This window comes from Oncorhynchus masou, chromosome 24 (assembly GCF_036934945.1).
Source record: "Oncorhynchus masou masou isolate Uvic2021 chromosome 24, UVic_Omas_1.1, whole genome shotgun sequence".
NCBI classification, from domain to species: domain Eukaryota; kingdom Metazoa; phylum Chordata; class Actinopteri; order Salmoniformes; family Salmonidae; genus Oncorhynchus; species Oncorhynchus masou.
In genome coordinates this window covers 74,591,354-74,733,440 of record NC_088235.1, presented here as the reverse complement: position 1 = coordinate 74,733,440, position 142,087 = coordinate 74,591,354, and the positions used below count along the sequence as shown (strand labels likewise).

General features: G+C 42.4%; 2 protein-coding genes across 7 annotated transcripts; both read left to right on the top strand.

Annotated features, from left to right (window-relative positions):
* The first annotated feature begins 34,681 nt into the window (after positions 1-34,681).
* LOC135512632 (paralemmin-1-like) lies at positions 34,682-115,564 on the top strand. Of its 2 annotated transcripts, XM_064934855.1 has the most exons (10): positions 34,682-35,068; positions 84,854-84,899; positions 87,923-88,003; positions 100,738-100,859; positions 103,933-104,041; positions 105,712-105,733; positions 105,871-105,966; positions 108,232-108,309; positions 110,839-110,970; positions 113,772-115,564. In XM_064934855.1, the coding sequence occupies exons 1-10, from the start codon at positions 35,064-35,066 to the stop codon at positions 114,374-114,376; spliced, it is 1,296 nt and encodes a 431-aa protein (XP_064790927.1). In that variant the 5' UTR covers positions 34,682-35,063; the 3' UTR covers positions 114,377-115,564. The 2 variants fall into 2 exon arrangements, with proteins under 2 accessions (XP_064790927.1, XP_064790928.1); XM_064934856.1 differs by lacking the exons at positions 108,232-108,309; positions 110,839-110,970.
* Positions 115,565-121,440: 5,876 nt separating this feature from the next.
* misp (mitotic spindle positioning) lies at positions 121,441-139,338 on the top strand. Of its 5 annotated transcripts, none has more exons than XM_064934851.1 (6): positions 121,487-121,631; positions 126,746-129,182; positions 133,845-134,101; positions 134,324-134,362; positions 134,460-134,574; positions 138,582-139,338. In XM_064934851.1, exons 2-5 carry the CDS (start codon positions 126,887-126,889, stop codon positions 134,547-134,549), a joined length of 2,682 nt encoding a protein of 893 aa, XP_064790923.1. In that variant the 5' UTR covers positions 121,487-121,631; positions 126,746-126,886; the 3' UTR covers positions 134,550-134,574; positions 138,582-139,338. The 5 variants fall into 5 exon arrangements, with proteins under 5 accessions (XP_064790926.1, XP_064790925.1, XP_064790923.1 ...); XM_064934852.1 differs by lacking the exon at positions 138,582-139,338 and adding an exon at positions 135,469-138,573; XM_064934853.1 differs by lacking the exon at positions 138,582-139,338 and having other exon boundaries at positions 121,485-121,631; positions 133,911-134,101; positions 134,460-135,213.
* The last annotated feature ends 2,749 nt before the right edge of the window (positions 139,339-142,087 follow it).

Here is a 142,087-nt window from a genome sequence, read left to right as displayed (position 1 = left end):
AAAGCTGACTACGACTCCATTTTGTTGCTCCCTGCCTACAGACAAAAGCTAAAACAAGAAGCTCCCACGCTGAGGTCTGTTCAACGCTGGTCCGACCAATCTGATTCCACGCTCCAAGACTGCTTCCATCACGTGGACTGGGATATGTTTCGTATTGCGTCAAACAACAACATTGACGAATACGCTGATTCGGTGAGCGAGTTCATTAGAACGTGCGTTGAAGATGTCGTTCCCATAGCAACGATTAAAACATTCCCAAACCAGAAACCGTGGATTGATGGCAGCATTCGTGTGAAACTGAAAGCGCAAACCACTGCTTTTAATCAGGGCAAGGTGACCGGAAACATGACCGAATACAAACAGTATAACTATTCCCTCCGCAAGGCAATCAAACAAGCTAAGCGTCAGTATAGAGACAAAGTAGAATCGCAATTCAACGGCTCAGACACAAGAGGTATGTGGCAGGGTCTGCAGTCAATCACGGATTACAAAAAGAAAACCAACCCAGTCACGGACCAAGATGCCTTGCTCCCAGGCTTTGAGGACAATACAGTGCCAATGACACGGCCCGCAACCAAAACATGCGGACTCTCCTTCACTGCAGCCGAGGTGAGTAAAATATTTAAACGTGTTAACCCTCGCAAGGCTGCAGGCCCATACGGCATCCCCAGCCGCGCCCTCAGAGCATGCGCAGACCAGCTGGCTGGTGTGTTTACGGACATATTCAATCAATCCTTATCCCAGTCTGCTGTTCCCACATGCTTCAAGAGGGCCACCATTGTTCCTGTTCCCAAGAAAGCTAAGGTAACTGAGCTAAACGACTACCGCCCCGTAGCACTCACTTCCGTTATCATGAAGTGCTTTGAGAGACTAGTCAAGGACCATATCACATCCACCCTACCTGACACCCTAGACCCACTCCAAATTGCTTACCACCCAAATAGGTCCACAGACGATGCAATCTCAACCACACTGCACACTGCCCTAACCCATCTGGACAAGAGGAATACCTATGTCAGAATGTTGTTCATCGACTACAGCTCAGCATTTAACTTCTTGAAACTCCCCATCCCGGATCCGGGTTTGTGACTAAAGCCTCAGGCTCATTAGCATAACGCAACGTTAACGATTTCTGAAAATCGCAAATAAAATGAAAATAATGCGTCTGCTCTCAAGCTTAGCCTTTTCTTAACAACACTGTCATCTCAGATTTTCAAAATATGCTTTTGAACCATAGAAATTAACTAATTTGTGTAAGAGTATGCAAAGCTAGCATAGCATTTTGAGTAGCATTTAACACGCAACATTTTCACAAAAACCAGATAACCAAATAAATAAAATCATTTACCTTTGAAGAGCTTCTGATGTTTTCAATGAGGAGACTCTCAGTTACATACCAAATGCGCAGTTTTTCCTGAAAGCGTCTGTGTGTAGGAGAAATCGTTCCGTTTTCTACATTGCGTCTGGCTACCGAAACGAACCGAAAATTCAGTCACCTACAACATAAAACTTTTTCCGGATTAACTACATAATATCGACCGAAACATGGCAAACGTTGTTTGGAATCAATCCTCAAGGTGTTTTTTCACATATCTCTTCATTGATATGCAGTTCGTGGAAGCTTGCTTTCCTCTCTGTATCGCATGGAAAAATACTGGCAGGTGACTTTTGCGCACCAATTTCGGCGCAGGACACCGGGCGGACACCTGGTAAATGTGGTCTCTTATGGTCAATCTTCCAATGATCTGCCTACAAATACGTCACAATGCTGCAGACACCTTGGGGAAACGACAGAAAGGGCAGGCTCATTCCTCTCGCATTCACAGCCATATAAGGAGACAATGGAAAACAGAGCCTCAAAAATCCTTGTCATTTCCTGGATGCCATCTCATCTTGGTTTTGCCTGAAGCTCACGTTCTAGGGCACGCACAGAGAATATCTTGGTATTTCTGGACACGTCAGAGTGTTTTCTTTCGAATGCTATCAATTATATGCATAGTCGAGCATCTTTTTGTGACAAAATATCTTGTTTAAAACGGGAACGTTTTTCATCCAAAAATGAAATAGCGCCCCCATAGATGTAAGAGGTTAACACCATAGTACCCTCCAAACTCGTCATCAAGCTCGAGACCCTGGGTCTCGACCCCGCCCTGTGCAACTGGGTACTGGACTTCCTGACAGGCCGCCCCCAGGTGGTGAGGGTAGGTAACAACATCTCCACCCCGCTGATCCTCAACACTGGGGCCCCACAAGGGTGCGTTCTGAGCCCTCTCCTGTACTTCCTGTTCACCCACGACTGCGTGGCCACGCACGCCTCCAACTCAATCATCAAGTTTGCGGACGACACAACAGTGGTAGGCTTGATTACCAACAACGACTAGACGGCCTACAGGGAGGAGGTGAGGGCCCTCGGAGTGTGGTGTCAGGAAAATAACCTCACACTCAACGTCAACAAAACTAAGAAGATGATTGTGGACTTCAGGAAACAGCAGAGGGAATACCCCCTATCCACATCGATGGAACAGTAGTGGAGAGGGTAGTAAGTTTTAAGTTCCTCTGCGTACACATCACAGACAAACTGAATTGGTCCACCCACACAGACAGCATCGTGAAGAAGGCGCAGGAGCGCCTCTTCAACCTCAGGAGGCTGAAGAAATTCGGCTTGTCACCAAAAGCACTCACAAACTTCTACAGATGCACAATCGAGATCATCCTATTGGGCTGTATCACCGCCTGGTACGTCAACTGCTCCGCCCACAACCGTAAGGCTCTCCAGAGGGTAGTGAGGTCTGCACAACGCATCACCGGGGGCAAACTACCTGCCCTCCAGGACACCTACACCACCCGATGTCACAGGAAGGCCATAAAGATCAAGGACAACAACCACCCGAGCCACTGCCTGTTCACCCCGCTATCATCCAGAAGGCGAGGTCAGTACAGGTGCATCAAAGCTGGGACCGAGAGACTGAAAAACAGCTTCTATCTCAAGGCCATCAGACTGTTAACCTCTTACACTTATGGTGGCGCTATTTCATTTTTGGAAGAAAAACGTTCCCGTTTTAAACAAGATATTTTGTCACAAAAAGATGCTCGACTATGCATATAATTGCTACTGTTCGAAAGAAAACACTCTGACGTGTCCAGAAATACAAATATATTCTCTGTGCGTGCCCTTTAACGTGAGCTTCAGGCAAAACCAAGATGACTTGGCATCCAGGAAATGACAAGGATTTTTGAGGCTCTGTCTTTCATGATCTCCTTATATGGCTGTGAACGCAAGAGGAATGAGTCTGCCCTTTCTGTCGTTTCCCCAAGGTGTCTGCAGCATTGTGACGTATTTGTAGGCAGATCGTTGGAAGATTGACCATAAGAGACCACATTTACCAGGTGTCCGCCCGGTGTCCTGCGCCGAAATTGGTGCGCAAAAGTCACCTGCCAGTATTTTTCCATGGGGCACAGAGAGAGAAGCAAGCTTCCACGAACTGCATGTCAATGAAGAGATATGTGAAAAAACACCTTGAGGATTGATTCCAAACAACGTTTGCCATGTTTCGGTCGATATTATGTAGTTAATCCGGAAAAAGTTTCACGTTGTAGGTGACTGCATTTTCGGTTCGTTTCGGTAGGCAGGCGCAATGTAAGACAAGAGAAAACGGAACGATTTCTCCTACACACAGACGCTTTCAGGAAACACTGCGCATTTGGTATGTGGCTGGGAGTCTCCTCATTGAAAACATCAGAAGCTCTTCAAAGGTAAATGATTTTATTTATTTGGTTATCTGGCTTTTGTGAAAATGTTGCGTGCTACATGCTACACAAAATGCTATGCTAGCTTTGCATACTCTTACACAAATTAGTCAATTTCTATGGTTCAAAAGCATATTTTGAAAATCTGAGATGACAGTGTTGTTAAGAAAAGGCTAAGCTTGAGAGCAAACGCATTATTTTAATTTTATTTGCGATTTTCAGAAATCGTTAACGTTGCGTTATGCTAATGAGCCTGAGGCTTAGTCACAATCCCGGATCCGGGATGGGGAGTTTCAAGAGGTGTTAAACAGCCACCACTAACATTGAGTGGCTGCTGCCAACACACAGACTCAACTCCAGCCACTTTAATAATGGGAATTGATGGGAATTGATGTAAAATATATCACTAGCCACTTTAAATAATGCTACTTAATATAATGTTTACATACCCTACATTATTTATCTCATATGTATATGTATATACTGTACTCTATATCATCTACTGCATCTTTATGTAATACATGTATCACTAGCCACTTCAAACAATGCCACTTTGTTTACATACTCATCTCATATGTATATACTGTACTCGATACCATCTACTGCATCTTGCCTATGCCGCTCTGTACCATCACTCATTCATATATCTTTATGTACATATTCTTTATCCCTTTACACTTGTGTGTATAAGGTAGTAGTTTTGTAATTGTTAGCTAGATTACTCGTTGGTTATTACTGCATTGTCGGAACTAGAAGCACAAGCATTTCGCTACACTCGCATTAACATCTGCTAACCATGTGTATGTGACAAATAAAATTTGATTTGTGTCAAGAAGCAGTGCGGCTAGGTTGGGTTGTGTTTTGGAGGACGCATGGCTCTCGACCTTCGCCTCTTCCGAGTCCGTACGGGAGTTGCAGCTATAAGACAAGACTGTAACTACTACCAATTGGATACCACGAAATTGGGGAGAAAAAAAAGCAACACATCCGCCACACTGATCCTCAACACGGGGGCCCCTCAGGGGTGTGAGCTCAGTCCCCTCCTGTACTCCCTGTTCACTCATGACTGCACGGCCAGGCATGACTCCAACACCATCATTAAGTTTGCTGATGACACAACAGCGGTAGGCCTGATCAACGACAAGACAGTCTATAGAGAGGAGGTCAGAGACCTGGCCGTGTGGTGCCAGGACAAAAACCTCTCCCTCAATGTGATCAAGACAAAGGAGATGATTGTGGACTACAGGAAAAGGAGGACCGAGCACTCCCCCATTCTCATCGATGGGGGCTGCAGTGGAGAAGGTTGAGAGCTTCAAGTTCCAAGAGATACTCAAGAACAAAACAGAATGTGTCCACATCACCAACAAACTAACATGGTCCAAGCACATCAAGACAGTCGTGAAGAGGGCATGACAAAACCTATTAACCATCAGGAGACTGAAAAGATTTGGCATAGGTCCTCCAAAGGTTCTACAGCTGCACCATCAGGAGCATCCTGACTGGTAGCATCACTGCAATGTATGGCAACTGCTCGGCCTCCAATCGCAAGGCACTACAGAGGGTAGTACTGGCGTATGACCCAGTACATCACTGGGGTCAAGCTTCCTGCCATCCAGGATTTCTATACCAGGCGGTGTCAGCGAAAGGCCCTAAAAATTGTCAAAGACTCCAGCCACCTTAGTCATAGACTGTTCTCTCTGCTACCACACGGGAAGCGATACCGGAGCACCAAGTCTAAGTCCAAGAGACTTCTAAACAACTTCTACCCCCAAGCCATAACACTCCTGAACATCTAATCAAATGGCTACCCAGATTATTTGCATTGCCCCCCCTCTCTTTTACACCGCTGCTACTCTGTTGTTATCATCTATGCATAGTCACTTTAATAACTCTACTTACATGTACATATTACTTCAATTACCTTGATTAACCGGTGCCCCCGCACATTGACTCTGTAACGGTAACCCCCTGTATATAATCTCGCTATTGTTATTTTACTGCTGTTCTTTAATTACTTGTCACTTTTATTTCTTATTCTTATTCGTATTTTTTTTTAACTGCATTGTTGGTTTGGGGCCCGTAAGTATTCGTCGCATGTGACTAATACAATTTGATTTGATTTGAAACCAGAGACAACATCCTGGTACTTTGCCAGCCAGGAAAGGTAGATGAGAACTGATAGAATCAAACAATCACTGTGGTAAACAGAACGGTCCATGCTATCCGCGATCCTTGGGATGTCCCTACCCCATTGAGGTTGAAATTGTAAATGGTTTGTGTTAGACGTGTTAGTTCCAAGTTTCCGGCAAGGGTAGTCATGATAAGGTTAACATGTAACTGACTGGGTTGAGCTAAAGCCTAGGCATTGGTCCTGTGACTTTGATGGGTCTCTTTGAGAAGGAGCTCAAAGGGGGGTGAAATATAACACAGGTGGCTCGGTGACCATGCTCATGTGATGAGTGACTTGTCTGAGACCTGAAAACTTGCATTATCTGGCACACAGGAGACCCGGATCAGAACCCTATCACTCAAAGTAATGTCCCATGTGCCTATGGTTCTATTAAGTCATTTGTCCGTTTACCTCGTGCTTTATTTTTAATAGATTTACTTAGAAGTGCTTTAATTTGTATTTATTCCTAGTGTGTGCTGTGTTTTGGTTTACTTCTTATTTACTTATTTGAGTGTCTTCCTTTTCTTTCAATTCGTTAACCCCTTTTGAATGCTTGTCTCATTGTGTAAGTTAATGTGTTAATTAGGGACCTGAGCCACACTCACCACACCTGAGGTGTACAGTAATGGGGTTAATGAGTTGCCCTTGCACAAAGGAAGCTGTTTGTAAACAAGTTATTTTGTGGGTGTCACGTCCTGACCATAGAAAGCCTGTATGTTCTATGGTAAAGTAGGTCAGGGTGTGACTTGGGGTGTTTAGTCTAGTTTATTATTTCTGTGTGGGGTTCTAGGTTTATTTTTCTATGTTGGTGTTTGTGTACTATTCCCAATTAGAGACAGCTAGTAATCGTTGTCTCTAATTGGGGATCATACTTAAGTTGCATTTTTTCCACCTGTGGGTTATGGGATATTGTTTATGTATAGTGTGTTTGAGCACTACGTAGTCACGGGTCTTTGTAAGTTTCGTTATTTTGTTTTCATTTTCACTTATTCATTAAAAGATGTGGAATTATACTCACGCTGCGCCTTGGTCCGATCATTATTATGAACAACGTGACAGTGGGGAAAAACTCATTCTGATTGGCTGGACCTGGCTCCCCAGTGGGTGGACTTAACTCCCAAGTGGGTGGGCCTCCTAGGCTGCGCCCCTTACCAGTCATATGAAATCCATAGATTTAGGGCCTAATGAATTTATTTTCTTCTATGACCTGTAATTGTTGCATGTTGCATTTATATTTTTGTTCAGGATAGTTTATAGCCAAAAAAAGTTAAAACACTAGAGCAAAATTCATAGGAGGAAAATAAATTCAACATGCCACATTGGTTTCAGAAAGCGCCAGAAACATCTATTTACCACAGTGCTGTTTAATTCTATCTGTTCTCATCTACTTTTCCTAGCTGGCAAAGTACCAGAGTCTGAACAGAGACAAGACAGAGGCCCAGTTCTTCGGACCATGGGCAGACCCAGACTTGACCAGACTACCTCTGACAGTCAAACGGACGGACATAAGGGTACTGGGGGTAAAGTTTGACCGGGGGGGAGGAGGGAGCGGCAACTGGAGTGGAATCCTGGGGACAGTAAGACAGAGACTGGGTTTTTGGGGACTACGACAGCTGACGCTTGAGGGCAAGGTTTTAATCATTAAAGCTGTGATTTTACCTGTGCTTTTATTAATCAGTTCTGTTTTTATCCCCCCTCGAAGGAGTATTTTAGACCTGGAGCGGATGCTTTTCTACTTCCTGTGGGGAGGCAAGTGGGAGAGGCTGAGGAGGGAGGTGGTCAAGAGGCCCAGGTCCAAGAGGGGGAAAGGCTTGCCTGACCTCTACTTGTTCCTGGGCAGCCGCTACACAGTGTTACATCTGACCCTTGCCACCTCCCCGGTCAACAACAAGACTCAGGCCTGGCTGAGATCTTACCTCAAGACTCTGAGGCTGATCCCAGTCGACCTGCGAGCCCCAGTCTCTTTCCTGCTACCCCCGCCCTACGTCCAGCTCCAGAAGTTTTTAAGACATTTTAAACTGGAAAAAGAAACAGTCACGGTTTTAACAAAACACCGCTCTCTTCTCTCTCTTGTGCAGGATCGGGAACCAGTATGTCCAGTGCGCGGGCTCGCTATAGGTGAGCCCACAACGGTTTGGCGCAACGTGGCCCATCCTGCTCTCCTGAATTGGCATCGGGACCTGTCCTGGATGGTCGCCCACGAGATCCTCCCGGTCAGGGCCGTTATGCACTCACGGGGCATGGCGAGGATATCCGCGTGCCCCCGACCAGGCTGCGGCCAAGAAGAGTCGGTGAGGCACATGCTCTGGGAGTGCAGAGCCGCCAGGGACCTGTGGAAGGAAGCAGGCCCCCTGATCACCTCGTGTCTGCCAGCAGGGGAGGACCTAACACCTCAGCTCGTGCTGTATGGGGTGGGCCGAAGGCCCATTCCATCGAAGACCTTCACCAAGCTCTGGTCCACCCTCACGTGCCTGAAGGAAGCACTGTGGTCCTCCCGTAACCTGCTGGTAGCGAAAAACGTAGAGACCACCCCCCAGGCAGTGGCCATGGTAGCCACGGAAGCCCTGGGGTGGTACGGAAGAAAGGGGGCCTCGACCACAAGCGAAGGGTCCCCCACAACACCCTAGGTCCCGGCGGCCACGGCCTGAGAGCGCTGCGGCGCCTAGGGCGATGCGCCTAGGGGAGGGATCCCCTCTGGGCCCCGAAGGACGGGACGATGATCCATTCAGAAGAGCAGGATGAGGTGAGCTTGATAAAGACTCACCCCGCTCCTGTACAAGGGACTGAAGACAGCCTTTTAACAAAGTGGCTTTTTAACATGTTTTTCATGTCTTAAAAATGTTTTACCTTTGTTAGATCATTAGTACACATTTTAAATGGCTTTTACAGATTTGATGTTTTTACAAGGAAAGTACTTTTATTCATAGTTGTTTTCATTGGTTTTAACAACATGTACTTTTTAACAAATTTAAATGTAACTTTCAAATGCTGTGTTTTATGCTTTTTTGCCGTTTTTATGTGAATAAATGATGTAAAAAATGTATGAGCTGTTTTTAAAGGAATTGTACCAATAAAACTTTTCCAAAAGAAAAGAAAAAACCAGGATGTTTTCTCTGGTTCTCTGGTTTTTGGAAACTAAATCTGAATGCATCTGAGAAGTTGAGTATATGAAACCTTGATCAACTTGAAAAGACAGTTTGATACACTTGACTTGATACACAACTTGATACACAAACAATGAATGCAATATCTACCATTTTGAAACCAAAAATATAAATATTCCATTTTGATTGATTCCATTGATTTTTTTTTAAACTGAATGCTATATTCACTCATTTCAGTTTCAAATCATGAAATATAATTTATGGATTCAATTTGTGCATTACAAATTCAATATCCTAATTCAAATTCAATATTATGAAATTCAAATGCAATTTCTGTTGGCACTGAAATCGCTTCATACTGGAGGCTGGGTAGGTCTAGACTCTAGAGGCAAAGTTTTGTACAACTGGAATGTAAATTCTTTACCACTGAAACTCTGTTTTGATCTTTTCAATATCCCCCTGATCACAAGGCAATTAACTGCTGTGTGCATGAGAGGAGGTGCAGTAAACCCAATGGAAAGAACGTTCTCCTTCCAGAAGACTGCTCTTTCCCTTTGCTATTCAGAATGTGTGAATTAATGGAATGTGAATATCTCATTTAAAAACACTAGGAGCAAACTATTCCTCATTGAACAGATATACCACAGACTATACCACAGAGGAAATTATACTATGGCATTGTTTTTCTATTTTGGTCTATTTATTTCTGTCATTACCTCCCATTGTTTTCTTGTGTGGGAACATCGCAATACCCACAGGAGTATGGCTATTCAGCTGTAGCGTAAGATATTGGTAACTGATAAAATAAACACTTGAGGAAATGAGGGATACAACAGATATTGAAAGCTGCTGCTTCCACACAGGTGTGGTTCCTGAGTTAATTAAGCAATTAACATCCCATCATGCTTAGATCACGTATAAAAATGCGCAATTGCCCATTATTTTTGCTACCGTGGTTTCGAAGAAGAGATCTCAGTAAATTTGATAGAGGGGTCTCAAAGGAGTAATGTTGGGGTTAAAGGGTGTGTGTTTATGTGTGTGTCTCAGTCACCAGATCTCAACCCAACTGAACACTTATGGGAGATTCTGGAAAGGCGCCTGAGAAAGTGTTTTCCACCAGCATCAACAAAACACCAAATTATGGAATTTATCATGGAAGAATTAAGTTACATCCCTCCAATAGAGTTCCAGACACTTGTAGAATCTATGCCAAGGTGCATCGAAGCTGTTCTGGCAGCTCGTGGTGGCCCAACGCCCTACTAAGACAATGTATGTTGGTGTTTCCATCATTTTGACAATTACCTGTATGCAGATGCTATAAAAAGATTTGTACATACAGTATCTAAATGTTTTTAAAACGGGGAAAGCTGTCACGACTTTTAATCAAACAATGAAACATTAAACGCTGTATTTTTTCTCCCTGGCTGGCCTTTTCTCTGTCTCCAACCCGCATCCTTGATTGATGACTTTGACATGCAATTATCGCTATCCTCACTGGTTCTTGACCCACCTATCAACGGAGAAAGCGATAACAGATTCTCAACCTAAAATCCTTCCATTCATTTTGTTTACCAGTGCTTAGTGAGTACATTTTTTGCATTGATCCTCTGTCTTCTTTTTGGTTTCAACTATCCATTTTCCCTTTTTACCTCCTACTCAGATATCATCAATTTAGCCTGAAAGAGCTTTGGTGTGCCTGTCTGCTTGTTGGCATGAGTTACACTACAAGATCACGACTCCTCTACAGCTCTCTGACTCAGTGGTGAAGGTAGTTGAAGTGTGGATGTCAGCTTCAATCGTATGCAACAAAAGACCTTTCGGAGACTGAAGGCAGTACTGTCAGGTACCACACTTTAGCCCACTCACCCCAACTAGTTTCCCCTTGTAAATGCTGTTCATGATCTGTGTCTCCCAAATGTTGGTTGAATTTTTGCCATCTTGTTAATATCCTCCCTTCCAGATCCAACTGCCCTAGGAGGTAGCAGTTAGGCCTTGTTTCTGGACAGGGCTTATATTTCCTGTCACAACCCTTCATTAAGTCATGATTAGAAATGGCAAACACATATCCAGTTCAATCAGTATCTTAGCTGTCCTCTGTCACTCTGTCCCTAAACTGTGTCTGTCAGTATGGTGTTATGGTGGTACTGCTATGCACTGCACAGATAGCTAGAGCAATGACACGTTTGCCCTCAGAACGGCACCCTGTGGAAACTGTTAACGCAATGTTTGTATGCCTACTGACAAGGCTATAACCACTGCACTTCAGCTGACATTCCCTCCGGAATGGCTGTCAAATAGACAGCCATAACTAGGTTGGGACAATATCAGCAATTAGCAAACTTAGTGCCACCCTTCACAGTTGTTTGTGTGGCCTAAATGAACCTTGTGATTGTGATGCGGGGTGCCGCAAATCGCAGCGAGAGCAAATTGCCTCTCGAGGGCACGATGCGATCATTAGCTTACCTCGTTTTCTGCACCTTCTCTCTTTTTTTCTCCTACTCAGTGGCAGTTCATTCACCACGATTAAAATTTCAGGAGCTTTAATTGGGTGTGTTTGATCCGCAGGTGCGAAAGCCTCACTGGCTGTGTCAAGCATTTACTCCGACCCAACACAAGCAGATATGTTCAAAGCTCCTGAATGAGGATGACCAAACATGTCACTCCAAACTCCAACACTTCGTAAAAGGGATTATGAAACACCAATTCAAAGTACAGTTGTTGCCATGTCTTGCCATTTCAAAACAGGCAACTAAGCTAAGCCAACAACTGAACTGGTAGAAGATTTAGCCAGTTATACATGTTTCACCTTGGCCTATACCAGGTTATTACACAAATCTTATAGTACCAAGTTTGTGGCTGAATGTACCCTTTTCAACTAGATTTTTGACTCTAAACACTGACGCCATCTTATAAACCAGGTCAACCATTTCCAAACCCCACACATATCATATTCTCAATGTTCTCCCCTACTGTAACACCGCTCAGTTTCCTGGTCATTTGTGCTGCAATAGGCTTTTCTCCCTCTGGTCCTTTCCTTTCATTTCCCCCACCAATCCCCATCTCTGTCTCTGCACCAGACAAGATAACAGCACTCACTCTGAGTGTGCCCGTGCGTGCGTGTGTTTGTGCGAGAGCGAGCGAGAGGGAAAGAGAGGGCCCTTGGGAGTGCTTGCATGTTCTGCCTGTGTCTATGTGTCAGTGCAGCCTACATGCAGCGGCTGTGTGCTCACATGTCAGTGGTCTATATGTGTTGCTGCTCCCAGCAGCCATTGCATCTTTACGATAATACTCAGCAGCCATTGAATCCTTACGAAAATACCCAGCAGCCATTGAATCCTTACAATGAGGTTACGTACAGCACTCATTGTACGTAATATTAGCAAGGTTTGTATAGTGGCTTTTAAGATTCAAGTAAATTCCCACGCATTCATATTTTATTCCACTATTCACATTATATAGATTATTTTCTTTGCAATTAATGAAAGCAAGTACCCTTATGTGCCATTTTGTATTTAATTCTGCCCAGAGTGGCACAAGATCAGAGGAATGGTCATGAATGGTCATGAATGGCCATCCCACTCTAGTACACCATATTATGGTAAAGATTCAATGGCTGCTGGGTATTATTGTAAGGATTCAATGGCTGCTGAGTATTATCGTAAAGATTCAATGGCTGCTGAGTATTATCGTAAGGATTCAGTGGCTGTGGGTATTATCATAAGGATTCAGTGGCTGTTGGTATTATCATAAGGACTCAATGGGTGTGGGTATTATCGTAAGGATTCAATGGCTGCTGGATATTATCGTAAGGATTCAATGGCTGCTGGAAATTATGGCGTAAAAATTCAATGGCTGCTTGGTTATTATCGTAAGGATTCAATCAGTGGCTGTGGGTATTATCGTAAGGATTCAGTGGCTGTGGGTATTATCGTAAGGATTCAATGGCTGATGGAAATTATTGTAAAGATTCAATGGCTGCTTGTTATTATCGTAAGGATTCAGTGGCTGTGGGTATTATTGTAAGGATTCATGGCTGAGGATTCAATGGCTGTGGTTATTATCGTAAGGATTCAATGGCTGTGGTTATTATCGTAAGGATTCAATTGCTGTGGTATTATCATAATGATTCAATGGATATTATCGTAAGGATTCAATGGCTGCTGGAAATTATCGTAAAAATTCAATGGCTGCTTGTTATTATCGTAAGGATTCAGTGGCTGTGGGTATTATCGTAAGGATTCAGTGGCTGTGGGTATTATCGTAAGGATTCAATGGCTGATGGAAATTATTGTAAAAATTCAATGGCTGCTTGTTATTATCGTAAGGATTCAGTGGCTGTGGGTATTATCGTAAGGATTCAGTGGCTGTGGGTATTATCGTAAGGATTCAATGGCTGTGGTTATTATCGTAAGGATTCAATGGCTGTGGTTATTATCGTAAGGATTTACAGTAATTGCTGTGGGTATTATCATAATGATTCAATGGCTGTGGGCATTATCATAAGGATTCAATGGCTGTGGGTATTATCATAAGGATTCAAAGGCTGTGGGTATTATCGTAAGGATTCAATGGATGTGAGTATTATCGTAAGGATTCAATTGCTGTAGGTAATATTCTAAGGATTCAATGGCTGCTGGGTATTATTGTAAGGATTCAATTGCTGCCGGAAAAAATAGTAAGGATTAATGGCTGCTGGGTATTATCGCAAGGATTCAATGGCTGTGGGTATAATTGTAAGGATTCAATGGCTGTCGATTTTATCGTAAGGATTCAATGGCTGTGGGTATTATCAATAGGAGTCAAAGGTTGTGGGTATTATCATAAGGATTCAATGACTGTGGGTATTATCGTAAGGATTCAATGGCTGTGAGGATTATCGTAAGGATTCAATGGCTGTGGGTATTATCGTAAGGATTCAATTATCGTAAAGATTTATAGTAATTACTGTTGGTATTATCATAAGGACTCAATGGCTGTGGGTATTATCGTAAGGACTCAATGGCTGTGGGTATTGTTATACGGATTCAATGGCTGTGGGTGTTATCGTAAGGTTTAATGGCTGTGGGTGTTATTGTAAGGATTCAATGGCTGTGGGTATTATTGTAAGGATTCAATGGCTGCTGGGTATTATCGTGAATATTCAATGGCTGCTGGGTATTATCGTAAGTATTCAGTGGCTGTGGGTATTATCATAAGGACTCAATGGGCTGTGGGTATTATCGTAAGGATTCAATGGCTGCTGGGTATTATCGTAAATTCAATTCAATGGCTGCTTGGGTTATTATCGTAAGGATTCAGTGGCTGTGGGTATTATGTAAGGATGGCTGTTACAGGAACTGGCTGTGGGTATTATTGTAAGGATTCAATGGCTGTGGGTATTATCGTAAGGATTAAGGATTCAAAAGGTTTCTGGCTGGGTATTATCGTAAGGATTCAATGGCTGTGGGTATTATCGTAAGGATTCAAGTGGCTGTGGGTATTATTGTAAGGATTCAATGGCTGCTGGGTATTATCATAAGGATTCAATGGCTGTGGGTATTACAAAATTCATTGGCTGCTTGAATTTTTTATCGTAAGGATTCAGTGGCTGTGGGTATTATCGATTCAATGGCTGTGGGTAAGGATTCAGTGGCTGTGGGTATTATCGCAAGGATTCAGTGGCTGTGGGTATTATCGTAAGGAGTCAATGGCTGTGGGTAATATCTTAAGGATTCAATGGCTGTGGTTATTATCATAAGGATTCAATGGATGTGGGTTTTATCGAAAGGATTCATGAACTGCTGGGTATTATCATAAGGAGTCAATGGCTGTGGTTATTATCGTAAGGATTTACAGTAATTGCAGTGGGTATTATCATAAGGATTCAATGGCTGTGGGTGTTATTGTAATGATTCAATGGCTGTGGGTATTATTGTAAGGATTCAATTGCTGCTGGGTATTATCGTAAGTATTCAATGGATGTGGGTATTATCGTAAGGATTCAATGGTTGTGGGTATTATCATAAAGGTTTCATTGGCTGTGGATATTATCGTAAGGATTCAATGGCTGATGGGTGTGGGTATTCAGGATTCAATGGCTGCTGGGTGTTATTGTATTATAAGGATTTAATGGCTGTGAGGATTATCGTAAGGATTCAATGGCTGTGGGTATTATCGTAAGGATTCAATTATGGCTGTGGGTAAAGATTTATAGTAATTACTGTTGGTATTATCATAAGGATTCAATGGCTGTGGGTATTATCGTAAGGACTCAATGGCTGTGGGTATTATTGTTATACGGATTCAATGGCTGTGGGTGTTATCGTAAGGTTTAATGGCTGTGGGTGTTATTGGTATTATTGTAAGGATTCAATGGCTGTGGGTATTATTGTAAGGATTCAATTGCTGCTGGGTATTATCGTGAATATTCAATGGCTGCTGGGTATTATCGTAAGTATTCAATGGCTGTGGGTATTATCATAAGGACTCAATGGGCTGTGGGTATTATCGTAAGGATTCAATTGGCTGCTGGGTATTATCGTAAAAATTCAATGGCTGCGTAAGGATTCAATGGCTGTTATTATCGTAAGGATTCAGTGGCTGTGGTTATTATTATGTAATGGCTGCTTGGATTTACAGGAACTGCTGTGGGTATTATCATAAGGATTCAATGGCTGTGGGTATTATCATAAGGATTCAGTGGCTGTGGTATTATCGTAAGGATTCAATGGCTGGTATTATCGTAAGGATTCAATGGCTGTGGTATTATTGTATGATTCAATGGCTGTGGGTATTATCAAAGGATTCAATTGCTGTGGGTATTATCTTAAGGATTCAATGGATGTGGGTATTATCGAAAGGATTCAATGGCTGTGGGTATTATGGCTGTGGTAAGGATTCAATGGCTGCTGGGTATTATCATAACGATTAAATGGATGTGGGTTATTATCAAAATATCATTGGAATATTCAATGGCTTGGGTTTTATCGTAAGGATTCAGTGGCTGTGGGTATTATCGTAAGGATTCAGTGGCTGTGGGTATTATCATAAGGATTCAGTGGCTGTGGGTATTATCGTCAATGGCTGGATTATCAATGGCTGTGGGTAATATTTAAGGATTCAATGGATGTGGGTATTTTATCGAATTCAATGGCTGTGGGTATTATCATAAGGATTCATGATCGTAAGGATTCTGGCTGGGTATTATCATAAGGATTCAATGGCTGTGGGTATTATCGTAAGGATTCAATGGCTGTTATTATCATAAGGTAAGGATTACAGTAATTGGCTGTGGGTATTATCATAAGGATTCAATGGCTGTGGTTATTATCATAAGGATTCAATGGCTGTGGGTATTATCATAAGGATTCAATGGCTGTGGGTGTTATTGTAATGATTCAATGGCTGTGGGTATTATTGTAAGGATTCAATGGCTGCTGGGTATTATCGTAAGTATTCAATGGATGTGGGTATTATCGTAAGGATTCAATGGTTGTGGGTATTATCATAAAGGTTTCATTAATGGCTGTGGATATTATCGTTTTAAGGATTCAATGGCTGTGGGTGGTTATTATTGTAAGGATTTAATGGCTGGGTGGGTATTATCATAAGGATTAAATGGATGTGGGTTATTATCGTAAAAGGATATTACAGTATTTCAAGGCTGTGGGTATTATCGTAAGGATTCAATGGCTAATGGGTATTATGGCTGTGGATATTATATTCAATGGCTGCTGGGTATTATCATAAGGATTCTGTGGGTGGCTGTGGGTATTATCATAAGGATTCAATGGCTGTGGGTATTATCGTAAGGATTCAATGGCTGTATTATGGGTATTATCGTATTAATAAGGATTCAATGGCTGCTTGTGGGTATTATGGCTGCGTAAGGATTCAGTGGCTGTGGTTATTATCGTAAGGATTTCAGGAATTGCTGTGGGTATTATCATAAGGATTCAATGGCTGTGGGTATTATCGTAAGGATTCAGTGGCTGTGGGTATTATCATAAGGATTCAGTGGCTGTGGTTATTATCATAAGGATTCAATGGCTGTGGGTATTATCGTAAGGATTCAATGGCTGTGGGTGTTATTGTAATGATTCAATGGCTGTGGGTATTATTGTAAGGATTCAATTGCTGCTGGGTATTATCGTAAGGATTCAATGGATGTGGGTATTATCGTAATCTTAAGGATTCAATGGTTGCTGGGTATTATCATAAAGGTTTCAATGCTGCTGTGGATATTATCGTAAGGATTCAATGGCTGTGTGGGATTTAATGGCTTATTATCATAAGGATTAAATGTATTATCTTAAGGATTTGTGGGTATTATCATAAGGATTCAATGGCTGTGGGTATTAAATGGATGTGGGTATTATCAAAAGGATTTACAGTATTATGTAATTGCTGTGGGTATTATCGTAAGGAGGATTCAATGGCTTGTGGGTATTATCGTGATTCAATATTCAATGGCTGCTGGGTATTATCGTAAGGATTCAGTGGCTGTGGTTATTATCATCAGGATTTATCTTAAGGATTCAAGGAATTGCTGTGGGTATTATCATAAGGATTCAATGGCTGTGGGTATTATTATCATTAAGGATTCAAAGGATTCTGTGGGTATTATCATAAGGTATTTCATAAATGGCTGTGGGTATTACCATAGTATTATTATAAGGATTCAATGGCTGTGGGTATTATCGTATGGATCAATGGAATTCAATGGCTGTGGGTATTATTCGTATAAGGATTCAATGGGTATTATGTGGGTATTGTGGGTATTATCATAAGGATTCAATGGCTGTGGGTATTATCTTCGTTTGTCGATTCAAAGGCTGTGGGTATTATCATAAGGATTCAAGTCGGACCGATTCAATGGCTGTGGGTATTATCATAAGAATTCAATGTTGGTTACTCATGATTCTTTAATGGAACAAATGACGATTATCACGAAATAACATAAATACATAAGGTTTAAAAAAACAACAAACGGAACGTGAAAAACCTATACAGCCTGTCTGGTGAACACTAACACAAAGACAGGAACAATCACCCATGAAATACAAAGTGAAACCCTGGCTACCTAAATACGGTTCCCAATCAGAGACAACGAGAATCACCTGACTCTGATTGAGAACCGCCTCAGGCAGCCAAGCCTATACAACACCCCTACTCAGCCGCAATCCCAAATACTACAAAAAACCCCACTATGAAATACAACAACATAAACCCATGTCACACCCTGGCCTGACCAACTAATTAACGAAAACACAAAATACTAAGACCAAGGCGTGACAGAACCCCCCCCCTAAGGTGCGGACTCCCGGACGCACCTCAAAACCATAGGGAGGGTCCGGGTGGGCGTCTGTCCATGGTGGCGGTTCCGGCTCGGGACGTGGACCCCACTCCATAAATGTCATAGTTCCTCCCCTTCGCGTCCTGGGATGATCCAACCTCGCCGCCGACCATGGCCGAATAGTCCTCACCCAGAACCCCACTGAACTGAGGAGCAGCTCGTGACTGAGGGGCAGCTCGGGACTGAGGGGCAGCTCGGGACTGAGGGGAAGCTCGGGACTGAGGGGCAGCTCGGGACTGAGGGGCAGCTCGGGACTGAGGGGCAGCTCGGGACTGAAGGGCAGCCCAGTACTGAGAGGAAGCCCAGCACTGAGAGAAAGCCCAGTACTGAGAGGAAGCCCAGTACTGAGATGAAGCCCAGCCAGACAGTTGAATCCGGCAGATCCTGGCTGACTGGCGGATCTGGAAGAGTCTGGTTGACTAGCAGATCTGGAAGAGTCTGGCTGACTGGCAGATCTGGAAGAGTCTGCCTGACTGGCAGATCTGGAAGAATCTGGCTGACTGGCAGATCTGGAAGAGTCTGGCTGACTGGCAGATCTGGAAGAGTCTGGCTGACTGGCAGATCTGGAAGAATCTGGCTGACTGGCAGATCTGGAAGAGTCTGGCTGACTGGCAGATCTGGAAGAGTCTGTCTGACTGGCAGATCTGGAAGAGTCTGGCTGACTGGCAGATCTGGAAGAATCTGGCTGACTGGCAGATCTGGAAGAGTCTGGCTGACTGGCAGATCTGGAAGAGTCTGGCTGACTGGCAGATCTGGAAGAGTCTGGCTGACTGGCAGATCTGGAAGAGTCTGGCTGACTGGCAGATCTGGAAGAGTCTGGCTGTCTGGCAGATCTGGAAGAGTCTGATTGACTGGCAGATCTGGAAGAGTCTGGCTGACTGGCAGATCTGGAAGAGTCTGGCTGACTGGCAGATCTGGAAGAGTCTGGCTGTCTGGCAGATCTGGAAGAGTCTGGCTGACTGGCAGATCTGGAAGAGTCTGGCTGACTGGCAGATCTGGAAGAGTCTGGCTGTCTGGCAGATCTGGAAGAGTCTGGCTGACTGGCAGATCTGGAAGAGTCTGGCTGACTGGCAGATCTGGAAGAGTCTGGCTGACTGGCAGATCTGGAAGAATCTGGCTGACTGGCAGATCTGGAAGAGTCTGGCTGACTGGCAGATCTGGAAGAGTCTGGCTGACTGACGGCTCTGGCTGCTTCATGCTGACGGGCGGCTCTGGCTGCTCCATGCTGACTGGCGGCTCTGGCTGCTCCTTGCAGATTGACAGCTCTGGCGGCTTCTTGCAGACTGACAGCTCTGACTGTTCCATGCAGACTAACAGCTTTGGCAGCTCCTTGCAGACTGGCAGCTCCTTGCAGACTAGCAGCTCCTTGCAGACTGGCAACTCATCCTGTGCCACCTTCACACACCAGTCCTCCGATGGACTCCCGGACGCACCTCAAAACCATAGGGAGGGTCCGGGTGGGCGTCTGTCCATGGTGGCGGTTCCGGCTCGGGACGTGGACCCCACTCCATAAATGTCATAGTTCCTCCCCTTCGCGTCCTGGGATGATCCACCCTCGCCGCCGACCATGGCCGAATAGTCCTCACCCAGAACCCCACTGAACTGAGGAGCAGCTCGTGACTGAGGGGCAGCTCGGGACTGAGGCAGCTCGGGACTGAGGGGAAGCTCGGGACTGAGGGGCAGCTCGGGACTGAGGGGCAGCTCGGGACTGAGGGGCAGCCCAGTACTGAGAGGAAGCCCAGCACTGAGAGAAAGCCCAGTACTGAGAGGAGGCCCAGTACTGAGATGAAGCCCAGCCAGACAGTTGAATCCGGCAGATCCTGGCTGACTGGCGGATCTGGAAGAGTCTGGTTGACTAGCAGATCTGGAAGAGTCTGGCTGACTGGCAGATCTGGAAGAGTCTGGCTGACTGGCAGATCTGGAAGAGTCTGGCTGACTGGCAGATCTGGAAGAGTCTGGCTGACTGGCAGATCTGGAAGAGTCTGGCTGACTGGCAGATCTGGAAGAGTCTGGCTGACTGGCAGATCTGGAAGAGTCTGGCTGTCTGGCAGATCTGGAAGAGTCTGGTTGACTAGCAGATCTGGAAGAGTCTGGCTGACTGGCAGATCTGGAAGAGTCTGGCTGACTGGCAGATCTGGAAGAGTCTGGCTGACTGGCAGATCTGGAAGAGTCTGGCTGACTGACGGCTCTGGCTGCTTCATGCTGACTGGCGGCTCTGGCTGCTCCATGCTGACTGGCGGCTCTGGCTGCTCCATGCTGACTGGCGGCTCTGGCTGCTCCTTGCAGATTGACAGCTCTGGCGGCTTCTTGCAGACTGACAGCTCTGACTGTTCCATGCAGACTAACAGCTTTGGCAGCTCCTTGCAGACTGGCAGCTCCTTGCAGACTGGCAGCTCCTTGCAGACTGGCAGCTCCTTGCAGACTGGCAACTCCATGCAGACTGGCAACTCCATGCAGACTGGCAACTCCATGCAGACTGGCAGCTCCTTGCAGACTGGCAGCTCCTTGCAGACTGGCAACTCCATGCAAACTGGCAACTCTGGCTGCTCCAAGCAGACTGACAGCTCTGGCTGCCCCATGCAGACTGGCAGCTCTAGCTGCTCCATGCAGACTGGCAACTCTGACTGCTCCATGCAGACTGGCAGCTCTAGCTGCTCCATGCAGACTGGCAGCTCTGGCTGCTCCATGCAGACTGGCAGCTCTAGCTGCTCCGAACAGGCAGGAGGCTCCGGCAGCGCTGTAGAGGAGGAAGGCTCTAGAAACGCTGAACAGGCGGGAGACTCCGACAGCGCAGGAGAGGGAGAAAGCGCTGGCTGCGCTGAACAGGCGAGGCGCACTGAAGGCCTGGTGCGTGGTACTGGAACTGGTGGTACTGGATCGAGGACACGCACAGGAAGCCTGGTGTGGGGCGCTACCATCGGAGGACTGGTGTGTGAAGGTGGCACAGGATGGACTGGACCGTGAAGGTGTACTGGAGAGCCTGAGAGCAGGACTGGCACAGGACGTGCAAGGCTAGGTAGGTACACAGGAGGCCTAGTGCGTGAGGCTGGCACATTTTTCACCAGCCGACTAACACGCACCTCAGGACTAGTATGGAGCGCTGACCCAGGTGCCATGAAATCCCCGACACGCTCCGTCGGACAAATCTTATACCTAAAGCACCAAACTAGCAACTTCCTCATTGCTCTCTCCTCCAATTTCCCCATTAACTCCTTCACAGTCTCTGCTTCGCTCACCTCCAACACCGGTTCTGGTCTCCTCCTTGGCTCCTCACGATAAACAGGGAGAGTTGGCTCAGGTCTGTCTCCTGACTCAGCCACTCTCCCTCTGAGCCCCCCCCCAAGAAATCTTTGGGGCTGATTTTCTGGTTTCGCTCTGCGCCGCCGTGTCACTCTTTTCGACTCCATTCACCTATAGCCCTCTTCGCACTGCTCCAGCGAATCCCAGGCGGGCTCCGGCACTCTCTCTGGGTCGGCCGCCCACCTGTCTATTTCTTCCCACGTCATATACTCCAATCCTCTGCTGTCCATAACGTCCACCCTTCGCTGCTCCAGCTGCCTGTTAACACGCTGCTCGGTCCGTGTGTGGTGGGTGATTCTGTAAGGACGTTCTTCGTTTGTCGAAAGAGAGTCGGACCGAAATGCAGCGTGTTGGTTACTCATGTTCTTTAATGGAACAAATGACGATACACGAAATAACATATAAATACAAAAAACAACAAACGGAACGTGAAAAACCTATACAGCCTGTCTGGTGAACACTAACACAGAGACAGGAACAATCACCCACGAAATACAAAGTGAAACCCTGGCTACCTAAATACGGTTCCCAATCAGAGACAACGAGAATCACCTGACTCTGATTGAGAACCGCCTCAGGCAGCCAAGCCTATACAAAACCCCTACTCAGCCGCAATCCCAAATACTAAAAAAACCCACTATGAAATACAACAACATAAACCCATAAACCCATGTCACACCCTGGCCTGACCAACTAATTAACGAAAACACAAAATACTAAGACCAAGGCGTGACAGTGGGTAGTATTGTATGGATTCAATGGCTATGGGTATTATCGTACGGATTCAATGGCTGCTGGATATTATCGTAAAGATTCAATGGGTGCTGGGTATTATTGTAAGGATTCAATGGCTATGGGTATTATCGTAAGGATTCAATGGCTGCTGGGTATTATCGTAAAGATGCAATGGCTGCTGGGTATTATTGTAAGGATACAATGGCTGCTGGGTATTATCGTAAGGACTCAATATATGTGGGTGTTATCATAAAGAATCAATGGCTGCTGGGTATTATTGTAAGGATACAATGGCTGCTGGGTATTATCGTATAGATGCAATGGCCGCTGGGTATTATTGTAAGGATACAATGGCTGCTGGGTATTATCATAAGGATTCAATGGCTGTGGGTGTTATCGTAATGATTTAATGGCTACTGTGTATTATCGTAATGATTCAACGGCTGCTGGGTATTATCGTAAGGATTTACAGTAATTGCTGTGGGTGTTATCATAAGGATTCTATGGTTGCTGGGTATGAAAAGTTATGTCAGCTGTTATGACAATGTGTTATAACGCTGGGTGTCAAGTAAAGTGTTACCATAATTTCTGTTAATTTCTGTATCTTCAATCTTGTTATGTTTTTCCTACCTCCGTTAATATTGTGTTATTCAAAATTCCCCTTGAAGTTTCCCTGCCTTTTGCTTGTTCTGCCAAAGCTTTTTCCTTCTCTACAGGTTTTTTTCTTCCCGGGATAGTCTTTGCTTGGTTGGTTTCCAATCTCCCTCTCTCTCCCTCTCTCTCCCTCTCTCTTCCTCTCCCTGCCTCTCACTGGACCTGCTCGGAGTCGTCTTTCATTACTGCTACTCTGCAGTATCTTCTATTTACAGTTGACGTCAATTACTTCCCACACTTTGCCTCTCGGGTCTCCAATGTCTATTTGACGATTCTTCCCTGATGAATTCTCTCCCTCTCCCTTAAACCTCTTCCTCCCACTTACTCTCTTTCTACTCTTTCAGTCAGATAAGAGGACACACGATGTCTGTCCGAAACCTCATGTGGTTGAAGCCAGTTTGACACTGCAGAATTTCCCTCTCCCTCTGTCTTGTTTATTTACGTTTATGTTGGCCATTTAGTCTCAACATATAAAGGAAAAATCCTATACAATAGAATTACATTTACATTTTATTTTATACTTTGTGTTTGGAATCCTGCATGCCCTACCTTTCCATACTGCATCTTGCAGTGTGCTTGTGGTGCCTCTTCACGCTCAATGTGAACCCATTAAATAGCAACTACCGATAGTCATTGATTGCACTGGGCAAGAATGAAATCCCTCATTGATTCCTATGCGCAACAATGAAATCCCTGCCTTGCAAAGAGAATTGAAGTGTCAAAATTGAGCAGGAGAGAAGGCCGAACCCTTCGTGCATCCCCTGGGCCATGGAGCAACCCCCCCAACACACACACCCTCCTCCTTTTGGCCTTTTGGCATCTTCTCAGTTTAGCACAAAACCACACACACGCACAAATAAATACACACATGCTTATACACATGGACGCAGACAGGCACGCAGACACACACGCACACCGCTCCTTCTCCATTCCCTTGGAGCTGAGGGGCTTCCAGGGGCTTTTGCGAAAACCGTCCCATTGATCAGAGCAAATGGATACTTGTCGAGTTACCACGGTAACTACCATGCCGACTCAGGGGGTGCGCGCAAGCTGTTGGAGAATCTGGTTGACGGGCAGGGAGAGAGAGAGCGAGAGAGAGCGAGAGAGAGACCGCTCTTGATGGCGGAGAGAAAATCCAATAACATGTTTTAGAGTTAATTTCCTGCAATTCTACACATTTTGCCATGGGGCATAGAGAAAATGTTGCTGTTTCTTAACAAGCTTGCTGAAATTCTACACATTTTGCCATGGGGTGGAGAAAAATATTTTGCTTAGTTTGACTAATTTCATGCAATTCTACTCATTTTGCCATGGGGTTGAGAGAGAAATGTGCAATTTTACAGGTAATTTCCTCCAATTCTACATGTTTTGCCATAGGGTAGAGAGCATTTTGGGGGGTTTTGAAGCTAGTTTCCTGCAATTTTACCATCAGAAAACCATTCAGGATCTGGTGTGACAACCATTTGCCTCTTGGTGACATGTCTGGTGAGTATGCAGGCCATGGATGAACTGGGACACATTCAGCTTCCAATAATTGTGTACAAATCCTTGCAACATGCGGCACTGCATTATCATGTTGAAACATGAGGGGATGGCGGCAGATGAATGGCACGGCAATGGGCCTGAGGATCTTGTCACAGAATCTCTGTGCATTAAAATTGCCATCGATAAAATGCAATTGTGTTTGTTGTCCACAGCTTATGACTGTCCATACCATGACCCCATTGCCACCACAGCTCTGGTGGACATTCCTGCAGTCAGCATGCCAATTGCACACTCCCTCAAAACTTGAGACGTTTGTGGCATTGTGTTGTGTGAGAACTGCACATTTTACAGTGGCCTATTATTGTCCACAGCACAAGGTGCACCTGTGTAATGATCATGCTGTTTAGTCAGCTTCTTGATATGTGTTACGGCTTTCTAGGTGGGAAGGAGAGTCGGACCAAAATGCGGTGTGTAGATTGCGATCCATGTTTAATAAACAAACGTAAAACACGAATCAATTACAAACACTACAAAACAAAGAACGTAACGAAAACCGAAACAGCCTATACTGGTGTACATAAACACAGCACAAGGACATCAGGACACTAAGGACAATCACCCACGAAACACTCAAAGAATATTGCTGCCTAAATATGGTTCCCAATCAGAGACAACGATAAACACCTGCCTCTGATTGAGAACCACTTCAGACAGCCATAGACTTAACTAGAACACCCCACTAAGCTACAATCCCGATACAAACACACCACATACAAAAACCCATGCCACACCCTGGCCTGACCAAATAAATGAAGACAAACACAAAATACTTCGACCAGGGCGTGACAATATGACACACCTGTCAAGTGGATAAATTATCTTGGCAAAGGAGAAATGCTCACAAACAGGGATGGAAGCAAATTTGTGCACAGAAATTAGTGTTTTGTGTGTATGGAACATCTCTGGGATATTTTATATCAGCTCGTGAAAAATGGCACGAACATTTTACATGTTGCATTTATATTTTAGTTCAGTATATTATGACCCCATTCTGGAATATGGATGTTGCATTCATATTTTTGTTCAGTGTAAACATTTTCAGATGACATGGGTTAATTGAGTGACCATCAGTGACTGACATAACAAGAGAAAAACTCCTGGTTGTTCATTTCAAAACTGCGCCTTGTGTATTTTACTATTTAACTCTCAACAGGAAGTAGAGAAAAAAATTGTCCCTAAGCGGTCTCCTATGTCGCTTATGTCTAGGGCCAGCCCTGTGTCTGATCCTCTGTATGTGCTGGACCCAGTGACCAGTCAGATAGTCACAATAGCATGTAGAGCCGCTTTCTGTTCCATCCTTTGATGGGATCATTGGTGTTGCGGTGTTTGGCGGATGCAGCATGTAGCAGGCAGTAGCTTACCACTGAAGTAGACCAGTGGTTCTCAATCCTGGTCCTGGGGGAGCACATTTTTGTTTTTTTTGCACTAGCACTACACACCTGATTCAAATCATCAACTCATCAGGATTGGATGATTTGAATCGGGTGTGTAGTGCTAGTGCAAAAAACAAAAATGTGCTCCCCCAGGACCAGGATTGAGAACCACTGCAGTAGACTTAAAGACAGGGCTATCCTCACAGCACAGAGCTGCATTACAACAACAGATGAGGCTGCTGGAAGAATGGATACCATACCAGTGTTCATTGGTGTATATATTTTGGGAGACTAAACAAAACGAGCACTGGTGATTTATTAGTAACATGGCTATTAGTGCTTTACATACAACAGGGCTGGCTGAAAAGGATCCGCGAACTCACAGATTCTATAGATAGTGTATGTATTGTCTTTGAAGGATTTTACCACTAACTATCTGACATACTCCTTCAATTTGAAGTTTAAGGATCATTTCTACCTCTAAAGCGAGAGCATGCTCCTGTTTGTGGTTCATGCTTGGGTAACAATCATTTTAAGACAGTGTCTGTGTGCAAGTCTGTATTACAGTAAGATGTTTCCACATAGCAGGAGTTGGGCTCTTACGCCACCTGGAGGCACAGTAGGTGAAGTTAATGTACTAACTGAATATCAAAATATCATTACGCCAACCCTACTCCTGAAAAGGCGTTTGTTCCAGCCCTGCACTAACACACCTAATTCAGCTAATCAAGGTCCTTGGGAGCAGCTAATTAATAGAACCGGGTGTGTTAGAGTTGGGCTGGTACAAAAATGTGCACACCATATACTGTACGCTGAGTGTCCAAAACATTAAGAACACCTGCTCTATCTGTGACATAGACTGACCAGGTGAATCCAGGTGAAAGCTATGATCCTTTATTGATGTCACTTGTTAAATCCACTTCAATCAGTGAGGATGAAGGGGAGGAGTCAGGATAAAGAAGGATTTGTAAGCCTTGAGACAATTAATACATGGATTGTGTATGTGTGCCATTCAGAGGGTGAATGGGCAAGACAAAATATTGAAGTGCCTTTGAACGGGGTATGGTAGTAGGTGCCAGGCGCACTGGTTTGTTTCAAGGACTGCAACGCTCCTGGGTTTTTCTTGCTCAACAGTTTCCCATGTGTGTCAAGAATGGTCCACAACCCAAAGGACATCCAGACAAATTGACACAACTGTTGGAAGCATTGGAGTCAACATGGGCGCCAGCATCCCTGTAGAACGCTTTCGACATCCATGCCCTTACAAATTGAAGCTCTTTCTGAGGGGAAAAGTGTGTGCAGCTCAGTATTATGAAGGTGTTCCTAATGATTTTTCTCCTCAGTGTATATGACTCTACAGGAGAAAGACATTTAGCTGGTGCTACAAGTCTACAGTAGGTGGCAGATTCCTCCACTAAATGGAATGTCTTGGTTGATTGATGGTCAATGCAGTACAGTCAGTACAGTATTGCAGTAGAGAAGAGAGGATAATGTCCAATCCCGTGAAAGCCTGTAAGAACCAGTGTAACCTCAGTGTGTGACATGATGCACATGTCCGAAAATATGGAATTTGGGAAATCGAATGAAGCTGAGTGAAATCAGAGTTTGTGTTTATTTTCCTTATTTCACAAGTATTTCCAATTTCTTATTACACCAGATAATAAGAATTTGTGATTCTTAATTCTGCCCCTCCAAATATCTCTTTATTGGATAATTTGAGAGAAACCTCTATTAAAGGGATAGTTTACTCAAAAACGACTAAACTATCTAGTAACAGTGGGCCAATGAACAAAATACTCAAATACAGTTTGAGTGAACTATCCCTTTAATAGTGGGTGCTATTGTAAATAATGACCTAAAACTACACTGACCTCCTTAATGGCTTCAAACCAATTCCACCCCACATTGATTTAGCTGAGCAATCATTCCACATGTGTGACCATTGAAAAAAGTATTAAAAAAGTGACCTATTTCTGCTACTGGACACATAGTATGCTGGAGTCCAGTTATCGATTCTTTAATCGCTGAAATCAGTGTCACAAAATGTTGCACCATAAACAATAGCAATGGGTGGCCAAAAGTGGGCACTGTCATAAGACAGCAATGGTCGTATTTAGAGACTTTAGTTTCAATGATCGACACGGACTCTAACTAATTTAATTGCGATGAAAGTCATTGAAAGCGGTTACACAGACTTAGACCCCTGTACCTTGCAGATCACCGTTGGTCTGTGGAAGTAGATGGAAAAATGTTTGGAAACCTCTTGTCTGGAGCTAATAATGTCTATGTCCAAAGTCCTTCAGAAAGTTTGCAATGTATCTGGTTTACCACAGCAACAATTTGATAGTATTCATGGTGGTTCCCCATGATTATTAGATTAGAGAACAAAAACTTGAATGTTCTCATTGTGGCAACTCATTTGCGGTTATGGATACAATCATCTTTTAGCAGTGCATGTAGACCAAGGCCACATTTTAATGTACAGTACAAGCCAAAAACTTGGACACACCTACTCATTCAATGGTTTTTCTTTATTTAAAAAAAAATGTAGACATCAAAACTATGAGATAAAACATGAAATCATGCAGTAACCAAAAAAGTATTGAACAAATCCAAATATATTTCATATTTGAGATTCTTAAAAATGGCCACCCTTTGCCTTGATGACAGCTTTGCACACACTTGGCATTCTCTCAACCAGCTTCAGTCACCTGGAATGCATTTTAATTAACAGGTGTGCCTTGTTAAAAGTTCATTTGTGGAATTTCTTTCCTTCTTAATGTGTTTGAGCCAATCAGTTGTGTTGTGACAAGGTACGGGTGGCATACAGAAGATAGCCCTATTTGCTAAAAGACCAAGGCCATATTGTGGCAAGAACAGATCAAATAAGCAAAGAGAAATGACAGTGCATCATTACTTTAAGACATGAAGGTCAGTCAATCAGGAACATTTCAAGAACTTGTAAAGTTTCTTCAAGTGCAGTCGCAAATAACGATCAAGCACTTTGATGAAACTGGCTCTCATGAGGACCGCCGCAGGAAAGGAAGACCCAGAGTTACCTCTGCTGCAGAGGATAAGTTCATTAGAGTTACCAGCCTCAGAAATTGCAGCCCAAATAAATGCTTCACAGAGTTCAAGTAATAGACACATCTCAACATCAACTGTTCAGAGGAGACTACAGTGGGGAGAACAAGTATTTGATACACTGCCGATTTTGCAGGTTTTCCCTACTTACAAAGCATGTAGAGGTCTGTAATTTTTATCATAGGTACACTTCAACTGTGAGAGACGGAATCTTAAACAAAAATCCAGAAAATCACATTGTATGATTTTTAACTAATTAATTTGCATTTTATTGCATGACATAAGGATTTGATACATCAGAAAGCAGATCTTAATATTTGGTACAGAAACCTTTGTTTGCAATTACAGAGATCATACGCTTACTGTAGTTCTTGACCAGGTTTGCACATCTTGGCTTCATCTAAGTCACAACAACAGACAAACACAGTGTGCTTAAATTAATAACACACAAATTATTGTATTTTTCTTGTCTATATTGAATACATCATTTAAACGTTCACAGTGTAGGTTGGAAAAAGTATGTGAACCCCTAGGCTAATGACTTCTCCAAAAGCTAATTGGAGTCAGGAGTCAGCTAACCTGGAGTACAATCTTTGAGACGAGATTGGAGATGTTGGTGAGAGCTGCCCTGCCCTATAAAAAACACGCACAAAATTTGAGTTTGCTATTCACAAGCAGCATTGCCTGATGTGAACCATGCCTCGAACAAAAAAGAGATCTCAAGATCAAGAATTGTTGACTTGCATAAAGCTGGAAAGAGTTACAAAAGTATCTCTAAAAGCCTTGATGTTCATCAGTCCACGGTAAGACAAATTGTCTATAAATGGAGAAAGTTCAGCACTGTTGCTACTCTCCCTAGGAGTGACCTTCCTGCAAAGATGACTGCAAGAGCACAGCGCAGAATGCTCAATGAGGTTAAGAAGAATCCTAGAGTGTCAGTTAGACTTACAGACATCTCTGGAACATGCTAACATGTCTGTTGAAGAGTCTATGATACGTAAAACACTAAACAAGAATGGTGGTCATGGGAGGACACCACGGAAGAAGCCGTGTTTTGTTCCTTCTCCTCTGCACCCGTGTCTCTACTTGCACATTCATCTTCTGCACAACTAATTGTAATTATTTCGCCACTATGGCCAATTTATTTCCTTACCTAACTTATCTTACCTCATTTGCACACACTGTATATAGACTTTTTCTATTGTTTTATTGACTGTATGTTTGTTTATTCCATGTGCAACTCTGTGTTGTTATTTGTATCGCACTGATTTGCTTTATCTTGGCCAGTTCGCAGTTGTAAATGAGAACTTGTTCTCAACTAGCCTACCTGGTTAAATAAAGGTGAAATCAAATAAAAAAATAAAAGCCACTGCTGCCCAAAAAAAACATTGCTGCCCGTCTCAAGTTCGCAAAAGAGCATCTGGATGTTCCACAGCGCTACTGGCAAAATATTCAGTGGACATATGAAAATAAAGTTGAGTTGTTTGGAGAAAAAAAGTCACCGCACAACAACATCAAAACCTTATCCCAACTGTAAAGTATGGTGAAGGGAGCATCATGGTTTGGAGCTGCTTTGCTGCCTCAGGGCCTGGACAGCTTTGCTATTTAAAAAAAAAAATCCCTTTATTTAACCAGGTTAGCCAGTTGAGAACAAGTTCTCATTTACAACTGCGACCTGGCCAAGAATAAAGCAAAGCAGTTCGACACATACAACAACACAGAATTACACATGGAATAAACAAACGTACAGTCAAGAACACAATAGAAAAGTCTATATGCAGTGTGTGCAAATGAATTACGATTAGGGAGGTAAGGCAATAAATAGGCTAAAGTGGCAAAATAATTACAATTTCGCAAATAAACACTGGAGTGATAGATGTGCAGAAGGTGAATGTGCAAGTAGAGATACTGGGGTGCAAAGGAGCAAAAAAAATTAAAATATAAATAAAATAAATAACAATATGGGGATGAGGTAGTTGGATGGGCTATTTACAGATGGGATATGTACAGGTGCAATGATCTGTGAGCTGCTCTGATAGCTGATGCTTAAAGTTAGTGAGGGAGATATGAGTCTCTAGCTTCAGAGATTTTTGCAATTCAAACCAGTCATTGGCAGCAGAAAACAGGAAGGAAAGGCTGCCAAAGGAGGAATTGGCTTTGGGGGTGACCAGTGAAATATACCTGCTGGAGTGCTTGCTATGGGTGGGTGCTGCTATGGTGACCAGTGCGCTGAGATAAGGCGGGGCTTTACCTAGCAAGGACTTATAGATGACATGGAGACAGTGGGTTTGGTGACGAATATGAAGCGAGGGCCAGCCAACGAGAGCATACATGTCGCAGTGGTAGGTAGTATATGGGGCTTTGGTGTTGAAATGGATGGCATTGTGCTAGACTGCATCCAATTTGCTGAGTAGAGTGTTGGAGGCTATTTTGTAAATGACATCGCCGAAGTCAAGAATCGGTAGGATAGTCAGTTTTACGAGGGTATGTTTGGCAGCATGAGTGAAGGATGCATTGTTGCAAAATAGGAAGCCGATTATAGATTTAATTTTGGATTGGAGATGTTTAATATGAGTCTGGAAGGAGAGTTTACAGTCTAACCAGACACCTAGGTATTTGTATATTCTAAGTCAGAACCATCCAGTGTAATGATGCTAGGCGGGCGGGCAGGTGCGGGCAGCGATCGGTTGAAGAGCATGCATTTAGTTTTACTTGCATTTATGAGCAGTTGGAGGCCACGGAAGGAGAGTTGTATGGCATTGAAGCTCGTCTGCAGGTTAGTTAACACAGTGTCCAAAGAAGGGCCAGAAGTATACAGAATGGTGTTGTCTGCATAGAGATGGATCAGAGAATCACCAGCAGTAAGAGCAACATCATTGATGTACGCAGAGAAAAGAGTCGGCCCGAGAATTGAACCCTGTGGCAGCCCCATAGAGACTGCCAGAGGTTCGGACAACAGGCCCTCCGATTTGACACACTAAACTCTATCTGCGAAGTAGTTGGTGAACCAGGCGAGGCAGTCATTTGTGAAACCAAGGCTGTTGAGTCTGTCAATAAGAATGTGGTGATTGACAGAGTCGAAAGCCTTGGCCAGGTCGATGAATACAGCTGCACAGTATTGTCTTTTGTCGATGATGATTATGATATCATTTAGGACCTTGAGCGTGGCTGAGGTGCACCCATGACCAGCTCAAAAAACAGATTGCATAGCGGAGAAGGAATGGTGGGATTCGAAATGGTCTTCTAAGGTATTTTGAAGACCTTGGAAAGGCAGGGTAGGATAGATATATGTCTGTAACAGTTTGGGTCTAGAGTGTCTCCCCCTTTGAAGAGGGGTATGACCGCGGCAGCTTTCCAATCTTTGGGGATCTCATACGATATGAAAGAGAGGTTGAACAGGCTAGTAATAGAGGTTGCAACAATTGCGGCAGATCATTAAAAAAAATATATATATATGTATATATATCCCCCCCCCCAATTTCGTGGTATCCAATTGTTAGTAGTTACTGTCTTTTATCATCGCTACAACTCCCGTACGGGCTCGGGAGAGACGAAGGTCGAGAGTCATCTGTCCTCCGAAACACAACCCAAACAAGCCGCACTGCTTCTTAACACAGCGAGCATCCAACCCGGAAGCCAGCCGCACTAATGTGTCGGAGGAAACACCATACACCTAGATACCTGGTCAGCATGCACTGCGCCCAGCCCACCACAGGAGTTGCTAGCGCGCAATGAGACAAGGATATCCCTACAGGCCAAACCCTCCCTCACCCGGACGACGCAAGGCCATTTGTGCGTCGCCCCATGGACCTCCCGGTCGTGACCGACTGCGACAGAGCCTTGGCTCGAACCCAGAGTCTCTGGTGGTACAGCTAGCACTGCGATGAAGTGTTTTGGACCACTGTGCCACCCGTGAGACCCTCGGCAGATCATTTTAGAAAGAGAGGGTCCAGATTGTTTAGCCCAGCTGATTTGTAGGGGTCCAGATTTCGCAGCTCTTTCAGAACATCAGCTATCTGGATTTGGGTGAAGAAGAAATGGGGGAGGCTTGTGCAAGTTGCTGTGGGGGGTGCAGAGCTGTTGACCTGGGTAGGAGTAGCCAGGTGGAATGCAAGGCTAGCCATAGAGAAATGCTTATTGAAATTCTCGATTATCGTGGATTTATCAGTGGTGACAGTGTTTCCTAGCCTCAAATTATTGTAGTGCAGTGGGCAGCTGGGAGGAGGTGCTCTTATTCTCAATGGACTATCATCGACGGAATCATCGACGCTATCATTGATGGAAAAATCAATTTCCAAGTTTATCCAGACATTTTGCAGGAGAAAGTAAGGCTATCTGACCGCCAATTGAAGCTCAACAGAAGTTGGGTGATGCAATAGGACAACAACCCAAAACACAGAAGTAAACAAACAACAGAATGTCTTCAACAGAAGAAAATACCTCTTCTGGAGTGGCCCAGTCAGAGTCCCGACCTCAACCCGATTGAGATGCTGTGGCATGACCTCAAGAAAGCGGTTCACACCAGACATCCCAATAATATTGCTGAACTGAACAGTTTTATAAAGAGGAATGGTACAAAATTTCTCCTGACCGTTGTGCAGGTCTAATCCGCAAATACAGAAAACGTTTGGTTATAGGAGTTTGGAGTTTATTGCTGCCAAATAAGGGTCAACCAGTTATTAAATCCAAGGGTTCACATACTTTTCCACCCTTCTCTGTGAATGTTTAAACAGTGTTCAATAAAGACATGATAACGTATCATTGTTTGTGTGTTATTAATTTAAGCAGACAGTGTTTGTCTATTGTTGTGACTTAGATGAAGATCAAATCACATTTTATGACCAATTTATGCAGAAGTCCAGGTCATTCCAAAGGGTACACATACCTTTTCTTGACACTGTATTTTGATTTGTTTAACACTTTTTGGTTACTACATGATTCCATATGTGTTATTTCATAATTTTGATATCTTCACTATTATTTTACAATGTAGAAAATTGTAAAAAAAAAAAAAAAAAAAAAAAAAAAAAACTTTGAATGAGTAGATTTGTCCAAACGTTTGACTGGTACTGTTAGTTGTGGCTTAAGGCGGCACACATAACTCTCTATAATGCACAATTGACTCAAATCAAATGTTATTTTGAGTGCATTTTACACTAAGGGAGAAAAGCTCTTAATAGCCCACTCAATGATGGTACAATTCCTTAGTTTTCTGTTAGGGCCTACTTTAAATGCTTAGGCTAACAGGTATACAGCCAAGGATACACATCATACAGTGGGTTGCATAATGTATGTTTAACAGTTGTCATGGAGCCAATATTAGGCTATGGGAAAGGTGTCTGCTAGCCTGGTTGCCATCTCAGTTCAACTATTACATTCAAGGAGTGGAATAGCTGAAAAGACTGATACCCAGACTTAGGTATCTGCAATGAGCATGAGCATATGGCTTATAGAAGTTGAGATCCTATTAGTCTCATTAAATAACACGAGTCTCCTAAATAATACATTCATTGACGTGTCCTGTCCAGTGTGAGAATTCTTGCAGAGCTAAATCGATTCTATGCCTACACTATTTTCTTATTTTCTATCCATGTGGGGGCGTAACGCCTCACCTAACTCGCGCTAGCTGCGAAAAGATGATACAGCATTGCGCGGTATGAGCTCAGAAATGGAACAAAAGAAATCATCCTAAAACAGGGAATGGTGGGAGCACGAATGTGGAAAGTATAGAAGTTATTTTGAACCCATTAGCAAAGGCAAATCACTCTTTGGGCCCTGATTTAAAGGGTAGTCTTTTGGCAAATTTGCTGTAAGCGCGTTGCTCCCCACCAAAGCCAGCTACAGGGGAGGGACTGCCGATTTCTCGACTTTGCAGCTCTGAATGAAGGGGAGGGGGTCCGTAGACCGAAATTGATGGTAGTGGGCTACTGAGGAAGACTACTCCTCTTGATATTAAAGACAAAATACACATTTCAGTCGAACACAGCAGAGTTGGTGAAACGGGACGGTGGTGAAACATGGAGTAAGTAGACTTTTGACTTAACTGCATGTAGCCTATTATTATTGTATAGACTAGGGTATTTTATGCACTGACAATGAATGTTCTGGCTCAATTTGAACGATTTCGCCCCGATTGCCACACCTGCAAAAGGGAAAGAATATGTAGGCGAGCTAATTGCAATGTAGGTATTTTGGGCGGATGAAATGAGGTATTGATTTTTTCGAAACAGTGAAGAAAGGATGTTTAATAGGCGAAGTTAATATTTTGATAATAGTCAACCTTAAAACATCGCCAATATGCAGACAAAAGATAATGTCATGTTATTGACTTCAACTTGCATCGCATTTATTTGTCCTCTCTTCAGTGCTCAGTGTTGGGCAAGACATCAAGGCTTTTTAAAAATGTGCGCCTATGCTGTAAAATACTGGACCTATATCTAGACAGGGCAAAGCCGCATGGTCAATCGGCAGTCTATGTAAGGAATATCCTCTTAACAACAGCTGGGGATTTATGTGAAATAAAACATGTGTCCAGAATAACTACTCCCGGCTATATTTGCACGTGTAATTAGCCTACCGTGGATTTTAATGGTCAACCATAACAGCTATTTGTAAAATGACCTATCGATTTAGGCTCAGTTTGTCTTTTGGGGGATCAATATGGGGAACGTGTGATGCATGCTGCGCATGTTCCTGAATAGCTCGCCGCATATGGGGATCCTGAATGTCATAGTCCAGTGGTGTGAATGTCGTGCTATTTGGAAATAGGAGGGAGCGCCAGACAACGGTACCAGCCAGCCGTGCCTGCTCTTAATTGTGTGAATGGTGGGTGCGCATGCATGTGTAGAAACCGGGGCGTGCATGTGTAGGAGCCGTGTTTTCATTTTCTCCCGTGTTGACAGAAATGGGCTGTTCCAAACATGGCTGAGTGAGCTGATGCGGCTGCTTTAGTGTAGCCTACATAGACACAGAAAGGTGTTATAGGAAACATGTCATTACTTTGTCATTATGGATGACTACGGGAGTGAACATTATTTACAATAAAGGTTACATGGAGAAAATCGGACCTCTCTGAAATGAAAATGGATGGCACTCCCTTCAGCAAAATGTATATAATCTAAACCGTTACCGAACGCTTGAAAAAAAAAACAAGTGACCCCTTCTATACAAAGTAAGTGGATAGTAGAGAACATATCTACCGTTACCCTCAATTCTTGGACAGACCAGAGCCTTAGAAATGCAGTTTTAGAAACTGTTCTTTGTCCTGTAAGCATTACATGGCAGTGCAGGAATTTTGCTAGCACACAAGACTGCGGGACAGAAGGTTCTGGGTTCGCAGACCACCGTGGACAAGAATAAGGATGGAAAGGTCTCCTTTATAGTAAAAGCATTGTACGAATCTATGATTTTATTTGCAGGTCCGAGAAAAAATAGCCTTTTAATAAACATTTCATGCAATGCTACATCATTTTACGCATTAGCTGAATCTTTTTTTAATAGGCTAATGGACGGAAAGATAGGCCTGTGTTCATCTTATCATATTTCGCCAATGCCAAGTAAGTGTGACTTGTTTGTAACGAAGCTGACCCTGTTTGCAAGTAATTCCATCTGAGAAGTCATTCGGAATCTGTGCGTGATACTTCAAAACATTTGGCCTACCTGGATATAGCAGCCTATTGCCTAATTTCGTCTGTCAAACAAGTAGGCCTACTACTTATTTCTTAAATAGGAAACAATAGGCTCCAACACAAAGCCCTCTCATTGTTTGTAAAGTCTAATTAAAATGAAGATGTGTTTATCAGATTTGATGGCCTCACAATAAACCCCATTCAAGAAACTTGAAGCAGCAGCGGTGGCACAATCAATTGTAAATGGACAGCTCATGGTGCTGAAAGTAGGCAAATTCATTCGAGTAGGCATAATTCATTTCAACCATCATGGGCAAGACACATGTTGTTTTTAATAACAATTTATTATAGTAGTAGCAAGCTATCAAAGTTGACCTCAGGTGCTCCTTCTCATCTCTGCGCTCTCCTCAAACTGAACATAACATACATGTAGGTGATAGGCTAGTCCACAAGCAAGTGCATTTTTTGGACTAGGCCTAATAAAGTATTATTTTCAGAAGAAGCTTTTGACTCTCTTCCTGAACTGCCACCATACACAGCACAGACATTGGTTAGGCAGTTTTTGATCAGCAAGAGCAGAGCAGGCATGGGCTCAGGGTTGGAATATCCATTAGAGTGTGTAATACAGCCTAGTTGTATTTACACCATACCAGCAGCTATCTTAGAAATGTAACTTTGCTCGTTGTGTCTCTGAGCATGCACTTCATAGCCTATAGGCTATGGATCATTTGATTGAGACCACACTAAATAGCCTATAGGCGCACTTGATATTGAGTGCCCAGCGGAGAATCAGAGATGAGGGGCGGCATCTGGCACACATGGATATTTAGCCTGACAAGCAACTCATTCTAAAACACTGAGAAATATTGAAATTTCATCAATTACAAATTACATGACCCTCCCCTTGACTGAAATTGAAAAAGCACGATCTCCCACACTTTCCTCCATGTAACCATTCTGTACATTTCCATATATCCTTAAGTATCCATGACTGACTTAGAGTGAGATTAACAAAATATAAAAAGTATACATGAAAATACAATGGGCAATAGGGGACCATGACCATCTTCCATTGTTGCAGGCCTAAGAGCCCACTAATATTACAATGTTACAGTGATGTTGCAGCATTGTTACAATGATTCTTCTTCTTTTTCATAGCCCACATTGCTTCCATCTGACTATCCATCACCTTCGTTTCACCTGACATACTTCAACATCCTCAAGAATGCTATTGTTTATACATACCAATTTGTCATGTTGAACACAGTAGACCTATTTTATCGATTGATATTAAGATTTGTGTTTATTGTTCCACGTATTGAAGGTGCCAGTAGTAAAGTAGAGCACAAGTGTATGAATTTAAGTTGAAATTACGCAGTAGGCTCCTATGAAAGAGGAACTGAGTAAAACTGTGTTATAAGAGAATATAGTGCAACATACACGTACCATACAGAGTGCATTTTTGATATCCATCATGGAGCCATGGACTTGAGAAACATCTCCGTTTAAATCCAATTTGAGTTGATTTTGTCTCCGGATGGGAGTTTCACTATTCGAATAGTATCTTACATTTTTGTTTGGATGTCCGGATATTCGAAATACATGTGTTTTTTTTAAGTACTGCTGAGCGAGGGAGAGAGGCTGGCACCCTATTGCTGCAGCTGCAGAGGGGGCGGTGAGTATTGTGGGTGAAAAGAGCCGAATGAACTACTTTCGCCTACCATTGAATGTCTGACTGACTTGTCGCGATACTACCACCACCTGGCTAACATCTGCGTGACCCCTGTGTCTTATGCTGTTGCCTACCATTGAACATCGTAAGCCTCGTTCACGCCTGATGTCCACCAGATGCATATGCGTTTTGTTTTGCTGGATGTCTAGCCTGCATTTTTCGTACTTGATGCAGGTGTGCTTCGCTTTTCGACTAGCTTAAAGCTAGCTAGTTGGAGTATGTGTGTGTACTTCCGATTGTACCACCGCACGGTAAAGCAACACACAGGTTAAAAGATTGAATGCATGCAGGAACACAGAACACAGCGCAGCAGCCTAGTGTAGCATCCCCAACGTAGCATTACGGACTGCTGCATTGACAATGAATGACTTCCGCCGGAACGCAAAGAGTTTGATGCATCTGGTTGACACGAGGTGTCACATTACTCATACGCACTCAGTTACATTGCACCGGATGTCATCTATTTCAATAGGGATGTCCACAACGCAGTGGAATCGCATTGCCCCCTTGTGGTTGAAGACTTTGTTGCCAGACGGATACTTTGACATTTTCCGAACATTGCGTCGTTTTCAGTCCAGCCAGAGTCCGTAGAAGAACAGGAAGTTACCAAACCACAGAAGAAGAGAAACATTTGGTTTTTGGCGATGGCTTTATGGGATAGATAGCATCTTGCAAACAATTACCGATTCCTATAAGTTAGTACTATTTTAATAGTCATGTTAAATAATACACATTGGCTTTTAAGACAATTAGATTATATGACTGTTGCCTTCCGATTTAAGTTTATTGTGATGGTAAGGACTTAAAAAAATGATTTTTATTAGGTGGAGGTCGCTAGCTGCTAGTGGTATCTTCAAGATAGCCTAGCTTTTAGCCAGCTAGCTGCTCTGCTCTGCTGTGCAAGCTAGCTTGACTTGCTATAAAGTTGGAGAAACAAGTTGGGGAAGAAGTAACTTAACAAAACATGTTTTATTATCACCTGAAACAATATATTTATCCTGTTTTGAGACAGCCTCTCCTCCATCTTGCGTTACAAACACTACACCCACAGATAGAACAATGAGACAGATATTTCACCGGTTGTATAAATGTGAAGCATCCGGTTGGCGTTTCCACTCACTACTAAATATGGTGATGAAAGGAATCCCAGTGGCCAGCAGTGGGGGAAGATGGGGCGAGATTGATTTTGGCCGACATTCTGCAAATGTTCTCCTTGATTAAACATTTGATCTCAATGCAGTTTTCTTTTTCCGAAACTAGAATCTGTAACAAACAGAGTAGACTGTTTTGCAGACTTTACCCTTTGCCAAAAGAAAAAAATGGCATAGTTTAGAAGGAGTGTAAGGGCGAATTTAGTTATTGCCCACACTGACTTCCGGCGCCGACAGAGATTGCCGCCTCGCTTCGCGTTCCTAGGAAACTATGCAGTTTTTTTTTTTTACGTGTTATTTCTTACATTAGTACCCCAGGTCATCTTAGGTTTCATTACATACAGTCGAGAAGAACTACTGTATATAAGATCGGCGTCAACTCACCATCAGTACGACCAAGAATATGTTTTTCGCGACGCGGATCCTGTGTTCTGCCTTACAAACAGGACAACGGAATGGATCGCATGCAGCGACCCAAAAACGACTCTGAAAAAGAGGGAAACGTGGCGGTATTCTGGTCAGACTACGGAGACGGGCACATCGTGCCCCACTTCCTAGCATTCTTCTTGCCAATGTCCAGTCTCTTGACAACAAGGTTGATGAAATCCGAGCAAGGGTAGCATTCCAGAGGGACATCAGAGACTGTAACGTTCTGTGCTTCACGGAAACATGGCTCACTGGAGAGACGCTATCCGAAGCGGTGCAGCCAACGGGTTTCTCCACGCATCGCGCCGACAGAAACAAACACCTTTCTGGTAAGAAGAAGGGTGGGGGTGTATGCCTTATGGCTAACGAGGCATGGTGCGATGAAAGAAACATACAGGAACTCAAATCCTTCTGTTCACCTGATTTAGAATTCCTCACAATCAAATATAAACCACATTATCTACCAAGAGAATTCTCTTCGATTATAATCACAGCCGTATATATCCCCCCCAAGCAGACACATCGATGGCTCTGAACGAACTTTATTTAACTCTTTGCAAACTGGAAACCATTTATCCGGAGGCTGCACTCATTGTTGTTGGGGATTTTAACAAGGCTAATCTGAAAACAAGACTCCCTAAATTTTATCAGCATATCGATTGCGCAACCAGGGGCGGAAAAACCTTGGATCACTGTTACTCTAACTTCCGCGACGCATGTAAGGCCCTGCCCCGCCCCCCTTTCAGAAAAGCTGACCACGACTCCATTTTGCTAATACCTGCCTACAGACAAAAGTTTAAAAAAGAAGCTCCCACGTTGAGGTCTGTCCAACGCTGGTCCGACCAAGCTGACTCCACACTCCAAGACTGCTTCCACCACGTGGACTGGGACATGTTTCGTATTGCATCAAATAACAACATTGACGAATACGCTGATTCGGTGTGCAAGTTCATTAGAACTTGCGTTGAAGATGTCGTTCCCATAGCAACGATTAAAACATTCCCTAACCAGAAACCTTGGATTGATGGCGGCATTCGCGTGAAAGTGAAAGCGCAAACCACTGCTTTCAATCAGGGCAAGGTGTCTGGTAACATGACTGAATACAAACAATGCAGCTATTCCCTCCGTAAGGCTATCAAACAAGCTAAGCGTCAGTACAGAGACAAAGTAGAATCCCAATTCAACGGCTCAGACACAAGAGGCATGTGGCAGGGTCTACAGTCAATCACGGACTACAGGAAGAAATCCAGCCCAGTCACGGACCAGGATGTCTTGCTCCCAGGCAGACTAAATAACTTTTTTGCCCGCTTTGAGGACAATACAGTGCCACTGACACTGCCTACAACAGAAAAATGCGGTTTCTCCTTCACTGCAGCCGAGGTGAGTAAAACATTTAAACGTGTTAACCCTCGCAAGGCTGCAGGCCCAGACGGCATCCCCAGCCACGCCCTCAGAGCATGCGCAGACCAGCTGGCTGGTGTGTTTACGGACATATTCAATCAATCCCTATACCAGTCTGCTGTTCCCACATGCTTCAAGAGGGCCACCATTGTTCCTGTTCCCAAGAAAGCTAAGGTAACTGAGCTAAACGACTACCGCCCCGTAGCACTCACTTCCGTCATCATGAAGTGCTTTGAGAGACTAGTCAAGGACCATATCACCTCCACCCTACCTGACACCCTAGACCCACTCCAATTTGCTTACCGCTCAAATAGGTCCACATACGATGCAATCTCAACCACACTGCACACTGCCCTAACCCATCTGGACAAGAGGAATACCTATGTGAGAATGCTGTTCATCGACTACAGCTCGGCATTCAACACCATAGTACCCTCCAAGCTCGTCTTCAAACTCGAGACCCTGGGTCTCGACCCCGCCCTGTGCAACTGGGTACTGGACTTCTTGACGGGCCGCCCCCAGGTGGTGAGGGTAGGTAACAACATCTCCTCCCCGCTGATCCTCAACACTGGGGCCCCACAAGGGTGCGTTCTGAGCCCTCTCCTGTACTCCCTGTTCACCCACGACTGCGTGGCCACGCACGCCTCCAACTCAATCATCAAGTTTGCGGACGACACAACAGTGGTAGGCTTGATTACCAACAACGACGAGACGGCCTACAGGGAGGAGGTGAGGGCCCTCGGAGTGTGGTGTCAGGAAAATAACCTCACACTCAACGTCAACAAAACTAAGGAGATGATTGTGGACTTCAGGAAACAGCAGAGGGAACACCCCCCTATCCACATCGATGGAACAGTAGTGGAGAGAGTAGCAAGTTCCTCGGCATACACATCACAGACAAACTGAATTGGTCCACTCACACAGACAGCATCGTGAAGAAGGCGCAGCAGCGCCTCTTCAACCTCAGGAGGCTGAAGAAATTTGGCTTGTCACCAAAAGCACTCACAAACTTCTACAGATGCAAAATCGAGAGCATCCTGGCGGGCTGTATCACCGCCTGGTACGGCAACTGCTCCGCCCTCAACCGTAAGGCTCTCCAGAGGGTAGTGAGGTCTGCACAACGCATCACCGGGGGCAAACTACCTGCCCTCCAGGACACCTACACCACCCGATGTTACAGGAAGGCCATAAAGATCATCAAGGACATCAACCACCCGAGCCACTGCCTGTTCACCCCGCTATCATCCAGAAGGCGAGGTCAGTACAGGTGCATCAAAGCTGGGACCGAGAGACTGAAAAACAGCTTCTATCTCAAGGCCATCAGACTGTTAAACAGCCACCACTAACATTGAGTGGCTGCTGCCAACACACTGACACTGACTCAACTCCAGCCACTTTAATAATGGGAATTGATGGGAAATGATGTAAATATATCACTAGCCACTTTAAACAATGCTACCTTATATAATGTTACTTACCCTACATTATTCATCTCATATGCATATGTATATACTGTACTCTATATCATCGACTGCATCCTTATGTAATACATGTATCACTAGCCACTTTAACTATGCCACTTTGTTTACATACTCATCTCATATGTATATACTGTACTCGATACCATCTACTGTATCTTGCCTATGCTGCTCTGTACCATCACTCATTCATATATCCTTATGTACATATTCTTTATCCCCTTACACTGTGTATAAGACAGTAGTTTAGGAATTGTTAGTTAGATTACTTGTTGGTTATTACTGCATTGTCGGAACTAGAAGCACAAGCATTTCGCTACACTCGCATTAACATCTGCTAACCATGTGTATGTGACAAATAAAATTTGATTTGATTTGATATTGATTAGGCGTTCCCCTACGGACATATGCAAATAAATGCTAGAATGTGCCAATAGGATCTCGCTAGCTCGTGCTTGGCTTTACCCACCTTGCTGTTTCTGCCCATGATAGGCTCTGGTCTATTTTAGGTTAAAAATAGTATTGAGCTATATTGTTCATCGGCAGGCTATTATAAATCCGTAAGCCTCTCAACTGCCGGAGGGTCTACTCAGAATTTCTATTCTACTTTAAAAAATATATTTTTAGGTTCAAACAAAGCTGTCTTACTTTTACATGGTAGGCCTATTGCTGGCAACTGCCTATTCCGTTCTTTTGGGGGGGGGGGGGGGCATTTGATGTAAACACCATGGCAACTATGCACTCCAGTAGTTATCATGCATCAATCCACTGTAGCCCTATCTATAATATACAGTGGGGCAAAAAAAGTATTTAGTCAGCCACCAATTGTGCAAGTTCTCCCACTTAAAAAGATGAGAGAAGCCTGTAATTTTCATCATAGGTACACTTCAACTATGACAGACAAAATGAGAAAAAAAATCCAGAAAATCACATTGTAGGACATTTAATTAATTAATTTGCAAATTATGGTGGAGAATACCAGAAACAAAATTGTAGACCTGCACCAGGTTGGGAAGACTGAATCTGCAATAGGTAAGCAGCTTGGTTTGAAGAAATCAACTGTGGGAGCAATTATTAGGAAATGGAAGACATACAAGACCACTGATAATCTCCCTCGATCTGGTGCTCCATGCAAGATTTCAACTCGTCATGTTTGGAGGACAAAGAATGCTGAGTTGCATCCAAAGAACACCATACCTACTGTGAAGCATGGGGGTGGAAACATCATGCTTTGGGGCTGTTTTTCTGCAAAGGGACCAGGACAACTGATCCGTGTAAAGGAAAGAATGAATGGGGCCATGTATCGTGAGATTTTGAGTGAAAACCTCCTTCCATCAGCAAGGGCATTGAAGATGAAACGTGGCTGGGTCTTTCAGCATGACAATGATCCCAAACACACCGCCCGGGCAACGAAGGAGTGGCTTCGTAAGAAGCATTTCAAGGTTCTGGAGTGGCCTAGCCAGTCTCCAGATCTCAACCCCACAGAAAATCTTTGGAGGGAGTTGAAAGTCCGTGTTGCCCAGCAACAGCCCTAAAACATCACTGCTCTAGAGGAGATCTGCATGGAGGAATGGGCCAAAATACCAGCAACAGTGTGTGAAAGCCTTGTGAAGACTTACAGAAAACGTTTGACCTCTGTCATTGCCAACAAAGGGTATATAACAAAGTATTGAGATAAACTTTTGTTATTGACCAAATACTTATTTTCCACCATAATATGCAAATAAATTAATTTAAAAAATCCTACAATGTGATTTTCTGGATATTTTTTTCTCATTTTGTCTGTCATAGTTGAAGTGTACCTTTGATGAAAATTACAGTTCTCTCTCATCTTTTTAAGTGGGAGAACTTGCACAATTGGTGGCTGACTAAATACTTTTTTTGCCCCACTATATCGAGCCTATATATAGTTGCCATCTTTTTCTCTCCTCAAGTCAACATCTTCATTATTATGTTACTGAAATTCCAACTTTTGATCAAGTGGTTATAGCCTTGATCAAGTGGTTATAGCCAGGCTATTAGGCATACTAGAACGTTGTTTATTTAACGATAAGCATCACTGGCATGTACAGTTTCTCTGGACCCGCACAAGTTTGGAGTTTTGATTAAAGAGATTTAAGTCCAGATGGGTTAGGCCTATTTTAGGAAACTTTCTGAATGGACATAGAGAGAATTAGCAAACTCGTACACGCACACCCAACCACCCACCTAAAAGGACCATCAATCAAAGCCGTCTGCAGCCATCTCTCTCAGACATAAGCAAATCACATTTCTCCTTTCCTCCCCAAAACACCAAGTCTTAGCTTCAAATCCTTTCTGTCGGATATCAAAAAGGAGTTTACATTATAGGATAATGCTAAATCAATGTAGCCTATCATATCAATTAAGGGGAAGATATAGAGACAGCTGTGATATAGGCTATATGAAGATGAAATTGACAACCATTAGAAAATAGAAACACATCCATAGCCTTTCAGCCGTTGATTAATTTTAGTGAAGCAATGGATGGCTATGTTGACACTAGGCCTACATTTTAATATGAGTGCTTTATCTAAATCTGTGAAACCTCTTATTGATAAGGATAGCCTAAACTGCGGTTGATATTTCACTGTTCCCTTCTTGGAATTCACGCAAATCTGCTGGCAACTCGCCTATCTCTTCCTTCTCTCTCTTGCTCTTAAATAGACAATGAACAGCGATATACACTGAACTAAAATATAAACTCAACATGTAAAGTGTTGGTGCCATGTTTCATGAGCGGAAAAAAAAAATCCCAGAAATTGGCCATACCCACAAAAAGCTTATTTCTTTCAAATTGTGTCCACAGATTTGTTTACGTTCCTGTTGGTGAACATTTCTCCTTTGACAAGATAATCCATCCACATGACAGGTCTGACATATCAAGAAGCTGATTAAACAGCATGATCATTACACAGGTGCATCTTGTGCTGGGGACAATAAAGGCCACTCTAAAATGCTTCAGATGTCTCAAGTTTTGAGGGAGTGTGCAATTGGCATGCCAGAGCTATTGCCAGATAATTTAATGATCAGTTCTCCACCATATGCCGCCTCCAACGTAATTTTAGAGAATTTGGTAGTGTGTCCAATCGACTTTACAACCGCAGACCACGTGTAACCACGCCAACCCAGGACCTCCACATCCGTCTTCTTCACCTGCGGGATTGTCTGAGACCAGCCACCTGGACAGTTTATGTAATTGTGGGTTTGCACAACGGAATATTTTTTATCTTGTTTTTTAAAAACTTCTTACCACTTTTTCTCCCCAATTGGTAGTTACAGTCTTGTCCCGTTGCTGCAACTCCCGTACGGCCTCGAGAGAGAGACGAAGGTTGAGAGTCATGCGTCCTCCGAAACACAAGCCTGCAAAGCCGCACTGCTTCTTGACACACTGCTCGCTTAACCCGTAAGCCCACCGCACCAATGTGTTGGAGGAAACACCGTATAACTGGTGACCGAATTCAGCATGCGCCCGTCCCACCACAGGAGTCGCTAAAGTGCGATGGGACAAGGACATCCCAGCCGGTCAAACCCTCCCCTAACCTGGACGACGCTGGGCCAATTGTGCACTGCCTCATGGGTCTCCCCGTCGCGGCCGGCTGCGACACAGCCCGGGATCGAACCCGATCTGTAGTGATACCTCTGTAGAATGTGGCGCCACTCAGGAGGCCACAATGGAATAATTTCTGCACAAACTCAGGGAAGCTCATCTACGTGCTCGTCGTCTTCACCAGGGTCTTGACTTCAGTGGGCAAATGCTCACCTTTGATGGCCACTGGCACGCTGGATAAGTGTGCTCTTCACGGATGAATCCTGGTTTCAACTGTCCCGGGCAGATGGCAGACGTTGGCGTGGTGTGGGGAGAGCAGTTTACTGATGTCAACGTTGTGAACAGAGTGCCCGTGGTTATTTAACACATTTTGGTTACTTCATGATTCCATACATGTTATTTCATAGTTTTGATGTCTTCACTATTATTCTACAATGTAGAAAATAGTAAAAATAAAGAAAAGCCCTTGAATGAGTAGGTGTGTCCAAACTTTTGACTGGTACTGTAACTGATCAGGCTATGTAATGGGGAATGAATACATTAACAACGGAGGTTAGCTGAAAAAACGATTCACACAATGAAACATCAAACTGCGCACGAATATTGTCGTGAGGAAGACGGAACTTATACACCCCTATAGGCCTATGCGTCTTATCCAAACACTCATCCCATCTTTCTTGTCGAGACATTTTTCATTTTACTCAGTAGTCTTTATACTCAATAGCCTACACATAATCTTTACAAGGAATAGGCCTACTTTCAAACACGTGGTGAGGTGCTAAGTAGTTGTAATTTATTGAAAATCAATGAATATTTGAAAAGAATGCAATTTCACTCATTTTTTTGCAGGGGCCATGCGGAGCATATCTAAAACCATAATTATTTTTTACAGATGCCTGTTCTTCCATAAAAACCAGAAGATAGTAAATATCATTAATCACAATGGTTAGCCTATGCAAATGAATAGGAAAACATTTAGACCTTATTCATAGGACTACATTTAGCCTATTTGGAGGTGCGGGGAGAAGTCAAAGGATCCTAGAAGTCAGGCTATTGTTTGTCAAATCCAGATTAAATCCAGTTAAAGTTAGAAGTTTACATACACTTAGGTTGGACTCATTAAAACTCGTTTATCAACCACTACACACATTTTTTATTAACAAACTATAGTTTTGGCAAGTCGGTTAGGACATCTACTTTGTGCATGACTCAAGTCATTTTTCCAACAACAGATTATTTCACTTATAATTCACTGTATCACAATTCCAGTGGGTCAGAGGTTTACATACACTAAGTTGACTATGCCTTTCAACAGCTTGTAAAATTCCAGAAAATGATGTCAGGGCTTTAGAAGCTTCTGATAGGCTAATTGACATAATTTGAGTCATTTGGAGGTGTACCTGTGGATGTATTTCAAGGCCTACCTTCAAACTCAGTACCTCTTTGCTTGACATCATGGGAAAATCAAAAGAAATCAGCCAAGTCCTCAGAAAAAGGTATATACCTCCACAAATCTTGGGAACAATTTCCAAACGCCTGAATGTACCACATTCATCTGTACAAACAATAGAATGCAAGTATAGACACCATGGGACCACGCAGCCATCATTCCGCTCAGGAAGGAGATGCGTTCTGTCTCCTTGAGATGAACGTACTTTGGTGGGAAAAGTGCAAATCAATCCCAGAACAACAGCAAAGGACCTTGTGAAGATGCTGGAGGAAACAGGTAAAAAATATCTATATCCACAGTAAAACGAGTCCTATATTAACAGAACCTGAAAGGCCGCTCAGCAAGTAAGAAGCCACTGCTCCAAAACCGCCATTAAAAAGCCAGACTACGGTTTGCAACCCCACATGGGAATAAAGATGGTACTTTTTGGAGAAATGTCCTCTGGTCTGATGAAACAAAAATAGAATTGTTTGGCCATAATGACCATTCTTTATGTTTGTAGGAAAAAGGGGGAGGCTTGCATGCCTGAAGATCAGCACCCCAACCGTGAAGCACGGGGGTGGCAGCATCATGTTGTGGGGGTGATTTGCTGCAGGAGGGACTGGTGCACTTCACAAAATAGATGGTTTCATGAGGTAGGAAAATGATGTGGATATATTGAAGCAACATCTCAAGACATCAGTCAGGAAGTTAAAGCTTGGTCATAAATGGGTCTTCCAAATGGACAATGACCACAAGCATACTTCCAAAGTTGCGGCAAAATGGCTTAAGGACAACAAAGTCAAGGTATTGGAGTGGCCATCATAAAGCCCTGACCTCAATCCTTTTGAAGATTTGTGGGCAGAACTGAAAAAGTGAGCGAGCATGGAGGCCTTACAAACCTGACTCAGTTACACCAGCTCTGTCAGGAGGAATGCGCCAAAATTCACCCAACTTATTGTGGGAAGCTTGTGGAAGGCTACCCAAAATGTTTGACCCAAGTTAAACAATTTAAAGGCAATGCTAACAAATACTAATTCAGTGTATGTACACCTATGACCCACTGGGAATGTGATGAAAGAAATAAAAGCTGAAATAAATCATTCTCTCTACTATTATTCTGAAATTTCACATTCTTAAAGTTAAGTAGTGATCCTAACTGACCTAAGACAGGGAATTTTTACTAGGATTAAATGTCAGGAATTGTGAAACAGGGTTTAAATGTAAAGGTGTATGTAAACTTCCAACCTCAACTGTATAGGTGATAGTGGGCAAAATCAAGGATAAATATAGCCGAAATGTTCAGGTTTTGTCATAATCTGTGATCAAAATAGGCTGGGAGGTTTTCGGGTTCCGTTCAGGTTATAGGTTATGTGTAAGAACGCAACTGCACTGAAACAAATAACCTGATTCAATGAGATTCTCCTCTCCTGAATTGTTTTGGGGTTTATCTTTTAAGCTTTTTGGTCTATAGATAAACCCATACCTCTTCTATTTTTTTGGCTGTTTGCTGTAACCATAGCCTACCTCTAATATTCAAAATTCCAGAGCATTTAAAACAACCACAGTCTTTCTTTATATTTAAAATGAAATGTTTTGATAGGCCTATAGGCCCACCATGAACCCATGTTGAGGCTGAGCATGGCTCGTGACCTATGCAGAAAGCATTGTGGAGTTAATTGTTGTTATAACCTATAGATCACTCTTTATATAATCTGGAATGTTGTTTTTTCTCACAATTTATAAACCAACAAGTGGTAGCCTTGCTTTTTGCCCTTCTCTATAACACGAGTTAGGGTATGTCCTCGCATACCCCCTCAATTCAAGCCCTACTTTTAACCATAACACATAAAGCCCTCCACAGAAATTGATAGCATACAGCCTAAGGAATGCATGGTGACAGTGATTGCATCTGTCAAACAGGTAAACCTACCTCCTATTTCTGAATAGGGCTCAGACGAAGCGATCCTGTCCATATTCATTTGAGAAATAGGCCTATATCACCTATAGGTTTTGTATGCAGTAATGGTGGCTGGCTGCAAATCAACTAGCCTAATATATTTTTGTATAGAGGTGATAGGCCTATTTTGCCTACAAATTAAATTGATTAGATTACACTGCCAATTAAAAATAATATTAAAAGCATGTACATGCAGACATCATGAAGACGTTTGTAATGCGTTCATGGTGAGATCGTTAATAAAAACGTACATGTAAACTGACACGTGCCATGTAAGTGTAACGTGTATACGATGAGACCACTGTCTACATAGCGTGAGCGTGTCACGTGACATGAACGTGACGGGAACGTGTAGGCAGGTTGACACCTATACTTTTTTTTTGTCTCCATGTTAATTCATGGCAGTGTTTTATGGCGCTAGGGAGACGTTAGGTGACATGCTGAGAGGCATCAGTAGCTTCACTGGGCTTGATTCTGGCATGAATCACTCGCGTTGGTGTGTTTGAGATGGGAGCAAGCAGACGGAGGGAGAGAGAGCACCATGGCAACTCGGCTACAGCCAAGGCTAGCTAACTTGTAGCAGCCACCATGTTATTTATCATCCCATATAACAGTGCCTGTCTTGACTGGTGCAGCCTAGAGAAGCTAGTACTATAGATAACTAGGCTAATTGAGGCCACATGCTGTGCATTCTCCCCAACCCCATTCAGATAAAACAACAACCTAACTGTTGGTTGCTGGTTGTAGCCTACTCATTTAGCTAACTTTTCATTCCGTAATTTTATTCCATCTTGCATTGCATTAGTGAACTCTCACTCCGCTTGCTACACATTGAGCCTCTTTGCTGCTTTGATTGGCCAACATAAACAATACTTGGAGGCTACCACCTTTTTATGGGGGGCGCACTGTGCACGTCATAAAAATTACATTGAGTTTGTGGTATGTCATGGTACATACTTGTATGTATTAATGTCACAAATGACTACTCATACGTTCATGTTTTTGAATAATTCAATATTCGAATAACATGCACATCCCTAATTTTGTCTTTTAATCATTTGTTTCCAATTATTCGACATTAGTCAAATATTTTCTTTACCAGACCATGATAAACGTACAAAACTAACCAACACAAATCCTTCTTCATTTCCCTTCTAAGTCGTAAGCTGACAGATACACAGACTGTTCTTCCCACTGCTAATGGCCAACCATGTGCCATTCAATATGTGCCGGACCTTCCAAGTATTGAGGTTCCATGGAGCTGCTCTTGGAAGAGCAGATAGGCCGAGATCGTGCTCTTATTTTATTCAGCCTCTCTCATGCCTCAGCCTCTACCTCTCACATTCCAGTCATGAAGACTGATCCGCTCCCTGCCATCTCTCCACTCCTCCTTGTTCATCCTCCCTGAGACAATAGAAGTTGTCTCATCCCAGTCAGCCCACAAGGGTAATCATCAAGGCTAGCTTTTTCAAGCAGAAATTTGCTTCCTGCAACACTAACTCAAAAACGTTCTGGGACACTGTAAAGTCCATGGAGAATAAGAACACCCCCTCCCAGCTGCCCACTGCACTGAAGATAGGAAACACTTTCAATAAGCATTTTTCTACGGCTGGCCATGCTTTCCACCTGGCTACTCCTACCCCGGTCAACAGCACTGCACCCCCCACAGCAACTCGCCCAAGCCTTCCCCATTTCTCCTTCTCCCAAATCCGTTCAACTGATGTTCTGAAAGAGCTGCAAAATCTGGACCTCTACAAATCAGCCGGGCTAATCTGGACCCTTTCTTTCTAAAATTATCTGCCAAAATTGTTGCCACCCCTATTACTAGCTTGTTCAACCTCTCTTTTGTGTCGTCTGAGATTCCCAAAGATTGGAAAGCAGCTGCGGTCATCCCCCTCTTCAAAGGGGGGGACACTCTTGACCCAAACTACTACAGACCTATATCTATCCTACCATGCCTTTCTAAGGTCTTCGAAAGCCAAGTCAACAAACAAATTACCGACCATTTTGAATCTCACCATACCTTCTCTGCTGTGCAATCTGGTTTCAGAGCTGGTCATGGGTGCACCTCAGCCACGCTCAAGGTCCTAAACGATATCTTAACCGCCATCAATAAGAAACATTACTGTGCAGCTGTGTTCATTGATCTGGCCAAGGCTTTCGACTCTGTCAATCACCACATCCTCATCGGCAGACTCGACAGCTTTGGTTTCTCAAATGATTGCCTCGCCTGGTTTACCAACTACTTCTCTGATAGAGTTCAGTGTGTCAAATCGGAGGGTCTGCTGTCCGGACCTCTGGCAGTCTCTATGGTGGTGCCACAGGGTTCAATTCTTGGACCGACTCTCTTCTCTGTTTACATCAATGAGGTCGCTCTTGCTGCTGGTGAGTCTCTGATCCACCTCTACGCAGACGACACCATTCTGTATACTTCCGGCCCTTCTTTGGACACTGTGTTAACAACCCTCCAGGCAAGCTTCAATGCCATACAACTCTCCTTCCGTGGCCTCCAATTGCTCTTAAATACAAGTAAAACTAAATGCATGCTCTTCAACCGATCGCTACCCGCACCTGCCCACCTGTCCAACATCACTACTCTGGACGGCTCTGACTTAGAATACGTGGACAACTACAAATACTTAGGTGTCTGGTTAGACTGTAAACTCTCCTTCCAGACCCATATCAAATATCTCCAATCCAAAGTTAAATCTCGAATTGGCTTCCTATTTCGCAACAAAGCATCCTTCACTCATGCTGCCAAACATACCCTTGTAAAACTGACCATCCTACCAATCCTCGACTTTGGCGATGTCATTTACAAAATAGCCTCCAATACCCTACTCAACAAATTGGATGCAGTCTATCACAATGCAATCCGTTTTGTCACCAAAGCCCCATATACTACCCACCATTGCGACCTGTATGCTCTCGTTGGCTGGCCCTCGCTTCATACTCGTCGCCAAACCCACTGGCTCCATGTCATCTACAAGACCCTGCTAGGTAAAGTCCCCCCTTATCTCAGCTCGCTGGTCACCATAGCATCTCCCACCTGTAGCACACTCTCCAGCAGGTATATCTCTCTAGTCACCACCAAAACCAATTCTTTCTTTGGCCACCTCTCCTTCCAGTTCTCTGCTTCCAATGACTGGAACGAACTACAAAAATCTCTGAAACTGGAAACACTTATCTCCCTCACTAGCTTTAAGCACCAACTGTCAGAGCAGCTCACAGATTACTGCACCAGTACATAGCCCACCTACAGTGCCTTGCGAAAGTATTCGGCCCCCTTGAACTTTGCGACCTTTTGCCACATTTCAGGCTTCAAACATAAAGATATAAAACTGTATTTTTTTGTGAAGAATCAACAACAAATGGGACACAATCATGAAGTGGAACGACATTTATTGGATATTTCAAACTTTTTTAACAAATCAAAAACTGAAAAATTGGGTGTGCAAAATTATTCAGCCCCTTTACTTTCAGTGCAGCAAACTCTCTCCAGAAGTTCAGTGAGGATCTCTGAATGATCCAATGTTGACCTAAATGACTAATGATGATAAATACAATCCACCTGTGTGTAATCAAGTCTCCGTATAAATGCACCTGCACTGTGATAGTCTCAGAGGTCCGTTAAAAGCACAGAGAGCATCATGAAGAACAAGGAACACACCAGGCAGTTCCGAGATACTGTTATGAAGAAGTTTAAAGCAGGATTTGGATACAAAAAGATTTCCCAAGCTTTAAACATCCCAAGGAGCACTGTGCAAGCGATAATATTGAAATGGAAGGAGTATCAGACCACTGCAAATCTACCAAGACCTGGCCGTCCCTCTAAACTTTCAGCTCATACAAGGAGAAGACTGATCAGAGATGCAGCTAAGAGGCCCATGATCACTCTGGATGAACTGCAGAGATCTACAGCTGAGGTGGGAGACTGTCCATAGGACAACAATCAGTCGTATATTGCACAAATCTGGCCTTTATGGAAGAGTGGCAAGAAGAAAGCCATTTCTTAAAGATATCCATAAAAAGTGTTGTTTAAAGTTTGCCACAAGCCACCTGGGAGACACACCAAACATGTGGAAGAAGGTGCTCTGGTCAGATGAAACCAAAATGGAACCTTTTGGCAACAATGCAAAACGTTGTGTTTGGCGTAAAAGCAACAACACAGCTCCACACTGTCAAACATGGTGGTGACAGCATCATGGTTTGGGCCTGCTTTTCTTCAGCAGGGACAGGGAAGATGGTTAAAATTGATGGGAAGATGGATGGAGCCAAATACAGGACCATTCTGGAAGAAAACCTGATGGAGTCTGCAAAAGACCTGAGACTGGGACGGAGATTTGTCTTCCAACAAGACAATGATCCAAAACATAAAGCAAAATCTACAATGGAATGGTTCAAAAATAAACATATCCAGGTGTTAGAATGGCCAAGTCAAAGTCCAGACCTGAATCCAATCGAGAATCTGTGGAAAGAACTGAAAACTGCTGTTCACAAATGCTCTCCATCCAACCTCACTAAGCTCGAGCTGTTTTGCAAGGAGGAATGGGAAAAAATTTCAGTCTCTCGATGTGCAAAACTGATAGAGACATACCCCAAGCGACTTACAGCTGTAATCGCAGCAGAAGGTGGCACTACAAAGTATTAACTTAAGAGGGCTGAATAATTTTGCACGCCAATTTTTCAGTTTTTGATTTGTTAAAAAAGTTTGAAATATCCAATAAATGTCGTTCCACTTCATGATTGTGTCCCACTTGTTGTTGATTCTTCACAAAAAAATACAGTTTTATATCTTTATGTTTGAAACCTGAAATGTGGCAAAAGGTCGCAAAGTTCAAGGGGGCCGAATACTTTCAGAAGGCACTGTATATTTTAGCCCAAACAACTACCTCTTTCCCTACTGTATTTAATTAATTTATTTATTTTGCTCCTTTGCACCCCATTATTTTTATTTCTACTTTGCACTTCCATTGCAAATCTACCATTCCAGTGTTTTACTTGCTATATTGTATTTACTTTGCCACCATGGCCTTTTTTGCCTTTACCTCCCTTATCTCACCTCATTTGCTCACATCGTATATAGAGTTGTTTATACTGTATTATTGGCTGTATGTTTGTTTTACTCCATGTGTAACTCTGTGTCGTTGTATGTGTCGAACTGCTTTGCTTTATCCTGGCCAGGTCGCAATTGTAAATGAGAACTTGTTCTCAACTTGCCTACCTGGTTAAATAAAGGTGAAAAATAAAATTAAAATAAAAAATAAATAAAATCAAGCCAGTCATGCCAGCCAGTGGTGTCCCAGTCCCCCTCTGTCATTTTTCAATCACAGTGACACATTCAAACGTAGCCTTGGGGGCAGACGTCGTGCAGCAGAGGGGAGTGTGGCAGTGTGGTGTGGGTCATGTCGTCGAGGGTTAGCGCACAGACACATTTGAGGCTAATGAGCAGGCTAGCTTACACAGCCCAGGGCAGCTAGCCATAGCTGCATATCTGATACATAGATAGATCATAGATACATAGCTGCATATCTGGTACATAGATAGATCATAGATACAAATCAAATCCAATTGTATTTGTCACATACACATGGTTAGCAGATGTTAATGCGAGTGTAGTGAAATGCTTGTGCTTCTAGTTCCGACAATGCAGTAATAACCAACAAGTAATCTAGCTAACAATTCCAAAACTACTACCTTATAGACACAAGTGTAAGGGGATAAAGAATATGTACATAAAGATATATGAATGAGTGATGGTACAGAGCGGCATAGGCAAAATACAGTAGATGGTATTGAGTACAGTATATACATATGAGATGAGTATGTAAACAAAGTGGCATAGTTAAAGTGGCTAGTGATACATGTATTACATAAAGATGCAGTAGATGATATAGAGTACAGTATATACGTATACATATGAGATGAATAATGTAGGGTATGTACATAGCTGCTTATCCGGTACATAGATAGATAATAGATAAATAGCTGTAATGCATGTAGAGTAGCCGTACAAAGCTACTAAACAGGCCTCACTCGACTTTTCATTATGTTTTTTAACTAATAGTGGTAAACATGTTTCAACATACTGTGCAACGGGCCCTTTGTACTTTTGCTTCCCCTGGTTTTCACTGGTAACAACTCCAAGGGTTTGGATGATTTTGTGTTGCTGTTTGTGTTTTCCCAGCACAGCAACTAGTTCCCCCCCAGATATTTTTTTTCGCAAGGGAGGTCTCCATAGAAACCATGCATTCTTTCAGTTGGCTGGACAGTTTTGTTTAGAGTCCGTTGAATTACAGCTTTACAGAAACATACAACAAAGAGATGTTGATCTCAGCTAGTGCTTTATGTGGCCGACACCTCTGGAGGAAGGTATGGCCTCTGAAAACAGAGATAGACTGTGTCAACGAACAAGGCTTTGATACTTTTATATCTACGTTCAATGATTCAACTAAAGTGCAGCTATTGGTTGTTTCTTGTTTGTCTCCAGCATAAATGTCATTATCCAACGTTTGAAGGGATGTTTCAGCTTTTATCATGATTGGAAAAAACCTGAGCCATCTTTACTTGAACATTATACAATATGATGCTAATGAGATTTACTTACACATTTGGTGCAGAAGCAACAATAATACCCAAGTTCAAGAATTTGTCTGACTGGAATATCACTTATGTCAGTTTGACTTGGAGATCTTTGAGACTCCATTTCTCTCATGAGACTTCAGATAGAAGTTAAGTGTTCTATAAATTATATGAGTAACAGTATCTCTCTCATTGAACACTTGCAAGGGCGATTTGAAAGTGAGGGTGAGTTGAGTGTTTTTTGTCTGGTCGCTAAAAACAGTTTGACTATTGTGACAGTCTGACATGATCATTGGCCTGTTTTGAGGAAGCATCTTTGTCACTCCTGCTTTCTGTTCAATTCATGTCACTTTGGGTGTATGGTGCTTTGTGAAGGGCATGATTGCCTTAGTGCCCCTGTGGTCTCCTAAACAGGCGTTCGCTGTTAACCAAACACAATTTATCTTATTAAATCTGTTATACTCCCATTCTTACTTCCACTCCTAGCCAGGGCTGCTTTGCGCCAGAGTAACGTAATGGCACGGCAGGAGCCACAGACTCCCATTGGAACTCCTGCATGCAAGGTCACATTGCTTCTTTGCGGCTCACACCCCTCTGAATGCTCTTCTAAATCATGACTAAGGGAGATAGTGGGCCGTGCCCCATGTAAAGGCCTCAGCGCTAGACTTAAATACCAAAGCCCATGAGATTAGTGGTAGATATATTGTTTCTCATTGTTTGCTCGTCGCACGGTCAACTGAGCAGACTGAAAACGGACGTGTAATGGCCTTTGTCATGTCGTTTTAAGCACCATTTCATTCAACCCGTACGAAATGTTGGGGCAGCCTCCTCGGGTACGTTTAGTGTAAGATGACAACAGTGGTACAAATAGAATGGTGGACGTGATGAAAGGTCTATTCACTTCCAGCCCTTGTTGCTCCATGAAAGATCACGGGGACTGTATAGTCGTCTTGCATTCCTGCTAAAGGAAATCGTTCTCCGAGGGACAAAAAACAGTGAAAAGTGTCATATGAGCTGTTCCTCTGGGGCGCAAAGACTGAGCAATATTCATGAAAAGAGATGTGTATCTTAAGACATTGGACATTACTTCCATGGAAATGTACAACGCAGCCTAGTTAGGCAAAGTGTAATGACGAACAATAGCCTTGGTTAGTTTAACCCAAGTCTTGAGGAAATACATGATTGCATTCGGTGTGCACATTTTACGTTTAGATTCGGTCCATTTTGTATGTCTACTGTATTAGTGTCTTACTGTGAAGTCATTGTCTATGAATACTTCATAGCCTACTGAAAATGTTTACATATAGACACATTTTGTGTCAATTCCCAAATTATATGAATGTCATGTAGTGGTATTTTCATTGCTTTGACATATTATGATTACAACAATATGCATAATTAATCTGAGGATGTCTATGTGCTATTTATGTGCCCATATGATGATGGTTGATATGCATGTGTTTAGTATGTAGTGTGGATTTGTGCCCTTATTGTTGCTATATCTGTCATATGTTCATCGTTTTTATCATACGGTACACGTTGGAGTATTATATTTTTGTTATATTCATTCATGCACATGACATTTCAATGTATTATCACACTCAGAAGGCTGTTTTCTCTGTGTTTCTCACTAATGTATGTGGCTGCAAATGGACTTTTAGTGCCTACTCTAATGGCTCACAGTGTCTCACCCCATCCTGTTGTCCAAACAGGATGGAGACCAAGGAAACCCACACGTAAGTACGGATTCATCGATCGCCAAACTTTGAGATTAAACAACAAGCAGAAGAGAAACTCTTCCTAAGCAAACAATTGTAACTATTTCAAAATAGACAAAAGCATTCAAGAGCATTTTGGAATGGTAAGAATTTGATTTAGAAATTCACAAAAGTAAAACATCAAATATTGTGACAACCGGGACTGATTTGGGAGTGTAGGAATTTCAAAGCATTCCTTTCTGTTTACAAAAGGCACCCTGTAATCTGCTCATACCCAGGCTGCAGATTCATCCATCAGCAAAAGTTTTGAGATATTTCCCCTCCTGGGTCTTTATGCTAAAAGGTTAAGATAATCATCTCTGAGCCCTGAACTTGTCAGCAGTGACATTTCCCCATGGTTTTATTGCACTGGGATTATTTATCTGTGTGGACCTTATCAGGGCACGCCCCATTAGCCTCGTGAGGGTTTGAGTCAGAGTTGGAGCCTCCATTGTCCAGGGGAGACAGTGGTGGTCGGGCTAGGGGAGGAAGGCAGGCCAGCAGGGTTGCAAAATTCTGGATACTTTCCCAAAGTTCCCCGTTTTTTCAGAAATCCAAGCTGAATGATTCCCAGTTGAAGTATTCTTTTCCTGTTCATTCACTCCTGATTTTCGGAATCCTTAAACTGGGATTTTATGAAAAACCTTGGAAGTTTCAAGAATTTTGCAAGTCTAGCCTACACTCAGAAAAAAAGATTCCAATCAGGTTTTTTGTCTGTCCCCTTTTTGGTTCCAGAGAGAACCCTTTTGGGTTCCATATAGAACCCTCTGTAGAAAGGGTCCTACATGGAACCCAAAAGAGTTCTCCTATGGGGACAGTCGAAGAACCCTTTTATGTTCTAGATAGCACCTTTTTTTCCAAGTGTAGGGTATCGAGTGCACAGACAGTGGCAGCCACAACACCGTGACACACCTTCCCCATCAGTCTAGTAAATGGTGTTACATCACCGTCTGTCTCGGTTTCTCTTCTTTCATTGTTGTTGTTGTTAGGTTTTGAAATCAGCAAGGGCACCACAATGGCTTACCATATTTCCAATAGCTGAACTATGATTGTGTAGGACCAGATAAGCTGTAATAAGTCAAAAGGACACTAAAATGGGCAAAATTACCAACCCAAATGAAGAGTAGATTTATGAGTATTCAGTGCAAGTACCACACCCTATTCTCAGCAGGGCAGGAAATGTCTTGAGACTAGTGGTGGTCTGACTCCATGCCCCTCCCTTCTTTTGCTGCTTGAGGAGGGTGTTGGAGGAAGTGCCCCAGTGTTGTGTTTGGGGATAGAAAAAACCCCAAGCTCTTCTTTTCTATTGGTTCGTTGTCGGTCTGCATGATGTGACCCCACCCAGTCTGTCATTGTGTCTGTGTCCCACACTCCATGTGATGAGGGACAGGATGCCCGTTGGCCTCGATCACATTACACTGCAGACTAGCACTCTGGACGAATCAGGCTCTTTAGAGCTGCCCTTTGCCGACTCTGCAGAATTATTCCTGTCATTGCGAGGGACAGTGGTGTCGAACATGAAGCCTCAAAGCTGTTCTTTGTAATCTACATGTTTTGTTTTGCTTTTTGGGCTTGACATCATCGGTAAGACATATTCAGCCCTGCTTTGACAACAGAATGTCTGGCCTATGAAGTGTACACTCAGAAAAAATGTGCTAAGTACTACCATATAGACTTCTTTGGTTTGTTCTACCTAAAACCCTCTATGAAGGGTTCTGCCTAAAACCCTCTGAAGGGTTCTACCAAGAACCCTTTTGTCCTCTAAAGCAGTGCTTCTCAACTGGTTTTGGCTTGGGAACCAAATAGAACCAGGTTGTCTCAGTCGCCACCAAATATTCGCCTCCGAAAAATAATCGGCAAAATACAATCTTGAAAACTATTTTTAATGCTGTATTCATATTAAATGTAGCAATTATATGACAAGGGAACAACACCACTTTCATTGTCAATAAGAACATTTTGCCCATATTCTTGACGAAAAATGTTAATACCTCACTGTTTTGAGACGACAAAATCAACCAAAATAGGCCTGCTAATAGCTCTATATTTTTCTCTGAGATTAAGTTATAAAAAATATTTAAGTTCATTATCATTTCTTACACACTTTCTACCTGGTTTAAGTCGTTTAAGTTCAGACTGGAATATTTCTTTGTATTTTTTTTGTACTCAGACACCTGCGACCCAACAGTTTGCTGCTCTGAAGGTTCTCCCTAGAACCCTCTATGAACGGCTCTACCGAAAACACTTTTATATTTTTTAAGGGATTTCCGAGAACCTTCTAGGAAATGGTTTTCCTGGCACCCACCAACCCAGATTTGTCCATCAGAATGCCAGATAGTGAAGTGTGATTCATCAGTCCAGAGAACGTGTTTCCACTGCTCCAGAGTCCAATGGTGGCGGCTGCTCGGCCATGGAAACCCACTTCATGAAGCTCCCAAATAATAGTTATTATGCTGAGGTTGCTTCCAGAGGCAATTTGGAACTCGATAGTGAGTGTTGCAACCGAGGACAGAGGATTTTTACACGCTACGCACTCAGCGGTCCCGTTCTGTGAGCTTGTTTGGCCTTCCACTTCGCGGCTGAGCCGTTGTTGCTCCTAAACGTTTCCACTTCACAATAACAGCACTTACAGTTGACCGGGGCAGCTCTAGCAGGGCAGGCATTTGACGTACTGACTTGTTGGAAAGGTGGCATCCTATGATGGTGCGACGTTGAAAGTCTCTGAGCTCTTCAGTAAGGTCATTCGACTTCCACTGTTTCTCTATGGCGATTCCATGGCTGTGTAGTCGAGTTTATACACCTGTCAGCAACGGGTCTGGGGTGTCCACATACGTTTGTATATATATAGTGTATATCATCAGGCCTTTCTTTGAGGGCCTAGTTATAACATAACACATTGGTGATACAAAACTCTTGGTTTACAGGCCACATCAGGCCTGCAAGTCACATTATGCTCACTGATGTGTAATTCCTATTGGAATCCAGCCAGAGTGAGGATATCTAACAATTGGAACTTTTAATCATCAGCAAACTGCCATCAGAATGCATGCCAGGGTAGTGATGATTGATGAATGAGGATAATCTAGATTGGAACAACCATCTCAGTAATGGGTGCAATAAATTGAACAGATTGGATTAGTTTAGAAAACGTTTTGGGTAGCCTGGTGGTTAGAGAGTTGGACTAGTAACCGAAAGGTTGCAAGTTCAAATCCCCGAGCTGACAAGGTACAAATCTGTCGTTCTACCCCTGAACAGGCAGTTAACCCACTGTTCCTAGACCGTCATTGAAAATACGAATTTGTTCTTAACTGACTTGCCTAGTTAAATAAAGGTAAAATATATACAGTGCCTTGCGAAAGTATTCGGCCCCCTTGAACTTTGCGACCTTTTGCCACATTTCAGGCTTCAAACATAAAGATATAAAACTGTATTTTTTTGTGAAGAATCAACAACAAGTGGGACACAATCATGTAGAGGAACGACATTTATTGGATATTACATACTTTTTTAACAAATCAAAAACTGAAAAATTGGGCGTGCAAAATTATTCAGCCCCTTTACTTTCAGTGCAGCAAACTCTCTCCAGAAGTTCAGTGAGGATCTCTGAATGATCCAATGTTGACCTAAATGACTAATGATGATAAATACAATCTACCTGTGTGTAATCAAGTCTCCGTATAAATGCACCTGCACTGTGATAGTCTCAGAGGTCCGTTAAAAGCGCAGAGAGCATCATGAAGAACAAGGAACACACCAGGCAGGTCCGAGATACTGTTGTGAAGAAGTTTAAAGCCGGATTTGGATACAAAAAGATTTCCCAAGCTTTAAACATCCCAAGAAGCACTGTGCAAGCGATAATATTGAAATGGAAGGAGTATCAGACCACTGCAAATCTACCAAGACCTGGCCGTCCCTCTAAACTTTCAGCTCAAACAAGGAGAAGACTGATCAGAGATGCAGCCAAGAGGCCCATGATCACTCTGGATGAACTGCAGAGATCTACGGCTGAGGTGGGAGACTCTATCCATAGGACAACAATCAGTCGTATATTGCACAAATCTGGCCTTTATGGAAGAGTGGCAAGAAGAAAGCCATTTCTTAAAGATATCCATAAAAAGTGTTGTTTAAAGTTTGAAATGTCCAATAAATGTCGTTCCACTTCATGATTGTGTCCCACTTGTTGTTGATTCTTCACAAAAAAATACAGTTTTATATCTTTATGTTTGAAGCCTGAAATGTGGCAAAAGGTCGCAAAGTTCAAGGGGGCCGAATACTTTCGCAAGGCACTGTATATATATATTTTTAAATCTTTGTGTAGCATAAGATTAATCTACCAATCGATGTACATGCAAAAACACAGATATTGAAAAATATTTGTATCAGGATAGTGATGGACGTGCTCAGGGGGTGTGCCGACCTGGCCATACTCGTATTACTAATCGTATCCGTAAATTGACAGTTGATAGTTGGATCGGATCAGATGATACTCGTGACTGGAAAACCCAGAAGGGTTTTAATATGCCTTCATAGATGTTGGAAAAATACCTATCTTCCTGTGTGTTTTTAGACAAACAATCTGCAGATTAGGAGCAGTGAGAGGATGGGTCTGTGTCTGCGTGTGCTCAACTTGCAGCGGGCAGAGACAAGTTTCCTGTCACTCAGTCAGAATGCGCATCGGCGTTTCATGTTTGTTTTTTCCCACCCTACCCTCGCTCGGCTTGTTAGATATCATGCACATTGATAGCTTGCTACAGTTCTAGCAAATGTCCTTGCCATTTGATTTGTCATTTACATTTGAGTCATTTAGCAGACCCCCTTATCCAGAGCGACTTACAGTTAGCGCGTTCATCTTAAGATAGCTAGGTGAGACAACCACATATCACAGTCATAGTACATTACTATAGTACAACAATAAGGGTAGATGGGAGATGAGATGTCTTATTTTTGAGGTAGGGTTTCAGATGTTTTAATGGTGCAGATGGTTCAGATGTTTTCAAGAGACCAGAAGTGGCAGAACGGAGTGCTCGCGTTGGGTTGTAGTGTTTGAGCATAGCCTGAGGAGTGGCAGTTCAGTTCCCTTTGCTTTTTGTAGGCAAGCACTATGGTCTTGTAGTGTACATTTTTTGGGGGGTGGGCATCTTTATATGAAGTGCAAGGTGCTGTGTGGTCTTAGTAGCAGGCTAACAAGCGACAGCAGCAATCTAAACGATTCGACTGAACCATGCGAGGAGAAGTGATCAGGTGAAATGATGAAGCTAAGCGAGTGGATACAGTTTCGCTCTATCCAATCAGAGCAGCAGGATCAACGTACAGCCCGCCCTTGTCTATACAGACAGGCAAACTAGCCAGTTGAGTTATTTAGACCATGTAGGACTGTGCACTTGTTTGAAAGATGAACACTGGCACCAGAAAATGTAAATCTTTCAGATCAGGGATAATAACAGAAAATACTGGGATCATAATCGTATCACGACTATTGCCCATATGCGTTACGATACTTGTTTTGTTTGAATACTCGGCACACTCCTGGGCGTGGTTTGTAGTGTTTTTCTCCTTACAGAGTAAAAATGTCACAATCACACTCAACTCTGGTTATTAACACCAACACTAGGGTTATTTTACACCACTTAGTGTTAATTTGACTTCTGTATCAACATTAGAAATGTTCCACTGAAAATCAACACTCAACTGGCTAATTTGCTGTGTAGTATACAATACACTGCTGGTTCACCCATACTCCCTTCTCTTCTCCTACCCTCTGCTCAATAAAATCACAGAAAATACTCATTTGAAATATGGAAATCATGACAAAGATATCAACTATGTCAGTGCTGTACAAGTAAAATTATTAAGGGAATACCAGATATCAAATATTCCCATATACAGTTGAAGTCGGAAGTTTACATACACTTAGGTTGGAGTCATTAAAATTCGTTTTTCAACCACTCCACAAATTTCTTGTTAACAAACTATAGTTTTGGCAAGTCGGTTAGGACATCTACTTTGTGCATGACACAAGTCATTTTTCCAACAATTGTTTACAGACAGATTTAACTTATAATTCACTGCATCACAATTCCAGTGGGTCAGAAGTTTACATACACTAAGTTGACTGTGCCTTTAAACAGCTTGTAAAATTCCAGAAAATTATGTCATGGCTTTAGAAGCTTCTGATATTCTAATTGACATCATTTGAGTCATTTGGAGGCATACCTGTGGATGTATTTCAAGGCCTACCTTCAAACTCAGTGCCTTTTTGCTTGACATCATAGAAAAATCTAAATAAATCAGCCAAGACCTCAGAAAAAACTATTGACCTTGGGAGCAATTTCCAAACGCCTGAATGTACCACATTCATCTGTACAAACAATAGTGTGCAAGTATAATCACCATGGGACCACGCAGCCGTCATACCGCTCAGGGAGGAGACGCCTTCTGTCTCCTAGAGATGAACGTACTTTGTTTGCGAAAAGTGCAAATCAATCCCAGAACAACAGCAAAGGACCTTGTGAAGATGCTGGAGGAAACAGGTAAAGAAGTATCTATATCCAGAGTAAAACGAGTCCTATGTCTACATAACCTGAAAGGCCGCTCAGCAAGAAAGAAGCCACTGCTCCAAAACCACCATAAAAAAAGCCAGACTACGGTTTGCAACTGCACATGGGGACAAAGAAATGTCCTCTGGTCTGATGAAACAAAAATGGAACTGTTTGGCCATAATGATCATTGTTATGTTTGGAGGATAAAGGGGGAGGCGTGCAAGCCGAAGATCACCATCCCAACCATGAAGCATGGGCGTGGCAGCATCATGTTGTGGGGGTTCTTTGCTGCAGGAGGGACTGGTACACTTCACAAAATAGATGGCATCATGAGGTAGGAAAATTATGTGGATATATTGAAGCAACATCTCAAGACGTCAGTCAGGAAGATAAATCTTGGTCGCAAATGGGTCTTCCAAATGGACAATGACCCCAAGCATACTTACAAAGTTGTGGCAAAATGTCTTAAGGACAACAAAGTCAAGGTATTGGAGTGGCCATCACAAAGCCCTGACCTCAATCCTATAGAAAATGTGTTGGCAGTACTGAAAAAGTGTGTGCAAGCATGGAGGCCTACAAACCTGACTGAGCTCTGTCAGGAGGAATGGGCCAAAATTCACCCAACTTATTGTGGGAAGCTTGTGGAAGGCTACACAAACTGTTTGACCCAAGTTAAACAATTTAAAGGCAATGCTACCAAATACTAGTTAAGTGTCTGTAAACTTCTGACCCACTGGGAATGTGATGAAAGAAATAAAAGCTGAAATCGTTCTCTCTACTATTATTCTGACATTTCACATTCTTAAAATGAAGTGGTGATCCTAACTGACTTAAGACAGGGGATTTTTACTAGGATTAAATGTCAGGAATTGTGAAAAACTGAGTTTAAATGTATTTGGCTAAGGGGTATGTAAATTTCTGACTTCAACTGTACATGTAGCTACAGTTTAAAACATTCTCACACCTATCTTTTTAAACTTATCTTATTACTCAAACTCCTGATGTTAAAGTTTGAACAATGAGGTAAACACTAATGCTTAGTCACTCTAAAAAACATTATAAAAAGCTTAATCAGATTCAGAAGGGTTCCAAAGAATCCTTCTTACCTTCCAAAGAATCGTCAAATAACCCTTTCTTCCAAAAAAGGTTATTTGGACAGTTAAGGTTCTAGGTAGAACCATTTGTCTTGCAAAGAACCCTTCTATGAAAATGGTTCTTGGTAGAACCCTATCCCTCCCCAAAGAAGCCTTTTGGAACCCTTTTTTTTCTAAGAGTGTATGGCCTAGAAGTGAAGGGCATGAAATTACCTACAGATGTAGGATCTTATGCAGGAAATGTAAAACCTATAGTGTATTAGAGGTTTAAAAAGGCTTGATTTTCCCTTTTGTCTTTATTTCTTTCAATCCCTACAAAAATGTCCATTAATTATAATCCACATAATAATAAAAATGACCTGTTGCTGCAGGATTATTTTCCTGTTGTAGCAAACTGCCTCAAATTAAGATCCTACATCTGTAACAGTGGTAACAGGAGAGTAAAATAAGCTGGCCCATCTAGACGTTCTCTCCGCCTGAGAGGAAAAACATCTGCTGCACTTCATTTGTGTGTCTGATGTCATTTTTTGGGGGAATACAGAATAGATGTCTCAGATTCCATATTCTCAATGAGCTGTTTTTTTTTTAATAAGTAAAGATATATTGTGTCAGAGTGTAGCGGTTTTCATAGGTGGAAGAAGGAGAGGACCAAGGTGCAGCGTGGTAAGTGTTCATGTTGTCAATTTAATCAAAACTGAACACTAAACAAAATAACACCGCGAACGAACTAGTTCTGTCAGGTGATACACACAAAACAGGAAACAACTACCCACAACTCAAGGGTGAAAACAGGCTGCCTAAGTATGGTTCTCAATCAGAGACAACGATTGACAGCTGCCTCTGATTGGGAATCATACCAGGCCAAACACATAGAAATACAAACATAGAACAAAACATAGAATGCCCACCCCAACTCACGCCCTGACCAACCTAAAATAGAGACATACAAAAGGAACTAAGGTCAGGACGTGACACAGAGGAATGGTGATCAGTGTGAAATTGGCTCAATTCAAAATCGACAAAGGAAATGTCAAAAGGAAAAATAATGATAGTTATTCCATCTCTGAATTGAGATAAAAGTGGAAAATAGTAGCAGGCTTCATGGCTAGATCACTGTGTATTATTGCATTGCTAGTGAGCCTGGGTTCCGCTGCACTAATTCTACATTTACTCTAACAGTTACTTTATCTTTCTGTCATATTTTGCAAAATATCTTGTCGAGGAAACTGTTTGGTTTATACGTTGGTTTCCGAATTGTTATTATGACGCACTCAGAATAAGCACCAAGCTCACTCCAAATCCCCTGACCACATCAGCAATGCGGAACACATCTCTCAGTATTTGAAGTGACTCGGCACCTGCGCTCACTAATTTCCCCATTTCCTTTGAATTTTTTTACCTGCCTAATCTAATCAAGCTGAGCTGACATATTTCTCATACCTTTTTTAGTTTCCCGCACTCAGAACTGTGTCATTGTCCTTGCCGTCACCAAGACTTGACTCGAGTATATCCTACTTAGTATGACATCACTGATTTCCGAGAGAAATTGGAATCCTTGAAAAGCCTGCAGTTTTCCCAAGGAGTAGATTTCCTGGATGTGCAATGCATCTTGGAATGCCAAACTTCCAGGGGCCAGAGAGGAGATGGAATGGAGGATGATGGTATGGAGGATGATAGCATTGGCCGAAGCATAAACAATAATGATACAACAACACACAGGCAACACTACCGCACCTCCAACTGAAGTAAAACTAAGATCTAAAACCACATAGAATTTCACAATATGTGTAATCAGAGTAGTTTGTAAAATACCCGTGGAATATACACTGAGTGAACAAAACATTAGAAACACCTGCTCTTTCTATGACCGACTGACCAGGTGAAAGCTATGATCCCTTATTGATGTTACCTGTTAAATCCACTTCACTCAGTGTAGATGAAGAGGAGGAGACAGATTTAAATAAGGATTTTTAAGGCCTGAGACAAATGAGACATGGATTGTGTATGTGTGCCATTCAGAGGGTGATTGCGCAAGACAAAATATTTAAGTGCCTTTGAACGGGGTATGGTAGTCGGTGCAGGGCGAGTGTGCCAAGAACTGCAACGCTGCTGGGTTTTTCACCCTCAACAGTTTCTTGTGTATATCAATGGTCTACCATCCAAAGGTCATGCAGATAACTTGACACAACTGTGGGAAGCATTGGAGTCAACATTGGCCAGCATTCCTGTGAAACGCTTTTGACAACTTGTAGAGTCCCTGCCCCGACGACGTAGTACTGCTAGGTTTTACACTGTCAAGTGTATATATATATTATAAAGCACTGTACAAATGATACATTTGTGACATCCGTATTTAAAAAATAAATTACAAAAATGAATCAACATGAGATCTGTGTGTAAAACATGTACATTACTCACTCACTCACACACACACACACACACACACACACACACACACACACACACACACACACACACACACACACACACACACACACACACACACACACACACACACACACACAGAGAGAGAGAGAGAGAAACACCCACCACCTCCTATCTTATACCAGAGCTGTGTGTTGGCCAAGACCCATTTGATCACCCAGCTCACTGTTCAAACCCTCAGCTCACTGTTCAAACCCTCAGAGTCCTCTCTGACCACCAGGTCACAGCACACCACAGATTCACTTCCAATGAAATGTTCAACTAAAAAAATATAAACATTGACATGAAATAAAAATGTGTAATAAAAAGGCCATGGTGGGCCAGTACTCTGCAATACCCCCAGGCATTAGAGCCCAATGTGTTGATGCTGGAAGTCTTAACATTCCCACAGAGATTTACCACGGCCATTTTGTCTGGCCCCATATTGATACATTTATCATCCTACCTCTAATAACAAAAAGCTTCAAGGGCTAATATTCTGCAACGCAACAATTTACGCATTTATGAAATATTTAGAAGGGGACATTTTTCATGAAAACGAAGCAGTTTCTGTGGAAGGAGAACAATCTCTTCTTTGAGGCCTGACCAAACCCTCCTGCCGTTGTTTGTGCTTCATTAAAATGCACACGTGACAGTGAGAGAATTAGCTTGTGAATGCTCCGAGACGTATGATCTTCATTTTGGAGAATTCCGAACATTCAAAGCATGCACTGACTCAGTACTGCAGCTGAAAAACAAAACAAAATCCTGGCTAGATTGTTAATTTGCAGAATAGATTCACTACTGCTCTTTGACCCACTAGTAACCCTCTGAATGTTTCTGCACAGATTGATTAGTTAATCTCCTGATTTTGCCACTCAAACAGCCTCCATCAAACCTCCTATAGATTGGTGGATAGCTTATACTTATTGGTAGATAGCCTTTACTTATTGGTAGATAGCCTTTACTTATTGGTAGATACCCTTTACTTATTGGTAGATAGCCATTACTTATTGGTAGATGCCTTTACTTATTGGTAGATAGCCTTTACTTATTGGTAGATAGCCTTTACTTATTGGTAGATAGCCTTTACTTATTGGTGGATAGCCTTTACTTATTGGTAGATAGCATTTACTTATTGGTAAATAGCCTTTACTTATTGGTGGATAGACTTTACTTATTGGTAAATAGCCTTTACTTATTGTTGGATAGACTTTACTTATTGGTGAATAGCCTTTACTTATTGGTGAATAGCCTTTACTTATTGGTGAATAGCCTTTACTTATTGGTGAATAGCCTTTACTTATTGGTGAATAGCCTTTACTTATTGGTGGATAGACTTTACTTATTGGTGAATAGCCTTTAGTTATTGGTGAATAGCCTTTACTTATTGGTGGATAGCCTTTACTTATTGGTGAATAGCCTTTACTTATTGTTGGATAGACTTTACTTATTGGTAAATAGCCTTTACTTATTGTTGGATAGACTTTACTTATTGGTGAATAGCCTTTACTTATTGGTAAATAGCCTTTACTTATTGTTGGATAGACTTTACTTATTGGTGAATAGCCTTTACTTATTGGTGAATAGCCTTTACTTATTGGTGAATAGCCTTTACTTATTGGTGAATAGCCTTTACTTATTGGTGAATAGCCTTTACTTATTGGTGAATAGCCTTTAGTTATTGTTGGATAGACTTTAATTATTGGTGAATAGCCTTTACTTATTGGTGAATAGCCTTTACTTATTGGTGGATAGCCTTTACTTATTGGTGAATAGCCTTTACTTATTGGTGGATAGCCTTTACTTATTGGTGAATAGCCTTTACTTATTGGTGAATAGCCTTTACTTATTGTTGGATATACTTTACTTATTGGTGAATAGCCTTTACTTATTGGTGAATAGCCTTTACCTATTGTTGGATAGCCTTTACTTATTGTTGGATAGACTTTAATTATTGGTGAATAGCCTTTACTTATTGGTGAATAGCCTTTACTTATTGGTGGATAGCCTTTACTTATTGTTGGATAGACTTTACTTATTGGTGAATAGCCTTTACTTATTGTTGGATAGACTTTACTTATTGGTGAATAGCCTTTACTTATTGGTGGATAGCCTTTACTTATTGGTGAATAGCCTTTACTTATTGGTGAATAGCCTTTACTTATTGTTGGATAGACTTTACTTATTGTTGGATATACTTTACTTATTGGTGAATAGCCTTTACTTATTGGTGAATAGCCTTTACTTATTGTTGGATAGACTTTACTTATTGGTGAATAGCCTTTACTTATTGGTAAATAGCCTTTACTTATTGGTAAATAGCCTTTACTTATTGGTAAATTGCCTTTACTTATTGGTAAATAGCCTTTACTTATTGGTAAATAGCCTTTACTTATTGGTGGATAGACTTTACTTATTGGTGAATAGCCTTTACTTATTGGTGAATAGACTTTACTTATTGTTGGATAGACTTTACTTATTGGTGGATAGACTTTACTTATTGGTGAATAGCCTTTACTTATTGGTGAATAGCCTTTACTTATTGGTGAATAGCCTTTACTTATTGGTGAATAGACTTTACTTATTGTTGGATAGACTTTACTTATTGTTGGATAGACTTTACTTATTGGTGAATAGCCTTTACTTATTGGTGGATAGCCTTTACTTATTGGTGGATAGCCTTTACTTATTGTTGGATAGCCTTTACTTATTGTTGGATAGACTTTACTTATTGGTAGATAGCCTTTACTTATTGGTGAATAGACTTTACTTATTGTTGGATAGACTTTACTTATTGGTGAATAGCCTTTACTTATTGGTAAATAGCCTTTACTTATTGGTGGATAGCCTTTACTTATTGGTAGATAGCCTTTACTTATTGGTGAATAGCCTTTACTTATTGTTGGATAGACTTTACTTATTGGTGAATAGCCTTTACTTATTGGTAAATAGCCTTTACTTATTGGTGGATAGCCTTTACTTATTGGTAGATAGCCTTTACTTATTGGTGAATAGCCTTTACTTATTGGTGGATAGCCTTTACTTATTGGTGAATAGCCTTTACTTATTGGTGAATAGCCTTTACTTATTGATGGATAGCCTTTACTTATTGTTGGATAGCCTTTACTTATTGTTGGATAGACTTTACTTATTGGTGAATAGCCTTTACTTATTGGTGAATAGCCTTTACTTATTGTTGGATAGACTTTACTTATTGTTGGATAGACTTTACTTATTGGTGAATAGCCTTTACTTATTGGTGGATAGCCTTTACTTATTGTTGGATAGCCTTTACTTATTGTTGGATAGACTTTACTTATTGGTGAATATCCTTTACTTATTGGTGAATAGCCTTTACTTATTGTTGGATAGACTTTACTTATTGGTGAATAGCCTTTACTTATTGGTAAATAGCATTTACTTATTGGTAAATAGCCTTTACTTATTGGTAAATAGCCTTTACTTATTGGTAAATAGCCTTTACTTATTGGTAAATAGCCTTTACTTATTGGTAAATAGCCTTTACTTATTGGTGGATAGACTTTACTTATTGGTGAATAGCCTTTACTTATTGGTGAATAGCCTTTACTTATTGTTGGATAGACTTTACTTATTGTTGGATAGACTTTACTTATTGGTGAATAGACTTTACTTATTGTTGGATAGACTTTACTTATTGTTGGATAGACTTTACTTATTGGTGAATAGCCTTTACTTATTGGTGGATAGACTTTACTTATTGGTGAATAGCCTTTACTTATTGAATAGACTTTACTTAAATAGCCTTTACTTATTGGTGGATAGACTTTACTTATTGTTGGATAGACTTTACTTATTGGTGAATAGCCTTTACTTATTGTTGGATAGACTTTACTTATTGGTGAATAGCCTTTACTTATTGGTAAATAGCCTTTACTTATTGGTGGATAGCCTTTACTTATTGGTAGATAGCCTTTACTTATTGGTGAATAGCCTTTACTTATTGGTGGATAGCCTTTACTTATTGGTGAATAGCCTTTACTTATTGGTGAATAGCCTTTACTTATTGGTGAATAGCCTTTACTTATTGTTGGATAGACTTTACTTATTGGTGAATAGCCTTTACTTATTGGTGAATAGTCTTTACCTATTGTTGGATAGCCTTTACTTATTGTTGGATAGACTTTAATTATTGGTGAATAGCCTTTACTTATTGGTGAATAGCCTTTACTTATTGGTGGATAGCCTTTACTTATTGTTGGATAGACTTTACTTATTGGTGAATAGCCTTTACTTATTGTTGGATAGACTTTACTTATTGGTGAATAGCCTTTACTTATTGTTGGATAGACTTTACTTATTGGTGAATAGCCTTTACTTATTGGTAAATAGCCTCTACTTATTGGTAAATAGCCTTTACTTATTGGTAAATAGCCTTTACTTATTGGTAAATAGCCTTTACTTATTTGTAAATAGCCTTTACTTATTGGTGGATAGACTTTACTTATTGTTGGATAGACTTTACTTATTGGTGAATAGCCTTTACTTATTTGTAAATAGCCTTTACTTATTTGTAAATAGCCTTTACTTATTGGTGAATAGCCTTTACTTATTGTTGGATAGACTTTACTTATTGGTGAATAGCCTTTACTTATTGGTAAATAGCCTCTACTTATTGATAAATAGCCTTTACTTATTGGTAAATAGCCTTTACTTATTGGTAAATAGCCTTTACTTATTTGTAAATAGCCTTTACTTATTGGTGGATAGACTTTACTTATTGGTGAATAGCCTTTACTTATTGGTAAATAGCCTTTACTTATTGGTGAATAGCCTTTACTTATTGGTAAATAGCCTTTACTTATTGGTGAATAGCCTTTACTTATTGGTAAATAGCCTTTACTTATTGGTGGATAGACTTTACTTATTGGTGGATAGACTTTACTTATTTGTAAATAGCCTTTACTTATTGGTGGATAGACTTTACTTATTGGTAAATAGCCTTTACTTATTTGTAAATAGCCTTTACTTATTGGTGAATAGCCTTTACTTATTGTTGGATAGACTTTACTTATTGGTGAATAGCCTTTACTTATTGGTAAATAGCCTCTACTTATTGGTAAATAGCCTTTACTTATTGGTAAATAGCCTTTACTTATTGGTAAATAGACTTTACTTATTTGTAAATAGCCTTTACTTATTGGTGGATAGACTTTACTTATTGGTGAATAGCCTTTACTTATTGGTGAATAGCCTTTACTTATTGGTGAATAGCCTTTACTTATTGGTGGATAGCCTTTACTTATTGGTAAATAGCCTTTACTTATTGGTGGATAGCCTTTACTTATTGGTAGATAGCCTTTACCTATTGGTGAATAGCCTTTACTTATTGTTGGATAGACTTTACTTATTGGTAGATAGCCTTTACTTATTGGTGAATAGCCTTTACTTATTGGTAAATAGCCTTTACTTATTGGTAAATAGCCTTTACTTATTGGTAAATAGCCTTTACTTATTGGTGGATAGCCTTTACTTATTGGTAGATAGCCTTTACTTATTGGTAGATAGCCTTTACTTATTGGTGAATAGCCTTTACTTATTGTTGGATAGACTTTACTTATTGGTGGATAGCCTTTACTTATTGGTGGATAGACTTTACTTATTGGTGAATAGCCTTTACTTATTGGTGAATAGCCTTTACTTATTGGTGAATAGCCTTTACTTATTGGTGAATAGCCTTTACTTATTGGTAGATAGCCTTTACTTATTGGTGAATAGCCTTTACTTATTGTTGGATAGACTTTACTTATTGGTAGATAGCATTTACTTATTGGTTGAAAGCCTTTACTTATTGTTGGATAGACTTTACTTATTGGTAGATAGCATTTACTTATTGGTGGATAGACTTTACTTATTGGTGGATAGCCTTTACTTATTGGTAAATAGCCTTTACTTATTGGTGGATAGCCTTTACTTATTGGTAGATAGCCTTTACTTATTGGTGAATAGCCTTTACTTATTGTTGGACAGACTTTACTTATTGGTGAATAGCCTTTACTTATTGGTGGATAGCCTTTACTTATTAGTAGATAGCCTTTACTTATTGGTGAATAGCCTTTACTTATTGTTGGATAGACTTTACTTATTGGTAGATAGCATTTACTTATTGGTTGAAAGCCTTTACTTATTGTTGGATAGACTTTACTTATTGGTTGAAAGCCTTTACTTATTGGTGGATAGCCTTTACTTATTGTTGGATAGACTTTACTTATTGGTAGATAGCATTTACTCATTGGTGGATAGCCTTTACTTATTGGTTGAAAGCCTTTTATTGTTGGATAGACTTTACTTATTGGTAGATAGCATTTACTTATTGGTGAATAGCCTTTACTTATTGTTGGATAGACTTTACTTATTGGTAGATAGCCTTTACTTATTGGTAGATAGCCTTTACTTATTGGTTGAAAGCCTTTACTTATTGTTGGATAGACTTTACTTATTGGTAGATAGCCTTTACTTATTGGTGGATAGCCTTTACTTATTGGTGAATAGCCTTTACTTATTGTTGGATAGACTTTACTTATTGGTAGATAGCATTTACTTATTGGTGGATAGCCTTTACTTATTGTTGGATAGACTTTACTTATTGGTAGATAGCATTTACTTATTGGTAAATAGCCTTTACTTATTGGTAGATAGCATTTACTTATTGGTGAATAGCCTTTACTTATTGGTAGATAGCATTTACTTATTGGTGGATAGCCTTTACTTATTGTTGGATAGACTTTACTTATTGGTAGATAGCATTTACTTATTCGTAAATAGCCTTTACTTATTGGTAGATAGCATTTACTTATTGGTGAATAGCCTTTACTTATTGGTGGATAGACTTTACTTATTGGTGAATAGCCTTTACTTATTGGTGAATAGCCTTTACTTATTGGTAGATAGCATTTACTTATTGGTAGATAGCCTTTACTTATTGGTGGATAGCCTTTACTTATTGTTGGATAGACTTTACTTATTGGTAGATAGCATTTACTTATTGGTAAATAGCCTTTACTTATTGGTAGATAGCATTTACTTATTGGTGAATAGCCTTTACTTATTGGTGGATAGACTTTACTTATTGGTGAATAGCCTTTACTTATTGGTGAATAGCCTTTACTTATTGGTGAATAGCCTTTACTTATTGGTGAATAGCCTTTACTTATTGGTAGATAGCCTTTACTTATTGGTGAATAGCCTTTACTTATTGTTGGATAGACTTTACTTATTGGTAGATAGCATTTACTTATTGGTTGAAAGCCTTTACTTATTGTTGGATAGACTTTACTTATTGGTAGATAGCATTTACTTATTGGTGGATAGACTTTACTTATTGGTGGATAGCCTTTACTTATTGGTAAATAGCCTTTACTTATTGGTGGATAGCCTTTACTTATTGGTAGATAGCCTTTACTTATTGGTGAATAGCCTTTACTTATTGTTGGACAGACTTTACTTATTGGTGAATAGCCTTTACTTATTGGTGGATAGCCTTTACTTATTAGTAGATAGCCTTTACTTATTGGTGAATAGCCTTTACTTATTGTTGGATAGACTTTACTTATTGGTAGATAGCATTTACTTATTGGTTGAAAGCCTTTACTTATTGTTGGATAGACTTTACTTATTGGTTGAAAGCCTTTACTTATTGGTGGATAGCCTTTACTTATTGTTGGATAGACTTTACTTATTGGTAGATAGCATTTACTCATTGGTGGATAGCCTTTACTTATTGGTTGAAAGCCTTTACTTATTGTTGGATAGACTTTACTTATTGGTAGATAGCATTTACTTATTGGTGAATAGCCTTTACTTATTGTTGGATAGACTTTACTTATTGGTAGATAGCCTTTACTTATTGGTAGATAGCCTTTACTTATTGGTTGAAAGCCTTTACTTATTGTTGGATAGACTTTACTTATTGGTAGATAGCCTTTACTTATTGGTGGATAGCCTTTACTTATTGGTGAATAGCCTTTACTTATTGTTGGATAGACTTTACTTATTGGTAGATAGCATTTACTTATTGGTGGATAGCCTTTACTTATTGTTGGATAGACTTTACTTATTGGTAGATAGCATTTACTTATTGGTAAATAGCCTTTACTTATTGGTAGATAGCATTTACTTATTGGTGAATAGCCTTTACTTATTGGTAGATAGCATTTACTTATTGGTGGATAGCCTTTACTTATTGTTGGATAGACTTTACTTATTGGTAGATAGCATTTACTTATTCGTAAATAGCCTTTACTTATTGGTAGATAGCATTTACTTATTGGTGAATAGCCTTTACTTATTGGTGGATAGACTTTACTTATTGGTGAATAGCCTTTACTTATTGGTGAATAGCCTTTACTTATTGGTAGATAGCATTTACTTATTGGTAGATAGCCTTTACTTATTGGTGGATAGCCTTTACTTATTGTTGGATAGACTTTACTTATTGGTAGATAGCATTTACTTATTGGTAAATAGCCTTTACTTATTGGTAGATAGCATTTACTTATTGGTGAATAGCCTTTACTTATTGGTGGATAGACTTTACTTATTGGTGAATAGCCTTTACTTATTGGTGAATAGCCTTTACTTATTGGTGAATAGCCTTTACTTATTGGTGGATAGCCTTTACTTATTGTTGGATAGACTTTACTTATTGGTAGATAGCATTTACTTATTGGTAGATAGCCTTTACTTATTGGTAGATAGCCTTTACTTATTGTTGGATAGACTTTACTTATTGGTAGATAGCATTTACTTATTGGTGGATAGCCTTCACTTATTGGTTGAAAGCCTTTACTTATTGTTGGATAGACTTTACTTATTGGTAGATAGCATTTACTTATTGGTGAATAGCCTTTACTTATTGTTGGATAGACTTTACTTATTGGTAGATAGCCTTTACTTATTGGTAGATAGCCTTTACTTATTGGTTGAAAGCCTTTACTTATTGTTGGATAGACTTTACTTATTGGTAGATAGCCTTTACTTATTGGTGGATAGCCTTTACTTATTGGTGAATAGCCTTTACTTATTGTTGGATAGACTTTACTTATTGGTAGATAGCATTTACTTATTGGTGGATAGCCTTTACTTATTGTTGGATAGACTTTACTTATTGGTAGATAGCATTTACTTATTGGTAAATAGCCTTTACTTATTGGTAGATAGCATTTACTTATTGGTGAATAGCCTTTACTTATTGGTAGATATCATTTACTTATTGGTGGATAACCTTTACTTATTGTTGGATAGACTTTACTTATTGGTAGATAGCATTTACTTATTGGTAAATAGCCTTTACTTATTGGTAGATAGCATTTACTTATTGGTGAATAGCCTTTACTTATTGGTGGATAGACTTTACTTATTGGTGAATAGCCTTTACTTATTGGTGAATAGCCTTTACTTATTGGTAGATAGCATTTACTTATTGGTAGATAGCCTTTACTTATTGGTGGATAGCCTTTACTTATTGTTGGATAGACTTTACTTATTGGTAGATAGCATTTACTTATTGGTAAATAGCCTTTACTTATTGGTAGATAGCATTTACTTATTGGTGAATAGCCTTTACTTATTGGTGGATAGACTTTACTTATTGGTGAATAGCCTTTACTTATTGGTGAATAGCCTTTACTTATTGGTGAATAGCCTTTACTTATTGGTGGATAGCCTTTACTTATTGTTGGATAGACTTTACTTATTGGTAGATAGCATTTACTTATTGGTAGATAGCCTTTACTTATTGGTAGATAGCCTTTACTTATTGGTGAATAGCCTTTACTTATTGGTGAATAGCCTTTACTTATTGGTGAATAGCCTTTACTTATTGGTGAATAGCCTTTACTTATTGTTGGATAGACTTTACTTATTGTTGGATAGCCTTTACTTATTGGTGAATAGACTTTACTTATTGTTGGATAGCCTTTACTTATTGGTGAATAGCCTTTACTTATTGGTGAATAGCCTTTACTTATTGGTGAATAGCCTTTACTTATTGGTGAATAGCCTTTACTTATTGGTGGATAGCCTTTACTTATTGGTGAATAGCCTTTACTTATTGGTGTATAGCCTTTACTTATTGGTGAATAGCCTTTAATTATTGGTGGATATCAAATCAAATGTGCCGAATACAATAGTGAAATGCTTACTTACGAGCCCCTAACCAACAGTGCAGTTTCAAAAAAATACAGATAAGAATAAGAGATAAAATTAACAAGTAGTTAAAGAGCCGCAGTAAAAAAATAACAATATATACAGGGGGTGCCGGTACAGAGTCAATGTACAGGGGCAACGGTTATTTGAGGTAGTATGTACATGTAGGTAGAGTTAAGGGGGGTGGGGGGGCAATGCAAATAGTCTGGGTAGCCATTTGACTAGATGTTCAGGAGTCTTATGGCTTGAAGGTAGAAGCTGTTTAGAAGCCTCTTGGACCAAGGCGCCCCGGTACTGCTTGCCGTGCGGTAGCATGAGAGAACAGTCTATGACTAGGGTGGCTGGAGTCTTTGACAATTTTTATGGCCTTCCTCTGACACCGCCTGGTATAGAGGTCCTGGATGGCAGGAAGCTTGGCCCCAGTGATGTACTGGGCAGTTCACACTACCCTCTGTAGTGCCTTGTGGTCAGAGTCCGAGCAGTTGCCAAATCAGACAATGATGCAACCAGTCAGGATGCTCTCGATGGTGCAGCTGTAGAACCTTTTGAGGATCTGGGGACCCATGCCAAATATTTTCAGTCTCCTGAGAGGGAACAGGTTTTGCCACGACTATCTTGGTGTGCTTGGATTATGTTAGTTTGTTGGTGATGTGGACACCAAGGAACTTGAAGCTCCCACCTGCACCACTACAGCCCCATTGATGAGAATGGGGGAGTGCTCGGTCCTCCTTTTCCTGTGGTTCACAATCATCTCCTTTGTCTTGATCATGTTGAGGGAGAGGTTGTTGTCCTGGTACCACCCGGCCAGGTCTCTGGCCTCCTCCCTATATGCTGTCTCATTGTTGTCGGTGATCAGGCCTACCACTGTTATGTCATCGGCAAATTTAATGATGGTGTTGGAGTCGTGCCTTGCCATGCAGTCATGAGTGAACAGGGAGTACATGAGGGGACTGAGCACGCACCCCTGAGGGGCCCCTGTGTTGAGGATCAGCTTGGCGGATATGTTGTTTCCTTCCCTTACCACCTGGAGGCGGCTTGTCAGGAATTCCAGGATCCAGTTGCAGAGGGAGGTGTTTAGTCCCAGGGTTCTTAGCTTAGTGATGAGCCTTGAGGGCACTATAATGTTGAACTCACATAGGTGTTCCTTTTGTCCAGGTGGGAAAGGGCAGTGTGGAGTGCAATAGAGACTGCATGGTGTGATGTGCAAATTGGTGTGGATCTAGGGTTTCTGGGATGATGGTGTTGATGTGAGCCATGACCAGTCTTTCAAAACACTTCATGGCTACAGACATGAGTGCTACAGGTCGATAGTCATTTAGGTAGGTTACCTTAGTGTTATTGGGCACAGGCACTATGGTGGTCTGCTTGAAACATGTTGGTATTACAGACTCGGACAGGGAGACGTTGAAAATGTCAGTGATCACACAGTCTTCTGGTACAGCTGGTGCTTTACCGGAAGTGTTATTTGCCTCAAAGCGAGCATAGAAGTAGTTTAGCTCATCTGGCAGGCTCTTGTCACTGGGCAGCTCTCGGCTGTGCTTCCCTTTGTGGTCTGTAATGGTTTGCAAGCCCTGCCACATCCGACGAGCTTCAGAGCCGGTGTAGTACGACTCGATCTTAGTCCTGTATTGATGCTTTCTCTGTTTGATGGTTCTTCGGAGGGCATAGCGAGATTTCTTATAAGCTTCCGGGTTAAGAGTCCCACTCCTTGAAAATGGATGCTGTCTGCAATCCATGGCATTCTGGTTGGGGTATGTACGTACGGTCACTCTGGGGATGACATCATCTATGCACTTATTGATGAAGCCAATGACAGATGTGGTGTACTCCTCAATGCCATTGGAGGAATCCTGGAACATATTCCAGTCTGTGCTAGCAAAGCAGTCCTGTAGCTTAGCATCTGCTTCATCTGACCACTTTTTTATTGATCTAGTACCTGATGGTTCCTGCTTTAATTTTTGCTTGTAAGCAGCATTCAGGAGGACGGCATTATGGTCAGATTTGCCAAATGGAGGGCGAGGGAGAGCTTTGTATGAGTCTCTGTGTTTGGAGTATAGGTGGTCCAGAGTTATTTTCCCTCTGGTTGCGCATTTAACATGCTGATAGAAATTTGCTAAATCTGATTTAAGTTTCGCTGCATTACAGTCCCCGGCTACTAGGAGCGCCGCCTCTGGGTGAGTGTTTTCTTGTTTGCTTATGGCGGAATACAGCTCATTCAATGCTATCTTAGTGCCAACATCTGACTGTGGTGTTATGTAAACAGCTACAAAGAATACAGATGAAAACTCTCTCGGTAGGTAGTGTGGTCTACAGCTTATCATGAGAAACTCTACCTCAGGCGAGCAAAAGCTTGAGACTTCCTTAGATATCGTGCACCAGCTGTTCTTTACAAAAAAAAAAACATGTCCTGTCCCGCTGTCCTATCCTGCCGGTACATCGTATAACCAGACAGCTTTATGTTGATGTTGTCGTCGTTCAACCATAAGCAGAAGATGTTACAGTTTTTAATGTCCCATTGGTAGTTTAATCTTTTCGTAACTCGTCGATTTTATTGTCCAAAGATTGCACATTTGCTAGCAGAATTGAGGGAAGTGGGGGTTTATTAGATCGCCTTTGAATTCTCAGCAGGCAGCCCGCTCTCCGGCCTCTCTCCGTCCTCCTCTACACTCAGATCACGGGGCTCGGGGCCTGTTCCCGAAGGAGCCCTATATCCTCTGCCTCCGGCTCGTCAGAGTCGTGAAAGAAGAAAAAGGATTCTGCTAGTCCTTGGTGAGTAATTGCAGTCCTGATGTCTAGAAGTTATTTTCGGTCATAAGAAACGGTAGCAGCAACATCATGTACAATATTAGTAAAAAAATAAAAACAACGCAGATAAACAAACAAAAAAACACAATTGGTTGGGGACACATAAAACGTCTGCATTCTGCTCCGGCGCCATTTAGATAGCATTTACTTATTGGTGGATAGACTTTACTTATTGGTAGATAGCCTTTACTTATACAGATTTGGATTTGGCCTAGCTGTGGCTGAGGCTGAGGCATAAAGCACGTGTCGCTGTGTATGCTAGCATCGTTTATGCAGTGTCCTAGAGGGTGCTATAGGTAGCATTCAGATTAGTCAGCAGCGATGGTGGCCAGCACATGGCTTTGTCCTGTCCTCTCCCTCTCTCTCCGACCTGTCAGCCCAAAGCTGCTGACTGGGCACACAGCAGCAAGCACGCATTTCCCCCAGACAATAGCCCATACATGATGCAGCTCTGCTGAATTCTGCATACTCGGACCCAGCAGTCACAGCCACACATAGCATTAGCATTAGCCTAGCGTAAGCATTGAAGATGAGCCACGTTAATAGCATTCTGCCCCCGGGACATAGTGGCTACGCGAATGAAAATGTCTGATAGATATGGTCCTAGGCTGAATTCTGCTGTTTCACCCTGAGACCCTAGTTGTGAATTATAACCACCCGCTCTCCACTTTCTCTGCTTACCCCTTCAGCTTCTCACACCATTCTCCACTGTAAGCCAAGCAGCCAAATATATTTCACTTAGGAGCCCCAAAAAAACGCATGGTATTTTTACAGGTGGTGTGTGTTATATAGGGGGTGGTCCTGGGGGATGGGAAACACATGTTGGGGTGGCAGGGGTTGTTGGGGCCGGCGGGGTAGGGCTGCAGCGCAGGCCAGGCATTCCTGTGTTCCCTCATGGCATGCCGTGTGTCTCATCTTTCAAACAGGGCTATCAGAGGGGGGCCGTTCCCGACCAGCACACTTCCAGTCTGGGATGGAATGGTACTAGGGGTGCTGGTAGTGGTGGTGGTGTCTGGGTGGGATGCATACCTCTCCTCTCCCTCTCTTCTCCCATCGGAGCATGCTCTGATACAGAGCTCTGAGGCTTCTCAGACGGGCTGTCTGTCTTGTGACCTTCCAGGAGACGTGCGGTCAGTCATTACACCGTGTGAGGCATTGTAAGTGCACATGAAGAGTCACTGTCCCTGTTGTAGAGAGAGAGAGAGAGAGAGAGAGACACTGTGTGCAGCTTGAGGTTTCCCCTACCGTGACTTCATAACAAATTATGTCTTGATGTCATATTTTGGTATTGGAAGTCTAGCAGTTTTTCGGGGAGATTTTGCAACCTGCCTGTGGAGAAAGCAAGGGGAAACATTGGCAGCCTTGCATCCTGCGTTCTCGCTGGATGCACTTTCTCTCTCTCTCTTGACACTGTTCCCCTGCAGTCTCCTCCAGGAAAGAATTCCATTATTTTCACCCTCCCCCTCAAAAGAAAACTAGCGTGAAAAAAGATGATATTGAGCCAGCTTGAACCTCAGCTTGTCTCTCGCCCTATTTCACGCTCAACTTGTCTTACTGTTATCTATCTAATTATGTCATTCCGGTGTCGGTCATCTTGGCTAGCCCAGAGTGACAATGCATTGCTACGGATGTCGATCGCTCTCTTAGATGAGGGCTCTTGAGTAGTGCACTCACTCAACTTGGTCCTTGCCTATTCTACTAAGCTACCACTAAGCTACTGGCCATTGCTGCTTGAGGCTAGATTGTCCTCTTGTTATACGTTCTCTGGGGTTGAAAGGTCAAGGAGAGGCTGTCCTTCTGGCATTCTTACACAGACCTCTCAACTGGAGCGTAGAGACAAGTGCTGCTGCACGGTATGCATGGCAGATCAATCCTCTGGAACCTGGAGGAGCCAAATGAATCCAGGGCCAAACTCAAACTGGCCAGAGAGAGGACCAATCCTGACTGGCTCTGATGAAATAGCCCTGGTGTGATATAAACACGGTATGGTTTGGCAGTCTTTAACAATTGTTCTGATGTAAGGGTAGACTTGGCCACCATTCATTTGAGTTTAGTTACAAATATAATGCGTATAAGGATTCAAATGTGTCTAATAACACAAACTGCAAATTGGACAACAGTTGTAGCCTACTTACACTGTAAATACACTATACCTATCTACATATGTAGCTACAGTACCAGGTAAATACTGTACATAGGTTTTTTTGGGGCACTTCATGTAAAGTGGGACCATATGACTTTCACTGTGTGTTAATGTGTTTTATTGTGTTTGACTGTGTGAATATGTGGCCGCACATTTTTGTGGCCTGAATATCTGGAATCAATTAGCCAAACAGGCGCTTGAGAAACATTGTCAACAATAGGCCTGCAGCATATTATCGCCTGACATCAGTATTTTCTTTGTTCAATGACCCTTGTTCCAATTTCTTTCTTCCTGTTCCATGAGATAAATGGAATTACCTCGTGTGGTGATTGGTGACTGTTCGTGCGCATCCTTATTTCCCCACAAAGATATCGAAATGAGAACGTGTGAGGGGGACGTTCTACAGAATTATCCGTGGTATCTATTTTATAAGTCAATAGTTCCTTTAAGGTGTTGGTCATATGTATTTTTATGCTTTTCTTAAGTCAAAGAACTTGTGTGGGTTGTGACAAGTCGTGCTGTTGCCAATGAATCAGCGATTTGTGTGGTCGTCATTTTCCGGGCTTCATTCCACCTATTGAGTCCTATGCACGAGCTGTTACTTTCTTTGCTATAGTATTTGCTTTTTATTCGGGGGGGGTCAGTGATGTGAACTAATTGAACGGACCTAATTCAGCTATAGTCCAGCAATGAACCATACACATACAGTATTGCATATACAGTATGACTAGGAGTCTACCCAGGAAAGGATGTGTGTATGAAAGCTGATCTGCACATGCTCTGAATTCCTCAGGTATGAAAGCATCGACGCATACATATGTTTCCTCTCTAGTAAAATGCTTGACAGGCAGGAATTAGATATTACAACTGTCAATGGGACGGGAGGATGAAATCCAGATTTCTCTCTCTCTCTCTCGCTCGCTCTCTCTGTGTATGTGTGTGTGCGCGCGTTTCAAGTTTCACATTTTATTTGTCACATGCAGTGAAAAAATGAATATATCCCAAATACCTCCTCCCTATCCTTTCTGCCGTGTGTGTATCATTGATGTCCTTCTTCTTTCGATTTATTAGGTCTTACTTTACTGTCTGGTATTCATTTGAACGAATGCTTTTGCAACATTGGGTTACCTCTGTGTGTTTGAAACCGACGGAGAGAGAAGGAGAGGGTGGGCGATGTTCGTTCATGCCTGTTTGTGAAATTAAGTTAATAGTTTGTAATTAAGGTAACCAGGGGTTTAAGGAATGCAACCTGGCCTTTCCCATACATCTCATTATGTTTTAAATGCAAAGAGACCCATGGTATCCAAGACCACAAACCTGTAAGGCTGGCTATTTCTTAGAATGATGTCTTCACGGCCAATTGTCTTGTGGGTTTTTTGTTAAACAAGTTAACTAGCTCTCTCTCTCTCTCTCTCTCTCTCTCTCTCTCTCTCTCTCTCTCTCTCTCTCTCTCTCTCCACCCCTCCCTCCCTTTCTCCCCCCCCCCTCTCTCTCTCTGGCAGGATGTCTGAGGGGCTGTCACAGCAGGAGAGACTCCAGGCTATAGCGGTAAGTGATGAGATCCTCCTGCCATATGTGGTTCACAACCGTTACACTCTCATGGCCAAAACACTTACTATACAGTATAATGTACACAGCGCACTCCGACATTACTGAGCAGCGAAACGATTGCAATTAATATGTTTATATACAGTAGTAGATGGACTGGTTTTGGTTTGATGGGTTTGACGGGAGATTTCCTGCTCCACTTTAATTTCCGTCTCGAAGCGTTCCACGAGCGTATCCTTTTTAGTGGCTTTAATCATTAATGCCAACCGACGGGGAAGGAGAAATAAAACCTTTTGATCCCAAAGCCCATGGCTTTCAGCGTCTTCCTCTGAAGACACCCCCAACTCTCTCTCTCCCCTCTCTCTACTCTCTCTCTCTCCTCTCTCTACTCTCTCCTCTCTCTCTCCCCTCTCTCTACTCTCTCTCTCCCCTCTATCTCTACTCTCTCTCTCCCCTCTCTCTACTCTCTCTCTCCCCTCTCTCTACTCTCTCTCGACTCTCTCTCTCCCCTCTCTTCCCTCTCTTTACTCTCTCTCTCTCCCCTCTCTCAACTCTCTCTCTCCCCTCTCTCCTCTCTCTCTCCTCTCTCTCTCCCCTCTCTCTACTCTCTCTCTCCCCTCTCTTGACTCTCTCTCCCCCCTCTCTCTACTCTCTCTCTCTCCCCTCTCTCGACTCTCTCTCTCCCCTCTCTCTACTCTCTCTCTCTCCCCTCTCTCTCCTTCCTCTCTTTCTATATCTTTATTGCACGCACACACACACACACACACACACACCCTATCACACACACACACACACACACACCCAATCACACATACACACACACGACCCTCTCACACATACACACACATCCTACCACACATACACTCAAACTTCCCTCCATTTTGTTCTTTGGTCTTTTGGTTTTAGTAAGCCACAGAGAGGGGTAATGCAGTCTCTAATGCACCAATCGATCTGCACACACACACACACACACACACACACACACACACACACACACACACACACACACACACACACACACACACACACACACACACACACACACACACACACACACACACACACACACACACACTCTAATCGATCTTTAAAGATTTTGCTTCATTTCATTTCTCTGCCGTACCTCTCTATTTCTCCATCTCCCTCAATTTGTCTCTCCTCTCAGTTTTTCAATTTAATTCTATCCCTTTTCAATAATGCTGCATGGGCAAAACTTACAGAAAGACTGCACAGTTTAAATGGACACTGTAAATAACACAAGTGTCAATGCTAATAACACTCATTTCCCATCATTCCCATCATTCCCTTCCATAATAATGATAAAGTCTAAGGCAACTTAATTCAGTTATTCTTCCCACGTGGGAATCAAACCCACAGCTGTAGTTTTGTGAGCTATGTGCTTTAACCAACTGCGCCACTGGGCCAGCCATCTTCCTTGTGCCCTTGGTTCCCCCTTCTATTGTTGGGACAGGTCATATCATTCTCTCTTCTTCACCACAGTCCACTGCTTTCAGATGAAGCTTTAGCTGATGTGGCAGATATACTCTCTCTCCCATGTACCATGTTGGAGCCAGGCGACAGTGTGTGTGTGTGTGTGTGTGTGTGTGTGTGTGTGTGTGTGTGTGTGTGTGTGTGTGTGTGTGTGTGTGTCTGCAGGTCTTCTCATAGGGCCACAGATAGTGAAGTGAACCTTTTTCCTTGATAAACAGAGGGATGTGGCATGCCCTCAGCCGACTAGGGTGATTGCTATTTACAGCATAGAAAGAGAACAATCCCAAATCAACCCCTAGCCTCTACCACTATGCCCCGACAAAGGCCTGGGTTTAGGGGCGAGTGGATTCTCTCGGATTGGACTCTAGTTGGCAGGGTTGTGTATTGTGTTTCTGTGGAGCTGGCGTCTCTGAGAGGCAGGACAGAGAGGAAGTCATGCCCAGTATGGCCAGACCTTTTAAACATAATACCCTGTCACAATGAGAAATGCACGGCCCATTGTGTCTGTGTGTGTGTTTGCATGCATGTGTTCATGTGCGTGCATCCATTTTTGGGAGGTTGAATATGAAGTACAAGTCGTGTTAGGGCATAAGAGAGGTTAAAGTTAGTCATGCCATGTGTTCCTATAACCTCAAATCAACAATTTCTATAAAACCTTCTCTATTCTCAACATAGAGCACACATTGATTTAGATTAGACATCTTATTAGCGCAATACGAAGTTCAGCCCAGAATGTCCTTTCGTACAACTCACATCCAAATGACAAGCCTAAAGGAGGGGCTCATCACTGTCAGTGATGTCTACGCTGAGGGAACTTGAAGCTTTTCACTTTCTCCGCTGCGGTCCCATCAATGTGGATAGGGGCGTGCTCCTTCTGCTGTTTCCTAAAGTCCACGATCAGCTCCTTTGTTTTGTTGATGTTGAGGGAGAGGTTATTTTCGTGGCACCACTCCGCCAGGGCCCTCACCCTCCTCCCTGTAGGATGTCTCGTCATTGTTGGTAATCAGGCCTACCACTGTTGTGTCGTCAGCAAACTTGATGATTGAGTTCGAGGCGTGCGTGGCCATGCAGTCATGGGTGAACAGGTAGTACCGGAGGGGGCTGAGCACGTACCCTTGTGGGTTCCCTGTGTTGAGGATCAGTGAAGTGGAGGTGTTGTTTCCTAACTTCACCACCATCAGGAAGTCCAGGACCCAGTTGCACAGGGCGGGGTTCAGACTCAGGGCCCCAAGCTTAATCGTCAATGACATAGCACATGCCAAAGTCTGTAATTGTTGCAGTTAAGACCTCTTTAGGAGGAGAGTGTATATGGTTTCCTCTGTACTTTGTAGGGGGAAATGGCCTGGAAAAGCTTATCTCTGTATATTTGGCCCATGCAGGAATCAAACTCACCATCATGTTGTTGCTAGCACTTACAACTTACTTAGGAATCTTCAGGGTTCCATAATCCATCCATCCGTACTATTTACTGTTGGTTTGCATTTATTGTCTTCTCCTCACATACTGACTGTGTTTTTCCTATACTTCAACAGGAGAAGAGGAAGAGGCAGACAGAGATTGAGAATAAGAAGAGGCAGCTGGAAGATGACAGGAGACAGCTCTCTCACCTCAAGGTAAGAAGGAGGACAGGATGGGGCACTGGGGGAACACTGAGGGGCGGATGGGACACTGAGCATCTAGCTGTTGGGTACAGTTATTTTGGTTTCACAGTACAACAGGATTGGTTGCAGGAGTGTTGGAAAGTACAAATATTTTTCACTTTGAAGAGTGCAGTAGTGCCAGCGTTGTCACGGCAACCCCTCAGAGAATTTGGAAAATGTCTTAGCCGTCCGAATCGCTATCTCTTATATCATTTTCATCTCAGACATTTGTGTGTGGTTGTCCTATGGTTGTTTTGCATACAACCTTCCCACAACTATCTGGGAATGGTGCAGGATAGTTTTGGAACATTCTGAGCACATTTAAGGAACTTGGCAAAAAAAGTTATTTTCTTGGTATTTCATTACTTTAATGGAACGTTTCCTAAAAGTTCAATCATGGTTACATTTAATTCGATTTTTGGTCATGTTCTATGAACGTTCTTCAACTGGTTTGACATTGGGAATGTTCTCAAATAGTTCAGAGAATGTTAAGAAACAACATTCTTCTGTGCGAATTTCAGTACTTCAGCATAACGTTTCCTACAGGTTTCTTCATGATTCTATTTAAAGTCATGTTCTCAGAACATTAAGAAAACTTTTTTTTTAAAGACAAGAAAACATTAGTAACATTCAAAGAAAGTTCTAAGAATGTTATTTAAAAACAAATACATTCCATTCTCATTGTCCAAAAAAATCTCTCTATCCTCTATCTCAATGGTCACCAAACCTTTTCTGAGTCAAGATTACTTTCTGAGTCAAAATGCAAGCCGAGATCTACCACAACTTAAAAAACATAAGCCTATGCAACATTAACCAATTAAAAACAGTTATGTAGCAATGAGGCTTGTGCAGTAGGTTATAGGCCCAATACATTATCACTGCATATTGGCTATGCTTGAATTGCCCTGCCAGTGTTGTTATTCTCAGACCGTTTAGAAATTATATTGCACTCTGGGCCTACCGGGTAGGCAGAGTTCTACCTTCAGACACATTAAATGGTTCAACATTGGTACACTTTGCTCGGGCTGCTGAGTCAAGCGCACCTACAACTAACAACGCGAGACAAATAAAAAAAATTGGGGTCTGTTTGAATAGTCTAAATTAAACAGCATTGTATGAGTTTTAAAAACATAGCAGGCCAGCCCCATCCTGGTGGCCCAGTGGACAACTTCCATGGATAGAGAACAGAAGACCACTGACGCTGTGCCACAATCAAAAATACATGTGTTCACATGATTAATGTCTAAGTAAATTCATTTCCATGTCTGTGCTTGGTGTTAACAGTTAAACTAAGCTAGCAGTGTTATTAAAACATTCAGAAAACGTTTTCAGGAAGTTATAATTAAGAAAAACTCCAAATAACCTTTACATTTCATTCAAAACATTTACAGCATTTAGAGAATGTTTTCAGAATGCTATTTTGCCATTTTAATTACCTTCAAATAACGTAAAATGTCAGTTCTCATAACGTTAATAAAACCTCCCAGGAAAACTTTCAGGGAAACATAGTAAAAACATTCTCAGAACCTCCATGCAATCTAAAAAAAGTTCCCAGAACAGGCAAAATGTTCACTTCCGTTCTCAGAACGTTTAAAAAAACGGACAGGAAAATGATGGCTTCGTTCCCAGAACCAATGAGAAACTAAAATCGTACCTTCCCAGTGATACGGTGTGATACGGTGGCTTGAGTATGATGGTTTCCTACACCCTTTCCTTTTAATATTATGTTTATTTATGAGTGCTGCATTGACAAATCAGTTTTTAGAGGGGTACTTAACCGTGCCAGTGAGGCTTGGCAGTGGTTGTGCAAGGAACTGGGCACCAACTCCTGAAGTCTAGAGGAGTAGAGGGGCCCTCTCTATGGAATGAGCACAGCAGGGACCTAGAAGGACTTGGCTGGGGCTGGTAGAATTGAACTCCTGCGCTGGACATCAGTAAAGGATGTGTGTGTGTGTGTGTGTGTGTGTGTGTGTGTGTGTGTGTGTGTGTGTGTGTGTGTGTGTGTGTGTGTGTGTGTGTGTGTGTGTGTGTGTGTGTGTGTGTGTGTGTGTGTGTGTGTGTGTGTGTGTGTGTGTGTGTTAATGTGTGTGTGTGTGTGTGTGTTAATGTGTGCGCGTGTGTGTGCGCGTGTGTGTGCGCATGTGCGTGTGCATGCATGTGTGTGTGTTCAAGGGTCCTGAAAGCACATGGCTGGACAGAAGAGGCCCTATGCTCAGACAGCAAAAGAAGAAGAATCCCTGTGAAAAAAAACCCTAAAAAGTTTGGCTTTGAAAGACATCCTGTTTTGGGGCAAGAAAAAAAACACACTTCCCCTGCTAAGTATGCAGTGCATTGTCTTTCCCTGATTTACTTTCAGCTAGCTGCATTCTTGTATTGTGGAAAGTGAATTTGGCGTTGTTGTTTTTGGTTGCATGGCTTTTTCCTTTTATTCCATTTCGAATATTTGTGGCCTCTAAAACAATCTTTCATTGATTTTCAATTACCCTTCACTTCAATTAGGACTTACCTTTTGAAAACAACAAGAGTAAAATGGCTAGTAAATATAATAACATGTTTATAAGTGCAATCTCCATATTGGATTCTGTTACTCTTCTATTTCCTCTGTTGGTCCATGGATGGATTGAGGATCAATAGATAGTGATCAAGTCTCCACATAGGATGTGCCCCAAATGACAACCTATTCCCTACATATAGTGCACTACTTTTGACCAGGGCACATACAGTAGCGCTCTGGTCAAAAGTAGAGCACTTTATACGGAATAGGGTGCCTTTTGGGACACATCCATAGTTATCGGTAAGGCGGCTAATACAGCTAGCCCAATGCAAGCAGAGAGAGAGCCGGCCAGCCAGAGGGAGATAAGATCCAAAAACTGGACTCATTAGCAGTTTCCATGGAGCTCAACTGTCCAGTCAGCAGACACACTGGACAGAGAGAGAGAAAGAGGGAGAAAGAGTACGGGAGGTAGAGAGAGAAAAAGATGGGGGCAGGTGATATAACAAGAGAAACAGAGGGGGAGAGAGATGAGAGGGAGAGAATGGGTAGGGGATAGAAAGAGAGAGAAAGAGAAACAGAGATGAGAGAGAGACAGACACAAATGTAGAAGTAGAAACAGGAGGGGAGAGAGCGAGGGAGAGGCAGGAAGCTGAATGGTGGGTGAATACAGACCAGTTGCATTCAGCTTTTTCACCTCACTGTCACTCAGCAGACATTGTTTTATTTCTGTTTATTTTTGATTGGTTCAGGTATGTAGATATTATAGGCTATTGGTCCTTGGGGTGGACAACAGGGCTGCAATAGGTTAATGCCCTCCCAACACAATCAATCCAGGAAATGTACTGCAATCCAACTCGTCAATTGGTATTGTGCTGTTATTGTCTATAAAGGTTATTTAGATCCTGAGTTGAGTAATCAAAATTGAAATGGCCCCCGCTACCCTCTTAGAAAAAAAGGTGCTGTCTAGAACCTAAAAGGGTTCTCTGGCTGTCCCCATAAGAGAAACCTTTGAAGAACCCTTGTTGGTTCCATGTAGAACCCTTTCTGGTTCCATGTTTACACAGAGGGTTCTTTACACAGAGGGGTCTACATGGAACCCAAAATGGTTCTACCTGGAACCAAAAAAGGGTTTTTACCCGGAACCAAAAAGGGTGCTCATATGGGGACAGCCGAAGAACCATTTTGGAACCCTTTTTTTCTATGAGTGTATGATGGTCACAGGAGGTAGTAGAACAGTAAAGGATGTCAGTTTGGGACTCAGCACCGCAATATCAGCTTGTCTGTTATTGTTATAATTATTCTGCAAATGTAGTTTCAGTACAACAGCTGTTTTATTATATTTCCCAGTAGAGTCCGTTTAGAAATATGAAAAGGATATTGAGTAGCTATTATTATACAACACTGCTTGTCTGATCATGTTTCATTTGCAGTAAAATATAATAAGGTAAAGCTAACTGCTGGTGGCTAGTTCTGTGCACCTGATCTTTTACAAATGAGTGAAATGCCCAGTTGGTGTGAGAGTGTGTGTACCATATGTGTGTGTGTGCCTGTCAGTCAACATGTCGTGTGTGCACATCTCTCTCTCTGTGTGTGTGTGTGTGTGTGTGTGTGTGTGTGTGTGTGTGTGTGTGTGTGTGTGTGTGTGTGTGTGTGTGTGTGTATTTACGCTTATGCACATATACGTGTGTGTTTATTCACGGGGCATTGTGCTCCTCCATAACAATGGATCAAACACAGGGTACATGTGTGGGAGCTGCTGGGGCTTTGTCCTCTTGCTTCCGACGGGGCGACGGTGTGTGCGTGTGTGTGGAAGGGCGTGAACAGGTGATGATGTCACCCAATCATAGAGCCCACCAGGGGAGAGGCAGGGAGAGTATACGCAGGAGAGCTGGATAAGAGAGAGAGTGAAAGGGAGAGGAGAGAGGAGGGAAGGTGAGAGGGGGGAGAGCGGTAGAGTAGAGAGGATTGTGAAACAGATCGCCTTGTAGTCATGTAGTAACCAAAAAGTGTTAAACAAATCAAAATATATTTTCAATTTTAGATTCTTCAAAGTAGCCACCCTTGCCTTGATGACAGCTTTGCAATTATCTCAACCAGCTTCACCTGGTATGCTTTTCCCAACATTCTTGAAGGAGTTTGCACATATGCTGTGCACTTTTCCTTCACTCTGCGGTCCAACTCATCCCAAACCATCTCAGTTGTTTTGAGGTCGGGTGATTGTGGAGGCCAGGTCATTGATGCAGCACTCCATCACTCTCCTTCTTGTCAAATAGCCCTTACACAGCCTGGAGGTGTGTTGGGTCATTGTCCTGGTGAAAGACAAATCATCATAGCTCTTGATGATTTTTGCGACTGCACTTAAAGAAACTTTAAAAGTTCTTGAAATGTTCCTGATTGACCTTCATGTCTTAAAGTAATGATGGACTGTTGTTTATCTTTGCTTATTTGAGCTGTTCTTGTCATAATATGGACTTGGTATTTTACCAAATAGGGCTATCTTCTGTATACCACCCGTAGCTTGTCACAACATAACTGATTGGCTCAAACACATTAAGAAGGAAAGAAATTCCACAAATTAACTTTTAACAAGGCACACCTGTTCATTGAAATGCATTCCATGTGACTACCTCATGAAGCTGGTTGAGCGAATGCCAAGAGTGTGCAAAGCTTTCATCAAGGCAAAGGGTGGCTACTTTGAAAAATCTCAAATACTTCATGATTCCATATGTGTTATTTAATAGTTTTGATGTCTTCACTATTATTTTACAATGTAGAAAATAGTACAAATAAATGACAAACCCTGGAATGAGAAGGTGTGTCCAAACTTTTGACTGGTACTGTAAATACATCATGTTTTTTTCTCAGAGAAAGGGAGAGAGAGAGAAAGAGAGAGAGCGAGAGAGAGAGAGAGAGAGAGAAAGAGAGAGAGAAAGAGAGAAAGAGACAAACCAGCTTATTGATAAGAGTAAGATGGTTGGGTCATGAGTTGGGTTAGATGGATTTTTCCTGCCTGGGGTTGAATTCATGAATAGTGATATTATTCTATGCTGGATACACTGGCGTGGCATGAGACTCTTTCATTGCTGCAAAAATAACCTTTACCCACATTTTTCTGCTTTTGACTTTTGAAAGAGATTGGGTTCCTATGAACCAGTCCCCTAAATTAACCCATCGGCCAAGGGGAAATTATGCAAATCCATCATTCTGCATTGAGATGATTTCAGCCCATTCCTAAGTGGATGCTATTCATGGCAATGGATTTACATTCACGTTACATTTGAAATAAGTTGGAAATTAACATACAGAGTATTAATGCATGATATGAATCCCGTCTACAGTTTGAATAAGTGTGTGTGTGTGTGTGTGTGTGTGTGTGTGTGTGTGTGTGTGTGTGTGTGTGTGTGTGTGTGTGTGTGTGTGTGTGTGTGTGTGTGTGTGTGTGTGTGTGTGTGTGTGGGTGTGTGTGTGTGTGTGTGTTTAACTATACTTGTGGGGACATTTTGTTAGTCCCCACAAGGTCAAATGCTTTGTCTAGGGGGTTCAGGGTTAACTTATAATTAGTGTTAAGGTTAGGATCTATGGTTAGGTATAGGGTTAAGGTTAGGTTTTGAGGTTAAGGTTAGGATTAGGGTTAGGGTACCTGTTAGGATTAGAGGTTAGAGAAAATAGGATTTTGAATGGGACTGAATTGTGTTCCCACAAGGTTAGTTATACAAGACTGTGTGTGTGTGTGCGTGTGCATTACATTTACATTTAAGTCATTTGGCAGACGCTCTTATCCAGAGCGACTTACAAATTGGTGAATTCACCTTATGACATCCAGTGGAACAGCCACTTACAATAGTGCATCTAAATCATTTAAGGGGGGGGTGAGAAGGATTACTTTATCCTATCCTAGGTATTCCTTAAAGAGGTGGGGTTTCAGGTGTCTCCGGAAGGTGGTGATTGACTCCGCTGTCCTGGCGTCGTGAGGGAGTTTGTTCCACCATTGGGGGGCCAGAGCAGCGAACAGTTTTGACTGGGCTGAGCGGGAACTGTACTTCCTCAGTGGTAGGGAGGCGAGCAGGCCAGAGGTGGATGAACGCAGTGCCCTTGTTTGGGTGTAGGGCCTGATCAGAGCCTGGAGGTACTGCGGTGCCGTTCCCCTCACAGCTCCGTAGGCAAGCACCATGGTCTTGTAGCGGATGCGAGCTTCAACTGGAAGCCAGTGGAGAGAGCGGAGGAGCGGGGTGACGTGAGAGAACTTGGGAAGGTTGAACACCAGACGGGCTGCGGCGTTCTGGATGAGTTGTAGGGGTTTAATGGCACAGGCAGGGAGCCCAGCCAACAGCGAGTTGCAGTAACCCAGACGGGAGATGACAAGTGCCTGGATTAGGACCTGCGCCGCTTCCTGTGTGAGGCAGGGTCGTACTCTGCGGATGTTGTAGAGCATGAACCTACAGGAACGGGCCACCGCCTTGATGTTAGTTGAGAACGACAGGGTGTTGTCCAGGATCACGCCAAGGTTCTTAGCGCTCTGGGAGGAGGACACAATGGAGTTGTCAACCGTGATGGCGAGATCATGGAACGGGCAGTCCTTCCCCGGGAGGAAGAGCAGCTCCGTCTTGCCGAGGTTCAGCTTGAGGTGGTGATCCGTCATCCACACTGATATGTCTGCCAGACATGCAGAGATGCGATTCGCCACCTGGTCATCAGAAGGGGGAAAGGAGAAGATTAATTGTGTGTCGTCTGCATAGCAATGATAGGAGAGACCATGTGAGGTTATGACAGAGCCAAGTGACTTGGTGTATAGCGAGAATAGGAGAGGGCCTAGAACAGAGCCCTGGGGGACACCAGTGGTGAGAGTGCGTGGTGAGGAGACAGATTCTCGCCACGCCACCTGGTAGGAGCGACCTGTCAGGTAGGACGCAATCCAAGCGTGGGCCGCGCCGGAGATGCCCAACTCGGAGAGGGTGGAGAGGAGGATCTGATGGTTCACAGTATCGAAGGCAGCCGATAGGTCTAGAAGGATGAGAGCAGAGGAGAGAGAGTTAGCTTTAGCAGTGCGGAGCGCCTCCGTGATACAGAGAAGAGCAGTCTCAGTTGAATGACTAGTCTTGAAACCTGACTGATTTGGATCAAGAAGGTCATTCTGAGAGAGATAGTGGGAGAGCTGGCCAAGGACGGCACGTTCAAGAGTTTTGGAGAGAAAAGAAAGAAGGGATACTGGTCTGTAGTTGTTGACATCGGAGGGATCGAGTGTAGGTTTTTTCAGAAGGGGTGCAACTCTCCCTCTCTTGAAGACGGAAGGGACATAGCCAGCGGTCAGGGATGAGTTGATGAGCGAGGTGAGGTAAGGGAGAAGGTCTCCGGAAATGGTCTGGAGAAGAGAGGAGGGGATAGGGTCAAGCGGGCAGGTTGTTGGGCGGCCGGCCGTCACAAGAAGCGAGATTTCATCTGGAGAGAGAGGGGAGAAAGAGGTCAGAGCACAGGGTAGGGCAGTGTGAGCAGAACCAGCGGTGTCGTTTGACTTAGCAAACGAGGATCGGATGTCGTCGACCTTCTTTTCAAAATGGTTGACGAAGTCATCTGCAGAGAGGGAGGAGGGGGGGGATTCAGGAGGGAGGAGAAGGTGGCAAAGAGCTTCCTAGGGTTAGAGGCAGATGCTTGGAATTTAGAGTGGTAGAAAGTGGCTTTAGCAGCAGAGACAGAGGAGGAAAATGTAGAGAGGAGGGAGTGAAAGGATGCCAGGTCCGCAGGGAGGCGAGTTTTCCTCCATTTCCGCTCGGCTGCCCGGAGCCCTGTTCTGTGAGCTCGCAATGAGTCGTCGAGCCACGGAGCGGGAGTGGAGGACCGAGCCGGCCTGGAGGATAGGGGACATAGAGAGTCAAAGGATGCAGAAAGGGAAGAGAGGAGGGTTGAGGAGGCAGAATCAGGAGATAGGTAGGAGAAGGTTTGAGCAGAGGGAAGAGATGATAGGATGGAAGAGGAGAGAGTAGCGGGGGAGAGAGAGCGAAGGTTGGGACGGCGCGATACCATCCGAGTAGGGGCAGTGTGGGAAGTGTTGGATGAGAGCGAGAGGGAAAAGGATACAAGGTAGTGGTCGGAGACTTGGAGGGGAGTTGCAATGAGGTTAGTGGAAGAACAGCATCTAGTAAAGATGAGGTCGAGCGTATTGCCTGCCTTGTGAGTAGGGGGAAGGTGAGAGGGTGAGGTCAAAAGAGGAGAGGAGTGGAAAGAAGGAGGCAGAGAGGAATGAGTCAAAGGTAGACGTGGGGAGGTTAAAGTCGCCCAGGACTGCGAGAGGTGAGCCGTCCTCAGGAAAGGAGCTTATCAAGGCATCAAGCTCATTGATGAACTCTCCGAGGGAACCTGGAGGGCGATAAATGATAAGGATGTTAAGCTTGAAAGGGCTGGTAACTGTGACAGCATGGAATTCAAAGGAGGCGATAGACAGATGGGTAAGGGGAGAAAGAGAGAATGACCACTTGGGAGAGATGAGGATCCCGGTGCCACCACCCCGCTGACCAGAAGCTCTCGGGGTGTGCGAGAACACGTGGGCGGACGAAGAGAGAGCAGTAGGAGTAGCAGTGTTATCTGTGGTGATCCATGTTTCCGTCAGTGCCAAGAAGTCGAGGGACTGGAGGGAGGCATAGGCTGAGATGAACTCTGCCTTGTTGGCCGCAGATCGGCAGTTCCAGAGGCTACCGGAGACCTGGAACTCCACGTGGGTCGTGCGCGCTGGGACCACCAGATTAGGGTGGCCGCGGCCACGCGGTGTGGAGCGTTTGTATGGTCTGTGCAGAGAGGAGAGAACAGGGATAGATAGACACATAGTTGACAGGTTACAGAAGAGGCTACGCTAATGCAAAGGAGATTGGAATGACAAGTGGACTACACGTCTCGAATGTTCAGAAAGTTAAGCTTACGTAGCAAGAATCTTATTGACTAAAATGATTGAAATGATACAGTACTGCTGGAGTAGGCTAGCTGGTAGTGGCTGCGTTGTTGACTTTGTAGGCTAGCTGGCAGTGGCTGCGTTGTTGACACTACACTAATCAAGTCCTTCCGTCGAGTGTAATAGTTTCTACAGTGCTGCTATTCGGGGGCTAGCTGGCTAGCTAGCAGTGTTGATTACGTTACGTTAAAAGAACGACAATAGCTGGCTAGCTAACCTAGAAAATCGCTCTAGACTACACAATTGTCTTAGAAACAAAGACGGCTATGTAGCTAGCTAGCTACGATCAAACAAATCAAACCGTTGTACTGTAATGAAGTGAAATGAAAATGTGATACTACCTGTGGAGCGAAGCGGAATGTTGACCGGGTTGTTGAAGTTCTTTTCGGTAGACGTTGGCTAGCTGTTGGCTAGCTAGCTAGCAGTATCTCCTACGTTAAGGACGACAAATAGCTGGCTAGCTAACCTCGGTAAATTAAGATAATCACTCTAAGTCTACACACTCTAAACTACACAATTATCTTGGATACGAAGACAGCAAAGACAACTATGTAGCTAGCTAACACTACACTAATCGAGTCGTTCAGTTGAGTGAATAGTTTCTACAGTGCTGGTATTCGTTAGCTAGCTGCTGGGCAGATAGCAGTGTAGACTACGTTAGGACGACGAAATACGATAGTTACGCAATTATCTTTGCATGCCTGCATGTGGGTGTGTGGGTGCATGTGGGTGTGTTCACGTAGAGGTATGGACTCCATAGAGGTATGGAGTTACTGTATGGCTTTGAGCAACAGAAAAAGAGAGCAAGTCAGACAGACAGACAGACAGACAGACAGACAGACAGACAGACAGGGTGCTTCCTGTCTGTATTTCTATCTGTAATAAAGCCTTTTTGTGGGGGTAAACGCATTTTGATTGGCTGGGCCTGGCTCCCCAGTGGGTGGGCCTAGCTGCCATGTGGGTGGACCTATCTATGCCCTGCCAGGCCCACCCATGGCTGCACCCCTGCACAGTGTCATGTGAAATCCATAGATTAGGGCCTAATGAATTAATTTCAATTGACTGATTATGACTCTCTCATACATTTCAGGTTTTTAGTTTTTGTTGTCCTAGGCTACCTGGCTAAAAAGCTTGCTCGCTTGCCTAACTTCCTTTCATGGGCAACTATGAGCCAGCTAGTTAACATTAGCCTACTACATCTAGCTACATATTGAACTTCCATCCTCTCAGGCCAGAGGCACAATATACAAATTTATGGTTGAATCAGAATCGCCGTTATAATCATTGGCCAGCACAGAAGTTAGGTAAAACAACAAGTCCAAATCCCGATCTCCATCCATGGCTAATTTCAGAAAAGGACAATTTTAGCTAGCTAGCTAGCCACCAGAGAACGACACAACAAAATGCCCAACTGTCATTATTCACTATCTCAATTTCAATCTATCCAACAATGTCACCAACTCACCAATCTACTAAATCACACATGCGTAGTATTAGGTTCATTCTCTGCTCCTTTGATTGGATGGACAACATGTCAATTCAATCACCACATTCTTATTGGCAGACTCGACAGCCTTGGTTTCTCAAATGATTGCCTCGCCTGGTTTACGAACTACTTCTCTGATAGAGTTCAGTGTGTCAAATCGGAGGGCCTGTTGTCCGGACCTCTGGCAGTCTCTATGGGGGTGCCACAGGGTTCAATCCTCGGGCCGACTCTCTTCTCTGTATACATCAATGATGTTGCTCTTGCTGCTGGTGATTCTCTGGTACACCACTACGCAGACTATACCACTCTGTATACATCTGGCCCTTCTTTGGACACTATGTTAACTAACCTCCAGACAAGCTTCAATGCCATACAACTCTCCTTCCGTGGCCTCCAACTGCTTTTAAACGCAGGGAAAACTAAATGCATGCTATTCAACCGATCACTGCCCGCACATGCTCGCCCGTCCAGCATCACTACTCTGGACGGCTCTGACTTAGAATACGTGGACAACTACAAATACCTAGGTGTCTGGTTCGACTGTCAACTCTCCTTCCAGACTCACATTAAGCATCTCAAATCCTAAATTAAATCTAGAATTAGCTTCCTATATTCCAACAAAGCATCCTTCACTCATGCTGCCAAACATACTCTCGTAAAACTGACCATCCTACCGATCCTCACCAAAGCCCCATACACATGTGTCGAATTGCTATGTTTTATCTTGGCCAGGTAGCAGTTGCAAATGAGAACTTGTTCTCAACTAGCCTACCTGGTTAAATAAAGGTGAAATAAAAAAATAAGAATTTAAATACTGCAAAAGCTTTTGTTGGTTGGAGGATGTCCTCCGGAAGATGTCATAATTGCCATGTCGGTCTATGGAAGGGGTAAGGATCACTCGCCTCCAAGGTTTTGTATTGAAGTCAATGTACCTGCCCTCCGGCTACACCATGGCGCTACCCTAGAGGGCAATGTTGAGATTACTATAGATCTTCATTGCAAAACGATGTTTTTATCAGGTATTTGGTGACGTAAAATATATTTGTTATAGTTTTATCGAAAAATGATGACCTTTTTGTTTCATTATTTTACATCTGCATTACAAAGTGGGATTGAAATGAATATAATTGTGATTTTCTTTACTCTGTAATTACTCTGTAATGTCAAAGTGGGAAAAAATTCAATAACAAAAATAGAAAGAAAAAAATGTATATACTTTGATTAGATAAGTAATCACCTACCTGAGTCAATACATGTTAGAAACACATTACAGCTGTGGGTCTTCTTGGGTAAGTCTTAAGGGCTTTGCACACCTGGATTGTGCAATATTTGCCCATTATTCTTTTCAAAATTCTTCAAGCTCTGTCTTCTTCAAGCACACACATACCATGATGCAGCTTGACTGAGTGGCCATACACAAGTTGAATGTATGGAGGACAGAGGAAGGGGTAGTCATTCAAAAATCATGTCAACCCCTATTATAAGTCCATGAAACTTATTATGTGATTTGTCAGGTCAAATGTTACCGCTGAACTAATTTAGGCTTGACTAAACAAAAAGTGTGAATACTTGTGCAGCAACTATTTGAGTTATTTAATTTTGATAAATGTGTTAACATTTGTAGAATTTTCTTTTCACTTTGACATTATGTAGTATTTAGTGTAGATCAATAAAAGAAATCACAACTAAATCCATTTCAATCCCACTTTGTCAATCAACAAAATGTGATGAAATCAAAGAGGGGTGAATAATCAGTGATTGATGTTCCTATGTTCTTCTGTCCTGTCCAGCAAAAATCCCTGAGGGAAAGATGGCTGCTGGATGGAGCTGCTGGCTCGGAGCAGGACGAGGCCAAGAAACAGCTTGTGGAGGACGAGGCCAAGCTCAAGGGTATGGAGGAGAACATCATTAGGTACGTCTACAACCCTGGAACACTGGGGTACCTACCAGTTGCTCTCGGTGATGTTTAAGATGAGGATTATATATTTTTTTTATGAGCACATGGCCTTGTTTCTATTATAGCATATTGGATGACTGTGATTCATATTCCATTCACCCAGCTCAATGTAACATTGATAGGTTTGGGCTACTACATGCTACAACCTACATTGTAGAATAATAGTAAAGACATCAAACTATGAAATAACACATATCTTAAAATAATAAAATAACATTTATTTGGATTTGTTTAACACTTTTTTTGGTTACGAAATGATTCCATATGTGTTATTTCATAGTTTCGATGTCTTCACTATTATTCTACAATGTAGAAAATAGTACAAATAAAGAAAAACCCTTGAATGAGTTAGGTGTTCTCAAACTTTTGACCGGTAGTGTAAGTGCACAGGTCAATAAATGTTGAGTAATCAAGAGGACAGACAGTGACACATTCAATACCGCCTTGCACACTCTTGTCTGCATCTAGCTGATTTGGGCTATAATCATTAGTCCAACAGTTGCAAATGAGAGTTTCTATTGGACAAATTCAGGGATGTTTATCCCCATTTCATTCCGTAGTCATTTTCAACATAGCTAATAGAACTAACATGTTAGTAAACCCGCTACAAACATGCAGTACAGTGTACAGTCAGAATGCAGTTTAGCAGTTACACCAGTGGGCCCCGGTGGCAATAAATTAATAAAACCATGACTTGGAAGTGTAAGGGTTTTCCTCTGGTGAAGGAGAAGCGGACCAAAATGCAGCGTGGTGGTTATTCATGTTCTTTAATTAAGGGAACTAGACATGAAATAACTGACAAACAATAAATGAACGAAAACCTAAACAGTCCTATCTGGTGTAGACACAGAGACAGGAACAATCACCCACAAACACACAGTGAAACCCAGGCTACCTAAATATGGTTCCCAATCAGAGACAATGACTAACACCTGCCTTTGATTGAGAACCCTATCAGACCAGACATAGAAATAGACAAACAAGACATCCAACATAGAATGCCCACTCAGATCACACCCTGACCAACCAAAACATAGAAACATACAAAGCAAACTATGGTCAGGGTGTGACAGGAAGGGAATCCAGGTTGGATAGCTATAGCCAGCTAGCTAACATGGCATCCCTCTCTGTTTGAGCCGGGTTTTTAAGTAGGCTAACTAGCTAGCTGCAGTCGGTAGTTGAGAGAAAGTAAAAGTTTTTTTAAATACTAACAAATATAACTATCTCTCTCTGTTCAACTATTGTCTTTCTCTGTCTTTGAGTTAACTACTCACAACATTTTATACACTGCAGTGCTAGCTAGCTGTAGCTTATGCTTTCAGTAGTAGATTAATTCTCTAATCCTTTGATTGGGTGAACAACATGTCAGTACATGCTGCAAGAGCTCTGATAGGTTGGAGGACATCCTCCAGAAGTTGTCTAAATGACTGAGTATGTCTGTGGAAGGGGGTGAGAACCATGAACCTCCTAGGTTTTGTATTGAAGTCAATGTAGCCAGAGGAGGACGGAAGCTAGCTGTCCTCCGGCTACACCATGGTGCTACCCTACAGATTGCTGCTGAGGCTACTGTAGACCATTGCAGAACAGTGAGTTTTAATCAATTATATGGTGAAGTAAATTAATATATTTAGTATAATTTTATCTAAAAATAATACTTTTTCAAATGTTTCACTATATAAAAAAATATATAAATTTACTGAGTAGGAGTGTCCTCCCCTTCCTCCTCTGAGGAGCCTCCACTGGTACTTACTACCAATAAATGTTTCTGGATTCATTATATGTCTTTATTTAACCAGTCTTTAACTAGGCAAAATCTTCTCTTAATTTATAAAAACAGATACAATCTTGATATCCTATTCTCTCAATATAATTTTGGGATGCCAGCTCATAGCTCAATGTGGCCCAGCATATTTGCTATCAGTGAGATCGTTTGCAATGCTTCTTAGAAAATGTTTAATAAGTTTAACTCTTAGCAAGAAAGGAGTACAGATATAGGATTTTAATTTGATCACTATGTTGTTGATGACAATTTTCCTGCACACTAGGAAATGCAAACTTGTAGTGTATTTGAAGTTTAAATGTATCAACCCCATGCAAAAAAAAATCCATTAATTATAATCCACATAATATTCACATTTCCTGTTGCTGCAGGATTATTTTCCTGCTTTTCCTGTTTATTTTTCCTATTTCACACGTGTGTAGTAATACTGGAAATGTGTTTTTTGCATACCCACTCTCCCTGAAACACCCTCAGAGAGCGTGATCACAGCAACCATGGGGCACATCGACAGATTTTTCACCTTGTCGGCTCGGGTACAGAAAGAAGACCCAGTAGCCAAGAACAGACCAGCCTCCCACCACCACCCCTCCCTCCTCGCTACAACCATTTTCTTTCTCACTCATAGCAAAACAGTGTCATCAGTCTTCTTCCCCTGGCAATCCAATTCGCTAATTAAATTCCCCCTGGCTGCTATAGTGCTGGCTGGCTATTGGGGCTCAGACTGGGGCAACATTGGCACTAAACTGGCACAGCACCCAATGAGCAATGCAAGCGTACAATTGCCGGAGCTAGGGAAAATGCGGAATTGGAGAAAGCTAAGGAGAAGCTTTTGTCCATTTCCCAAATAGGCTCTTAATTATGTTAGATAGGCCATAGTGAGGAAGGACAGGGAGGTTGTTTTGGTATTGAACAATACCAGGACACTTAAAGAAATCGTTCACGGTTTAAGGGGGGGGTCGCTAATATTTTTCTTTGATTTTGAACAACTCCTTATGCACTCAGCTCATTTATTTTAGACCAAGAACAAGTGCATCTGTAAAATCTGTAAAATCATCTTCCCAATGGATGAGCACTGTTGCCAAAAATAACAAACATTTTAAATAGACAAGACAGAAATCCAAAACTGCTGTGGAATGCTACGGCTCGTGAATGCATGATGTGCATGACTTGCCAAGCATTCTCACACTGTTTGTGTGTCATTGACCATGTCTGTGTGTGTGACTGATAACATCTCTCTCTGTTCTGCAGAATGGAGCAGGAACTGGAGGTGCTGGAGACGGGCGTGTCGGCGACCTCTACCAAAGAGAGCCTGACAGACGCAGCAACGAAAGAGGAAGCCAAGACAGCAGACAACAAAGTGAGTCTCCCTCGCCTCCTACCCCTCCAAGGGCAGCTGGACACAGCAGGTCCACCGCACACACACACACACACACACACACACACACACACACACACACACACACACACACACACACACACACACACACACACACACACACACACACTGTTAGAGACAGGAGTGGGGAGTGTGTGTGCGTGCGTGTGTGTTGAGGGGGAACGCTTGAAGTAGGGGGAGTAGGAGATGGAGGAATCAGAAGGGAGGGGAGAGGTTTAGGAGGCCGACGCAAGCCTTGGGCACATCGGAAAGTGAAAAAGCCCTGTCAAATCAAATCAAATGTATTTATATAGCCCTTCTTACATCAGCTGATATCTCATAGTGCTGTACAGAAATTTGTGTGTACAGTAACTGCCCTTGTGATAAACTGACAGTGGCATCTCCACTTGAGCAAATGACATCTCAATATTATGCCATCAGTGATATCATTAGTGACGGTCCGGATGGGCCCGGAGAGACAGACACTGGGTCTGACAAGCAGTGTATGGGGAACAGTTGTTGACAGGAGGGAGACTCTTGTCCAAAGGGGAAGTTCATATTGACAGCACACACTGGGCAGCTTTTAACATGCGGGTTTCCTAGCAACGTCTAGAAAAGATGCTCTGTCTCTTCGTTTTTCCCTCTTGAACTTGTTGGCCCTTTTTGCTCTTTCCTCCACAAGTTAATATCCACTTCCTCAACCTATCCAGCCTGGCACCTCTTTATTCAAAGGGAAAGTGCTTATTTAATGTGGCATCTGTTTCTTCCCCAATAATATTTCTTGCTCCCTTGTCATCCATGATTTTTGTGGCATAAAAATAAATATTGTATGTTCCTTCCCTCAAACTAAGCTTTCAATAAAATATGTTAAATACTGTATGTGACATAATGCTCATTCATTATGTAGCCATGCTTTTGAATAAGAGTGTCTCTTCAGGAAACAAATCTATTACCTCAAAGCTGTGGGTTGTCAGTAGAACCGTGTTATTCAATCTGTTAAAGTATTTTTAGAAATGGATGCTGTTCGACTGTGCGGCTGCATTGATACAATAATCCCAATGATTCATATCACAGAAATAGACCCACCTCTTTACCACCTCTCTGGTAATGTATTTGATGGGTTTGACACTGAATTTTCTGAGTTTAATGCTGTATGATACATGGGTTAAAACTGTGGTGTAAAGTACTTAAGTAAAAATACTTTAAAGTACTACTTAAGTAGTACACCCATAAGTACTTGTTACATTTTGAATGCTTAGCGGGACAAGAAAATAGTCAAATTCACACACTTATCAACCAAACATCCCTGGTCATCCCTACTGCCTCTGATCTGGCGGACTCACTAAACACACATGCTTTGTTTGTAAATGATGTCTGAGTGTTGTAGTGTCCCTTGCTATCCATAACTTAAAAAACACAAGAAAATTGTGCCATCTGGTTTGCTTAATATAATTAAATTGTATTATAGTTTTGATACTTAAGTACATTTTAAACCAAATACTTTTACTAAAGTACAATTTTACTCGGTGACTTTCACTTTTTCTTTTGTAATTTTCTATTAAGGTATCTTTACTTTTACTCAAGTATGACAGTTAGGTACTTTTTCCACCACCGGGTTAAAATACTGTTTTCTCTCTTTCCCTCTCTCACAGGCTCCGGCAGGCACTGTGCACGGTAATACATCTTCAGTCAGATATTATTCCTCATCCCTCGCTTCTTTCTCCTCTTTTACATGTGTTCTGTGTTTGTCGCTCTTTCTCTCTCCCTCCCTCCCTCTCTCTTTCTCACCCCACTTCCTTGACCGCTTATAGAGGTCAAGGGAGTTACAGAGGTCAAGGAAGTAGTCAAAGTGCACACCAGCCCTCATCTGGAAATGTCTGGAGGTGCCTCAGATAGGATGAGAGCAGGTGAGTCTCGGTACCCTGTAGAGAGACATCTTAGACAAATGTTTTGCCTCCATTTTTTCCACTTAGTCTGTTATGCTAAGCATATTAAAGTGGTGTTATTCCTCTCATTGTAAAACAAATGTAGATATTCAATGTACCCACTCCTGTTTCATTCAGGAATATAGTAATTGATTGATAGGCAATTGATACATTATTGACTGATTATAGTGAATCATGTAAGTTCCATCTGTACAATTAGACATGCAATAGAGTCTCCCAAGTGGCGCAGCAGTCTAAGGCGTCACTACAGACCCGGGTTTGATCCCAGGCTGTGTCACATGAGGCAGCGCCCAATTGTCCAGGTTAGGGGAGGGTTTGGCCAGCTGGGATTTCCTTGTCCCATCAGCGCTCTAGCGACTCCTTGTGGCGGTCTGGGCCCATGCAAGCAGACCTCGGCCGCCAGCTGGACGGTGTTTCCACTGAAACATTGGTGCGGCTGGCTTCCGGGTTAAGCAAGCAGTGTGTCAAGAAGCAGTGCAGCTTGGCAGGGTCGTGTTTCGGAGGACGCATGGCTCTCGACCTTCGCTTCTCCCGAGTCCATAGGGGAATTGCAGCGATGGGACAAGACTGTAACTACCAATTGGATATCACGAAAAAGGGGTTAAAGTAAAACATTTGTTTTGTATGAAAAAGAAACGTCCCTTTTTCAGGACCCTATCTTTCAAAGATAATTTGTAAAAATCCAAATAACTTCACAGATCTTCATTGTAAAGGGTTTAAATACTGTTTCCCAAGCTTGTTCAAAGAACCATAAACAATTAATGAACATGCACCTGTGGAACGGTCGCTAAGACACTAACAGCTTACAGACGGTAGGCAATTAAGGTCACAGTTATGAAAACGTAGGACAGGTCCTTTCTACTGAATCTGAAAAACACCAAAAGAAAGATGCCCAGGGTCCCTGCTAATCTGGGTGAATGTGCTGCAAGGAGGCATGAGGACTGCAGATGAGGCCAGGGCAATAAATTACAATGTTCGTACTGTGAGACGCCCAAGGCAGCGCTACAGGGAGGAAGGACGGACAGCTGATCATCCTCGCAGTGGCAGACCACGTGTAACAACACCTGCACAAGATCGGTACATCCGAACATCACACCTGCGGGACAGGTACTGGATGGCAACAACAACTGCCCGAGTTACAACAGGAACGCACAATCTCTCCATCAGTGCTCAGACTGTCCACAATAGGCTGAGAGAGGCTGGACTGAGGACTTGTAGGCCTGTTGTAAGGCAGGTCCTCACCAGATATCACTGGCAACAACGTTGCCTATGGGCACAAACCCACTGTCGCTGGACCAGACAGGACTGGCAAAAAGTGCTCTTCACTGATGAGTCGCGGTTCTGTCTCAACAGGGGTGAGGGAGCGGGGTCCTCTGGAGCGGGATTTATTTGGAGGTGGAGGGTCCGTCATGGTCTGGGGCGGTGTGTCACAGCATCATCGGACTGAGCTTGTTGTCATTGCAGGCAATCTCAACGCTGTGTTACAGGGAAGACATCCTCCTCCCTCATGTGGTACCCTTCCTGCAGGCTCATACTGACATGACCCTCCAGCATGACAATGCCACCAGCCATACTGCTCGTTCTGTGCGTGATTTCCTGCAAGACAGGAATGTCAGTGTTCTGCCATGGCCAGCAAAGAGCCCGGATCTCAATCCCATTGATCACGCCTGGGACCTGTTGGATCGGAGGGTGAGGGCTAGGGCCATTCCCCCCAGAAATGTCTGGAAACTTGCAGGTGCCTTGGTGGAAGAGTGGGGTAACATCTCACAGCAAGAAGGGGCAAATCTGGTGCAGTCCATGAGGAGGAGATGCACTGCAGTACTTAATGCAGCTGGTGGCCACACCAGATACTGATTGTTACTTTTGATTTTGACCCCCCCTCCCCTTTGTTCAGGGACACATTATTCAATTTCTGTTAGTCACATGTCTGTGGAACTGAGTTCATGTCTCAGTTGTTGAATCTTGTTATGTTCATACAAATAGTTACACATGTTAAGTTTAACGCAGTTGACAGTGAGAGGACGTTTCTTTTTTTGCTGAGTTTGCTATATAAAAAAGACATGCAATAGAGTCCAAGTTTGTCCAAAATGGAAGAAGTGTCAATAAGATTCTCTTGGAGTCTTCTATCGCTATCTGTCTTTCCCAAAATCTGGCCACCTCCTCTGTGTTTGTCTCTTTCTCTCTCTCTCTCTGTCATTCTCACCCCACTTCCTTGACTGCTTGTAGAGGTCAAGGAAGTGCTCAAAGTGCCCAACAGCCCTCGTCTGGACATGTCCGGAGGTGCCTCAGATATGACGAGAGCAGGTGAGTCTCGGGAACCCTGTAGCTCACAGACTGAGACACACTGTAGCGAGACAAATTCTACTCTTTGCCTCTTTTTATTTTTATTTTTTCACTCATAAACTCGGTCTCTGCTTGCCTCTTTACATATACGGCTGAGTACTATATCTGATGTTAGTTTATTTGATATCATTTACTTACTTTTAGAATTTTTCAAATATATAACACTTGGTTATTCATTACTCAGACATGAACAAATATTCAATAGGTATAACAGTGTAAGAAAATCTAATATTATCCCCTCCTCAAAATCGTAATTTTCGTTGTATCCTGTTCACCCACTCTGGCATCAGCTACTGGCATAGGCATCCTGGGTAACTGGATTAAGACATATAATAAATGTAAAAATCTATAAATTCAATATGTAACTCCTCAGTGGAACTCATTATGTAAACACAACCAGTTTGATTGGCCCGACAGTAGCTCCTCAAGCGTGTTGTCAGCCGTGTCACAATGTCTAATCTAACACATTATTGAATCTTCATTTGAATGGAGCGTTGATTGAATGACAGCTAAAGGATACCTAAATAGTTGGTCATTTACCCCACTTTCATATACAACACCTCAGTGTAGCTCAGCGTATTGTAAACACGAGCAGTTAGAAACATCTGGGGACGACTTCATCTCCTCAGCGAGGGGTCTTTTCAGCCATATCAAGGGGTCTCAACCTTCCTCTTCCTCACACGTGGGCCTCTGTCCCTTTTAATCAAACATGTGCTTTCATCAGCCTCACAGCTCTGGAAGGAGAGTGAGGGACTCCACTGAAGGGCTCTTCTCCACAGCGATATAGCGAGAGGGGGAGAAGGAGATGGGGCGAGTGACTAATTAGTTTTACCTCTTGAGCTCCGGTCCTCATACGTCTTATCTAGAGGACCCTTGCTGAGCAGAGCGAATACTTCATGTTTGGTTTCAACGAGACCCAAAATTCTCATTGCCAACTCTTTCCTGGATATGATCGTTTTTGGTAACATGTTGGTGTAATATCACCATTGGATAGGAGCTAAGTAATTAGAAACTAAGAAAGTAACACAGTATGGTCACTATACCCTGTGCATAAACAAGTTTTAGATGCACAATAGATATCTAGAAGCTAGATAAGTTGATAGGACACAATAGAATAGAGAGGGACTGTTATGGGGGATGAATAGAAGGGGACGTGTATGTGGCGTATACATCTACCAGTTCCATTCTGTGTAGTAGGAAGTAGTGCACTTCCTGTTTTACTGGTGCGAGTGTACTTTGACGCACTCTTTGAATGTGTGGGTGGGAAGTTAAAACAATGTTGAGTCATGTGGGAGGAACTATTTTAATGACGGACCACTCGGGTATTTCATCATTGCTATGTACCATGCTTTCGTGACACCTTTTAGGAGAACAAAAAAGCAATGTAAATGCCATTGAACACCTCACGCTCTCTGAAGTGCCGTGGTGTGTTTCATGTCCTCTATTTTGTTGTCGCTAACATTGTGTCGTGTTTCCGTACTGTGTTTTCCCCCTAACATTTGTCTTCTGTCCTAAACTACACAGCTATCAACTGTCTGCCTCTGTGTGTCTGCCTATCTGTATGGGAATGTGTTTGAATGAGTTGATGTGAGTCTGTCTGTCTGTCCGTCCATCTGTCCGTCCGTCTGCATATTGGTCTGCTCTTGTGGACTTTCACTCTTGTGGATATTCACTGTGGTTTGTGGCTAAATGGTGTTAAAACAAGAAGAGTGGTATGTTTGTATAGAGTTAGCCAGGATGATATACTGAGAGTCCCGTTCTCACAGTACATCTGTTGTGTGGGGATACACTATATATAGTCTTCATCAGACGATGCGACGTTGCCAAGGCAACGCAGCTCCGGCTAAAGAGTACAATTTCTCTATCCGTCAACATGGCAGCGTTAGACTCGCATAGTGTAAGCCTGCCGATGGCAAATGTTCGAGTTTACCTTAGTTATAGTGTATGTCGCCAAGTTATTGACCGTTCTCCAAAGACGTGCTTCCTTAATGGCCACACGATCGTTCAACTTGCCCAGATGCTGTATGCAGTCAAAGGAATGTCATGAATCAAAGTTGACCGTCTTCTTCATAAGATTGAGTTTGCGTATAGTCATGTGTGTTACAATGGGCTGTAACCAAGTGGTGTATTTGTTGGTGGAATATGGTTGTTTAGAGTGGTTGTCTGGTTTTGGCTGGTATTATTATACATGTGTATTGTGGGGAGCCTACATAGTTATTTATAATTGTGAAATATGGTTGAGTGGAACTGGTATGTCTCTCGTCTTGTTGAGCGAGAGATAATATGGGGTGTGAAAGGGAGTTTGTGGTGCGAAAGAGAGAAAGTGAGAGAATTCCTGTGTTCCATGGATGTGTGGTGAGAAAGAGAGAGGGAGAGAGAGAGAGAGAGAGAGAGAGAGAGAGAGAGAGAGAGAGAAGAGAGAGAGAGAGAGAGAGAGGACAACTCTGCAGGCTTCTAACATCTCCTCTTGTTGACACCCCATGCACCCAGCGATGTACTCAGTAGAGATCACCGTTGAGAGGGACAATGTCACAGGCGAGACTAAGGTGTTGTCCACCAACACCCTACTGCCTATTAACCTCTCTGGGCAAGGGGTCAAGGTGTATGAGGATTACCAGAAAGGTGATTTCCCAACATGATTTCAACAGCAAAACGAAACACTTGGCTAAAACATGCGTTATGAGAAGTGTTAACAATTATGATGAGAGCTAAGATGTGTGTTATGGTTTTATTAACATGAGTAACATGTACAGTGCCTTCAGAAACCATTCACACCCATGGACTTTTCCCACATTTTGTTGTGTTATAGACTGAATTTAAAATTGATTAAATTGTCACTGGCCTACAAAAAATACCCCATAACGTTGTGTATTTTGACATTTTTACAAATTAATCCAATTGAAAAGCTGAAATGTAGTATTCAACCCTTTTTGTTATGGCACGCCTAAATATGTTCAGGAGTAAAAATGTGCTTAACAAATCACATAATAAGTTGCATGGACTCTGTGTGCAAAGATAGTGTCTAACATGATTTTTGAATGACTATGTCATCTCTGTACCTCACACATACAATTATCTGTAAGGTCCGTCAGTAGAGCAGTGAATGTTGAGAATGGTGAAGTTATTAATTGCACTTTAGATGGTGTATCAATACACCCAGTCACTACAAGATACAGGCATCCTTCCCAACTCAGTTGCCAGAGAGGAAGGAAACCTCTCAGGGATTTCACCATGAGGCCAATAGTGACTTTAAAACACAATACACAGTTTAATTGCTGTGATAGGAGAAATATGAGGATGGATCAACAACATTGTAGTTACTCCACAATACTAACCTAACTGACGGAGTGAAAAGAAGGAAGTCTGTACAGAATACATGCATCCTGTTTGCAACAAGGCACTAAAAAAGTATTACTGCAAAAAATGGGGCAAAGGATCGGACCCTTTTTTTCACCTAAAATGACATACCCAAATCTAACTGCCTGTAGCTCAGGACCTGAAGCAAGGATATTCATATTCTTGATACCACTTGAAAGGAAACACTTTGCAGTTTATGGAAATTTGAAATTAATATATGATAATATAACACATTAGATTTGGTCAAATATAATGCGTTTTCTCTTTGAAATGCAAGAGAATAGCCATACATTGAGATAGGATTCTAGGTGTAATTTAGATGTTGTCCACAAGATGGCAGCAGTTTGTGTGAACAGTTTCAGACTGATCCAGTGAAGAATTACATCCCTACACAATATAAAAACCCTGGGAGATTCATTTGCCCAAATGTGCCGAATTGGTCAATTGATACATTTTCATGTACATTTTATTTTTTTAATTTGACCTTTATTTAATTAGGCAAGTCAGTTAAATTAAGAACAAATTCTTATTTACAATGACTGCCAGGAATGTTATACATGATGGATCATTAGCTTCCCTACAGAAAATACACTAACCTTTACACATCTAGATGGCCATGGGGGTGGGTGTGGAGCCAAAGACAGCAGAGGGGTCAAACTGTAGAACCCAGTTCCTACATTTGAATATAAAAATAGATTTTATCAAACAAAACTATGCTACATTTTATATCTGGGACCCTCAGGATGACAAATCAGGGCGAGATTACTGAAAGTAAGTACATTATTTACCGTCAGAGGTGAATGTATCAAACCAGTTGCCATGATAAAAGTGTTTTGTTGTTGTGCACTATCCTCAAACAATAACATGGTATTTTTTAATGTAATAGTTACTGTAAATTAGACACTGCAGTTAGAATAACAAGAATTTAAGCTTTCTGCCCGTATAAGACATGTCTATGTTGTTTACAATGTCATTCTAATCACATTATCGCATATTGAGCAACAACTGTCCCAGTTTAGAGACACCGATCCCGTAGAGGTGAACTTTTTGTCTGGAATACAAAGTGTTATGTTTGGGCACAACACAACAAAGTGTGGAATAAGTTAAGGGGCATGAATACTTTTGGAAGGCATTGTAATATCAGAAGAAGAAAAAATAATGTTGTAATATATGACTGAGACAAGTCTACCTAAAATAATAGTAATTACAGACATTGCTTGTCTGATCATAGCCACTGAAAGACAAACATCTTGTGGTTCAATAAACTTGACAATGCATTTTCACTGGCATATATAAGCTCATATAATGATTGCCTTGAATCCACTTATTGACGCTAGATATTTCCTTGATATTACCACTTCTCGTAAAATAAAATGAATAATTAAGCATAGCATGACACAGTGTTGCAGGGTAACCAATAAATCCAACCCTATTTATAGACCTGGTTTTAAACCAATAATTCTACTGCAATAGTTCAATTTGTGAACGTGAACTTGGGCTATTATGTATTGGCGCAAAACACAGTCAGTACATTCAAAACTCATTTGAAATTGCACTTTTGGTGTCCCTGTAGCACCTGTTTTGCTCCCTGACACAGACAACAAGCACTGGGCTCCTGATGCAGTAGCTGTGGCATTCGCTTTGTTTCCCCCCCTGCTCTCTTTCAGCTGCTCTCCTCTCCTTGTCTGCTTTCCTCACTCACCTGCTTCCTTCCCTGCGACTTGACTGTGACTGCCATCACTGGTCAGCTACAGAGCACGTCATTGTTCTATGAGTGGAGGTTTGTGGGGAAAAAGGCATTGCGTTAAATAGCCTCCCTCTCCTTGTTTCTCGAAGGATCTTAAACAATTGTATAGGAGCCAGGTGAAAGCCATAGGTCCATGACATTGCATTGGTTGTATCAGATCATTCATGATTGCTTCAAGGAAGGATGCATTTTTTAAAGAATTTGAACAGGGCCTAGTTCTCCATGCTCTCATGAGGAAGGCTCTAGTTATCTTCTGTCAATGACACATATGTCTCTCCCGCTCTCTCTCTCTCTCTCTCTGTCTCTGTCTCTCTCGTAGTGGTACACGAGGTGAACGGGGAGAACGGGGTCCACCAGCTCAGCGCCAATGAGGTGGACGAGCTCATCCACAAAGCCGATGAGTCCATGATGAGCGACGCCACCACCGCTGGCGCCACCTCCACTGCCCCCGTCGTCCCCACCGATGCTGAGTTAGCCGCGGAGCAGCAGACGACACCACAGAAGGAGATCACTGGCATGGAGGCCAAGGCGGGCGGCGCCAGTCCCCAGCCAGGTGGAGGCGAGGTGGAGGCCAGTGCTGAGAACCCCGTCACCATGGTGTTCATGGGCTACCAAAGCGTGGAGGATGAGGCGGAAACCAACAAGGTGCTGGGCCTGGAGGGCACCGTCAAGGCCCAGCTGGTGGTCATCGAGGACGGCGAGGGCAAGAATGTGACGGTGGGGCCCAACCCCGCCACTGTGACCGTCACCGAGGGAGGCACCAAGGAAGAGCAGTCGCCCCCGCCCAACGGCAGTGCCGCCGACCCCGTTAAGACCCCCCAGGAGAAGGCCCCCGGGGGGGAGAAGGGGAGCGAGCCAGAGGGGGGCGCCACTGAGCTCAACAATAAGGAAAAGCAGCCCTGCAAGTGCTGCACCATTATGTGAGCCACCGTTGTGTGGCCACATTCCCCCCGGGATTTGACTTTTCAAGGAGAAATGACAAACCAACAACAACCATAGCGTGAAAAAAAACAACATAAACTCACCCCTTTCCCGTTAGCCCCCCTCCCGACAAAAAAAGGCATAAATGTTCTGTATCTTTTGATAGCCGGCTGGTGTTTCCCAACTTCATTTTCATCTCTTGTTTTATATATTTCATTTCATTTTTCTCCTTTCATTCTTTTAACTTTTGTATTATTTTGGGTTGTGATTAAAACGGATGGTGCCAAAGGCGAGTCATCCCTGCGTTTTCACACTTTGAGGTTTCTAACGGAGAGAGGAGATAGAAAAGGAAAGATAGAGGGAGAGAAAGACAGAGGAACTGGTTCGTTCACACACCCAGCATTGTCCAACAAGCTTTTTTTTAATGACATCTCTAATACACCGTCATGAGTTTTGTAATCTTAACTTTCTGTATGAAGGACAGATATATGTCTCTGTATATCTAAATATCTAAATTCTTTATTTTAAAGATATATTTATTTGACTTTTTTTATTTTTTGAAAAAGCCCTGACAGAAGCATGTTATACATTGTGCTTTCTGTCCTCTGCTAGTGCATTTTAGATAAAAACATGGGGAAATATTTATGACTGATAAAGCTGTTAGAGAATTCTCTTGGATTTTGTTTTCCAGAAAGAAAAAAAAAGAAAGGGGACTTTGGAATTTCTGAGACAGACACCAACCACACTGCTATTTGGAAGTGACATGCAATGAGACGTGATATTGATGACGTCATTGTACTGTGTGCGTGTGTGTATGGATATCCGTGCGTGGGTGTATGAGCATGCATGGATGTGTGTTTGAATGTGTGTGTTGGATTACAATGGCCTCATTGGTCCTTATATCATCCTACACTACACTACCCACAATCCCCATCACCTCTTTTCTTTCTGGAAGAAAAAACAATACTCGCTTTTTTTTGTGTCATTTTCCCGCGCCCAAATCAACTACACTAGTTCGACAACACTTGTAATGAATTGAATGCGTGAAGGTCTTTCATACCGAAGCTTGAGACTGATGAAATGAATGCCCCTGTGTAAGCCTTGACGTTTGTGTGGTTCACCCCCACTTAACTACATTACCAAGAATACAACTACCCCTTTAAAATAAATAATGCCTTTGTGATAACAGTATTAACTATTTTTCCTTTAACTCAATGACATAATCCAAGCTCTGGCTCCTGATGTGATGACCTACCAACAACTGTGTTTTGATATGATGGTCGGCCTGGACAGGCACAGCAGCACATATACTAAACTGTGTGCAAATACTGTAAGAAGTTGCTCCATTCAGACTTTTAGGAGGAGTGCCATTTGGAGGGGGTTGGGGGTCATATTCGCCCTCAGAGTTGGTGTGGGAGGAGCTTCACTTTAAGAGTATTTGGTTTCCTGTTTTTCTGTTTGAACTCTACTGTTAGGCCCTAGTTTTGTCATTTAAGGGAAACAAAATCAAACAAAAGTGGAAGTAGGCCTACTTTTCATTCAGTGTATCTATCTATCAACATGCTAGACCTGAGGCAAAAAGCATGGAATTTCAACATTTTTACAGTCCTAGAAGTTGACAGAATCCTTTTCCACAGGGAGTGGTAAATTTCGCTCCAAATTCAATGTTGCAATAATATTTTTATTTTCCTCACAGATAATTTTTTTTGCGGTGTAGCTCAAATTCAACAGCTGTATTTTACTTTTGTGTGCATTTTTGCTGCATTATGGGTGCCTGTAGCTATAGAATATCTTACTTCTTGCTTATTTTTGCCATCTTGGAGACAAATTTCCAGCTGAGCTGAGGGTCATGTTATTATTGTCCAGTGTATTTTTTCAGTGGTAGGTTGAGTCAGTTGAGTTGAATTGGTCAAGCTAGGAGACAGATCTTTTCAACCGACGCACTGACACGTGGACCATGTCAACGTGGTTCACGTAAACGTGGTCCATGTACTATTCGCATGCGGAATAAAACAAACATTTTGCTTTCAAAGATGGCTAAATAGTGGATGGTCTGCGTTATCTTGAAGTGAGTCAAAGGTGTGAGCTCTCTCCAGCAAGAGGTTGACCGACCTTGGGTGATGTTTGCCTAATCCTCGTTTAATATTGTTCCATGTGCATTTGTACCTATCCATTGATATTTATAGAGCTCTATAGGTTATTTTAACGGTGTATGTCATTGGGCTCCCGAATGGGGGGGGGGCGGTCCAAGGCACTGCATCTCTGTGCAAGAGGGCATCACTACAGTCCCTGGTTCGAATCCAGGCTGTATCACATCCGGCTGTGATTGGGAGTCCAATAGGACGGCGCACAATTGGCCCAGCGTCCCCGGGATAGGCCGTCATTGTAAATGAGAATTTGTTCTTAACTGACTTGCCTAGTTAAAAGAAAGGTTAAATAAATACAAGTCTTTGTGAAGGTTCAAATCAAGAACAGGATGGACATAGATAAATCAAATACAAATCTGATAACAAGGTCTGATAAGCCTTGTCAGAATAATGCTGGTGAATCCAGTACATTGTAGAAAAAACCCAAATGGAACATCTATTCATTTCATCGTGTAAAATATATCATTGCCAATCCCCTTCAATCCCACCTCCTCCTGCGCGTTCAAATGGGCAGGGCAATCATTGATATGCCGACACCTTCTCCAATATGCCGCTCAGCATCCAGCAAGGAGGAAGGAGCAGAAAAAGCTGACTCAGTGTACAGTCAGTGTACAGTCAGTGTACAAGTGACATGGCCTGACTCTCTAGATTGCTCTTTGTCTCTGTGAGTGGGCGCCGGTCACGACGAGGGCACAGACATGTGCGTTACTCTATAGGACTGTCAGCATGGGGTGTTGGTCTAGAAGGTGTCCCGACAAAAACACTGCCTTCGATCCATTCAGACATCACTGAAGACCAGTCCTCGTCAAGTCATATTCCCACACTGCTGGATCCAAACCTATGCAAGAACTCCCAAGCCAACGAATCACCATCTAGGTATAGCATATAGGACTGGATAAGAGGCTTTAAGGTCATCAGTATATTACACAAAACAATTATCTAAAGGGCCAAGCATTGAACCATGGCCCATCCCTTCCTTTGTATGTATATGATTATGCCTTTTTATTTCTGAAATACTTTCTAGCTAACAGCTCACTACATATACAGAACATGTGGCTCAGTGGCTGTTGGTTGACATAGGTTAGGTTGGTCCATTTCAATATTAAAGGTGGGGAAAAGGATTTCATATGTTGGCACTGCCAACTTGGTTGCACATGACATGCTGGGATGGCTAAATGTGGGTGGTGTGTTTCTGTGGTGCTAAATCATTGATACTGTCATATCTGACTGCAGAAGATGAGATATTATGTTAGATATTATTTTCTGTTACTTGTTACTGTAGCAAGAGTCATTTTGCTAGACACCTCAACAAGGAAGTGATTCATTGGTACCATTTCCAAGATTATTTGAAGCAGAAACTGTGTTGTTTTAAATGTTTTTTTCTTTTAAGAAAACATTTGCAACATTCATCTCAGAATGGAAAAACATGAACCATACAAATGCACTTAGGTTGATCGAACTGAAACGAATGACGTTCCTGGTCTAACTATTCGCCCGTACTATTAGAGTCAGAGAGAACATTGGTGACTTTAACAAAATCAAATTTGTCCATCCACTTCACAGTGAAATATGGTGACACTTAAGTTGAAGAAGACATGCATGATATACCTTCCTAATATGACGATAGAGGAAAGAATTACTTGCCACTTTCAGAAACAAGATGACACTGTTAATCGTATTTGCTCCATTGGTGCAGCACATTTTGCTCCATCAACTTTGAGCTTCAAGGTAAACAAACGTCAATGTCGTTCTTATGAAGGGTAATGAATGCCAATGCCATTCTTAGCAGGGGTAACGCATGGACACCTCCACTCGAAGTGCCCTCACTGAGCAGTAGCGGGAGTCAAATGCAGGGTCAAATATTTTTCTAGCCCTAATGTCAAAGGTTAGGATAGGGGTATAGGGTAATCCGATCCTAGATCTGTGGTGAAGGGTAACTTTTACCTCAAGCTCCTGTTGAATACCCAATACCCTTCCTTCTTTGGCCCCTCCCTCTTGGTGAGCTTGGTGCAGCAGCAATGAGGCTTGTCGCCGCTGGCAACCCCAGCTCCTCCCACTCTGTACTGCCGGCACCGTGGTGCATTGCTTGCTGTTTGGGGTTTCAGGCTGGGTTTCTGTATAGCACTTTGTGACATCGGCTGATGTAAAAAGGGCTTTATAAATACATTTGATTGATTGATGACTCTGCAGCAGCACCCCCTGTTGGTTCTTATCAATATTTACATTCCAGTTCTGGCTTTCTCTCTCTCTACACACCCCCAATGCCTTGTAGTCTGGCCCCCGGCCAGGCATATTTTTTGTAAATGCATATATAAATATCTACATATAAATGTCTTTGTGCAAAACAAAATGTCTGTCGCTCTCTCATCCTCTAGTGTAGACTCATAGATCCCTGTCCCTTCCCCAGTGACTCTGCGCTCACGGCAGTCAGTCAGTGGAGGGCCCAGGTAATAGAGTGAGTGCCCACAAACTGCTGCTTTCGTATTGCTTTGTTAGTTGTGAAGGTCTGCTTTCTTACAAATTGGAAAGTGCTGTAGAGGAAAGTGTTTGAAAAGACAAATAAAAATGTGATGTGCTTCAAAGGTCTCCCGGTCTCTGTTTTGTTTTTGTGTTCCCTCCCTCCAACTTGAAAATAGTTTTCACCTCAGTCAGTACAAATTTGTGAAAGTGTGTGCGGGTGCATGTGAGTGTGTGTGTGTGTCTTTAGCCTTGGTTCTTAGACTAAGTTGAAATCCCCCTTGAGGTTTGCATCGATCTCGAAGGCCTGCATTGTGAAGTCCTCACAGTCCTTTCCTATGAACGAAGGTCCTGCCCACTTATGCACCACAATGCAATGCTTTTACACTGCTAATCTAAGACCTGCTGCACCATTGTCACGGCCATTGTCATCGACAGTCACCTGGCTACACAGTCACTGTTGGTAGAGGCGGGACTGTGTGTGCGCGCGCGTGTGCACAGATGGCTCCTCTTTTGTCCGGCACTTTGTGATGGTCAGCAGCATTCCATTGCAATTCCCCTGTCCTCAGCAACAGACATGGGAGCAGTCACGCCACCCAACGCTTTGTGTTCTGGAACCCCCCCCCCCCCCCCCATTACCCTCTCACTCCCTTTTCACCCACTCCCCCCCCACAACCGGTCAATATCTCTGGACTAGCAGCTTTGATGGACAGGGTGTTGGGGGGGGGGGGTTGACAGATACCATTGGGGGAGGCGTGGGGGGTAACAGGGAGGGGTCCAGTCAGGGCCAAACCACAGACCAAACCACCAGCGGAGTCCAGAGACCCAGCTGTTAGGCTTAACACAGTAGGGGATACGAGGGGGGTGCCCAGACCCAGACGTCTAGGAGGGCAAGTCTAGAACCGAGAGGTGAGTTAAGGAATGGGGCGAGGGGGGGTGGTGGTCTTTGATTAAGCTACTGACCAAAAAAATCTTATTCCTTGTGTACTCAAATATGGACATTTATGAAATGTGTACAGTCATTTTTAATTGCCAGATGAAAAAAAACTTAAGGATTAATCAACCAAAAAAGCAACTGGAAGGTTCACCAAAATGTTAGTTTAATCAATGTTTTGTTTTTATCATGTTCTGTCTTACCCCAAAACTTTGAATTCAAATTCAATGTACTGTCTTTCCCATTGTTGAGTGTTCTACCTCCCTCCCTCTCTCGTCTCAGAATGAGCACACCTGGCCTGAGTTGATCTTGATTGCCCCCCTGCACCTCGCCTTGAATCCTGTCACACAGAGAGCTACCTGAACACATTCACCAACACGCTGTAACACACACAAGTGCTCTCTTACACAGATAGACATACACTCACACTGCAGGATGTTCAAGTACACTCCTCCTTGGCAGGTGCTGTGTAACAGCATGGAACATGAGACCAAGGTAAGACAACCCTTACCGCAAACACACAATGACAGGGGTAGTTACAACAATGTTTAAGGGATCCTGATTGCAGGCTAACAATTTGTTTTGCTTTGACACCCCCCCCCCCCCCCCTCCATTTAACAACAAACATCCCACACAGTTGGATATGCATTGTTAATGTTTGTACCACAGCTGTCTGTCATGCATTTGATTCCTAGACGTACGACCATAGTGGTGTGAAGTCGATCACAATCACAAACATTCCTTTGCATTAGTAAGCTAAACTGAGATCCATATTATGTTTGTCATGACCCCTTCAAATTTTTATTCAGTGACAAAGTTGATTGAAATACTATGGTGTAAATGTACAAGGTAGCCACTAGAGCGCAGCAAAGCTATGTTCAGTGTGAACCTTCCCATTTCTCAGAGCGAATGCCTTTTTATATGGAATGCCCTCTCTCTCAGGAGTGTAATGCACCCCAAAAGTCTGAGGGGACACAAAGTATGTGAGCATGGCTGGGGGGTGAGAGACACCCGAAACAACTTTTTCCTGCAATCTAGAGCCATAATCATTATTTGATGTAAAAAATGTTTGTTTTTTTCTGCATTTCTAAGTAATGAACATTTTGGCCATGATTACTCAAGCTCTTCCACTGGACTAGCTGTAGCAGTGACATCCTCTCAGGTGAACTTCAACCCCAAAGGAAGATTATTCTTTAACAGTTCACAGGCAACATACTGATGTCTCAGTACTTTTTTAAACAGTGTTCTTTTCTGTTTTTGTTTCCTTATGAGACCAATGATAGGTAAAGGGAATGGGCATGTTTCCATAAGTTTGTCAAGTCATGTCATGAAGGAAAGGAGAAGAAGGAAGCTTCTGTACTAAGACACAAAATGATCACCAGGAAATTAGCCAACTCATTCCCTTAGGCCAGAGTTCTCTGACTCTCTGACAAATAATCAACTAATTACGGACTTCAGTTTGGACCACAGGTGATTTTTCATCTGGGTCGTCTTGTTTGATTTGCCTTGGTGACGTGAATGGGTTTCTCTTCTCTCCCTACCTTTTTGTTATAGCGGTTTGTCAGTCTTGTGCACTTTTCCCTGTTCGGTAAGAGGGTGTGGCTTCAATAACTGACATGATATTGGCTGAACTTTGCCTGTGCTCTAGGGTGCTCAAAAGACCGAGAGCGGGAGACACAAGACAACAAACTTGTGTCTTGTTTGCGGTATACTAATTAAGGTAGGGTTCATTACTTAATTTTCCCAAATTAACTGTACTTTGATCCAAATGCATTTCAATGGCATTATCGATACTTACATTATCTATGAATTGTAAGCACTTCAGTAAAGTGGTAGTTGGGTGATCAGGTGCATTAGCTTAGAAGACACTATGGTTGGATTTTCCATCTTGTCACACTGTCTACATTATTGAATAATGACCTCTACTTCTTTTCAAAAGTTGATGTCAAATTAAACCCTTGTGCATTGACTGAGGGAAGTAAGCCTAATGTAAGTCTATTTCTCTATACACTTTTGTTGTGTGTATCAAGTAATGGCTGTTCTCCAAATGCTACAGCCTATCCTATTTGAGGAGGACCTTGTATACCCTGGTCTCTGTAACTACACAACCTATACCCATGGGAACACCATCACATTGTTAATTTGCTAAATGTTCTCTCCTTTTTGTTTTGATTAGTAGAGCTTTAATGAGCAGTTGGCATGGTTGTCCTTCCAAGACATGAAAACTAGTTTGAAATCTGTATGGTCGACAGACATAAGCTGTAGGGTATGACAACATGTATTTGGGCATTTATTTCATACAGTCGATGAGTGTATATGTGTATGTGTGTGTGTGTGTGTGTGTGTATATATTAGCCTTGAATAAGTCTGAAGGTTTTGATGGGGACGACTTATCTGTGGCAAAATCTTTTTTGCGTAATTTGTTGTATTATCTTGTGTGCTACATGCAACTTGGCGTTATTTGATCCATGCCACAATAGGCACTTTACTGACAGGAACTAGTGTGGTGTGTGTACACACACACACACCAGTGTGAGGTAATAAATTAGTGGAGGCGAGGACACTTGTGTATCTCCTGTCCCCCACCGATCACTCCTCTTCTCTCTCAGCCAATGAGCAAAGGGCAGAGGAGCCGATTCCAGAAAGTGGCGCTGAAAAGAGCTTATCAGGGGTACACAGTCCACTGTCACACAAGTGGTCACATGCGCGCATACACACACTGCAGGCTGCCTTAGAACTCTTGGGCTAGTACGTTACTTTTTAACCCAAAATGTATGTATATTTGCTGAAGCACTTATTCTGAGGTCAGCCAAACGTCTTGGCATCTCAGGGAAGGTTAGGACTGAGTAAACTCCGGTCCATTTGTCTAGTGTTGTGCATCTGTCACGATTAGTTTAATAATTCTGTGTCAGCAGGGTCACAATGACAATTGTGAAATGCAAGATTGTTTTGTCAATTGAAATTACAATGTTGAATGGAGTGGAAGCTTCCAGGGGCTATGGGTTTTACTCAATAGCCAACATGGTTGAATAGCAGTGAGCATGTTATGCTAGAGTATGCTGTTATGCCAAAAGTGCTATAGAGATTCTAAGTGATACTGCTAGTTGCCATGAAATATTTTCCTTTTAATCCTTTGTGTGGCATATAAAAAATGATTGACAAGTCAACCCACCATTGCACCCAGCCTCCAGTGTAGTTAGTTCTACATCAGTCGAGTGAAGTGGAACTCATCTGTTTTCATTGGCCAAGAGTATCTAATATCCTGCTCGAGTGTCTACTCCCACCTCCAGATGAGTTGTGAGAAAGGAGTGAACACATTCCTCTCTCTCCCTCATTATGGTTCTTCATATATCCTCTGACAACTAGGCACTTTGAAAAGGAATTGTAGCTGCACACTCCAGGTCAGGCTTCTCCAACCCCAGCTGTAACCAACCTGAATAATTTTGTCAACCAGCTAATTATTAGAAACTGATGCCCTAAACCTACAGGATGGTAGTTCTCCAGCAGCAAGGTTGGAGAGCCCTGCTCTAGGTACATGTCTGCAGGTTTAAGATTAATCCATTGCTTGAATAAATTGATAATGGTTGATAATAACTACACTGAACAAAAATATAAACGCAACACGTAATGTTTTGCTACCATGTTTCATGAGCTGAAATAAATGGTCCATACACAGTGTTTTTCTCTCAAATTTGGTGCACAAATGTTTACATCCCTGTTAGTGAGCATTTCCCCTTTGCCAAGATAATCCATCTCCCTGAGAAGTTTGGCATATCAAGAAGCCGATCAAATGGCACGATCATTACACAGGTGCACCTTATGCTGGGGACAATAAAAGGCCTCTCTAAAATGTGCAGTTTTGTCACAACGTAGAAACATTTTAAAGGAGCGTGCAATTGGCATGTTGACTGCAGGAATGTCCACCAGAGCTGTTGCCAGATAATTTAATGTTACTTTCTCTACCATAAACTGCCTCCTTACGTTGTTTTAGAGAATTTGGCATTAGGTTCAACACGTGTACGACAGCGTGGTTCCAGTTCCTGCCAATATCCACCAACTTCGCACAGCCATTGAAGAGCAGTGGGACAACATTCCACGATCAACAGCCTGATCAGCTCTATGCGAAGGAGATGTGTCATGCCGCATGAGGCAAATTGTGGTCACCAGTTACTGACTGGTTTTCTAATCCACACTGCTACCTTTTTTTTAAGAATCTGTGACCAACAGATGCATCTGTCTGTATTCCCAGTCACGAAATCCATAGATTAAGGCCTAATGAATTTATTTCAATTGACTGATTTCCTTATATTAACTGTAACTCAGTAATAAGCTACGGACAACGAACACCATTTTACTGATGGCAATTTGAATGCACAGAAATACCGTGACGAAATCCTGAGGCCCATTGTGAGACTTGTATTCTCATGTGAAATCATTGATTAGGGCCTAATGAATATTCTTCAATTGACTGATATCCTTATATGAACTGTCCCTCAGTAAAATCGTTAATTGTTTCACGTTCCATTTATATTTTTGCTCAGTATATAAAAGCTTGACTGTATGAGTTGTGCCGATTTAAAAAAAAAAAAAAAAAAAATAATACATTTTTTTTAAAAATTGCAATCCATGTACAATATTATGAATGTCTTGGCTAAGACGGGAACAGTGTTTATGACTCTTCATACAGATCTTTATACAGTATCACAGCAATGGATCTGGTAATCCTCCATACAGGAACTTCAAGGTTTGCAACAAATAGAGGTCTGACTGAGATGATTGAACCTTGTGTCATTCCCTTGCATACCAGCCTAACATTCCTTAGTTGCCTTCTAGACCAACGCAAACATCTTTTTAGACCATCTCGCACATTGATTTGCTCTACATTTCCCCAGTTTGAGTTCCCGTGTCTTTCCTGATCAGCTAGGTTCACTGCAAACATGGTCTCTCGTTCTCCATGCATTACATTTTTAAGCTGTAAATGTTATTGGCAACTTTTATAGTGGCATTCCAAAGAAAATCTCAGCATCCTGTCTTGCACAACTTTTTATTTTATTTCCCCTGTTAAACAGATTCCTGTAAACCATAAACCCCTGAAGTGTTATGCAACTAATTTCATTTTGGTGGCACAAGCTGTGTTCTGTAATGTCTGTGAAGTGGGAATAACAGCCATTGTCACTGTATGCAAAGATTTTTTTACATTTTTTTTATTTATTTCACCTTTATTTAACCAGGTAGGCTAGTTGAGAACAAGTTCTCATTTGCAACTGAGACCTGGCCAAGATAAAGCGTAGCAATTCGACGCATACAACAACACAGAGTTACACATGGAATAAACAAAACATGTTCTACTGTATTATTGACTAAAATAACTGTCTATATACAGTGAGTGCAAACGAGGTAAGTTAAGGAAATAAATAGGCAATTAAACACTGGAATGGTAGATCGGCAGAAGATGAATGTGCAGGTAGAGATACTGGGGTTCAAAGGAGCAAAATAAATTAATAAATACCATTTTTTTTATTTCACCTTTATTTAACCAGGTAGGCAAGTTGAGAACAAGTTCTCATTTACAATTGCGACCTGGCCAAGATAAAGCAAAGCAGTTCGACACATACAATGACAGAGTTACACATGGAGTAAAACAAACATACAGTCAATAATACAGTATAAACAAGTCTATATATACGATGTGAGGAAATTAGGTGAGATAAGGGAGGTAAAGGCAAAAAAAGGCCATGGTGGCAAAGTAAATACAATATAGCAAGTAAAACACTGGAATGGTAGATTTGCAATGGAAGAAAGTGCAAAGTAGAAATAAAAATATTGGGGTGCAAAGGAGCTAAATAAATAAAATACAGTAAGGAAAGAGGTAGTTGTTTGGGCTAAATTATAGGTGAGCTATGTACAGGTGCAGTAATCTGTGAGCTGCTCTGACAGTTGGTGCTTAAAGCTAGTGAGGGAAATGGAAGTCTCCAGCTTCAGAGATTTTTGCAATTCGTTCCAGTCATGGGCAGCAGAGAACTGGAAGGAATTGGCTTTGGGGGTGACCAGTGAGATATATCTGCTGGAGCGCGTGCTACGAGTGGGTGCTGCTATGGTAACCAGTGAGTACTACAGGATGCAAATTTCTGTTTGAAAAAGCTTGCCTTAGAAAAGCTAACTGCCTGTGTATATTTGTTCTTAACTTCCCTGAAAAGTTGCATATCACGGGGGCTATTCGATGCTAATGCAGAACGCCACAGGATGTTTTTGTGCTAGTCGAGGGCAGACCGGTCTGGAGTGAACCAAGGACTATATCTATTCCTAGTTCTACATTTGAGGGGCATGCTTATTTAAGATGGTGAGGAAGGCACTTTTTAAAGAATAGCCAGGCATCATCTACTGACGGGATGAGGTCAATGTCATTCCAGGATACCCTGGCCAGGTCGATTAGAAAGGCCTGCTCGCAGAAGTGTTTCAGGGAGCGTTTGACAGTGATGAGGGGTGGTCGTTTGGTCGCAGACCCATTACGGATGCAGACAGTGATCGCTGAGATCTTGATTTGAAAACAGCAGAGGTGTATTTGGAGGGCGAATTAGTTAGGATGACATCTATGAGGATGCCCGTGTTTACTGATTTGGGGTTGTACCTGGTAGGTTCATTGATAAGATGTAGCTACTCAGTGTTTTCAATAAAATATTGAATAATTATGATAAATTGTTAGAATTATTTGGACAGTGGAGGGCTTGTTTGATTGGTTATAATGATCCAGTTGTCACTTGACCATTTCATCTTTCTTAATTATTATGTTGCTTAAGTGTTGGCCTATTTGACTTTTTTTTAAATTGGTTGCAGAGACTCTCAGTTGCTGCACCTGACGATTCCCAGGATGTGTTGACCCAGGAGGAGGGAGACCAGATAGTGTGCCAATCTCACCAGCTTCCTGCTGCAGAATTCTCACCGTCTACACAGGAAGACACCACATTCGAAGGAACCATGGAAAGCACACCCAGAAAATGGGTGCTTCAGCCCATGTCACCCAAACTGGAGCTGGCAGTAGACCTTCGCACCATGCTCAGCCCCACCACCGATGAGCCCTTTAGTCTGGACCAGAGCTGGATCTACAACCGGAATGGCAACTCTTCGCCTTTCAGTTTTGACAGCATCTCCGTGACCCGCACCCAGTCCACAGTTATCGTATCCACCCAGCAGAAGGTGTCCCGGGATGTGGTGGTGCAGGCCAGGCAGGTGGCGGTGTCAGAGGAAGATTGCGGCAACACCAGTGAAGACTGGCAACCCAGTAGCCCTAGCAGTGCAGGGAGCACGGGCTCCCAACGTGGCTTCTACTCCTTTGTGGATGATCCGGTGAGCCCCGAGGCGGAGATGAACGAAGCCTGGATGGTGTCCCCAGAGAGACAAGCCAAGTTGGCGACCCTGAAAGAGGAAAGCAGTTTCAAACTGCAGACATACACCGGTGGGAAGAAGCCAGGGAGTCTGTTCGAGGACGACGAGGACTCCCGCTACCAGGTGAACACCAACGGTGCCCAATTCAAGGCGGAGGAGGAGCAGCTTAGGCAGGAGATCATCCACAGTCAAGCCCCCAAAAAGATTGCCACATTCAGGGAGCAGTGGAGTGCACTTGAAACCCTGGATCTCAGCAAGTCACCCAACAAGTTGCTCGAAGGGTTCAGCTTGTGCTACGGGCCAAGCAGCACCAAATCTGAGTCCACACCAGCAGCTGAGCCATGCACCATCGACAATGAACAGATCAACTTCAGAGCAGCACGGGAGCAGTTCCTAAAGATGGAACAGTCGAGGCTCAACCCATTCCTGCAGAGTCCCAGCTCGCTAAAACCACAAAGAATGTGGCAGTCAGAAGACAGCTTGCTGTCACCAAGGAGTGAGAAAAAAGACTATCACTCTGCGGAATGGTTTAACCAAAGTCTGACCCCAGTGAAACGTCAGGACAAAGGGGAAAATTTCGCTGGCAGAAAGGTGTACCGCACAGCGGAGAGGGTAACCAAGAGGCAGAGTAGCCTGTTTGATGACCTTGACTCTGGACTGGAGGATCTATCGGGTGACACAAGTGTTGGCTACACAAGTGACGGAAGCATGTCCAATGACAACCCTCAGCCAGAAAGCAAGGGCACCCAATTGGCAAGTGGTTACAGAGAGACTCCCATAGAGAGGGAGATTCGTATCGCTCAGGAGAGAGAAGAGAGTCTTCGGCGATTGCGGGGCATCAAGCACAACGACGTCCAAGAGATGGTGGAGGTCAAGTCTCTGCTCTCCCAGCCTACACCACCACTGATGCCTGTCAAGGCAAATAAGAAGAACCGGGTGAGCTTTTTCATCCAGCGCGAGATCAAAAAGGACAGCCAGAGGGAAGAAGACTTGCTGCACCAGGGGAGAGTCCCAGGTCTGTATGACCGTGGAACTCCTCAAGAAATGGAGGATCGGAGAAAGTTCTTTGAGCTTAGAGACCAATCTGGAGCCGAGGTCGAGACGATGAAAAGGACTTGGTCATCACCCAGGGTCATTGTGAGGAGTAGCAGCTCAGATACGGAAGGCTACCCTTCCCCTTGCTGCCCTCACCGGCACTCCGAAGAGACAGAGTTGTACATCGGCAGCATGAGCGCCACTCCAAGCATCAATACCACCAGCGAAGGCTGGAGTTCAGAGTCCCAAGACCTCAATAGAGTACTGCCAAGCAGCTTCCCAGAGGAGAGCGTCATGTTGAAAGGGAATGAGACCAGTAAGGCAGAAAGCGCTCAAGTCACAGTGGTGGTGAAGACCAGTACTAGTGAAATGGTAAATTACCCATCGTGGTTCGTGGAAAGAAAGAAGCCAGTTCCAGCCAGAGGCTCCTCGGCTAAAGAAGCATCCTCTTTGTCATCCTCTCCCTCCTCACCTACACCCACTGCGTTTGCAGTGCAGGTGTCTGACCCGAGTGATAAGCCTGTTCCAACCTGGAGGGCGCACCTGGATTCTGGCGGCCTGCGACATCGAAGACCAAACACTCCAGATATTATCCAGAAGGAGATTGAGCAGGATCTGAAACGTGAGCAGGAGCTCCGGGAACTGCGGGAATCCAGTGGCCTGTCCGCCTCTATGGAAGGAAACTTGGACTATATAGAACGAGACGCTAAAGACGCATGTCAATCGCAAAGCCTGCGAAGAGTCTTTGTGGAACAGGAAGAGTCTGTCTTCTCTGAGAGCCCTTCACTTCCGGTAGAGCAGACGAGCTTGGCCAGATGGTCCTACTCATCTATCACTCCAGTATCAATGCTAGGTAGGATGGTTCAGTTCATTTATCCATACATAAATCTATACAATTACAAGACTACCTAACAGAGGAATTATTCATGATGGCAATATCTTATACTTGTTTTTGGCTTGATTTAAGCAAATGTCTACATGTACCAATTGTCAAATGTCCTCACAATTCTAGCTTTTAGTGGAATTTGTTTCTTGTATACTGCTGGCTTTCTTAGACTGGAAGACATGACAAACTTATTTAGATCCTGAACTTTGATCATATATGAGCAGAGGAACCAATGCTGTGTTACCAGCCATGATTAATCATTGACACAAAGGCTATTACTTTGCATCAAAAAGGCTCAAATAAGTCAGATAAACAGAACAGTGAAAAGTTTAATAATTTATTTAATTGCTGCTTTTCCTGACGCACTGAAATTGTGGTTCAAGGCCCAGTGCGGTTAAACGTGCTTGACCTGTGTTCTATACATATTTCCACATTGAGGTCAGAATAATATTGTAAAAATTATGATAATGCCCTTTTAGTGTAAGAGATGTTTGAAATTCTTGCCTGTTTTAGTGGGATGAAGTTTTGACCTGCCTGGTGACATCACTAGGTGGAACATTAGTCTATTGACTAATAAGAAAGAGTTCCAAACCTCTCTGCCAGCAAGGGCTAGTTTCAGCTTTCCCCTCCCCACTCAGACCACTCCCAGACAGTCCTAGCAAAATTGTCTGAGATTGTTCTTAGCTAAGAAGCAATTCTGTTTCTTTTTCACAATTTTAATTGAAAATAATCACAGTAAGGTACTAAATTATTACCCAGAAAGGATTTGATATTGAGATTTAAAAAACGGCTGCACTGGACCTTAAGATTATTCTACCTCCAGTCACATTAAAGGGCCAATGCAGCTGTTTTTATCTCAATATCAAACAGTACCTTACTGTAATAGTTTTCCATAAAATTGGTCAAAAATAGCATTTTAGCAAAAACTTTCTCAAGCTAAAACTTAGCTAGGACTGCAAGCAAAACTCACGACTGAGTTCCAAACTGCCTCTGGAAGCAATGTCAGCACAAGAACTGTTCGTTGAGAGCTTCATGAAATGGGTTTACATGGCCAATTAGCTGCACGCAAGTCTAAGATCACCATGCACGATACCAAGTGTCGGCTGGAGTGGTGTAAAGCTCGCTGCCATTGGAGCAGTGGAAATGTGTTCTCTGAAGTGATGAATCACACTTCACCACCTGGCAGTCCGACAGACTAATCGGGGTATGACGGATAAGAGGAGAACACTACCTGCCTGAATGCATAGTGCCAACTGTAAAGTTTGGAGGAGGAATAATGGTCTGGGGCTGTTTTTCATGGTTCGGGCTAGGCCCTTTAGTTCCAGTGACGGCAAATCTTAACGCTACTGCATACAATGACATTCTAGACCACTGGTGGCAACTCTAGTCCCCGAGGGCCTGATTGGTGTCACACTTCTCCATCCCTAGCAAAAACAGCAGATTAATCAAATTGCATTCTAAACTGAAGATCATGATTATGTGATTATTGGAGTCCGGTGTGTTAGCTGGGGCAAAACTGACACCAATCAGGCCCTCGGACTGGAACTGCCCACCGTTATTCTAGAAGATTCTGTGCTTACAACTGTTTTGGGAAGGCCCTTTACTGTTTCAGAATGACAGTGACCCCTTGCGCAAACCAAGGTCCGCACAGAATTTTTTTTGTCGTTGTGGAAGAACTTGACTGGCCTGCACAGAACCCACCTTTGGGATGAATTGGAACGGTGACTGCGAGCCAGGCCTAATCACCCAACATCAGTGCCCGACCTCGCTAATGCTCTTGTGGCTGACTGGAAGAAAGCCCCCGCAGCAATGTTCCAAATTGTAGTGGAAAGCCTTCCCAGAAGAGTAGAGACCTACATATTATTGCCCGTGATTTTGGAATGACATGTTCGACAAGCAGGGGTCCACATACTTTTGGTCGTGTAGTTCCATGTATTTTGTATGTACAATATCATACAAAACATCCTGAAAAACATAGTTTTGACTGCACTGGGCCTTTTTAAAACTAGTGTTACGGCAAGATGTCTACCAGTGTCCATTTTCATAGTCAAGTGTGTACAATGGTATGACTACAATTTGGCTATCTTTATGTACAGTGCCTTCAGAAAGTGTTCATACCTGTTGACTTATTCCACATTTTGTTGTTACAGCCTGAATTCCAAGTAGATTAAATGTATTTGCTCACTCCTCTACATATGTCAAAATTAAAACGTTTTTTTTATACATTTTTTCAAATGTATAAAAAATGAAATGCAGAAGTATCTCATTTACATAAGTATTCACCCCCTTGGTCAATACTTTGTAGAAGCAATTTTGCACCGATTTACAGCTGCGGGTCTTTCTGGGTAAGTCTAAGATCTTCCACACCTGGATTGTGCAACCTTGGCCCAGTTTATTATTTTCAAATTATTCTTCAAGCTCTGTCAAATTGGTTGCTAGACAACCATTTTCAGGTCTTGCCATAGCTTTTCAAGTAGATTTAATTCAAAACTGTAACTCGGCCACTCAGGGAAATTTACTGTCTTCTTGGTAAGCAACTTCAGTGTAGATCTGGCCTTGTGTTTTATGGTGTTGTCCAGCTGAAAGGTGAATTCATCTCCCAGTGTCTAGTGGAATGCAGACTGAACCAGGTTTTCCTTTTGGATTTTGCATGTGCTTAGTTCCATTCAGTTTCTTTTTTTTTATCCTGAAAAAATCCTTAGTCCTTAACAATTACAAGCATACCCATAACATGATGTAGCCACCACTATGCATGAAAACATGGAGAGTGGTGCTCAGTAATGTATTGGATTTGCCCCAAACATACATTAACACTTTTTGTATTTAGAATAAAAAGTTAATTGCTTTCTGACTTGTTGCAAACATGATGCATGTTTTGGAATATTTGTACAGGCTTCCTTGATTCATCCTCTGTTTTCTCCTATCACAGCCATTAGTCTGTTTTAAAGTCCCCATTAGCCTCTTGGTTTAAAAAAAGCAGGGATTTCTCCATCTACCAATAGGTGCCCTTTTTGCGAGTCCTTGAAACTCTTCCCTGGTCTTTGTAGTTGAATCTGTTTGAAATTCACTGCTCGACTGAGGGACCTTACAGATAATTGTTTGTGTGGGTTACAGAGATGAGGTAGTCAAAAAAACAATTATGTAACACTGTATATCCATGCAACTTGCTAATCACATTTTTACTCCTGAACTTGTTTGGGCTTGCCATAACAAAGGGATTGAATACTTATTGACACAAGACATTTCAGCTTTTCATTTAACATAATTCCACTTCCTACTGAGTTGTATGAATATATTTATCCCCTTATTTCCCAAATGTTTTAAACAATTGCATATAGCTTAGTAGAACCCCTCCGCCTGCTTAGAAAGGGCTTACTCTTATGGGTTAAATATGGTTGCGCATGTGTATTGCTCTAATAACCTTCCGCATATGAACACCGCCTTAATCATTCTCCTGGTCAAAAAATAAGTTTAAAAATAATTTGCAAAGCCAACAGATTAGAAACTATTCTTCCCAAAATAATACATTCTGATCAAAAGGGTTTTTATGAAAGTCTGACACTCTAGTCAACAGGAGCCTCTTTGACATCATGCATCTCGCTTCCTGAACAGAGTCAATATGACCTTCCTGAACTTGGCACTCGAGGAATTTGGTTTTAGTACCGCTATATGCAAATGGTTTAAACTTCTCTCTAGCTCACCACAAGCCTTGATAATTCAGTTCAGTTGTAAGCATCCGATTTGCAAAATAAGTCTTTACACTGATATTCTGATGTTCGTACAAGAACCCAATCGATCATTAGAACACGTGCTCTCGACAATCAACATATTCAGCAGTATATCAGGATATAAGATTAACTGGGACAAACCCGAGATCCTCATAAATGTATTTAACTGGAACTCTGGCAAAAACTCTCCCCTTCAGATGGTCAGTCAATGACCGTGTCTTTTCTCTTTGCTTATTTGAGCTGTTCTTGCCATAATATGGACTTGGTCTTTTACCAAATAGGGGGTATCTTCTTGTATACCACCCCTACCTTGTCAAAAACACAAATGATTGGCTCAAATGCATTAAGAAGGAAAAAAATTCCAGAAATGTAACTTAACATGGCACACCTGCTAATTGAAATGCATTCCAGGTGACTACCTCATGAAGCTGGTTGAGAGAATGCCAAGAGTGTGCAAAGCTGTCATCAAGGCAAAGGGTGGCTACTTTGAAGAATCTCATAAATATATATATATTATTCCATTTGTGTTATTTCATAGTTATGTCTTAACTATTATTCAATGTAAAAAATAAAGAAAAACCCTTGAATGAGTAGGTGTGTACAAACTTTTGACTGGTAGTGTGAGATTAATTTGCACCGTATTAAAAATAACAATTCCACTTTGACATTACGGAGTTGTGTGTGTGTGTGTTTTACTGGCCTACACACAATCTCAATTTAATCTACCTTTATATTCAAGCTGTAACACAACGTGGAAAAAGTCAAGGGGTGTACTTTCTGAAGGCGCTGTAGTTTTCATGTTGCTTTCGACTTACATTTCGAATGTACTCTTAACACAATTGCAAGCATGTATGTGTTAACTCAATGTTTCTCTATTTCTCTCCCCCTCCCCCCGATAAAGTGGACAGTGCATCTCGCTTTTCCACCTCCATTCGTCCCACTGCCCGTCTTCCCTCCTTTTCCATAGTCACTGCCCAGCCATGGGGCTCCCCAAGGCCCAGCTCCCCTGTGGTGAGCAGGGTTGCCCCCCTGTTGCCTGCTAGCCCGTGGCTAGAGATGGGTGGCTCCCCTGGGATCCCCACGCAAAAAGGCCTGACCGAAACACTGCTAGAAGACTTTGAGGAGAGGAGAATCAAACTGAAGCTGGAAGAGAATGCTGTGAGGAAAGACTGTAGTTATTGATGCTGTCTACATGCATTGAAAATCCATTATAGACATAAGACATTTAGGCACAGTTTGGAAAGAAATACAGGAATGCAATATGCCTACAAAAGAGTACTGATAGTGTTGTACATCTTGTGAGACTTCTCAATTCATAGGTTTTGTATCCTACAATGACAGTGTGCTAGTTGTTGAATTAGACTTTTCTTTTACCTCTAGTATGCAGGAATTCAGCCTACTGACGATGTGAACAATGAAGTAAGTGGTTGCTCTTCTCTCTGCTGATATCCATTTGTCTCAGAAGGCCTTTTATCACAGGTCCAATATGATATTGATGCTATTTCTTCCATTGCAGGTCTTGGAGGCGACCCGCGTCACCAGGCACAAAAACAAGCGGGCACTGCGCTGGGAGGCTGGCGACTACACCAAGGAGGACAGCCAATGAGTCCACCAGCCTTCTCCACTGGAGGGTGAGCGAGCATGGAAAGAAGAGGAGATGGAATAACAGGCATTTTAGGGAAGTTGTCCCATCTCAGCACATAAGAATATACTCCGTCTACACACTACCTGGCTGAACTAATGATTGGTCGACTTTGTGATAAACCCCCCCCGTCTCCCCGTCCCGTCCATCATTTGCCACCTGAGCATTGCCCTGACTAGGGCAGGTTCCCTTTCACGATTTAGAAGCGAAAGATGAACTGAAAAATATATGTAATAGATGAGACAGGTTTTTAGCTGAGGCAGAAAATGGAATGGAAGTGGAATTTAAGAGGAGTTCTGCGCCTGCTTAGAATGCATTGCCTTGTTTTGGGATGAAAAGGTGTATGAGTTATTTAAGTCTGGCAGTCACTGCTAGGTAGCTTTGATTAGGCCCATCTGCCCTCAAAAGGCTGCATAGAAAATGAGGGAGCTATTTTTGTCTTGTCAGTTGTGCTTTGCAAAGCAAAAACAAGCAAGAAACCATCGGATATCCATTATGTATTTAATAAAGTAAACATTTCCAAACCAATATCCAGTCCAATGAAGCACTTGCAGTAGTCTTCAGGAAATGTTGACTTTTGTCTAATTTAATATGAAATAATATCTAATAAAGAGTTAGCTACAGCTGATACCAATATGTTTGTGTTCTTAATTGACTTGTATGTGCTATGAGAGCAGAAATTTGTGCAAGACTTGAACCCGCCAGGTTCTTAGGTAATGTGTTTATAAAAATATTTAAGTACTACTAAAGTTGTTTTTTGGGGGTAATTGTACTTTTACTATTTTTTGGGGGCAACTTTTACTACATTCCTGAAGATAATTTACTTTTTACTAGATACATTTTCCTTGAAATACAAAAGTACTTGTTACATTTTTCTTAGCAGGACAGGAAAATGGTCTAATTCATACACTTCGCAAGAGAACATCCTTGGTCCTCCCTACTGCCTCTGATCTGGCGGACTCACCAAACACATGCTTCGTTTGTAAATTGTCTGAGTGTTGGAGCGTGCCCTAACTATCCGTAAATTAAAAAATAAAGAAAATGGTGCCGTCTGGTTTGCTTAATATAAGGAATTTGAAATGATTTATAGCTTTACTTTTGATACTGAAGTATATTTAAATCCAAATACTTTTACTCAAATAGGATTTTACTAGATGACTTACTTGTCATTTTCTATTAAGGTATCCTGACCTTTTGACAATTGGGTACTTTTTCCACCACTGGTTATATGAATGTAGTCTAGCAGTTAAGAGCCTTGGGCCAGTAACCGAATGGTCGCTGATTTGAATCTTCAAGCAGACAAGGTGAAAGAATCTGGCGACGTGCCCTTGGCAACCCGAGTTGATCTGGATAAGAGGGTCTGTTAAATTACTAAATTGTAATGTAAGTTCAATGACAAGTTTAATCACACTCTAAACCGGACTGTTTGCAACATGACACTATCTGGTTTTGATGGAAAGACTACGGTATGACTTACTGCTGAGAATAGCCCAGGGAATGTAGATGCGATAAGAGATTCAACTCTGCTACATTTGGTGGTAGCGGTGGGATACACTGCTTAAATGAGCAGCGACGTCAAATCTTATGCATTGGAGATGAATAAGAGAATGTCAAACTGATTCAAATGGAGCAAGACATTGCCATCTCCTGGGCAGACACTTGAACTGAATGTAGGGGATTTGAGTGGTTAACTGTAACGTTGAAACTAAAAAGGTATGACCATAAGTATGTGGACACCCCTTCAAATTAGTGGCTATTTCAGCCACACCCATTGCTGACCGGTGTATATGATTGAGTACACAGCCATGAAATATCCATAGACAGAATGGCCCGTACTGATGAGCTTAGTGACTTTCAACATGGCATCGTCATTGTCACCTCTCCGACAAGTCAGTTCTGACCTGCTAGAGCTGCCCCGGTCAACTGTAAGTGCTGTTATTGTGAAGTGGAAACGTTTCGGAGCAACAACGGCTCAGCTGTGAAGTGGTAAGCCACACAAGCTTACAGAACGGGATCGCCGAGTGCATAGAGTAAAAATCTTCTGTCCTCGGTTGCAGCACTCATTACCGAGTTACAAACTGCCGCTGGAAGCAATGTCCGCACAATAACTGTCAGTCGGGAGCACTCTAACGGACGAATCCAGGTTTGGTGGATGCCAGAATGCATAGTGCCAAATGTAGAGTTTGGTGGAGGAGGAATAATGGTCTGGTGCTGTTTTTCATTGTTCGGGCTAGGCCCCTTAGTTCCAGTGAAGGGAAATCTTAATGTTACGTCATACATTCTAGACATTTCTTTGCTTCCATCTATGTGGCAACAGTTGGGAAGGCCCTTTCCTGTTTCAGCATGACAATTTTTATTTATTTATTTAACTAGTCAAGTTGTGATACAACCTGGATTCGAACCAGGGTGTCTGTAGTGACGTCTCTAGCACTGAGATGCAGTGCCTTAGACAGCTGCGCTTCTCGGGAGCCCAATGTCACCGTACACAGCGAAGTCTATACAGAAATGGTTTTTCGAGATCGGTGTGGAAGAACTTGTCTGGCTTGCACAGAGCTCTGAACTCAAACCCAATTGAACACCTTTGGGATGAATTGGAACACCTACTGCGAGCCAGGCCTAATCACCCAACATCAGTGCCCGACCTCACTAATGCTCTTGTGGCTGAAAGGAGGCAAGTCCCCCAGCAATTTTCCAACATCTAGTGGAAAGCCTTCCCAGAAGAGTGGAGGCTTTTATAGCAGCAAAGGGGGGACCAACTCTATATTAATGCCCATGATTTTGGAATGAGATGTCCGATGAGCAGGTGTCCACATACTTTGGTCATGTAGTGTATTTAAAGGGCAACTGCAACTGCTGATTTGGCAACGTTTTTTTTGGCTTGCTCCACAAATGCTGGTGGCCATGAGAGAAGCCAAATGTGATTTGGCTTGGGGGTGTGGTTTGGTGTGAGTTTTCCTTGGGTGTGTCAATGCTGACGTTGTCAATCGAGCAGTGAATTGAGAGCTTCAACATTGTGCGGCCCTTGCTCTTTTCTAGTATTCCCAGCACCTATGTTTTTAAGGATGTGCGTATGACCACAAATGCTTCTGGTGTCCGGTATACAACACAAGTTTCCTGATCCTGGCGCCGAATACACTGGGTTTCTTCAACCCCATATTGACTGATACCGTTCAATTCAATAATAAAAGACAATTCAAGTAAAAGTGAACTAGTGAAAATGTTATTCAGAGTGCCAGGTCTCCATTTAGAGACCTCAGTATGAAGCCCATCTGCAGTGGTGGAAAGTACTTAGGTAAAAATACTTTAAAGTCGTTTTTTTGGGTATCTGTACTTTACTATATATATTTGACTACTTTTTCTCCACTACATTCCTAAACAAAATATTTACCTTTTACACCCATACATTTTCTGACACCCAAAAGTACTCTTTAACATTTTGAATGCTCAGGCAGGACAGTAATATGGTCTGCTTCACACACCTATCAATATAACGCGTTGTCATCCCTGCTGCCTCTGATCTGGCAGACTCACTATACACAAATGCTGTGTTTGTAAATTATGTTGGAGTGTTGAAGTGTGCCGATCAGTCCATAATTTTAAAAAACAAGAAAAGCATGCCTTATGGTTTGCTTATTATAAGGAATTTAATGTATAGCATTTACTTTGTACTTTTATCCAAGATTGACAATTTAGTACTTTTTCCACCACTCTACTTAAGTACATTTAAAAATTATAACATTTTATAGCCAGCTACCTGTATGAGCTGCTAACTAGCTAGCTAACTTTACTGTATAGCTAAGTAAATCAAATATCATCATTGTAACTTAAAAACACAAGCTCCAAATGTATATGTAGATAACAGCCATGGAAGGGGGTGAAAGGACTGAAACTCCAGCTGTCAGTTCCAGACCCTAGTAAGGAAAACTATTAGGACAGAGAGACAATAGCAACATAATATTCAGTGCTGTCTAATTCTGTGATGTTTTATGCCTTCAGATACGGAGAGCTGTGAAAGCCTGTCCACAGATGAAGAGGTCCCAATGAATGTCCCAAGAGACTAAGGGTATATCGTTGTATACCACTGGTTGTGTGTGCCTATTAGCAAATGTTGTATACTTGAGCAATATGGCCTGAGGGGGTGTGGTATAAGGCCAATATAATCACAAAACCTCGAGGCGCCTTATTGCTATTTTAAACTGGTTACCAACATAATTACAGGAGTAAAAATAAATGTTTTTTCATTCCCTTGGTATACGGTCTGATATACCACGGCTTTCAACCAATCAGCATTCAGGGCTCGAACTACCCAGTTTATAAAGTTAAACATTGCACAATGTATAACCCTATTACAACTGGAGCAGGCCAACCCTGCTCCTGGAGGTCTGCTGGCTTCTGTTCCAGTCCAGCACTAACACACCTGATTCAATTGATAGTGTTCTATTACTGGGCTGGAATAGAAGTCTGCCCACCAAGGTTGGCCAATGCTGGTATGGACTTTTTTGCTTCACCTGAAATGATGCTTTACTAATACGGCAGTCGCTTTGGATAAAAGTGTTGGCTAAATGGCATATTATACAATGCCTTCAGAAAGTATTCACACCCCTGGACTTTTTCCACATTTTGATGGATTGAATTAATGTTTTGTTAATGACCTACACAAAATACTATGTAGTGTTAGAGTGGTAAATTAAACACATATCTTGATTCTATACGTATTCAACCACCTAAATTAATACATGCTGGAATCACCTTGGCAGAGATTGCAGCTGTGAGTCTTTCTGGGTAAGTCTAGGAGATTTGCACACCTGGGGCCTCATTTATCAATCATGTGTATGCACAAATCTGTGCGTAAACCATGCGTGGGATCATTTCCACGCAAGTGTGAGACTTGTTGGCTTGAGAGTGTTCAAAAATGTACCCACAGCCTTGACCATGCGTACACACAGTGCAAAGTGGTGGAATAAGGGAACTGTTTGTCAAAAGTTGAAAGGGGAAAATATACAAATATATATTGTGAAAGCAATAATTTAATACTTTTTTGATTTCATTGCATGAATTCACAATGGAAATACAACATATCTTGACATGCTATATAATTTCAACACTGCATTTGTTATAATAATCCATATAAAGTAAGGTACAGTAATTTGTTAAATTAGAGGTACATTTGAAAGTAAAACCATTGTTGAAATACTATAAAAGACTGAGAGATGGCTGATCTTACTCTGTTGGAAGATTTGGCATATCACAGCCCTCTGAGTCAATGTTTTGGATGCAACAATCAGCTAAATGAACGGTAACATACAATTTCCATACACCATTGCGCAACAGGTTGAAGTCAAGAGGGGTTTGTTACTTTGCCATGATGCCCTCCAACCTGGTATCAGATCATTTTGTATGTAAATCTGAGACATGATAGTATGATATGTTACATTTGGTATGGCATGTATTTATTTGTGGATGTCCATCACCCATTTCATATGTTACAAATTCTTGCTAGGTGGCTAACGTTAGCTAGGCTAGGGGGTAAGGTTAAGTTTAGGTCAAAGGGTTAGGATGAGTAAAAGGGTTAGCTAAAATGATTAAGGTTAGGGTTAATGGGAAGGGTTGGCTAAAAGGGTTACGGTTAGCTAACATGCTAAGTTGAAAAGTTGCTAATTAGCTAAAATACTAAAGTTGTCTGTGATGAGATTGGAACTCGCAACCACCCACCCTACTTTTATTTTTGCCTTAATAAGTAACCAAGTCTTATATAACCATACCAAATGTAACATATCATACTAGATGGAGTGTCGACTTAATGTACATAATACAACACGCTCAGACCAGGTTGGCATTTAACACCTGGATTTGTTTGCAGTCAATGTCAACGAGGGATATCATGTCACTTCTCTGCAGTCCTGCGCAAGCAGGATCTATGCCTATGCAGGACCAGGCCTATGCAGCAGCGGTTGCAGGATCAGATGGAAAGCACGATCTGTCTTTAGTCTTTCTTCATCACAAATATCGTAATCAATTCACGAGAATATGTTACATCTTCATCCCATGTATTGAAGGTAGTGCGATTTCACAGCTCTCTTTAGACATAAGCAGTACTACCACTGAGGTTTATAAGCCACCCAAACTATGCCTATCTGAAATGTGAACATTATTAATGAAATCACCAGGTAGTTTACGGTCATGTACAGTCATTTAGCAGATGCTTTTACCCAGAGGCGAAGATGTGTCCGTAGCAGTTTGCTAAATGGAACTTTATATGAATATTATGAAAGTAGGTAGGCTACTATGTTTTTGCCAGGCTAAACCGCATAAATGTATACAAGCACTACCTGGTCACCTATCTGGGTATGTGCGCCCACTTTTGCGTTCCAATGCTGATGACTGGACATTGGTCAACAGTCAAGACTTGCAACTTTTTGGTTCTGAAGCACAGATAAAACATATAGTGACCAGAACGATTAAGCAAAGGTATAAACATAAAAAATAAATGGTAGGCTATATGTAGCCTATTAAAATATGTATGACTTGTTTCCCCCATTCAGTTTCACACTTGCAACCACACAAAATTTTCTCACTGCGAGCTCAAATGACCTGTGTTGTTTCAGTTTGCTGGTCCAAATCAGAAGGCCCGAGTGTTTCACTATAGCGTTTTATTTTTTGCAAGTGCGATACCGTCTCTGGCTTAATGGAGAGTAAATCCACTGGAGACCCAAATCCACAAAACGTTACAAAACCTGGCCAGATAATTTCAAGTCATCAGTCTCAAGTCAAAGTCTTGAGGCACCCAAGTCAAGTCACTTTATTTTCTATCAAATCTGTGACTCAAGTCCACACCTCTGGGATGCAGTTACCCCAGGGGACTAGGTACCCCACGTTACCCTATAATGCCAGGAGCCGATATACGGTCATTCTGGCGTCTTTATTGGCCAAATAGCATTTACTGTGATACAGGCCTCTGCAGAAGTCAGGGCATGCACTTGGCAGAGCTGTTGTGAAGGAAGTTGTCAAAAAAGTGAGTTTTGTGTTTATACAGGACGTACTGCCCAACCTACCGTTCAACCAATTATGGCAATGCGGAGCCCTTCGCATTGTTATCAGATTTGGAAGGCGCACAGCGATGCGGTAGAGATTTATTTCGCCTGCGCCAGTCTCCAGAGATTTCACAACCTCCATACGGTGCGGTGCCTCCGGATCGCATTGCCAGAGCAAGCATAAATGGGCTTTTACATGGCTTGAAGCAGATCTGATTGAATAAAGACCGTAACAATATTATTCATGTGTCTTTTCCCTGCCAAGCATTCTTTAATTTGAACGTTTTTCTCTGGTAGCTAGCCTCCCTCAAGGTCTTCACCTCCACCTCTTGATGCATTACTTTCTCTGAAATGAGTAAAGACGATGATCCGTAATTATGGTAGCATCCACATGAAATGTAGAAGTTTTCAGAAACATTCTATTATTATTTACCATAAAAAGGGACTCCAAATTGACCCACATTATTTACA

Bases quoted from the DNA above. Each gene is read 5' to 3' on its own strand.
- LOC135512632 (XM_064934855.1), top strand. The intron at 100,860-103,932 runs GTACGTCTACAA...TCTGTTCTGCAG, and splicing joins ATGGAGGAGAACATCATTAG to AATGGAGCAGGAACTGGAGG. The intron at 105,967-108,231 runs GTGAGTCTCGGT...GACTGCTTGTAG, and splicing joins CTCAGATAGGATGAGAGCAG to AGGTCAAGGAAGTGCTCAAA.
- misp (XM_064934851.1), top strand. From the start codon at position 126,887: ATGGAAAGCACACCCAGAAAATGGGTGCTTCAGCCCATGTCACCCAAA. The intron at 134,102-134,323 runs GTGAGGAAAGAC...TTTTACCTCTAG, and splicing joins TGAAGCTGGAAGAGAATGCT to TATGCAGGAATTCAGCCTAC. The intron at 134,363-134,459 runs GTAAGTGGTTGC...CTTCCATTGCAG, and splicing joins CTGACGATGTGAACAATGAA to GTCTTGGAGGCGACCCGCGT.